General features: G+C 41.6%; 3 protein-coding genes across 5 annotated transcripts; all 3 read right to left on the bottom strand.

Moving 5' to 3' along the window:
• Positions 1-4,811: 4,811 nt before the first annotated feature.
• kita (KIT proto-oncogene, receptor tyrosine kinase a) lies at positions 4,812-24,011 on the bottom strand. 2 transcript variants are annotated; one of them, XM_040128766.1, is made up of 21 exons: positions 23,828-24,011; positions 20,667-20,930; positions 17,806-18,090; positions 17,563-17,702; positions 16,869-17,040; positions 15,671-15,857; positions 14,830-14,945; positions 14,491-14,605; positions 12,618-12,802; positions 11,129-11,235; positions 10,837-10,963; positions 10,175-10,279; positions 9,754-9,864; positions 9,453-9,594; positions 9,190-9,284; positions 8,944-9,074; positions 8,431-8,553; positions 7,491-7,602; positions 7,296-7,395; positions 6,864-6,969; positions 4,812-5,285 (listed from the first exon to the last, which is right to left on the bottom strand). In XM_040128766.1, exons 1-21 carry the CDS (start codon positions 23,880-23,882, stop codon positions 5,103-5,105), a joined length of 2,961 nt encoding a protein of 986 aa, XP_039984700.1. In that variant the 5' UTR covers positions 23,883-24,011; the 3' UTR covers positions 4,812-5,102. The 2 variants fall into 2 exon arrangements, with proteins under 2 accessions (XP_039984700.1, XP_039984699.1); XM_040128765.1 differs by having other exon boundaries at positions 16,869-17,061.
• A 21,008-nt stretch (positions 24,012-45,019) lies between these two features.
• pdgfra (platelet-derived growth factor receptor, alpha polypeptide) lies at positions 45,020-63,325 on the bottom strand. Of its 2 annotated transcripts, XM_040128570.1 has the most exons (30): positions 63,170-63,325; positions 60,967-61,430; positions 60,767-60,842; positions 60,372-60,662; positions 59,579-59,839; positions 58,987-59,126; positions 57,986-58,148; positions 57,353-57,545; positions 56,678-56,793; positions 56,300-56,596; positions 55,944-56,210; positions 55,660-55,790; positions 55,357-55,525; positions 55,035-55,224; positions 54,760-54,875; positions 54,511-54,637; positions 54,191-54,387; positions 53,491-53,585; positions 52,919-53,051; positions 52,508-52,612; positions 51,318-51,428; positions 50,799-50,952; positions 49,948-50,108; positions 49,500-49,615; positions 48,808-48,930; positions 48,588-48,699; positions 48,399-48,498; positions 48,074-48,179; positions 47,084-47,319; positions 45,020-46,992 (listed from the first exon to the last, which is right to left on the bottom strand). In XM_040128570.1, exons 2-30 carry the CDS (start codon positions 60,967-60,969, stop codon positions 46,845-46,847), a joined length of 4,437 nt encoding a protein of 1,478 aa, XP_039984504.1. In that variant the 5' UTR covers positions 60,970-61,430; positions 63,170-63,325; the 3' UTR covers positions 45,020-46,844. The 2 variants fall into 2 exon arrangements, with proteins under 2 accessions (XP_039984504.1, XP_039984505.1); XM_040128571.1 differs by lacking the exon at positions 60,967-61,430.
• Positions 63,326-68,443: 5,118 nt separating this feature from the next.
• gsx2 (GS homeobox 2) lies at positions 68,444-69,918 on the bottom strand. The gene is made up of 2 exons (XM_040129215.1): positions 69,413-69,918; positions 68,444-69,203 (listed from the first exon to the last, which is right to left on the bottom strand). Exons 1-2 carry the CDS (start codon positions 69,786-69,788, stop codon positions 68,863-68,865), a joined length of 717 nt encoding a protein of 238 aa, XP_039985149.1. The 5' UTR covers positions 69,789-69,918; the 3' UTR covers positions 68,444-68,862.
• Between the last annotated feature and the right edge of the window lie 37,717 nt (positions 69,919-107,635).

A 107,635-nucleotide genomic window follows, 5' to 3' on the forward strand; every position in this document is an offset into this window, starting at 1 on the left:
TGAGATAGATTATCTGCTTAGAAATTCTTCAAGAAATGATCTGAAGTTACACTGTGTTGGTTAATAGAGGACACAGTCTATGACAATGCTAGTATTCAGCTGAGCAAAGTAATGGGAGGCTAGTGGGTATGGGAATGTGTTCTGGTGTACATTAACGAAGGTTGCTGACTGACTGACTGAGTGCTGAAGTTACACCACTAGTTTGCCAGCCGAGTGTTGGAGTTTCCCCATTAGCGGTTGCTCTTTCAAAATGAACTGGCTAAAGGTTTCTAATATGTCATGAGAGTGGCGTTTAAAGGCAGTGTTGCCAACTAGCGCCTTTGTAGCTAGATTTACCGAGTTTTCAAAACCCTTTAGCAAGTTTTCTTCACAAAAGGACCTAGCACCATATTCAGCGACTTTCTGAACAAACCTTAGCTACTTTCCGTAGAAGAGATTCGCCGGTATTGTCCTGGGTGTGTGAGGTCAAGTTTACCCTCCAGAGACAAACGTTTCTATGCGTCTCATTCTAATTAATCCCACGGCAGCTGATACAGACGTGAATGAGCTTCCAACTTTCTCTCTAAGTGATCCTTTTACAGTTAAATGTAGCTAAAACTACAGCAAAGCCGCTGTCTTTAACTTATGTTTATGGTAATTTTGTCAGACTACTATATTCGATGGTTATATTTTCAGGATATGAGCAGCGTGGAGCAGCAGCTTGGAAATGGCTTGGAAGTGACTGCTGGTTAACATGTAGTCTGCATGGGCCGGGTTTCAGTCTCTATTCCATACTTGTTCTGTTGTCTGAAAAAAGAAGCAGAAAAACTTTCAAATGAAAACAGCTTTACTGGGAATTGGGCTGTATTAAACTACTGTATATTTAAGTTCAGATAGTTTGAGAGAAGCAAACAGATAAAGGATGGCCCAGCCACATATTAGGTTACATAGTCTTGTTTAACTGACTCACATAGCAGCTCAGTGAAAAAGGATAGTATGAAGCATCACATGATGCTTCCTCGACTTGGCCAAGGAAGGTCATTTAATAGAGGACAGTGTTTAATGTTTCTTTGTTCTAAATAAATGTGTGATTCAGAAACTTCAAAGAAGCTGAAGGCAATTTTGTTCCTGGGTATTTGCAACAATATTTTCATTTTGGGAAATCTGGAAAGGGAAGACAATTGTAGAGCAGAAAAACAGAATAGCCTATAATCTTTGTACTGGCCACAGTGCACCATTCTTTCTGTTTCCTTCTTACCTTAAGCTTAAAAAAATATGGGAGGTGTTTCATATTAAACTGCCAGATTTACCACAAACAGTGTCGGAAGGAGAGTGACATGCTTAAGAAAATTTACGACCAAATCGAGGAACCGCAGCAAGTTGAGCAATCCCAGCCATCACATATTGACAGGGGACCCGTTGCAAAAAACACAGGGGTTACATGCACATGTTCTGTACTTTTTTATACTTTCTGATTTAACAGAAATTGAAATTAGTCTACTCTTTTGGAGCCAGATCATGTCCCAGTTTTTCAGAGGGACAGAGAGAAAATCATCTTCAAGAAATGAATGATGGATCTAATATATAATAGTCTGATTAAAAAGACATACAGTATAAATGTCAGTGTTAATAAGTGTCTAATATGATTGGTTCGACAAGAACCTTTTCATACTCAAGAAAATATGATTTTCAGCAAAGTGCATACCTGTTAGCCCTCAAGGAAACCTGGTGACTAAAAGTTAATGTGACCATTGAGACAGGGATTGGGATCAAGAAATGAGCAGACAGATCTTATATCTAATTCACATGTACAATCGCTGCATGAGGATGAAAGGAGCAACAGGCCTTTTAAAATTTTTATTATATCCTTTGTTTAACCAGGTAAAAATCTCATTTAGATTTGTCACACACTGTAAACGAGTGATTATTTTGACTGACTATGTACAGCATATTGTACAAGTTACTGTAATACTGCAAAGATTCATCTCAACCTTCCTCTTTTTTTCGCTTAAAACTTCCTTAAGTCTGACTAACAAACATTTACATTCAGCCACACTGCTTCAATGGTGGGATTTCCTGCTTGTCTCTTATCAGCTAGATGCTGAAACAATGGACTCTACCCACACAAATTTGTGCACTGGGCCTGTCGTTTCGAGTGCTGCTGTCCTCCTGGCTTTCCCCTCACGACCAGATGTCCCTTTCTGGGCTGGAGCCAAAGGATTCAGGTTAGAGCAGGAAGAATGGCTAAAAAAAATAAGATAGCGTGTCATCCATTACTTTACTTTACAGTAGAATGTGGCAAACCTTAGATCCAGTTAACTTCCATTTCAGAGCAAAGTAGAGATAATGAATCACTTATGACAACCGCCTCAGGGGACAACCTGCTACAGCATTCACACACACTCAGATGGCTGGCACTGCACTTGGAAAAAATATGAATCTTGCCATATGTCAGCCATGAAAAGATTTCCATGCATTACCACGCAGAATTTGAGAGATTTCAAATGAGCAAAGCTGCACAGAACGACAACATTTTGAGCATGATGCATGCCCAGGGGCGAGGATGTAGAAATGGACCAAGAAAGTTTAATTTGGACTTCAATATACACAATTTTATTTACATTGACACATGTAATAACAACACATCCAATGTATGCAGTAACACTAAAGCCTTTAATAAATATGTAGCAAAATGCAGGAAAACTCTTCAGTGTGAGGGGAGCAATGAGATGAAAAACAATCTCTTTTATTCCGAGACATCTCCATACTAGTTGTATTTAGTATTTTCATTTTTTACTGATATTGCTATGAATATTGATGATCAGATATGACCATTAAGAGCAGTGTTTCTGCGGCAGTTTCCCAGTGAACTGGCATAACAGCTTGAAATGATGAATTAACCAAAATTAAAACATTAGCCAAAGCGAATCTCTTCCGTTTAAGTTTCCATGGTGACAGAGACACAAGCAGCTTTTCCATTTGAATCTATGGTTGGAAATCTGTGCACACATCATAAAATACAGCACATTAAAATTTTGCATCAGTGTACCACAACAGTAAAGCATCAACACAAAATCAGCGCAAAAGCATCAACATTACTTTAAAATATACACACATTTATATTTACAAAAAGACAGCGCGGTAGGACTGTGGGGTTTTAATAGCCTAAACAACTTGACGAATATTTAGTAGTGGCACCTCTTAACAGTAAATCTTTTAACTCAGCAATCATACAGACATGCATACAAAGACAAGTAGATGTGCATTCTCACACACACACACACACACACACACACACACACACACACACACACACACACACACACACACACACACACACACACACACACACACACACACACACACACACACACACACACACACACACACACACATGTTCATACACACAAACAGGACACTTTCCTTGTGCTCTTCACAACAACATCCACCAGTGGGAAGAGGGGAATCATAACAGTCTGGACAGATTACTGGCTGAGAGGTGCTGAAAGTCCCCCTTCTGATGGAGGAAACAGCTGGATACAAAGAAGAGTAGAACTACTGGGAAACCAGCTACTGGCTGGAGAACAATGAGATGACCAACACACTGAGACTGTGCTCTGTATCCAGTGATGACATCTGAACAGAGAGCCTTGAAGACCCTCCATTTTCCTCTGGCTTGTCACCTCGTGGGATACTGCAGCACACTTCTTGGAATTTCATATGAGTGTCACACTGACTTTAACCATGATATACACTATACAAGAGAGAACTGCAGCGTTAGCATGGGCAAAGACACACCAGCTGCCTGTCAGCCAAAACATTCCCATTCCCATTTCCTGGTCCTTCATAAAGGGGGAGAAAGTGAAAAGCATAGAAACACATCTCAGGAATGGCAGTACCTGTCTCATGCTTGTAAACAAAGATCATACACTGGATGTGGCAGGAGAGGAACCATAAAAGCATGAACAGTCATTTACACCTGTTACAAGAGAGCTCTCCAGCATTCCAGCTGTCAAAAAGTGAAACTATACACCTGCTAATGTAACAAAGCTGAGATGAATGCTAAGAGTTGCGGGCTTCACAGAGTGTCTCCTTTGTTGAACTCTTCCCATCTCATATTATAGCAATGACTATTATCATTACCTTCAGATATGTACACATATACAGTCTACAAGCACAAAAATGAAAAGCTAGCGTACCATGTCTATACCATATCTCTGAAGACAACTGTGTGTAGAGTAATCATGAGCTAATCCATGTTATGTGTTAATCAGATCCAGTAAAGACAGTTTTTTGCTCTTAAGGTAGTGACACCCAACATAGAAAGAGCAGAAATCTATCTCCTAAAAGACTTGAAGCACTTATGGACTCTAAGCATGACTGACCATGCTGTCTAATAGGTTATACACCGGTGTGATATCTCAATTAAAATTGGCCCCCAAAAAGTATCTCCTTCTTATAAACATAGATCTGAACAGTTGGAAATAATACTGACAATAAAGGAGTAAAAAGAAAAAAACAAAAGCTACATTACATGGTGTATTGAATGGTGTGAATATCAAGTGCCTCAAGTGCTTTTTTTTCTTCCAAAAACTGCAGCAGCCAACCAAAAATAGAAATGCTAGATAAATTTTCATGACAGAAAAACAACAAAGAATAACAAAACACAAAATGTAAAAAAAAAAAAAAAAAAAAAAAAAATACATGGAGAGCCTAAAAAATCAACAAAAAACCTTTATGAAATGTGTAGGAAAAAAACTGAAAATAACAAAACAGATAACAGTGTAATGATGAATTAAAGACAGCTTTAGAGTAACGGCTGATGTCCCTCCACCCTCCCCGGTGCCTTTACAGTGAACAGTTAACAGTTCTTTGCTGTGATCAGGGAGCATTAGTCCAACTGTCCTCCCTATAATCAGTAGGCAATAAAAGTGGTAGCAATGTTGAAAGCCAGTTGTCCTTTGTTGTTCTTTCTTGTAATACATGGCAATTACCATTCCATCTGCAACATGTGACAACAAATGCTGCTGGTACCGGGGCAGTGTGTGGGTGTAGTGGTTGGGTGGTTTTTGGTGGATCATTACAGGCACTTTATGAGGCAGCCAGACAGGTTGGGTGGGTCCTTACACCCGTTGAGCTGTGAGGGTTGTCCCCTCCAGGAAGACCTCATGCTGGACCAGAAGGGGCTGGGTCGGAGCACTCTCAGTGCCTGCTGAGTTGAGATGCTGAAATGCCCTGCTCTGAGAACTGGGCTCCTCCCGGGCTCTGGGCGTCACAGGCAGCCTTAAGCTGAAGTTCAGATAAATCTGAAGATAAGGAAAAAGAAGAAGACAGAGGGTACACAGTTTGTGAGGGCTGATACTGTTAACTGTTTCACATCTGCAATTTCAAACATCACAGACATTTCAGTATTCATCTCATCTGCTCAATTTGTCTCTCTTTTAACTTTGGTTTTAATGATATGTGTCATCACATCATGGTAGACAAAGTGTGACAGTGTCACATTTTGTGAAAAACACTTATTCACTTTCTTACTGAGAGTAAAATGAGCTTGAAACCACTGTCTATGAAGCTGGAGCCAGGAGACAGACAGTTTAGCTTAGCATAAAGACTGGAAGCAGGGGGAAACCACTAGCCTGTCTTTGTCCAAAGTGAAACAAGACTAAAAGACAACAGACATTCTAGCAGCTGTGTAAGGATGCACTTAGGCACGACAGTGCTTTGAGATAAAGGCTAACATAGGCATGCTAGAGTTGTCACAATGGCAATGCTAACATGCTGAAGTTTACCTGCTATAATGTTTAATATTTTCACCTTTTTAGTTAAGCATGTTGGCATGCTGAAATTTGCTAGTTAGCACTAAACACAAAGTAAAAAAGAAAACTGACCGGTGAACAGACTGATTGCCCTCCCTTGAGCAGAGGAGCAAAAAACAAAATGTCCTACCACCTTGTCTAAGGTTCATTCTAATACATTATATCTTGTTTGTTTAATCCATACAATAATTTAAGTGAAAAAGAAGTTGTCGTTTAGAAATAGTCAAGCACATTATACCCTATAAAATAACTACTTATCATTTTTTAACTGTGGTTTTTATACAGATTAAGCAAATGAGATTTAATGTGTTAATTAACCTTTGAACCAGGTTAGCTGTTTCCCTGTTTACAGTGTTTATGTCAAGATAAGTTAACTGTCTCCTGGATCTTGCTTCATATTTACCACACAAACATGAGCATATCCCTTTAAAACTTATGTCCTGAAGAACTGTCAAAGCCGTTGCGGTGTAGGAAGTGTAAGACAGTTGTGAGAAAAATGGAGGCCCTTGTATGTAGCATGAGTAAATCAGATGAGCTGAGGGATCAAACACATCTGCTATGAGAGACCCCCGACCTTTAGCTGAATTATGTCTGCACACTTGGGAGGTGACTTTAAAAGCTGTTTTCCTACAAATAAGTTATGAAGCAGTCACACAAATATCATGTTTGCCTCAGACATGATCTACTCTCAGTAAATTTAAATCCGAATCTATAAAAGGACAAAGAATTCAAAGGTTTTTAGAAGTTTTGATAGTGGTATAAGCCAGGTGTCCATTGGTCTTGGTTTAGCATTTAGTATACAAGACAATACTAAGATTCATGACGTCCTATATGTATAAACATTTTCGGTCTTTGTTATTTGTCGGCGCTCAAAAATTATGTCAAAGGTATCACATGAACCACGTCACACCAGGTTTTACCACTTTAGGACCCTGAAGTTGCATCTGTTTCGATAACTCATTATCTTGCTGAAAGGCCTGTGAAGTCTTCTTGGGTTATTATTTTCAAGGAATGTTATTTTAAACCTTGCAAAGTGAAAGTAAACAACATCAAATGGATGCAACCTACATGCTTAGTGGCATCTGAAAGCTGATGTTCAATTCTTTCCACGACCTTCCTGAAGGGGGGTCTGTTGAAGGGGTCAGCATCCCAGCAGGACCTCATAATCTCATACCTGCACGGCAGCATACGAACATACAAACACTTTTATTTATTTCCAGTTACTACATCCCCTTTCCTTTTTGTGTGCATATTGTTTTCTATTCTCAATTCCACCTAAGAGTTTTAAAATGTCCCCAGTTTTAGTTATGATTGTGAAAAGCCAAATGAAACAGGAGGAGAACGGGCTGCTTTTCAAATCCCCCACATTGCATTCTTTCATAGTCTCACCACCTCCATCTATCCAAGCGCACCATCTTCCCTATGATCTTTTTATGAACACTCCCATATCATTTCAACACCTTTTACACAGACTATTGTTTCACTTCAACAACAACTCACATTTCACTGGGTGCAAACTCTGGAGCATCCATTCTATATCCTTCTTTTATCAGTTTGTAGAACTTGGCATCCACAGGCATACCAGGATAAGGACTGCTTCCTACGTTCAGCGGAGAGATTCAGTTACATTAAGCACTTCAGAAAACACACAGATAGCTGGAAAAATACTGAAACACAATGGATGGATGAACATACCTAGTGAGAAGATTTCCCAAAGCAAGATGCCATAGGACCACACATCACTTTCAAACGTGTACACGCACTCAAAGATACTTTCTGGAGACATCCATTTCACTGGCAAACGTGCCTGAAAGAAAAGCACTCTGTGAGATGGAAAGTTATTCAAAATTTGAAACCTTTCCCCAGTGATGTCCCTGCCATCCCAAGTTTTTAACTGTTCATATAGAAATAATTAGCTGCCATGAGCCACAGTAACTGTGCATTACGCTATGTCTTAAAGCTCATTCTTTAAATTAAGTACTATATTTTTAGCAATCAAGCAGATGAGACAATACAGTACATGTGAGGCGACTGCAGAAATACTGATAAAACTAAATATGTTAAAAGTGAATTACTGCCTCAACCTGTCAGAGGAGGTATTGGAAATGTACATTTTAGCAGTACTCATAAAACACATAATCATCTCAGAACTGGCTCTTGAAGAAACACAAATAAGGTTCATCGTAAACTATGCCTTACACAAAAGTAAGTTTGTCTTGTAGACAGGTAGATCAGATAAGTCTGGAGTTACAACATAAGACCCGAGTCCCAAAGCAAAAATTCAGTGCATGAGCACTAAATGTCCACTATGTGATCTTTGGTTTTGCAATGCAATAGCTGCAGGTGTAAAAATAGTCTCGTCTCTGGACTGGATTGCACTAGCTTTTCGAAAGTGCAATACAAAGTTTGTATGTAAGTAACTACTAGCTAGTTTCAGACTAAGGCTTTACTACATCAAGGTGTACAATTAAAACTTAAGAAATGTCTTAGCTAGTCAAGCATTTAGTAATGTGTAAATCATTACTAGGAAACATTTGTAGTTAGCGTTGTGTGATCAAAGGATGATGGCCACCACTGGATGTATCCTGCATCTCATCTCAACTTCCCGAGTGTCACACAGTTAGCACTGACTTACGTTTCCTTTGACTACGTAGTTGGAGTCTGTGGTGATGTCCCGGGCCAGGCCAAAATCACAGATCTTTGCCACTCTTCCTTGAGTCAGGAGGATATTTCTGGCTGCCAGGTCTCTGTGGATACACTAGATAACAAATGCACCACTACCTTTAATACCTGATGATACATGTTAAATACATGACCAATCAATAAATTTAACCTTAGTTGTGAACGAAGTGCTTTTTTCTAATGCAGTTTGCTACTGAATTTCCACACTCGAATCTGTAACACACAACCACAGACACTGATACACGAGCTTACTGGGCACAATATCTTTGCCGTCACGTCTAATACATTTTTTAGCAGCACGCTCCAACATGCTTTTTATATCCGTTTAGTAGCTGTGTAAACTTGATACATGCTCTGCGTTTACAGGGTGTCAGATATCATTTGTAGAAATTCACATCAGAGTTTTATCCAGAAATCACTTATGATAGTTGCTTTGAAAAATCTGCAAAATCAGGCAGATGCTCACATTTTTGGAAGCTAAGAACTCCATGCCTTTGGCCACTTGGTATGAGAAGCTGAGAAGGTCTTCGGTGTCTAGAGACAGACCATCCTCCTCAAACATCTCACTCTCTGCATCTGCTTCAACGTAGGAGCCACCTGAGAGCACAAACAGGGTGGAGATTATTTTTCTGACATTGTATAAGCCTTACTTCGACTGCCTTTTTGTATATTTTTAAGACTGAGAAATTTGATGAATGGCTGGCTTGCTTGCCTTTGCGTAGTGAGCGTCTCTTCTCAGAGGACGAGCTGAAGGGAGGGTTGCCAGCAACAGAAGGCCTCATGGTCATGTAGCCGTTCAAGCTGTCTCTGTGAAGAGGAAAGGAGCAGTCTGGTCTCAGCTGAGCACAGCCACACATAGACACGCTGCTGTCCAAATACCTTCCTCCTACGCACGTTCTGGATAGTAAATACTAGTACTCGCTTTTCTCTGCCACACACAATAAACCACTCTTTATACACAAAGAAGAACCTGACCCAGCTGCCTCTCTCTGCGGCACGATGTTGCGGTAGTAGCAGTCTTCCTCCATCTTAAAGCAGATGAATGATTCTCTCTTTCTGCGTAGAAAATTAAGAAGGTCTCCAAAGCAGCAGTATTCTGTTATCACAAGAGTAGGACCTGCAGACAAAGAAACTTGCCTCATGAGAATCATCTCTCCGTATACATAACAAATAGCTTTTGTAAAATGCTGAGTAATGTGGTGAAAGAAAGCACTTAATTGAGAGCAAGAATCAGCAAGAATCACAACATGATTACAGTACAACATGGCTGCCGCACCTCCAACGGTGCAGGCTCCCAGAAGGTTGACAATGTTCATGTGGTTTCCCAAGTAACTCAGGACTTTCAGCTCTGACATCAGTGCCTCTTTCTCTGTGGCATGAGCGCTTGCTGAGGAAAAAAAACAAACAAAAACATATCATGCGTTGGTGTTTGCAGGATTAAAAAAATAGGCAGTTCCCTGAGGCAAATTAAAATAAAATTTGCCTGTTAGTATGTTGATTTGGAAGCAGTGTGCAAACCACCAAATAAAAGTATCCAAATAATGCGGCAGCCTCCTGTCTCTGAACCCCTGCAGGCAAATTATTTTTTCATTACAGCTTCTTAAGAGATCACAGCTACTATGTAAATTTGTCACATAGTAAAAATAGCTATGCTGTGTTTGTCCCACTTCATTTGCATGTGTGTTGACAGCGCTTACATTTGAGCATTTTCACAGCCACTGTCATGACTGAATCTGCTTTGGAGAGTCCATATGCAGTGGCTTCCACCACTTTTCCAAACGCTCCAGATCCCAGCGTCTTCCCTGAAGGCAAGAAAACAGACACAAAACTGTCATTCCACATCCTCCTTCCCTCCCATAAACTGGCCCCATGCCAGCATTCCTAGGACAACACCAGTTTTAGCCCCTGGACTGTTTACGTAGGCACCAGGACATGCAGGATCCTGTTCAAATAGGTTTGTTAACACCCAGAATATGTCAACAATATTATGTTTGCCGTGAGGGAGTGGGGTTTCATCATTTCATCAACTGGTTAGTTGGTATTGACCACAGAAACACAGTGCCTTAATGCTGTGTTCATATACTCAGGAAACAGACTAGTATGTCAAACATCACGAATTTGCCTGAGGGTGGCAGTGATAATGTCATGTAGGCTGCACTGTTAGACTTAATTACTGAGAATATGACTGAGACAAATTCCCATTTGTCTCTACATCTACTCTGCTCCTATGATGATATACACCTATGAAATGGCAACCAGGAGGTAAACAGTATCAGAAATTACAGATTAATGGAATTATGGAGGCCTAGATAAGGCACACACCACAGATGATTATGATAAAGGGGGGCATGGCGCTCACCAAAACGCAAGTTGTTTCGAGGAAACTCCCACTGATGATCATACGGTAGCTGGGTGGGGTCAATGTACACATAGTTGTTTCCATGGATGCCCTCGATAACTTTCCACTGAATCTGGTATTTGGGTTTCTGGCATAGATGCAGACAATAAAGATACAACATAAAAAAAAATATTGTTAGAAATCAACTCATGGGCTTTCAACATGCTCTACTCTTTTTCTTTCTTGAAAAGAGAAAGAACAATATTTGGTGAGAGAGGGTGTGCCTTGCAGGAAAAGAGCCGAGCCATCTTACCTGTATGTACTTGTAGAACAACATGATGAGGACGAGACAGAGGATGCCTGCTGCTGATACAGAGCCAATTAGCAGAGGGGTGAACAGATCATGGGGAACAGTTCTCTCTGCAGGGAGACGGAAATGATATTGTTAGTTACAAGAACAGAGTTAATACAGAGAGTCAATCGGAGACTCTTTCATTGTTTTGCCATGTTTACACTTACACAGAAAACTAATCCAATTATGTGTGTATACATACTGTAGGGTTCTCAGCTTTTTTCTTTGTTTTAAAATTCTGCCATTATCTTTTATTTAACTGCTTCAAATCCCTTTTGATTATATAGTATTTTACTATGTTGCTGTTGCTTTTACAGCTTTGGTGCTGAGTAATTATATATAATCAGTGTTCTGTTCCTTTGTGTCTGGCTGTTTGTGATGCCTTATTGTTTTGCTCCTCTGTACAGTGGGGTGTAATAAGCTCTTTAGAGATAAGAAGCTTTCTTTCCACTTCAAATCTGAGAATGCAGAGTCTGCAGGAACTAATCCCCTGTAAACCTGTCAGTGGTTTCTAAAGCTCTGTGTATTCTCTGCTACAGCTCACTGACACCTCCAAGCCACCCACTGCCACAGAACGCCCAGCACCGCCAGGACTCCTACTGTGCTCCACGCTCTCGGCGCCTCCGCCTGGTCTGCTGTTACTCTGTGAAGCATAAAAATCCTGGGCACACGCTCCCAACTGCCTGTCCTGCCTGGCCGCAAACACTCTACTCCCTCATAATGCTCGCCCACATACCCACTGTAGCCACAGTTAGCCCCCCGTCTCCTGCATAAACCTGGGTCTCCAGGCTCAGGCAGGGACAAACTTTGGTGTACTTTCAGTTCCTGCACCAACACGACTTTGAAGACACTGTACAGCAGATGGGGAAGCCGTTATAACAGAGCGGATTTGGAGTCATAAAGTAAACAACAGACTAACGCTAATTCCTTTGTGTAAGTGACAACCTCTTATCGTGGCCAATCATGTCTGAGGTATCTCTCCTTGCTAATGTTTACCTAACAGATTATTGAGGACCAACCTCCAGTTGTAAAACCACATTTATGGGTTAATCCTCACCAAAGTCAAGCTTTTAGTAAATATTTTGAGCTGAGCGGTAAGTCCTGTATTGGGTTTACTGAGGGGCAGAGCTGATATAACTTTGTTTTTTCGTCCACAGAGCAGGGAGTCACAGGCAAGTGACCGAATTTTTAACGTCACTGAATTTACTCTAGTAAGTTTTAATGGAACTAAAATCAGGGGGACTAAGATTTGCAATCTGAAAAGAGGAGATCTACATGCTGTGTCCTCTCTTATACTATTGACTCTGTTGCAATTAATTCTAACCTGAAGGTGAGGACATGCAGAGGATTACATCAATTCAGCAACACATAGGCCCTATTTAGACAACTTGTGTGTGGACTTTTTTAAATACTGCATCCTTCTATGCATCTGTGTGATAGCTTCACTCACCACTGATAGAGAAGAGTGTGTAGGCCTGCTCTCCCTCCACTGTAGCCACACATTCCAGAGTATTGAACCGTCCCCTGCTGATGTTCACCCGACTCTCCACCTCGGTCTTCCCAAACGTGGGGCTGAACAGTGTGACGGTGATGACATTGTGCTCCTCTTGGGTGGCATTCACTTGTTGAGAGCATCTGAAGGCAAAAGATTATACATTGTTGACGAAAGGGTGACGGGATCACAAACTATTCATCAATTTGCTCTCGTCCGGACACTGGAATCTCTCCCTTGAGACACACAATGCTTTCCTAAACCACGAAAACACTTGTATGTATAACATCATGCAATATGCAGAACCACAGAAACATGTCCTTATTTGTAAGTTTTTTGCCAGGTGTTAGTTTCACCAGAAGTCATAATAATAGCTGGTTATGCCTCCCGTGCTCATGAAACAAAGGTGAAATAGGTAAAATTAGCCCAGGGGTGCATATTTCACAGCACTGCACCATAAAGAGCAGTTGTTATCTCAGTGCTCTCTGGTCATATGCTAACTCAGGTCACGTTGCTCTCTGTTTCTGTACATACATTTGCGTGCCTGTATGTAATGGCTATTAAGTGGATTTGATTATGATTAAAAAATGACTGGATAAAGTTTGGATAATCACTTATGATTCATTGCCTGTGCTGCTTTGGATTGGTGTTGCTACAGCAGCCACGTGCTCCTCCTTCAGCACACTTTATGTTTGACACGAGATGAGCCATGTCCAGTAGTATCCGGGCAGATATCCTGGGCCCCTACCAATCACAAATCAATTCTTTCCAATCCCCTGTCACATGGGGGTCATCTTATCACTGTCAACCAATTACAAGTCAGCCCCGTCAAATCCCACAATCCCACATTTCACCATCATCATCATTCCTCTATCCAATGTGTCTTTAGTGTGACCTTTAAGACCCTTGAGATGCACTTCATGTGAGTTTTTTTTTTTTTTTTTTTGAAAGTTTGAATTTAAGAGCTAAACTACAATAAATGGATGGTGCTATGTGCAAACATAGGGGAAACTGCCTGATAAAGCACGTAGAAATGTACAGAATTGCAAGACAAGTCCCCATATTAATACAGTTCCCGCAACCTAAATGATCATTAATAGAGTGCTACTGTAAATACATGTGTCACTGCCATTGCAAAAGTCATGGCACAAAACTCTGGCACTCTTTGCAAACATGACACGTTTGCAAACATAATTGTCTGCTGTAGAACATTTTTTTTGTTAGATTACAAAACACAAAGCTGCTTTTGATTTCGGTTTGGCAGTTTTTCTTTTGTTTAGTCATTTGAGTCTGCCAGTTTCTGACCCCTAAAATTAAACAGCAACAACATACTCTGTTTTGGATAATTTTGTCAATCTTTTTTTAATATTCAACTGATGGAAATTGATAACTGTGAATAAAATTAGTGATTGGTAGGACCATATCTACTGTACTTCTCACACCAATCTATGTTAAAATTAGAAAATAATCAACTTCAGTTATTTTTTTATTAAAAGTTTAACGCTCAAAAATCCATGTGAACTGTGAGGGTGGTGGTTTGATCACAATCGAAAGACAGTGCCCTGGCAGGATAAGCAAATAACCCATCAACTGTCATCACTAAACTCTGATTGGTGCAGGGAGGTATGATATCAAATTTCCCAATTTAGCACTGCCCACTTTAAATCAGTGAGAAAAAGACAAACAAAAACATAAATGCAGAAATCTCTCATCAGAAGAAACCAAAATGGTTCTAAATTGGGCATACATTTTTATTTTCATGTAGGTATTGATAACTGATAATCAGAAGCTCATTGAGAAAATAGGTTTTCAGGGCCTTTAAAAATCTCACCTGATATACGGCTGCTCACAGTAGTACCAGGTGATCTGGGGGGCAGGGAACCCCTCCGCCACACAGCGTACCTGTCCATCCACCGGGCCCTCATGAGATACAATCTCAGGTTTACCTATCAAACATAAGTTAATGTCACAATTTGTCAGGAGCGATATAAAGGATAAGCGGGAGAGAGTTTATTTTACATTTTATTCCGCTGTATTGAACCTTAGTCAGGTATGGATGTTGCAGGGTGAGGTGAGGCGGAGAGCAAGCCCTCATTTCCAACAAAGTAATGATTCATTATTTGGCTCAAAGGAACAAACAACCTTTAACAAAATCTATGACACAACTTACTGATTACAAAGATAGTGAATGTCTGATTTACTGATGCATCACTGTTGGAGGCTCGAAAGGTGTAAACTCCTCCTTCTGACATTTTCAGTCGAACCAGCCTCAGCTCACTGCTGTACCTAAACAATGACAGGAGACATTACATTTTTACCATGATTGCATTTATTGATTTTTTACAAACCCATGGTAACAATATTCCTATTAATGCTTTAATTTAATTTAATTGTGCATAAACAGAGAAGAGCTGATTCCAGCCAGCAAAAGCTGTCTGAGAAAGAATTTGAAATGCTTAGACATTTGCATTTTATATTATAACCAGTATTTCTTCATAATTTTTGCTACTGTTATTGAAATTGATTTATTGATTTTGAACATAGTAAAAAGGGTTTGAATAACCGTGTTCCCCCATGTACCATTTGCTTAACGGAGTCGTGTCCAACTGAGGCTTAAAGGCCATGTCCAACTGTTCCCATATTAAAAGAAATGTTTGGAACAAACACCGTGACGCCCGAGCTAAAATGTATTATGCTGAACATGCAACCTTGATTAAAATTATGTAGTATTCTATCTGCAGCACAGAGGTAATACTGAAGATATTACATGGTTTCTTTTCCCCTGAAAGCCATTTACAATCTCACAGTTCCCATTTCACTTGTAACCCCAGGACAGTTTTAGCATTTCAGCTGTATGTCTCAGGGAGCTGTGAGAAGTGCAACTGTTGCTTGCAGCCAAACCAAAGGTGTTAAATTCCATTAAACGAGGGGTAAAGAACATTTCCATCTATGTGGTAAAACTGGGGGAAAGTAGGAACTTAAAGCAAGTGTGTGTTTGTGTGTTGTCTAACCTATATTCATGGCTGTGCGTGGTGATGACATGGTCGGTTGTGTTCCGCAGCTCGTAGCCCATGAAGCTCCAGGAGAAGGTGTGTGGTTTTGGATAAGCCTCCATGTCAACATCTAGGGTCAAACTCTCACCTGAGCGGACTTGGATGGTTCTGTTGTTTATGGGTGTTAAGTTGATGAATCCTTTGTCTTAAAAATAGAGAAATGGGATATTGTTAAAGGATTTGCAGAGGGAAAATTAAGTTCACATTTATCAGGGTCAGTTCTGCCGGTCTACAGACTTACAGGTAAATCACAATGTAACCAAACATGCACTTGAGGACCTCACAGACAAAGAGACAAAAGAAGATAATACACAGAATCAATCCATGTATGTACATTTAAAGCAAAAGTCTGACATTTTGGGAATATCCTTATTCACTTTCTGGTAGGGAGTCAGAGGAAAAGATCGATACCACTCTCCTATCACGTCTGTACGTGAGACTCTCACGTCTGTACTGCAAGTAGTCGGTTAGCTAGTCTTCGCATAAAGACTGGAAGCAGGTGAAACAGCTAGCCTGGCTCTGACCAGTTATATCTCACACAAAAACCGATGCATAAAAACAACAGCTCTCTGTTTTACGTGGTTATGTGTCATCATTACCAAATGTCAGGCAACATGCAGGAAGTTAATCTGGCTGGCCAGGAAACAGTCTAGCACAGTCTAAAACAGCAGTTTGTTGCAATTGCATTTTTACACTTGCTTTTTTTTTTTACAGATAGAACAAATGATATATAAACTTTAGAGCTTTAGTGGATTATTGTTACCGTCATACAGAGTCAGTCTGTAAACGAAGCTAACCAGCTGCTGGCAGTAGTTCAACATTTATGGTACAGATTTAAGAGGGGTATCAATCTTCGCATCTAAATCTTGGCAAGAAAGCAAATATGCATGTATTTTAAAATGTTGAACTATTCTCTTGACAGTCAGTTTTTGTGAAAATTAGGAAACTTGAAGCTGTACTCAGTGTTTTTCTCAGGAGACAAAGAAAATATCAAGAAATTCAACACAAGAATTATATGCCTTCACTGCCAGCTATGAATGATTGACAGATAACATTGTTCAGTTGAAATGTACCACATTTCATTAATTTTTTACAACCTCAAAATTAAGTTTCCAACTACAGCTTTAACTAAAAGCAAATCCTTTCATGTACTCACCATAAACATCGAGCCACACTGACTGCGTGCTAACCCCTTTTTCATTCTCAGCTTCACATCGGTACCTCCCGGCATCTTGTGGCCTGACTGCTTTGATGTGCAATGTGGAGCTGCGCACGTGAGTGAAGTGCTCCGTCAGGATACGTGAAGCACCGTCAACCTTTGTTGGTTGCTGTGGATACCAGACGGCACCCTGTCAACGCCCAGAGATCTCTAGAGATTAACCCCGTCTGCATGTCTATCCTTGCCAAGCACACAAATACTGACACAGACGCACATCTGCTTGCATGCAAGCACGGTTGCTCTCACGTGCATATGCACATGGTAGTCCACACAGTGCACACACAGCCAAGATCCTGAAGCTTAGACAGCATGAACTTTGACCCCAGTTTTTGAATACCATCACTTGTGACAGCTTTAAAAAGTTTCCAGACAATAAATAGTTGGCAGATAGTTAGTATTAGGCGTTATGAACTAGAAAAATAACACTGTAAAACCCCCAGGACAGCTGACAATTAGTGGCTGACTCTTCCTAATGCTTCAGTCAAATATTTCCTTTAAGTAATCAAAGCTCTAGTAGATTTTACAAGACAATATTCAATACTCAAACTGTAGTATTTTCATACAACTCAATAAACAAAAACAACCAACAAAAATCTATAGCAACAGGAAACAGCAAAAAAAAGGGTCTCACCGAGCCAGGTGGGGTCACCCACCACAGCTTGATTTCTCCATTGACGTTGGTGGTGTTGCAGGTGAGGGAGAGACTATCATCCCGGGTAAGAATCACTCTTTTTGGGGCCTGCATCTGTATCACAGGAGGAGCAACGGGGACTGAAAGAAGAAGAAAAAAAAAAAAAAAAGATTGAATTTGTGGTATGTCAGGGAGCTTTTGCTGCAATTACAACAATGCATACATGCATTTGCACCACCTTACCTGGCCTCACTGTCAGATTGTAGTTGTGTGATGTGATGTGCCTTTCCATGAGTTTTCCTGTGCACACATAGCAACCTTCAAAGGCTTTTTCAGTGTTGTGGATGATGATGCCTTGCTCCAGGCTCGCTGTATATTGGAGACCAGAGGCCAGAGCTCTACCGGAACATGTTTCCAGGCGCAGGTTGTCCAGACTTGGATCAGTTGCCAGGCAAGGGATTGAAACAGTGTCTCCCACACGAGTGAGAATGTTGAACACCATTGATTTTCTGAAGGGATTGCCAGGATCTGCCAAAAAATGGAAGGTGGTGCCAGAGGTGTAAGCAGGGCTGCACACTCAGTTGTTAAAGTTTTAGTTTGTCACACCCATTATGTAACAATGCTACACTGTATAACGTACACTATTTTTTCCAACTAATTCTGTTTGGGAAGTGTTAATTTAACTTCTTGCCAAATAATCGCTGAGTGTGATGGGCCACGTGATTGGTTGGTTTGATCTGATTCATCATTTGTGGATGGAGAAATGGATAATGATGAGAATGTATTTTTGGGCACAATGTCTTTAACAGTAAGAGCGTTTCCATTCAGCACATTTTCAATTTGTGCATAAAAAACCTGCATGCAGATTAGAAAACAAAAGTCACAATATTGCAAAGAAATTTTCTTTTGAGGTGGAAAAGTTGGAAGCAAAATCCACGAGTGCAATGGAAACAAACTTATCGAATAAATCACAATGTACATGAAGCATGTGACTTAAACGTCCACTGACTCTTGCAGAGACGAAAACTTGGGGCAGATGAAAGCATCAGATCTGTGTGAAACAATGAGGAGACTGTAACCTTCCCCAAATGGTTACATGAAACAAACAGAAATGCCGTATCAATTGCATTTTCTTCGCTGTTTTAGTTCATTTGAAGTTTGTCGTCTTGGTGCTTGGTCCTCTTCTTCTGAAATGATTTATTGGTACTCAACTGGAGAATTAGTGCAAGCAAGTGTTTCTTTAGTGGACGGAAACGCATATTACTTTGCATTTTCTTTGTCGTTTTTTTGTTTATAATTTGGGTGGAAACTTTGCTACTGTAGCTCTTTTATGTCCTTTCAAAGTTTTAATCCTTAGGATTTCATATAGTCAAACCCCATTTTTGATGCCATTTCTGGTCAATACTCTTTTCAGGAATAGCTATTCAGTGCATTTACATGCAATAATTAAATCTCTATATAGTAGTTTTTCATTTTTATTGGTGGAGTCCGCCATTCCCAGGATGAATTCCAATTGCTCTGAATGGCGGGATTTTTAAAAATAACGGAAAAGAGAAAGAAAAGTGTTACCTAGTTAACTACTGAGAATATTGTGAATCTTTGGTTTTAAAACATTATATATTGTTCATTTTGATAGTGAGTTGTCGCTAGCCCTAAACCTAATCCTATTGTCTGATATGAGAAGCCTGGCATCTAGCTAGCGTTAGCTTGTCCATGTTTGGTCTTGAGCTGCCAGCTGTTCGCCATCTTTACATGTGGAAAAGAGGAAACATAGCAATACGCAGGCGCAAACAGTGCACCAATGAACCAGCTCCATTCTCATCGTGTTCTCAGACACCATGTTCTCGGCAATTAACATACCTGAGATAGTCAGTTGGTGCCACTAATTCTCCACTCTGATGCCAATTAACCATTTCAGAAGAAGAGGTTGCAACAAGATGGCGTAATTAAAGTGTCAATCAAAACTTAAACGTTGGAACACCATGTGGAAACATGATGGAAATGTGGCATTTATGTTTGTTTCATGTATTAACTTGAGGAAACTCTATTCTCCTCATCGGTCCACAGAGATCTGATGTTTTCGTCTGGTGCTATTTTTTGTCTCCTCAGTGGAGCAGAAGCTACAGTGGACGAGCAAGGTACATGCTTTATGTACGGCATGATTTTCTCACTCAGTGTGTTTTAATCTCTACACCAACTTTTCCCCCTCAGCCAAGAGTAAAAACTGTTTTATGCACACTTTGAAAACTGATTGCAGCCTCAATGTTAACTGTTCACCCTCTTTACACCGTATAAGTGCCCACAAACACCAACGCTGCTGGATTACATTAAAAGTGTTCAACTAGCAAAAAATGGGGTGATTCTACAGTGGAGAGGTCACGGAGAACGTATTGTGTTTGTCACAAAAACAAATCAACAACACAAGTCAACATTGAGGTCTAGTATTTTTTGGTAGTGGATCACAACTATGTGGGTTTGTTTAAAACCATATGAGTTTGTTTGGCTGCGCTGTAAACAGATACACCAATTGCTCTTTTGTTGTATATCTGACAGAAATGCTGCTCAAGGAGTGCTTGCTGCCCCCAGTTCTGAGCCTGCGGAAGTGAAAAGCAGTAACAGTTTGAATAGTAAATCAGATTAATCAAATATTACTTTTAGGATTATGTCCTGCACGGGTTCATCAGCGGACTAAATAGTTTTTATTAATGCTATATCTCAGCCTCTCATCTAAAAAGTAGTTACTCGAAGATAGAAGTGTGGATTGTGGAGGGAATGATCATGATAAAAGCCTGCAGTGATGGCAGTGGGCCAAGAGAATGGAGTCATGTAGAGGACAAAATTCGGCAAAACTCAGTCTTGCACTCGAGAAATAGCTACAGTCTCTACTGTACCTGTCCAGCGCAAAGTTACATGCACCTTGTTATGCAAACACACCCACACATACTGCTCCCTGTCACCGCAGCGAGAGGTGCCAAAAGATTTCTTCTGCTCTACCCTGCAGTCTGTTTCCACCTGCTCTAGATTTCAGTCCTCTTTCTTGTCTCTCTCCACACAGTCTCAAATCACCACAATTCATTCCCACATAGACAGATAAATCCGGCTACCTCTGACATAGATGTAGACGGAGGCTTTCTCCCCAGAGCTCTTCTCCAGGCAGATGTAGCGGCCCATGTGACCAGGCTGAGCCTTAGGGATGTGCAGTGTAGACATCCCTTCGATCTTTTTCTCTCCCCGCAGCTTCGCATTCGGCCTTTCCTCTCGCAGCCACTGCATCTCCTTCTCACCCTTGCAATGCAGTTCGAATGGTTTGTGGAGATCAATGACGAGGTGGTCCTGCTCAGTTGGGGTGATAATGGGCTTGGCATTGCCTATGACGGGATAAAGAGGATATTCAACTGCACAGTAAATGTGAAAATCATGATAGGCCAAGTTGTGTTATTTATATGTTACAGAATGTTATAGTAGTCCCATTTTTACTCAAGATAACCCATGATCATGGCAACCTTGCTGATATTTACAATCAATAAGAGGATGAGTGCTTTGACATACTGAAATGAGATTAAAAGACTTGACGGACTATGATCTTTTAAAGTTTGAGATTTTTGAAGAGATATTTTAGAGGTTTATTTGAGGCATGCTGTATCAGACAAAAGGGTTTTGTAAGATTTCCACACCACTGTGAAGTCAAGACACTTGCAACCCCACAAGATTCATGTGCATTAGAAGACCTTAAGGGTATAATCCCTGCTCCCCATGTAAACAGCAGGAGAGCCCTGCTGCCAAACTTCAAAACACTGGTTTTGTAACAGCTTTAACTCTCAAATTGAATGACAGGTATTTTCACAAACTGCTGCCTTTAAAGCAGTGGTTCAAAACATTTATTGTTATACTTGTGACCCCTTGAGGCAAAGACAAGTCTACTTATGACCCATCAACACAAGTTATAGCCTCAGAGTTATTTTTCATTCTCAGATTGTTCAGTTTAATTCAATTTAAACTGGTATAAATATGCTGTATTTGCTGTGAGTAAAAAGCAACAAATAGAACTTTAAGAACCCTGTGACCCCTTAGATTTATCTAGGGACCCTTTCCAGGGTCCTTACCCCCAGGTTGGTATCCACGGTGTTAAAGGTTTCTTTACATCAGCAATGTTTGTAAAAGCCTTAGATATGATTTTAAGGATCATTTGAGAGACACAAAAATTCTTAAACTCTTTAATAATTTTTATTTCATCTGCAACTCCAACTATAACGATAAAATTGATTATACCTGTACATTGGATGGAAAAAATAATCTGTTTAATTTAAATTCTAACCACTATAATGCAGGTAAAGATGCTTGGTGTGACGTTAGGGACTGAACCCTCAACCTCCAGACATCTGAGCGGATCTCTGTCATCTCAAGGCCAAGGAAACCAAAGGATGTTACATTCAAGTAAACATGAAAGCTTCTTCTGCATTACTCCAGTCATGGTAGATGTGTTTATAACATGAGCTGGGCATGATGATTACTCTCATGTGGATAATTTCTGAAGCGGGTCAATCTGCTGCACCAACTGAAAACAGGTGTGGGGAAGTACATGAGTAATGTTTTTGTGTCCCCTGAGAGAACATCACCGAGGAGGGGGTACTCAACCCCCACTTTCTCTATTGGGAGTGTGAAACAGGCTGACAAAGATGCTCCTTCCATCCTTCCTTTGTTACGATAAAAAAAACAAATACATTTCATGTATGAAGTAGCCTAAATTGTTCCCACTCCCAGAGCCTTCACTTCACTGACGAGATACTAGATCTGCCGTGAAGGGAAATTACATTTATCTGAAACCCCTCAATTCGTAGACACACAGAACAGCAAACAGCAGTGTATCATTATACAGAGATGGCTCCTATTTAGCCTTTGTGTTAGCAGATGCTCTGTGGAATTTAAGGTTTGGCTATCAACATGGCAGGGGAGAGATAAAAAGAGGTTCGACACCTTCTCCGGGTCAGGTATTGTTTAAAGGATTCTTTAATGTGCTTGTATATTTATGAAATCATCAAGGAAAACATAACAAAAAACATGGTAAAAGTTAATGAGGTGTGTGGCCTCAGGCAAACTTCATGGCGTGCCTTAGTGCGTCGCACGACAGGTAAGCTTTGCACAGTGCCTTGAGATGTGGCAGTCATTCAAATTCCCCGACGATATCAACATGGCATGATCATCAACGGCCTCCCGCGGGCACGTCCTACTCTACATTATCAAGATGTCAGAGAATAGAGTCCGTCAGGTGGCTCCGCAGACGCACCTGGACTTGAGCAAACCGCTTTCCATAAATCTGCGAGATATCTCCGGGGGGAAAATCCCCATCTCTGTTTTCTGGCAAGCAAAAAAAAAAAGGACTTTGACTTATGGACTGGCATATGAACAGAATATGTAAATGAATCTTTAAAACCGAACCCTGCAATAAAAAGTAACAGACTGAGATGAAGTGGGGCCCATGTGTCCAAAAAGGCAGGATACAAATATAGGTATGTGCTTAAAGAACTTGACCTCCGCAACGGGACTCTGAAGATGAAGCCAAGCCATTAGTCGCAATGTGTTTTCAAAAATATTTCCCCAGACCAGTGCACAACAAACCGACCCGGGCTGTGTGGAGAAGAGAAATGCTCGGAAGTCACACGTGTGGCGAGATTTAGCCGAGAAGTGAGAAATTACGTGGGCGAGCTAAAAGTTCCTGGGTATAACAGCGGCTCGTTTGCATGCTTCCGAGGAATGAGGAGCTGCCCATTTATTTCCATTATAACGGTTAGGTGCGGCTCAAAGAGGAGGAAAACTGCGTGAACCTGTCGCCCTCACGACCAGAAGGTCTCTGCGCGTCGCACTCCCGTACATTATTCAGCATCCTACTTTAATTCCACTTTGACCCCCCCACCCCGTTAATTGCGCCCTGTTCTCTGAATAAAACATCAATTATTTAAGTGGCATCCGGATCTTCAGCCGAACGCATCCACTTTCCTCATTAGGTTTCAGGGGACCTCGGGCTGCTCTTATCAGCAGCCCTCGGATCTGACTGCACCACGTCCCAGAACAAAGAAAAGTGGGGAGAAATGCATCATGAAAGGCGTTTCGGTTCAGCCCGACGGGGATTATCGTTGTCTTACTGGGCTGGAGGGAGCCGAATGCCCGTGGCAGTGAAATACAGCCGAGCCTCCCGTTGTTCAAAAGTGAACGGCAACAAGTTGGCTGCGTAAAGCGGCGCATCAAGGGGGCAAGAGCTCAGCCTTACCTGGGTGGAAGGTCAAGTGTAAAAAGACAGACAGCAGTATCCAGTGGTATTCCATAGTTGTTATTCCATGGGTCTAGCTGGGAAGGTGAGCCAGTGCCTTTTTCTGGCCAAGGTAGCTCTACTCTACTCGCCGAGCGCGTCGGAGTTGTGGGAAGTTGACCGCGGGCTCTGATGGAGGCGCACTTCCAAGTCTTTAAAGGCACAGGCGCTCAGCACAGCTCGCCGCGGCAGCCGTCGCCGGCCTCTACTAACATGCTGTTGCCCCGGAGCGCGCCGCGGTGGACGGACCAGGTACCTCTGGCCGGCCGTGGCGTCAGCAGCGGGTTTATAGGAGCCGGCGGCGGAGCCTATTATTCACGCGTTACACACAGAGAGGGAGGGAGGTGTCTGCCCCCCCCCCGCCAAAAAAAAAAAAACAACAAAGAAAAAACAACTCAGAGACACACTAGCTGATCAACACAGAGACCCCTCCAGGCCAGTTTGCACGTCTTTCCTCGCGAATAACACGATGTAAACCGGGGACTGATATCTCGTCGGCTGGCAAAACACGACCCTGCTGCGGGGAACAGCGGCCGGTTGAGTCCACGTCCCATGTACAGGAGATGTACACGTCTCGCCCAACACTTATTCACACCGAGCACCGAGGGGGGCGATTTATAGCAAAAGTTTCACCCGTGATGTGATTTCAATGCGATTTTAAGTCATGTCTTTCTTTTCGCAACACGCACAGGAAAACATTAGCCTGCAGCTGATAAAAAAAAGAAAAAAGAAAGAAAGAAAGAAAAAGCGGGGAGAGGACCTCTTAAGGATCCTTTGTCTTTTTCTCCCTCCTGAGCCCGCACATGACAGTTTTGGAACATTTGCATACGCTCACACGTTCCTAGAGGCAGCGTGTTGTTCTCCGCTGGCTGCTCTGTGATGGGGCAGAATGTCCACAGCCGCTCGAATGCCGTTTTTACCGGCCACCTCTCCCGCTGCGAACACACAGAACAGCGTCACCCTCTTTGAGTGACTTTCCAGGGGAAAACCAGGAGAGATCCTACCTGCATTTTTAATGTTCTGCTTCCGCTTATCCAGTGATATGATGTTGAACTGTTTACATACATGGTGCATGTTCTACATATGTAATATTGCAGCATTCAGAGGTTTGCGTTTTAAGCGGTGTAACTGTTGCATCAATCATTTACACTTGCACTTTGCTGAAATTTTCAGCAGTAGTCGAACCAAATAAAATTACCGCTCGTGATGGGGCGCTTCAGTTAAGGGGCCAAAAAGACCTCAAAGGCCCTTAAAAGGCCACTGCAGCAATTTAGTTTTGCACATACATAGAGCCGGGGACTTGTGAGAGACTGATTAAAAAAAGAATGGTCAAAACTGAAGTAACAGAGGCCAAGATACCTTGACTTTTATTCCTTACTATGAGTCAAGCTCCTGGATCCTACATTTCCCAAAATGCACCCCAGTAGTATCCATCTCAGACTTTATAAGAGCCCATCCAGAGTCAAAAAAAAAGGTATAACGCAACTGTTTTCATAGGTTTAGTAGTACATTCCATGACACGACTTTATGTGTAAAATTGCTGGAGTGCACCTTTAAAAGCCATTAAAAAAGGTTTAACACATAGCTTATGTGTTTGGTTTGATTTATAAGAAGCTTGGTAGACTTCACATATAAAACTGTATAGTTCACATCTCATATGATTCCCTGTATTCATTTATGCCTTCATTTTCTACAATTTGCATAACTTGGCTTTTTTCTATTGGTACCCTTGAAATACACACATTTTTCACATTTTCTGAGAAATATGGCCACCACAGGCAAATGGCTTTGGTTGTGGGTGTGACCTCCGCCAACCTCAAACCTAAACACACATAATCCAATCACTCTGTGTGATTAATTTGAAACTTGGTCTACTTGCAGAACAAATGACAACAAACAGTTCTGCTGTGGCATTTTCAACCTGATGCCATAAATGTCACTACTAACTCATTCAGACAAATGTAAAGAAATCTGATGCCCCTGCTCCGGAAGCAGGTTATCCATCGAAATACAAAAATGGTGCTGAAATGGCGATGCATGTAACTTCATGTGTGTTTGTTCAATTGCTACAAATTCCACACAGCTTTTAAGTAGTCTCATCCCATGACTTTTACTGTCATGCACTGTCTGTTCAATAAGTACTCATTACCTGCTCATGATGTTTGTACAGTTGTGTGTTCAGTCATGATTGTCAGAGGTGCCTGAACTACAGAATCACTGCAGGCTGCCGTATTAATATGTTTTCTTCCTACAAGTTTCCTGCCATTTGACATGGTTCCCCAGAGGAGGGTTTGAAATAACACGCAAATTAAATGTCCCAACCTATAAACGCTGCCCAGTGGCATGTTGTTTTAATTGATGCTGAGAAAATCCAACTGGATGGAGGCACGTGTGCTCCTGTTTTCGGTCTGTGTGCAGAGCTGTCTTCAGGGTCGCACACTTTTGGAAATGGGGCAATACATTTGTGAAAACATGCTTGTCGTAAAAACGTCTTACCACCATAAAAAGTATGGGCCATAAATTCCAGCCTGAATAGATTCTTTTTGTCATTTAATATCATAAAGAATCATTTCTCATGAGTATGACAGAAGACTCTTAAAGGCTCAAATGGCCTGCACACTGAAACCAAATCTCTAATTTAACTTCCTTGGAGCATTAACTCCTGTAAAAGAGCCATCAATTATCACACATCGATTTTTCCATTCACATAAATGTCTTTTAGGATAATAGAAAATGATTTTTGTCTGATCAACATGTGAAAACAGAAAAGCTTTTTTGTTTTTTTGCAGTTTTTGTCAGTATTTATTACTGTTGTCTTCTCGTGTGAACCAGAAAGCACAGGTATTGAATCGGATAAATTGAATAATTCACAAGTTGTTTCCCAAGTGACGAAAGAGCAACTCCCTGCTTCCACCAAAGAACTGAGATTAGTGGGGGATGTCAGTGCAATGGTAATCTCCGAGTTAGTGAATAATACATTTATCAAAAACACACATTAAGAAAAATGTAGGGAGACGCTGGACGTCACCTCATCCATGTTCATCTAAATATAGCAGCTCTGTAGGGGAAAAAGGCATCTCATAGTCATGGAAATGGTGCACAGCTATAATTTGTGTATACCACAAAAGCATGATTATAATTAGAATGTTTTATTTCTCTGTTCCAAGTACTCAGTCCAAATCTGCCACAATAATTTAAACTTTTATGAAAGAGTTTAATGTTGTTGATCTCTGGTGGTTCTTTAATCTGTCTAAAAAGGAATGTTCTTTTTCTTTTTTTTTTTCACATGTCTACCAAACTTTGACACACATTTATTTATTTTTAGTGGACAACAGACTCCTTGCATCCATTTCTGGTTGCAAATATGATCCAAGAGTTTTTCCCTTTTTTCTTTTTTTTTTTTGAAGTTGACAAAACTCCAGACCTCAAATCTTCCTTGTTGTGGGAAAACCATGAAGGCATTCATCAGGGTTGAGATAATTGTGTAGCAGATAAGAAAAGATTTAGGAAAGAGAAGGTGGGCCAGCTAGCACAATGATTGGACAGTCTTTGTTTAGTCTCTAAATCTACAGAAATATATGCGTATCCCTACAAGCTGAGTATGATGTTGTGACGTCACAAATACAGCACCGAACTTTTACTTCACTCTCGGTCCAAATTTTATGAACAAGTGCATAGAACAAGCAAATTATTGGCACATCAGGTGCGTCAAATGTCTTCATCTTAATAAATTGTCAAAGCTTTTGGCCCAGCATTTGGAAACCATCCTCCCATCTATTGTACCCTTGGATCAAACTGGCTTTATTCGCAATAGGGACTCCTTTTTTAAAATCCTTTTTTAACATTGTTTACAATTCTCCATCATCTACTCTCCCTGAGGCTTTGATTTCTTTAGATGCTGAAAAATCATTTGACAGAGTGGAATGGAATTACCTTTTTCTTTTACTTTAGAGAAATTTGGCTTTGGGAAAAAAAGATTTTTCTTGGATTAAACTACTCTATGCATCTCTGCAGGCCTCTGTTAGGCCCAATAACATGAATTCTGACTATTTCCACCTCTGTCGTTCCACTAGACCAGGTTGTCTCATGTGTTTACTGATGTTTGCCATTGTAAAGGAACATTTGGCTATTGCTATACGGACTCACCCTGATGTCTCCGGCATTACTAGAAATTGTGCGGAGTTAAAGGTTGCCCTTTGTATGTGCAACCCTCTGCTATTTGTTTGCAATGTATCTCTCAATTCTCACAGCACTCTGAGTCTTGGAATCCTTCAGGAAGATTGCTGGGTATAAACTGAATCTTAGCAAAAGTGAGATATTCGCTATCAATAAGCCTGCCAGGGAATACCCACCACACAAACTGTCGGCTCCGATATGAGAACCTTGATGCTCTTCCAATTTGGTTGACCACTGAGGCAAAGATTTATATGTTCATATATCAACAATTAGTTGATAAGTTTTCACTTCCTGAAGGACTCTTTTTAGATATCTCCAAGTTCCCAGTTTTGTCCACAGTTAATTTGCGGAATTCCCCACCCTTCCTAATAATACTGATTTTGACATCTTCCCGGAACCCCTTTCTTCATCTAAGGGGGCTATTTCAGCTATTTATTCAAAAATTCATAAACACTGCTCAGATTTCCTGATTCCATTAAAGCTATCCGGGAGGCAGATCTGGAAGAGGTAATTCCAGGTGATGTGTTGGATGAGATTTTTGCAAAGGGTCCACAGATCCTTGATCTATGTGAAAAATGGTATCCTTCAATGCAAGATTCTACCCCGCTCCCATTACACCAAAGCTCGACTTGCAAAAACATTTGAGAAAGTGTCTCCGTCCTGTGATGGGTGTCAGCGAACCCCAGTAAATTATATACACATGTTCTGGCTTTGCCCTCCTCTAAGTAAATATTGGACTGAGATCTTGGACACTTTATCCAAGGTCTCTGGTAATAATCGTACTCCTAATGCTATTGCTGCTTCGTTTGTCATGTCACGCTCTTTATCTAATCTTTCTTCCTCCAAAAAAACACATGAAACGATTCACAACTCTGTTGGCCAGGATACTGATAATGTTAAAATGGAAATCGCCAGTTCCGCCTACTCATATGTATTGGATTAGAGATGTGCTATATTTTCTTAAATTACAAAATATTAGATTGCCCTTATCTGGTTCCTCTTACAAATATGTAAAGATCTGGAACCCTTTTCTTTTTTATGTCAGGAGTATTATCTTTCAGATTGCCTCAGACTGAGGTATCTGTTTTTTGTGGCAATGTCTCTTTTTTGTTTTGTTGATATAGTTCACTTGCTTTGGTTTTTTGCAAGTCATTTTTTGGTATTCTGGGGGGTGGTATTTACCGTGGAGAGGGTGCTTGGGGTTCTGTTCACAGTTTTTTATTGTTTATTGTGGGATCCCAACTTGTTCTATTGTCATTTCACAGAGTGAAAATCAGAGTGTTTTGTCTGCTCTGTCTTCCTAAAGAGAAAGCATCACACTTCCCTCTAAGCGACCAAAACTAATTTTTCACTGTGTAACTGCCCGAAACATTTCCTATAATTTATATGGTGGTAGAGAGTAAGGGAAGGCACAGGGATATCGGGAGAGGGAAAGCGGAACATGATACTTGTACTCATAGGTCTTGTTTTCAAATAATGTTTGTATGAGTCTGCACCTGCATATTTATGCGCAATAGACAAAAGTGCACAGCTCTGGTATGTCTACCAACCTTGCTTCGCTTGATTCGGTGAGAGTGACATAAAAATGCATGCTGGCATATTCAAAACTAAGTAAGCAACGTGTAGAGATTTATAAATGGAGGGATGATGCCGGGAGAGGGGGTTTGTGTGGGGTCTGAGGCTTGTTAAAACTTGTGCATGTGATTTTGTCAACAACCCCGGAGGAGCCTTCAACTCAGTACCATAGAAGCTCTTTGTTTCATGGGTGTGGGGTCATGTCACCTACAAAGAAAATGGATAGAGAAAATTAATAAATAAATCAGCTAAAATGCTACCATTGATATCCAGGCTATAGTTTAAATCATTGAATCGGTTAAAATATTTAATTAAATGGAAAGACGAAATTAATAAATGGCATTGGGAGATGGAAATACGATGCCAAACATGTTATTTTACCCATCCCGAACCTTTCTCGAAACACACCCTTTTCCATTCACTAACTGCCATCTGCTAGTTTTAGTTTCAGTTTTTACATAATACCGTGTGTATATGAAGACATGAGGCATGAGGGTCTCTTGAAGCAACACGATAAAAATATGTGCAGTCATAGAGGCACCATATAATATCAGGGGGAGAAAAGTAAAGAGCACAGTCAGTGCAACGTCCAGTGTGTAGTAGGAGCTGATTGAGGGGCAGCTCTTGTGTAAGCCCCCGCCGCTGTAATATTTTTCTTCATTCCACTTATCATCAGTCCCGTCCCTTTTGCCACACTTCATAAAAGTCCATAAAAACTCTTACACAATCATGGCTGATGTATTAAATCCTAGCAGCCAAGTGTACAGTGTATCTGTTATCCCCACAGCCAGTGCTGGAAGAAGCCAACTTTCTATCACTTGTGGTCTGTAATCACTGGGTTTTAGTACCGTGTAAAACGCAGTGCAGACATTGACATCAGGTGACTGGACACAAGTACTGCTTGCATCTACAGCATAATTTACATACCTTTCTATTCCTGTTGTCACATAACTGCATGGTTATAAAAGTGCAAAAACAATTTTCCATGGTGTTATGCTGTTTTCTAAAAACTGAAAAGTTACAAAACAAAAGTTAGAGACAACGCCTCTATTTTGTGAAACTCTTTTCTGTTCTCTTTTCTATTTAAACAAAGAATAAGTCATCTCACCGGGAGGTGACAGAAATTTGGCCCTGTAGCATTGCTAGCAACAGTTAGAACAAGTTTTAATTCCTGCTGAGGGAGCAGATGTACACTGTGTAGCACTATGTGTTGTGTTTTTGAAAGGGCCGATGCTTCTCTTGCAATGTTGCAAAGTGATGCTCAAAGGAAAAAGAGATAAAAATATTAGACCGACTTTTGTTAAGCTTTGAGTTAGACCTCTGGCTAACTCAGCACTTCCATGTACATCACATGCCTGCAGCTTCTCCACAATAAAAGTCTTCTAGCTGTGTCCCCGATTCATGCCTAACCTCAGACTTGCGGCGGTGTTTTGGTCTCATTTCCCATGTATCCTGCTAATAGCTGTGTAAATGTGGAAGTGTGCTTATGTGTTCATGCTTTGTGAAGTGTAACATTGCTTCTCTTCTTCTGAATTCCTTTCAAACAGAAGTAAAACTAGTTTTAGTTCTGTCTAGCAGAACATGACAAAATGCACAAAGCAAGGAGGTGTTCAGTGCTGGAAGACTTTATGCTTCAGTTGTTGTAAAAATGGACTTCATTACAGTTCAAATAAAGCATGTCAGAGACCTGTGGATCAGAAAACAGTGACTGTTTAATATGTTGAAGATGTCTAAGAAAGGGATCAACACAAAACACTGTGTTTGTGGTTATGCCAGCTAGCTAAAAAAACACGTCAAATACCGCATTTTATGTTCCAAAAAATTTTTCAGGTAAATGGAACCTTTGATGCTGACAGTAGAGAGGTCAAAAAAAGACTGACATGCATACACTCCCCAAGGGGCAGGGGCAAAAAATAAAAAAGGGGACCTATACTGTGCACATGGTTAAGGTTATGTTTTATGTTATGTTTATGAGTTATGCTTCATTGTTCCCAAAGGTCACCACAGAGAGCTATAGGCCAACAACAGGGCATCTGGTCTGACCAGAAGGTCACTTTGCGGGCACTTGGGCTGCTGAAGTGTCAGCAGTTTGACTTTCAGGCAACAATAAAGCATGGAAGTGTTGTGTTAGGGCACAGGCACATCCTGGTTAACAAAAGGACACTTTGGCATTCAGAGCAAAAGCACTGACACACACAGAGAGATAAAAAAACAAAGCAATGGAAGTTAAACAAATTTGGTGTACACAATGTTGATGGAAAAACAAAGAAACTGATGTGAAGACCGAGGGGGAGGATGGTGGGAGTGTGCTTTACAAACCAGTACAAACCATAGCCAATATTCGTTTTTGGAATCTTGAAAAACTCAGGAAAGATCCAAGCCAGAAACCACCCATAGAAATGTTTTTAGAAGCATCCGAGAATCTCCTCCATGAACAGAACGGACAGGAATAAATCTGAGACCAGAAAGAAAAGAGATTGTGGGCCTGCTGCTTTTATTAACAACAGAAGGTGCCAACCTTTTCACATCACCGCAAAGGAACGTTCCTGCCGTCCAGACAGTTGCGGGCCTACCCCCATACTACATACCCAGGGAGTTCTCATACGCCATCTTGGTTATTGTTCAAATCACCCCCTCCACTAACCTGGCAACTGCATGGGACGTCATCCACTCGGTTCCCCAAGATTCCAGACTCTGCACCCAAGAGCTCTTCTTCTCGATCTCCAGGGACTTAAGTCATGTGACACTTGACACATTACTTTCTGCACATTTGCATTTGAACTTTTTTCTTTTCACTTACTATGTATTTATTATTGCTATTTTATATTTGTTTTTACTTTTATACGTTTTACTTCCTCTTTCCTAACTGTGTGTGGAGCATTCGTAACAAAGTACTTTCCCTGCAGGGATGAAGTTCTCCTGATTCTGATTGTGATTATGAGCGTATTAGCAAATTGACATTAGCATTTAGCTCAAAGCACCACTGGTGCCTAAATGTAATGTGTGTTTATGTACGTGGTAGTTTTTCCAAATTATAAACATACTGCAGAAAATAACATGCTGTTAAACACACAGGTTCACAAGTGAACTGGTATTCAGCTTATTTCCTCAACTGCACCAGTTTGGTATCTTAGCGACTGAGCAGAAGAGGGTGTGGTGGCACAAATCCAGCAGCGCACTGCAATCTTGGTGTAAAGAATTTGGGCGTTTTGCACGGTCCGCCGCCCATCTGCCCAGAGATGGTCCACTATACTGACGGCCTTTCCCTTACTGTGGTTAGTCTCTTTACAGCTGTATGAAGGCAGCAGGTATCTGTTCTGTTTTATGTCTCGAAGAGGAGTGATGTAGTCAGTGTCAAGCCACTATTATGCACAGCAGATTTGCTGGTTAAATTTTGTGCAATTAGGAGCAGACTGCGGCAAAATAACCACAGAAACCTCAGTTCTTATGTGTTCTTGCTGGGAGCGGGTGGTGGTGGTGGTGCCAATAATGGTCGCTTGCCAAGAGCTTCAGCCATCGTTGCATTTATTGTTCATACATTAACAGGGGGTTAGAATATGCCGTTTGGGCAGCGCTTCTTCTTCATCCTCTCATGTTGGACTGAGGGCAGACTGTAGACTACAGTGACTCAATGTCGCGTCTTGAGGTACAAAATGGTATTATGAGATGGACAGGCCGGGCTAGCTGGTTAGCATGCTAACTTCAGTAGCTATCTCTGTAACCCAATACATAGATGTCTTTGACATAACATCAAAACTCACATTCAGTTGATAATTTTAGTTAATTTTTTAACATTTTAAGCCAAAATACTTGCATATAGCACCTTTAAACTTGATGTTTTGATTAATTATTTTGCTGTTTGATGCAAATCGACAGGCGTGTTGGATACTGACACATTGAAAACATGAAATATCAAAGATCAATTAAAACTTCTCTCTACACTCAGAAATCGGTCAGGACCGCCCTCCTCGATCAGGATGGGAATCGAGCCATTTTTGTTCTGTTGTCATTGACAAGAATGATAACAATGAATCATAGCAGTACAATGGTAAACATTTTAGAGGTCAATGACATGCAGAAGTCAAAATACTTTACGTGTTATTTTACACAGGGCATCTGTTTAACATTATACTATACTTATTGGCTGATGATTTTGTTATCGTAATGTGAATATTGCAGTGCTTGACTTGCAGGAAAACAACAAAGGGCATTGACATAGCTGACTACAGTATACATTCATACACACACAACATCTATCAAATGCAGTTACAGTGAATTGTTATTTTTATTGTGCTAGTTAGCTCCCGATCGGACCCGTCATGGTTCCCAGGACCACAAAGTCAGAATGAATGCTGCTTTTAAAAAGAGGCCAGAGTGAAAAGTGAGCACCTTATCACTTGCAGTGCCCTGGTGTGAATAGTCAGCTTTGCACTTCCTTCAATTTTATACACACCACATCTACTTGTTGCCATCTCTTCCAAATATAGGTAATGCTTTGTTTGTTATGAGCCATAAACCTATCGACATGATACTAACAGACTGTAATGAACCTCAGAGAGTCACAAGAGAGGAAGTAGCAGGTCTGACACAGCTATACTTTAATATTGTCTATACTCCATTTCTACAATGTGAAGTCCCATCTGTCAGTTAACCCTGTAGACATTAAAAAAACAGTTTCCCATAGAGGGAGGCTGTTTATTACTTGAGTTCAGACACATTTACGACGTACTGCAGATATAGGACTGGAAACTACAGCTTTGAGAGAAGAGACGTTTTTACGATAGCTGCATTATTTACTCCACTGAGGCTGGTTTGATATTTTACTGAAGAAAATTTGCTTGCATATGAATCACAATCAGACATATCTGTAATTCCCTCTGCGGCCTTTTGTTTTTGTTTCAAATTCTCTCGGAAACAAACAGGTGCGTTTGTTTGCTTATACCAATATTTACATTACCAATAAACGCAGTGTAACAACCTAGGTATAGAAATACGAGTTAGTAATCTCTGTGGAACCATTACATTTCATTGTAAAAAAAACTAATCTTAAAACTAACAATTGATGTTTTGAAAATATGATATACCGTACGTTGAATCTAGTCACTTCAACTGTAGCTAATCCAAATCACCTTAAGAAACGGGAGGAATTTGTCATTTAACATAGAGATACAAAATACATTATTTTCTATTACATAGCCATCATTCACATTTTATAAATTTCTCATTAAAGGCGAAGTCCATGATATTTCCCTTCTCTTACAGTTTATAAGAGGTGTAGTATGAAGGCTTTTTGATCTCATAGTGCTAAATCATTCTTAAGAAATTTAAAAAATGTGTTGACCAGGGTCCTCGAACTGCTATGTGTCTTAGTGTGGTAGGAAAACACAGATGAACTGTTGCTGGAATATATCAAGTGGTGGACTCTGGCTTTCCTGTAAAAAAATGCATGAGGAAAACGGGGTGTGTTAGGAGCAGCTCAGTTGGTTAGAAAGATCCTTGCTTCAAAACGGCAAGTTCACACACCCAACAGGCAGCCCAATGATGACTAGAAAGCAAATAATAATAAAACTCGAATTACTATAGCGATTTACACACCTTCCCATGTGCATGCATCACGCTTTTTCTCACTCGTTTTTTTTTAAGTACAAGAACCTGCTGCCCGTGTTTTTATACAGTTTAAAGTGCACACTCATCCCCTGATCACAAAGAATTGAGAAAACTGCTCCCCACACCAAGAAAATCTGATCCACAGTAATTATCCACAGTGGTTTTCCAGTCAGGCTGTGACTAACAGTTGCAACAGTTTTGACTAGTCCCATTTTTCCTTTTAAACATTAAATAAGTTGTTTTAGATACTATGTTTGTATTTGAGTTTTGATTAATAGAGAGTGGTAGTCTATTATATCCTGCTTGCACAAACTCATCCTTGCTGTGAGCTGTGTTTTCTCAAAGCTTTGTTGATGAAGTAATGTTTACACAGTCGCAATCTAGATTTAGACGTCTGGGTAACAATTACTGTGGGAAAGTATGAGGTAAAAAGGTTTTAAATATGGAGTACTTAGAGTGCATTATGGGTGTTGCTGGGTAGCAAAACATTAGGCTAACCATGTTAAGAAGGGTTTACCATCTCATACATAAAATAGTTAGGTGTATGTAAGGTTTATTGGACAACATAGAGTACGTAAAGAATAGCGTGCTACTGATAAACACAACAAAGAACATGCCAATCTTCTCAGTGTTTTTTTTTTTGCATGCATCACGAATTCTAGATGAGTTAATCGCTGTTACATTTAGTTGACGGTTCACTACAATAATAAAGTTCTCTTATAACAGTGTTAGTCAGAGTACGTGGGCTGCCTGTTAAATAAAGAGGTACCTTTGCACCGCTTTTTCACTGTAGCGTAGTGACAGGGTATTAGTTTATGATTAAGTTGTTAAAAGAAATGTCACACATAGTTTTCATGACAGAGCCATTGTGAAAGACTAATAGCCTGCTTAATGGTAATTTAAAAAGTACTTACAGTGCAATTCAGTGTTATTTGTAACCACTGCATACAGATCTTAAACTGGATTTAAGATCTGTAATGCAATGAGGGTTCTACAAATATTTTCTCCGTAGTTAGAATGTAAGTTGTGCATTTGACTAGTCAAAATAGAATTGTGAATAGTTGAAAATAATGTTTTTCTGTTATTTCATCATTCCGAACACCATTATCATATTTCATTAAGTCAGAAATGTAATGTGGCCTGAGTAAACGAATAAAAGGTTATCAATTATCCTCCTGACAAGCCACAAATGCTGCTAAATGAAAATCATAACATGGAGGTCTGAACAATTTCATGGACTTTTCCACTGTAGCTGAACCATTATGCTCGCTTTGGGCGACTGCAGGGCCTTGAAGCTACTCTGTAAGTAACAGTTTTCTTCCCAAAGAGACTATTACTGCTCAACAACAATAAGACACTTATGATATGCAGAGACAGTCAAAGCAAAATAATCAATAGTTCAGCAGCCATGACAGAGAAATCAACAACCAATTAAAGGTATAGTAAGGGATTCTAATCCGAGAGACTTTCTGAAGGTGCTTATGAAGACGGATGCAGAGGTTGCGCTGTTCTCTGCTTGAAGTGTGTAAAACATTAGTTTTGCTATGTTTCACAGAGCCAGTGGGACAGGATTGTATTAACGTATGTGATAGCGAATCCCAACTGGTTAGTTAGCAAGCAGGTACTTGTTTCACATTTGTATGACTGGTAACGTTAAACTACTTGCCCATGGACGTTCAGCTTACTTTCTAGTTTGCCAAGATATGGTGTTGTTGTGATGTTAGCTGTAGTAGCGGGAGAATTGTGGGTGTTGCTGTCTGGAGCTGGTTTGCTGGCTCTGGGAAACCGTCTCGTCCTTTCTGTGTGTTAGCTTCACAGCAGCAGCTGTAGCCGCAGTTTGCTGCGTCGTTGTTTACTCTACTTCACGGTACTTGTCCATAAAACCTGTGAAGGGTTTTACTGCCATGACGACCTAAAAGCACAAGTTTGCTAGCACTTCCTTGTTAGCTTGGCTACAAACCAACAGCCCTCTCTTCTTTCACTGTAGTTTTGTAAAAACAATCTAAACAACTAACTCTTGCTAGTTTTTACTCTGGTGTTTTGGATGCTGTGTTTGTGCAAATGTTGTTGGTTTGATGACGTTTGTTTTGCTTCAGCAGTGAGAAAGAGTATCCACTTCCATGCCATATATCACGCTTCTGAAGGAGCATTGAAGGGAAGGGTGTATTTGCTTTGCTGTTGAGTTCAAATGTCAACAGTCTTTCTCCGGAATTGCTCATGCTTCCTTGAATCACCATTTTATTGGTTCTGTTGCACATGTGGAGTTGAACCGTGGTCGGTTGTTTTGCACACAGAACTATGTTATGATGTACAAACCAAAGGTTTTTAATGGTGATGGCCCTGACAGCTCAACACACTGCGACTTCAAAACACGTGCAAATAGATACAGCAAAAGCCAAGGAAGAAAACATCAGCAGTTAGAGAAAATATACTGCAAAGCGAGAAAACACAAACTAAAACAGAAACGTGGAAATCTGAGCATTTGCTTGTGTTTTCTCTCGTTGCAGCACATTTCTGCATTAAGTTGTGTTGACTGTGTTTATGCCGTGTTTCCTTATTTTCTATATTTGAGGTGTGTTTCTATAACTTGGTTGTATTTTGTGTGTTTTTTGTGCATAATTGTGTTTGGTTGTTTTCTGTATTTGCAGCATGTTTCGGTGTATTGTTGTGTTTTCTCACCGTATTCAACTGATAGAAACACTAATGAGAACACTATCCTGAGGGTGTGTGTGAGAGATACACTAAGTCTGTAGCAAATATGTAAATATTTTGTTTAACTCAAGCAGCAAGTTATATTTTTTCACTTTAAATTTAAAAAGACCAGCTGAGGGTAACTCAAGCGTAACTTGGCACTATTTTCTACTTAGAATAAAAAGTTTCAGATAAGTACTCAGTGTGAGTGTTATCTGTGCTGAATCACTAAAACTGCAACGTCATTGGCTCGGCCAGATTACTGCTGGATTAAAAGCGTTTCCACTAAAAACGGGTTTAAGAAGGTCCACAGATTTTGAATATGTTTGCTTCACATCGCACGGAGGGGTTATCATGGCCATCATTATTTGAAACCATCTGGGACACAGATGCAATTTTCTGACTTCAGAGAGTTATTTCTGTCAGTCTGGCATATGAAAAGAGTGTATCTTCCCAATTTGAGCCTGAGGGTGAGAGTACTCACTGATCACATGAATGGAAAGGAGTCATCCCCAGGCCAATGCCAAAAGTCAAAAAAGCACATGACTACTACATTGACTCAGTAGCTCGCAAGTGCATATGTATCCAAACAGGCAAGAGGACCCACCAGAGGGAGCACACACACACACACACACGAAGAAGAAAATTGTAAAATTCAAAAAAGTTTTAAGCAAAAACAAACCTTCTCAAGTTAAAAAACAAGCCACACAATTACATTGAGTAAACATTATTGTATCCAGGTCAAACCGCCCAGGAAGCAACAACAGGTACAGTGTGCAAGACCAAAAGCCATAAAGCAGAGAGTTGCGATGAATAAATCTAATAAAAATAAAACAACCATCACTCTGTCCAGAATTTCCAAGACGCCTTTGTGTGTTTTGAAAGGAGAGGGAGGGGTTGGCGGGGGATGCAGACGGCTGTTGTTGCTTTGTAAAAGTTTGGAACCAGCGGTCAGCGACAGTCTGCTTGTTTCATACGTTTGGTTTAGGGGCAGACAAGGCAAAGAGTCGGCTCATGATCACAATGAAGATTAGTTCTCTGTAAAGCGGCAGACAGAAGACGTCTGGCAAAAAAATTTTCAATTTAGCACCAACTGAGCGGAGTCACTTGTAACTGCGGAAAGATACTGTAATGTGAGGCCGCCTGGGTATATTAATGTTTAAATACACTATGTGACTAGAGTGGTGTAGGCAGCAGTGCAACTGAATAGCTGGGTGTCTTGTATCCTCAACAGTCACCTCTATAGTCCAAGACCAAGTGGTGCTTGTCAAACCCGAACTGTTGCAGACTTACTTTTACGATTAACTTCCCTCTCATGGATGATTAACATTATGTTGAAATCTACAGAAATATATGCAGTGGCTTTGATGGACTGAGCTATTTTAGCTTTGGGTAAACTGATTTATAGGGTTTCTAAATGGTTTAATTTAGAAAGTATATGCTTGGTAATCTGGAAAATGTTACAAAAATCTGGAATACTTGAGGCTGATGTATAGTATCAGATTATTCAACTTGAATCTGTGAGAGATTAGACTGAAAAACATTCTTTATTCTCTGTAATTTATGAAATGGAAAACAACATATTTTTCATGCAACAGACAAATAATACGTTTATTCTGGCGGCACTGTTTACTGACCTTTAACCCTAAATAGACATGAGACTAATTAAAAACATACCGTTTATTTATAGCTTGGCATATGCAACATACAGTAACCTCTGAAATAACAGATGCCCCCCCCACACACACACACAAGCGTGCACAAACACACGCACACACACATCCATCCCCAGGAGAAACTCACCGAGAACCCACCAAATGTTACCAAAATATCTGTTGTTATTTATTTCAAACAAGTTTCTTTTACTATGTAGTCAAGGAGCAAGTTGAACCAAACAAAAATTGTCTGGGTAACATAAAAGAATAAATATAAAAAGAGGTCTTAAAATTGCTGATAGGAGTCGTGTACTGCCCCAGCCTGGAGCGGTCTCACATGATTCCTGAAAGCAAACTCTCTTCACAGTCATGAGTTAGCATGTTTTTCTGGCTTGAAGCAAGTTCCCAACAACAAGGCCTATGTGATTACAGCTATAAATTAGAGAGCGAGATCAACAGCTTTTTGGTCTTCCTACCACATATACGGGTTGTATGTGTGTGTGTGCCTTTTTGGGAGGCTAGTTTCAAAGTGAATATAATTTGACTGCTATGTGTTTTCCCATCCTAGTGTGAAAAATCCATGGCAGTATCCCTTACGGAGATGGTGTTTTAATCTGGATATGATGCCCCTTGTAAAACCGAAAGCTTAGGAAGCACATATAGGCCCCTCAGAAAAACAGCTTGAAATGGGACACCGGCCTCAAGCACGCACACAGGCCAAGACACAAATCTGTTTTGCAGCAGACCTTTCCAAAACCTGGACTGCTCCTGGATCTGCTCTCCCAAAGGAGCAAAGGATGGAGACCACACGGATGGCAACAAGGCGTCGAGTTTCACGAAGGAGATTGATGTTACATATCAAACAAACCAAAGAGATTGCTAATCTAATTGTCTCACACTCGCTCGTGAAGCCAAATATATCAAAATCAGATTCCCTCTCACTCTCGTAAAGTAAAACATGATACAATCGAATTTCCCCCCATCTCTTTCATGACTTATGATCTGGCAAGGTCTCACTGAGTCTTTCTGTATTGTTAGATCTTTATTTGTCATTCTAAATCAAATCTGGTGTCAGCTTGATTCTCGAAGCATTTAGTTGATGCACCGCATGTTATTGGCTTGTGCCTTGTTTACACCATAGAGTACGTGCCATTCAGGCCTCCGCAACCAACTCAAAGACATGAATTGTTCCTGCAGAAAGGTAGGGTCAACCAGGATCCTTGCATTTTATTTGTTAAATATTGTTTTCGTTTCATGCTCCGGGTTGTTTGGAGGGTACCCCTTTTTTCCTCAGATTTGCTGGAGATCCAAACACTGCAGGACAGCTCGTTGAACTAGCTTGAATAATGGAGCAAACAGCGTGGAGTATATCAGCGGCAGAACAAATTCCTTCATAAATAAACAAGGGTTGACACAGTCACTAGTGTGTGTCTTTATCTCGCCCTCAGCGAGATCATTATCTTTTTACACTGGCAACACGTCTGTAGCCACCAAACTGTATTTTTTATTTTTTATTTTTTGGTGTATATAATAAAAAATAACTCAACGCCAAGCTAACCGACTCCCTCATCTGCTCACCTTTGTCATTGCTTGTGTGTGGGTGGGTGGCGTGAACGATCTTGTCGTTACAGCAAAATCTTTACTTGCCACGCTGGTTCTTTGAGTATGTCAACAAGCCGGACGGGCAGCCGAAACCGCAGAGGCAGAAGGTGACTAGAGAGTCGTACCGGTGGACTGCGTGTAGTCCAGTGCCATTCGTCCCCAGACATCATGTCCTCCAGATGAGGAGACTGAGACAAAAAGACAGAGAGAAGGCGGTGGAGATGAGATGAGGAAGCGCAGGCACCGCTCACTGTGCCCAGGAGAGGATTAGCATTATGTCCCTGTGCTGTCCAACGTAAACAACAACTGACCTGATCCCATTCAAACAATGTAGGAATAACTACCACAGAGATACATGTTGCTTGGTGATCACAGTGGAAACTATAGGCTCAATTTAACAACAACAACACAAACCTAGCATAATTACATTGTCATAATATAGTATTATTATTGTGTAAGTATATATATTGTACAAAAAACATTTTGCTGACAATTATGTACTCGCTGAGACACATTTCTCTAATTCAAATCCAAAGCGATGCAAACTCAAACGCAACGATGAAATAAAAAAGGTGTATATGATTTTACTACATTACTTGTAATACACAAGTGAGACAAGTGAGGAGGAGAAAGCAGGTGGTTACAGAGGGAGAGAGAGAACAAAGAGTAGAGGAAGGAGGGAGAAATGAACAGTATAGTGTTGTGTGAATTCCCCTTCACCTGAGAAATGTAATTAAACTTTGTTTCCTGCTTATTTTAGCCTCATGTATATTTCCATTTGCAGTGCGGATCATTCATTGCAACATTTAACCTGAGTCCCATGCATTACTGCTTGACAGATCATTTATGCCGCTGCCCGCTGACATGGTTTTAAAGCCACTTTCATCCAATTTTTGCCCTCCAAATCTCCTAAAATGCACATATGTAATAAGGCTCCGTGTTTGGCCCTGATTAGCACATTTGTTAGGTTAGACTGTTAGGTTGATTTGCTTAGCATCAATGGCAAGTGTGTGTGTGTGTGTGTGTGTGTGTGTGTGTGTGTGTGTGTGTGTGTGTGTGTGTGTGTGTGTGTGTGTGTGTGTGTGTGTGGCATAGAATAAGTAAGAGCTGTCTCCAAAGGTCTACAATTAATGTTTTGTCTTTCTACAAAAGACAGAAAAACAATGACAATTAGGTAAAATTAAGAAATAAATTAAATAAATAAATAAATTAAGAAATAGGAATTATTGTAGAAAATGATTAACTTACAGTTATTTTATTGCCGTATCTTCACCACGACACTTTGCATGCACGCCTCACAGTAAGCAAAGTTCAGTGAATGGCACATTTGTTATCGTTGTGAGAACTTTCCTCCGCTCCGCACGCCGCAAGGAGCTTCATTTTATTCTTGAACAAAGCCATCCATGGAGCTGTTCTGGGAACAGTTGTTTCTTTCTATATAAATATAAAACTCAAAAAATATTATTATGACATATTTAGAAGTAATGTGGGTTAAGCTGGAAAGTTATTTGTTCCATTTAGCAGCCCCTGCTGACTGACTGCAGCTCTGCTCTGAATCTGAGAGACTCTCTCAGTTACTTCAGTGAGCCCCAGATGTGTAGGTTCTTTTAACTGTTTTGCCCCAAGTGAAAATGTTTGGAACAAAGACATTATAGAAAAACAAAAAACAAAAAACACACAAAAACGAATTCCCTAGCAGTCCATACAGTTCCCCCATGCAAACCCTCAGCTGTTGATCCTAAGCACACAGACATGTCGACCGATAGCCTCAAACACAGCACTGCTGCCCATCATTACTTGTTCATCCAGTGCATGCTTCTTTGCAAAGCTCCCCATGAAATTGCAGCTGGGTTTGGGGCAGATATATTCCCCCTGCATTGTCCTAGCACAGGTCTACCTTTAGGGTTCAACGGTGTGGGCAAACAAGACAAAAAAGGAGAACCAGTAAAACAAGACTGAATTTGTATGACAAATAAGAGAAAAGTTGACATTGTTAACGTTGTATAACTGTGTAGCTGTGGTTAAAGTTTTAGAATAAGACTATAGGAGTGATAAAGTGCTTTCTCAAGAAAATATTTGTCCTGTTAACATGATATACTTTATTGCTTTATGGATCTGGTTAAAGTTGCACTAAAAAAACGTAATTTATTAGATTAAAGTGCCTGAAAGGCTGTTGTTAAATGAATTGCGCGAGTATTCGCCGCCTGCATCTTTCTCATAGCACGCACCCTTCAGGACACACACCTGTGGAGGTTTTTATGGTCAGGATTAACATTAAGGAGGATGTGACTGGATTCTGCAGGCTCAAATCATCAGTTGCAACTCCTCGTCCTCTCCCACTTCATCTCCCACCCTGAAGGCACGAAGCATCATCTAGTTACTAGCGCCCTCTAGTTGAGGTAAATGGTGATAGCGGGTTGTTCGCAACGTTAGCGTCAGCAAATACACTGGAGCTTTGTTTGGGATTTTCAGGTGCCTAAACATCATGTCAAACTTCAACCAATTAAACTACCAAACCACTGACACTGAGAAAACTGGGCAGCACATTTAATGTCTTAATAATTGTTTGCAGTCTGTTGGCAGCCTTGAGTTGAGAATATTGCCCTCTGCTGGCAGTCTATCAGATTGCATTTGTATTAATGGGACGGCTTACTCTACGTACTGAATGTAGTCAAAGTGTATTCATATTCAATAGATATCATTTCAATCTATTATTAGTGTTGATTATTTCTGCACATATTATGTAAGTTGCAGTAATTACTCGAGTACTATTTCCTTTTCGTGCCTTTATACTCTTACTCTATAGTCTTTTCAGATGAAGATTTGACACAAAAGCATATGACAAGCTTTTAAAATATAATACAAAATGGAAGTAGTGTTTCCCAACCTTTTTGGCTTGTAACCTTTAACAAACAGACAGTTTCTGCTTGGGGCTCCTTGTCATATTTCAGATGTCTATGAGCTGTCAGCTGTCCCACCAAAGAGACATTTCCCATTTTAACTTCGTAGATGGTTTTGTTTAAAGATGTATAGAGGTAAGTGCATCCAATATTTCATAACAGCTAAGAAAGCTAAGAAAAATGAATACAGATTTGTGAACCAGAACTTAGTTGTTTCTTCTTTCTTTCCCCATTAATCATCTCACGAGGTCTCAGATTAATCTTGTGACCCTCTGGAGGTGGCCAGTTCCGTAGGGTGGTACCCACTGGACTGAGCTGCATATAAAGCAGTTAAATCTATAGCTCCACCCCAACCAGCTACAGCAATAAAATGCTGCTTACACATTCAGGCATCAATATTAATCTAACAATGTCATATAGAATAATATATCAGTAATAGAAGCCATTTTTCTGCAGAATGATTACTTTTACTTTTGATACTTGCTTAAACTTAAGTAGGATATTGAGTAAAGGGCTTTTACTTGTAATTAAGTTTTTTTATATTGTTGTATTAGTACTTTTACTTAAGTAAAAGGGTATTTCTTGCACCATTCGTTGGGTTTGTCAGTGCCTGTGTGTATAAGACCTTTGCAATACTTGGACAGAGCATTTCTTTTCCTGCTCTTGTGTTATCTATATTGATGTTATTTACCAATGCGTTGAAAAATGAGTACCATTATTCTTGTCTGCGTTTGCTTGGCTGCGTCGTCCGCTGCATCTCATATCCTTGTGGACAAAAGTGTACAATACGATTTTTTACTTGGCCATTTTCCCCCATTCCCTAGAGACAATAAATAATTTTGTATTACTTGTGTTACGTCTGGTTGCTTGTGTAATACATTATAGGCAATGAGAGGACATGGTGTTTTTTTTAACATTATAAATCATTTATTGAAATATAAATCATCTGAATGTACATGATGTAAAATAATGAAACATAGTATTAAATCATCATATTGGGTGTGATTACCTATAATTACAGATTCTGTACCGTCAACAAAATGTCACTCATCTGCGGCACAAACATTCACATCCACGCTGCTTTAAACGTATAAAGCCAAAGTAAGACTTTTCTCCTTTTTTTTTTTTTTTTCGGCCCGGCTAACTCGTCTGCAATATCAAAAACAAAATGAAAAAAAACAGGAAAGTGCAACATCTGATTGCAGTTTATATCACAGTCAAAAGACAGAGGCAGTGGCATAGCTGTAACAGTAGCTGGAAAATACGGAGGATTACAAAGAGTCTACACATAACTGATGTATGACATCAGATCAACACAAATCTCTAGTTCATCTAGTGTCTTAGTATAACTAGAACCTGCTAATAGACTTCAGGACAATAGATAAAATATGAGACTAGAGGACATAACTTGCTAGTAAAGCACGGCTATTGGATCTAATTATTTTTTGGGCTTCCTATCATGTATACTGACATGATGAAATTAGTTTTTTTTTTTTTTATCCCTTTTTATTTTTTCCTATATTTGTGATGGCTAAACTGACTAATACTTCCCATGCCATGCATCACACACATAATGTATGGCATGGCTGGAAACGAAATATTTCTCATGCAATTTTCTAATCCACAAATATTGTCAAAGAATCTATGCTGTCCACTATAATGGCGAATGTCTTCAATGAGCAAACTGTGTTATATTTCCTTGGCTGTAACGTACCCGTTAAAAGCATTGGCCTCACCGAGGTGGATAAGGGTGCAGAAGCTTAACGTGCTTATATAAAAAACTTGAGTGTAATCCCAATAATTCTCTCTTATAAAACAACTCTGGAGCTATTTACAATACAATCATACTTCACTTTGTTTATCTACGCCCATATCACAAATATGACTGAGATCTTGGCAGGGATGAAATTTGAGAATATTACGTTGGATCAGGGCAAAAGGTGATACACTGCAAAGACACATGCGACTCAGAAGCTCTATTGTCATAACAATTCAAACAGCTATGGTCAATATCTACTCGGTATTCACAAATAATACATTTGTTTACATTGATGAAGTAAAAAAATAAATTTGAATTACTGCAAGTATTTAACCACTGAAAACATTATATGGTCATATACAAAAAAAAATGCACATAGTCCAGATTTTGTGCTTTTAAATCCACGTACTGCTACTGATTGTGCCAGCATCAGGTGCTTCTCTTGCTGCAGGTGAGTGTGGGGTGAGTTTACCTGCCAATGCTGTTGCTAGTATTGGACTCATCTAGTTTAAATAGTGCATCTGTAGTGGTTAAATATATATCATATGAATGAGATCCTGTGGTGTTTGTTCATTTAGAGTTTCTGACCAACGTGTTTGATTTGTCCCTTCTTGCTTATATTGCTGTTAAAAGAATGCCCGATAGAATAAAGCCCTGCAAATTAAAAAGACCATCTTTTTTTATCTAGATACTTTCAGCTCACAGACTTGGGTTCTGGCTGCGGTTCTTTTGAGTGCTCAATGTCATGATTTTGTCAATGCTCACTCACTCCTCCAGCCCGGCAGGGGGCACTGTCCAGGGAGAAGTAAAGGGCGTACCATACTATCACCACAGACCCATCCAGACAGTGAAGTGGTTTTGTTCTGTCCTCTGAAAGGGCGATCACGGAGGAGGAGTGGCGGGGTTAGAGGGTAGACAGCAGAGTCTTTGGATGATGTAGAAATCTTTCTCAAGTTCCTCTTGTCCTTACACCCCTTTTCCTTGCTGCCCCCGCTCTACAGGCTGGGCAGTTGTCACAGAAAGCTGTCCTCTACCAGGTCACTACAGTCCAGACACATCTCATCCAGCAACGTGATGTCCTCCAGGGTCTCACCCTCGCGCTTAGCGTAAGTGGAGCTGCTAGAACCTGTCTCGATGGCGCTCTCCTCAGATGTCTGAGAGCTGCAGGGGGCATGAATAACACAGGTTAGTGCCATCTCTGGTGCACTGGAGACAGTGTAATGTAGTAGAGGTAAATGATTGCTCCACTTACCTGTGTCTGTTCCTCTTTCCATAATCATCATCAGATGTAGGGTCCAGGTCAGGGAGGGGAATAATGTAACCGCTGTCGGAGCTCAGCCGCTGCTCGTCGAAGCCGCTTTCCCTGTCCTTCAGCTTGCCCTGGTTCTTGTAGGTGATGCCGATGTAGGCATCATCGTTTTCCATGCACACACGAGTCACGGCGGGGTGGTCACTCTTCAGGAACTCGTGGTTTACCTTCTCATAATGCTGCACAAGACAGAAACACATTAGAACTAAATACTGTTAAATAATGGAAACAGACAAAGGTGTCATTTCACATTTATCTTGCAGGGCAGAAGCAATGATGATACAATATAGGGTGCAAGTGTAATAAAGATTCACAGACCCACAGTAGAACTGTGGTATAAGCGTGATCACTACTTGTGTTGCCAGCTAGATGGTGTGATCCAAACTGAAAGTCACATGTCCCATCCAAGCCAGAGGTGCTAAAACAAGAGCTGGTTCCTCTTATTTTGATGTGCCATGTGTGCTGTGGAGTTTAACGGGGTAATTAAGGTTGAGTGGTGGAGGTGAGAACTGGGGCTGTGTCATTACACAGACCCAGGCCAGCCACTCTGACATCCAGCTGCTGCATTTGCACTCTAATCACTTGTAGGTTTGTGTTTTACAGAAGCACAGAGAGCCCACAGAACCACTCCTAATGCACTCTCAGAGGAAGTGGAAGGGGTATTAAATGAACAGTGTGCTACTTTAAGAGTGCATTGAAATTGTTTTCAACCTTTACTTTGCTGGGCAACACGATGAAAAACAAAAGCATGAGGGAGGACATTTCGCTGACACCTAAAAAAAGTCTATCGTCAGCCAGAAAATGCAAAAACAAATAGAGGAAGAGAAATTACATGTCAAACCATGAGGACGAGAATGAGAGGCGATAAATTAGAGTGCAGGTGTAAAGAATCCGAAGCAGACTGAGGATGTGAGGGGTCACAAAGAAACTCACCCTCTTGTAGCTGGAGGGCAGCAAAGAAGCTACATTCTCACTCAGACCCAGGAAAGAAGGCCTCTTCTCCGGCTCACTGTTCCAGCACTTCATCATCATCTCATACCTGAAATAGCAAAAGCAGCCGACGTTAACATGGACAGCAGGACAACTTGTCCTGCACCTTGTAATTTTGCCATGACGCATGTCAGCCACTGTATATCACTGCTCAGAAAACAAACTGATCTGAGTTTACAGCCCAGTGCATTCCTCAACTGACAGGATGGGAGGGAAACTTTATGTCATACACAGCAACAGTACAGTCACGATGTGAGTGATCACGTACACGTCATGAGGTGCATGTTCGGGTTTGGACATCCTGTATCCACTCTTGATCTTGTTGTAGAAGCTTGAGTCCACGACCATCCCTGGGTATGGTGTGCCACCTTCAGACCAAAACATGTTCTCATGAGTTTAGCAAGCAACACCAGTTTCCAGTTTTTCTTTTCTTTAACAGAAATTAGCAGGAGCTCACCTAAGGAGAATATCTCCCAGAGGAGGATGCCATAGGACCAAACATCACTGAGAGTGGTGTACAGGTTGTCAAAAATACTCTCTGGTGCCATCCACTTCACTGGCAGAAAAGTCTGCGTGATGACAGAGAGGAAATGTTCGATCCTACTTGCAAAACCAATGTAGAAAAGAATGGTAAAACTTCACTTTAGGTATGAAGTATCATATGAACTGGGACTTACGCTCCCTTTGGAGACATAATTGTTGTCATGCATGATGTCTCTGGCCAGCCCAAAGTCACAGATCTTCACTATCTTGCCCTGAGAGAGGAGGACATTCCTGGCTGCGAGGTCCCGATGCACACACTGCACAAAAAGAGAGAGTAATCAAAAGTGATTAGTAGCTCACTGCTCATGCACCATTGTTCAATCTAATCCCAAACCAACACATTCTGCTCCCAAAGCTACTGACTGCATCTATTTCTGTGTGTTTTTCATTTCAGCTGGGTTCATTTTTAATGCCGTTTCATATTGCTTTATAAAACATGGTCTTTGTGTAAACGTGCCAGTTGGAGGGATGGCTGTGACCGCTGGATATTTAGGGATAATAACTATGAAGCTGAATGAATAGCTTCTGGCTGCACTGTGTGCCTGCCTGGTAATTCTAGCCCTGGCTGTGCTGCTACTATATTCAGCCCCTGGCCTCTCTCCTGAGTGAGCTCAGCAGCCTTCACAGGACTGCTTATCACACAACCGCTGATTCCCCTTGCCCCCCCCACACACACACACACACTTTGGCCGGCGCAGCTGTCATCGTAGAGGACACACTACCCATCAGTGCTGTGGGAAGCAGGGGGATGTGAGACTGTAGAGGACCTGTGTGGTATTCAAACCCCAGAAGTACAAGTAAAGTTATGATTTTCATTCTAACTTACATTTTTGGAAGCCAGGAACTCCATGCCTTTGGCCACCTGGTAGGTAAAGCTGAGCAGGTCGGTGGTGGTGAGGCCCTCGTTCATGTCATCCGACAGCAGGTTGTCCATCTCGCCCTCTGGTTTAGAAAACACACACACACACACACACACACACAGAAAACACCATGAGGCGGTCCAGGAGTATATGTTCATCATGTATTGTAAATATAGTACTGGCTGCTCAAACATGGCTTTTACTAATGGCAGGGAGAAACTAGGCATTATTATGCATGCGCTACAATTATCCTCTCCATGTAATTACAGGGCTGTACCAGTCCTAAATTCTGACAAGGGTGTACCCCCTCAACCAACACTGACTCAAACACAGCACCAAAACCAAACAAGTACCAATAACTCAGAGAACAGTGAAAAAGAGGATAGAGAGAAGAGAGTGAACTGCAGTGCATACCACTTGAGCCTTTCGGCGAGGGTGGGTGGTCGTAGTTGGACCTCTGGATGTCTGAGTACTTGGAGGCATTGCTCATCTCCAGCATGGGCACGTACTGAGTGTTGTCAGCCTGCTTCATATCCATGTAGTCGCCTTTGCTCTCAAAGGACAGGATCACATAGCTGCGCGCAAACACAAGAGAAGAATGCTGTTGGTGACGAGGCGAGGGCTGGTCGTGGGAATACTGAGCCATATATATACATATGAATGTATCTATCAATGTGTGTGCGTGTCCTTAAATCCTATCACTCCCTCTAGCTGAGGTTAGAGGAATGTGTGGTTGAGGCTACCATAGTAGCAAGGATTAAATCATGTCATGATCATTTTGAGGTGTGGTCACTCTGAGTCATCCGTCAACACAGATTAGCCTCAGAGAGAGAGAGGGGTGTGTGTGTGTGTGTGTGTGTGTGTGTGTGTGTTACGGGGGGGGGCAGTTTCACCATGAACGTCTGAGCGGACAGAATTAACAGGTATCTCCAATACAAAGCAATTGAGTCGAAAGCTGAGACCACTTCAGACTACAATTCGATTAGGTGAAGAAGCCAGACAATCTCCTCAACCCTGAAGAAAATGTCAATAGAGTTACCGACTATGGGTAGGGGAGAATGTGAGTGTGTGTGAGAAAACTGCACAAATTGTTGTGTCAATGGCTGTGGTATTCTGGAGTAGAAAAGGGGAAGTCTGTATGTCCTTTCCGTAACACAATCTAACCATGATAAGTGTCTGAACTACAAGAACAATTCAAGATAAAAAATAGAGCATTTGAAATGTAAATGCCTGTATGGCAAGCTAAATAAACACATATATGGTACCTCCTGCTGCTCTCGTCTGCAGGGTTAATTCCAAAGATATCCAGCTCTTTTTTATTTTTCTCTGGGTTGAGGCTCAGGAAGTTCTCCCTGTTCTTGTGCAGGTAGTTGACCAGGTCCCCGTAGAAGCAGTACTCTGTGATAATGTAGATAGGGCCTGGGAACAACACAACAAAGTAGTGCATCGGCGTCAGTCTGCGGGCTAATCTTATCAGAAGCTCATAAAGGCTAAAAGCAAGGCTATTAAAATACCACACCCACCAAGAGCTGAGACGGGACTGTCAATCTTTTGGGATGGTAGAGCTGTAAATGTCTACAACTGCCAATCTGAATGAGTGTGTGTGCGTGCATGTTTTTAGCGGTGTGAATGTGGGCGGTATTGATTTTTTTTTTGTAAAGTAGTGACTAAATTGCAAGGGAAAGGCAACAATGGTTAAACTAAGCTGTTATTATACAGTATGTGTTTCCCTGTAAATGAGTTTGTGTCTTTTTGTCCCCAATGTGTGTGTGTGTGTTATTCACCTGACTTGGTGCATGCTCCCAGGAGGTTAACAATGTTAAGATGAGGTCCAAGATGAGTCATAATCTTCAGTTCAGACATCAGGGCTTGTTTCTCGCTGGAGCGTGCTGTGGCTGAAAGAAGGTACAGCCACCGTGACTATCATCGCACATATTCATACCGCCAACAAGCCAACCAACCAGCCAAGGCCACCTCCTTCATCTGAATACTATAATTAAATGCTTAATCATGTTGTAAAAAAGTTTCTTTGTTTACTCTGTAGATTCTTCAGTATCTTCCTTTCCATCACTTTTTCCTCTTCACTGTTGTTGCCTCAACAAGTAGCAAGTTTTGCAACAGTTGAATAACATCAGCTGTCAGCTGACATGTTGCTACTCTTACATCTTTGAGTAACATTTTAGTATTAAACAGGTTAGCAGGCCTAATATTTTGCGCCACTGAACGAATTTATTATTGCAGCGTTTTAGAGGCTTGTCAAGTTATGGCAGGGGTTTTCAAAGCCCCCAGACGCAACCCATATATCCCCCACACAATTAAAACTATGCCAATTTAGCAAGTAGGAGTTTCTGTTTGCTATGTACCATTGTATGTACAGACTGCTATCACAGGATTACTTTGATGCCAAAGAAAACTTAAAAACAAGATGACTCTTATGTTATAAGGAACATCACTTCTCCGTGTACATCCAACATCTTCTCTAAATACATTTAAGGCTGTTCATTCATGATGGATATCAGACATAATGATATACTCGGAAGGGTAGTATGAGTATCATGTCTGTGTTAACTTTGACTGAGTTATGACTTGTTTGGACGGTTAAGGCTTCGATGAGCTGTGTGTTGAACCCGCTGCTGCTACTCCAACTGCTGATTGTACTGATGAGCGGGCCAAATCAGTGAGCCAAACAACAGTATTAATGTGATTGTTCTTAGAAAACGGCATGCACCTGTCCCTTTAACCTCATGCAGTATCTTTGCCTCACATCTCTCCCTCTGTGTCTCCCCTGAGGAGGTGCCTTACAGTTTAAAAACCTCTGATGTATAGAGACAGCTGGTCAATATGAATAACAGTAGTGACGACAGCTACCTTCACCTAACCAGTCTTTATACCTGGTGATCTATAAAGAAAACATGTCAGATGAATGGTAGCAACATTATATAATTTCTTGTCAATTATAATTTGTTAAGCTCACGTTTCAGCATCTTAACTGCCACCTTCATGACAGGTTGGGAGCGGCTGAGTCCATAGGCGGTGCCCTCTACTACCTTCCCAAAGGCTCCAGAACCCAGGATACGACCTGAAAAAGACAGGAAGACATAGGATCAAGGAGAAAAACAAAGAACCTGCACATTGCACTTAGGTAGTTGAAACATGCACTTTGGATGGCCTATGCGACTCCTTCAATGCCTGAATGTCCCCTTGATCACTGAGTCAAACCAATCCCCAGCCAGCAAACCCCTGCTGCCCAAGCCAGATTGGTTTATCACAGCTTCACTTCAAAGACAGGGAGAGACATCCTGAGTGGAACATCCCTGCAGGGAGGCTGCAAAGCCACCAGCAACAGACTACTGTATTAGCACACTGAAAATGACAATCAGCTCACCGAGCACAAGTCTGTCACGGGGGAACTCCCATCTGGAGTCATAGGGAAGCTGCATGGGATCCACATAGATGTACTCATGGCCATCTGGACTCACAGACTCTATGACCCTCCAGCGGATCTCGTATCGTGGTTTCTGAAAGAAAGAGGCCATGCAAAGTGCAGATTAATTAATCTTTGTCAAATTCGGTTGTTTTTAACAGTAACTTGCCCCTTGGCTTTGTAAAATCCACCTACAAAATGTAGTTTTATCAGCTAAGAAAACATTTGCTTAAGTGAGGAGCACTGTTACTTAAATTACATGTATGTAAATTGACAAGCCTTTATACAGTCAGAGCAGCAAACCAAGCACAGAAATGTTAAAATATATTGCTGCTCATATCATATGTTAGGACTAATATCTGATACTCAAAGCATCATGACATTTAGGCTTGATTCTGTGTGGCTAATTTGCGACAAAAACAAGTTTTTCACACTTTTTACCTTTAATACGAATGCTGAAAAAGAAGGTAGGAGTGAGTGAATGGGTGAGCAGGTGAGAAGTGAGAACAAATGCAGAATAATGGCAGCAGTACCTGTTTCCAGATAACAACCAAGACAATGAGTGAGATGATGACAATGACCAGGAGCACCAGCACAGCAGCAGCTACAGTCAGCTCAGGGTGAGGGCCTGTTCAGGAGGAGAGCCAGTGGTCACACATGTTAGATGGAGTGCACATTAATCACATGGTTGCAACGTGTGTCTGCTGTAATGAAAAATGAAATGCTTGCAATGAAATACGTTCTATGCGTTTGGATAAGAAATTGTGCCAGAAAACACAATTAAATCCATAGGCTGTCCAGATTACTGGGCCCAAAAGGTATGCTGGGAAGATAAAATGGAGGTGGGAGACGGGGGAGGAGACCAGGCACTGGCATAGGGGGAGCGGGCATAGGTGTAGGGGGTTTAAAGGTCATCTGGGGGGACCAAATGGCCTAACGATCTCTGGCTTCCCTGAATTGACTGTCAGAATAAGAGTCCCTTTCTCATAGCCCCTGCCAGCTGTCTCACCGCAAACTCATCATCTCACAGCTGCTGCAACACTGACAGCGCTAACCCAGCCCCGAACACAGTCACTTACAAAGTCAGTCACACTCTGAGTGTCAGAAATGGAAGGAACTTAAGAGGAAACAAGGTGGAAACAACAACATCAAATGTCAATTCAAAGCTGGGTAAAAAAAAAAAAAAGGAAAGCTACTTCAGAGCAATGTGATGAAATGTGTGTGTGTTCTTACCATTGGACACCAGTTTGATCTCCCTACTGACGGCAGCCATTTCGTTCCTGGCCATGCAGCGGACCGCCAAAGTGTTTTCCAGTTGACCAAACATGACCTGGCTCTCCAGGTTATTGTCCTCGTCGATGTGGGAGTCCACTGTGATCTGTGTGGAGTTGGTGGGGAGGGGGGCCCAGGATGACGAGTCATTGGCACAACTGGATGGGAACAAAGGAAAAGATATATACAGTATACTCAATTAAAGCGTGTAGGGACTACATGTATGTAGACTGAGAGGTCTGGAAGCAGATGAATGTTGTACTGAAGGAGACTGAATTTACTGTTTGATGTTCTTGCAGATGAACCACTCCACCACAGGAGTGGGCTGCCCTCTAGTAATGCACACCACAGACTGGCCTGTGGCTGAGCCATGGTGGATGTCCATCAGCTCCACAATGACCGCAGGCACTGTAACACAGTCCGACAGAAGGGGGTAAGCAGAGCAAAGTGTCTGAAATAAGTGAGAAAAATAGACCACAACTGGGGCTAAAAAAGGTTGTGTGATCAGTATCTAAGGAAAGAAGTCTGACCTTTGACCTCCAGGATTAAGCCAACTTCCTGACTTTGATTTCCATTCTCCACTCGGATGGTGTAGTTCCCGCTGTCCCCCTCTTTGGCCCGGATCAGGGTGAGAACACTCATGTAGCTACACAGGACAATAAAACCAGAAACTGCAATAACCACACAGTCATAGAAGTTTACATTGCACTAAACACTAATGACAGGCCCACCAACGTGTGGGAATGTTACTTTAAGCTTGTCATTAGCTCTGCTGTCATTAGTGGACCTCGAATGAGAGTCTCACCTGGTCTCACTGAGCTGCCGGAGGCTGGTGGAGATCTCCGCTGTCACATCGCTAAGCGGTATTCCATCTTTGAGCCATGTGATGCGAGCAATTGGGAAGGACTTGATTTCGGCCCTAAACTCCCGGACTTCATCCAGGTCTGCTGACTCATATTCTCTGAACTGTGGCTGGATGGACATAAACTCACTTGCTGTTAGAAAAGAGGAGAGGCCGACAAACAATCAGCGATCATTCATCGCTACAGGAAAAAGAAGAAATGTTATGTTAATATGAAATGTTGCACATGTTATATTATAAGTAAAAAAAGATACAGCTTTCATACCAAAAACTGTAATAGCTAGTTCCTTTGTCTGGCTCTCATTACTAATAATATCAGTGATGGAGCAAGAGTAGATGCCGCTGTCTTTGGTTGAAGCCTGCGGGATCGTCAGGGTGTAAAGGATCTCCTGGTCCCTTTTATTCTCATGTACTGTTTTGATAGCATGATTAGCCTGTCAAACAAAAAGGGACAACAGGTACTTTGAGTTTCAAACTACCTGACACTCAGACTGGTGAACAACAGTCATTTCTGTGAGACTAAGACCAAAGCGACCCAATCAGTTTGCATCATCTTTTGTGCCCTCACCAGTTTGCCAGGGTATTTCCAGTGGTCTTCCAGAATCTCAGATCCCCGAGCCAGACAGGTGACCGTGATGGTTTCTCCCACCAGCAGAGCAGTCCGCTTGGCCGTCAGCTCAACATGTAGCGCAGCACCACCTGAGATACGACAATTGACAAGTTGAAAATGTCTGTGTCAGGGTAGAAATCCGACGAAGAAAGCATGGAGCTGACTTGAATGGTATATATATTGAGTGACGTTACAGACATTTACTGACACAGATTTACACAATCACAAACATGTGTACACACCTGCCCAGCCGTGGACGATGTATTCCCCACTGTAGTGTTCTTCTCCGTTTATGAAGGCCTTACAAACATAGGTCCCAGCAGTGAACACTCCCAAAGCGCCCCTCTTGCTGTCATAAACACTAGGCACAGGCTGCTGGGTGTCAACGTTAATCAGGGTCACGTTAGCAGTGGGGTCAGACACTCGACACTGGATCTCCATCTCCTCGTGGACGGACAGGACATGGTTACCAAAAGGCACCGGTGATGGCACAAAGGGAACATCTGGATCTAAGTTGGAGTAAAATGAGTTTCTCAGACCAGATACTAAAGTAAAATAATAAAAACACACAAGCACAAAGCTGTTGTGCCCCACATACCTGGCACATAGATGTAGATGCTGCTCTTCTCTATCTCCTCAGTGGTATTTCTGCTGTAGAAGCATGTGTAGTAGCCAGTGTGCATTGCAGTGGCACTATCCACAGTGATGGTGGTGACAAACAGGCCGCTGTTGTCCTCCTGCGTTTGCTCAAGCGCATCGAGCGGTGTCTCCCAGGCCAGTTTTGCCTCACCGCGGCAGGTCAAGGTGAAAGGAGTGTGGAGGGGCACTGCCATCTCATCTATCTGTGGCAGCAGCACAGGGGCTGAGGATGGTGGGAACATCACTGCGTTGGGGGCTGAAAGAAACATATGTACAGCGCTCAGTCACAGATCACAAATCCTCTATCTATCTATCTATCTATCTATCTATCTCTTACCTTTCACTTTGAGGGTAAAGGAGAACTGAGCAGTGTGAGAGCCGCTAAGGGCTGTAATGGTATAATTCCCATTGTCTTTCTCCAGAGGCTGCCGTAATATCAGAATGCTTTCATACCTGTGAGAAAGAAATTAGCAAATACTTTTGTTATTTAAATGAATAGCTGTCATTTTGGGGAATACTCTTATTTGCTCTGTTGCCAGTTAGCTTAGTTTAGTATATAGACTGGAAGCAGGGGGAAATCGCTAGCCTGGCTCTGTCCTAAGGCAACAAAATACACCTCCACCTGCATATCTAAAGTTATGTGACAGACTATTACTTCCGGAAGTTACTGTCCCTAGCCAAGAAATAGTCCGACAGATAACCACACGTAAAACGGTGAACTGTTATTTTTCTACTTTGGTTATGAAGGGATTAAACAAATGAGATATTAAGTGTGCGTTGATAAGTTTTAGAGGTATTGGTTGGTGGATTTTGTTACCTTAGGACAGAGCCAGGCTAGCTGTTTCCCAATTTCCAGTCTTTATGCTCAGATAAGCTAATCGCTTCCTGGCTTCAGCTTCGTCTTTAGCATACAGCTATAAGAGTGGTATCAATCTTTTCATCTAATCCTCGGCAAGAAGGTGTAAAAGCTTATTTCTTTTAAATTATTCCTTTAAAGTTATTAACTGCTCACCGATTCCCTTCAAGGTGGCTTGTTTTGGTGAGGACATAGTAGTTCCGTGGTATGGCTTTGCCATCTTTCAGCCATGTCACTTTGGGGGCTGGGTAGGCATCAATGAGAATACTAAACTCTGTCTCCTCCAAAAGGCTGACAAACTCCATCGCTAGAATCCCACTGTGGTCCAGTGCCACAAAGGAATTCTCATCTGAAGTAAGAAACAGAGTAAGAAAAGAATAAGCTGTTGACTGGGTACGAAAATGGGTAAAGAAATTGATTCAGTGAGTAAAAACAGAGGAACAGTAGAGCAAGGCAGTGACTGAGTTGAAGGCGGAGTGACAGAGAGAGTTGAGGTGAAACCAAGGCCTGACACCCACATCTGCTGAAGCCATCCCATAAAACACAGCAGCTGATGTTGAAAGCAGAGGTGAAGCTTTACAGAGGGACGGTAGAAAATTACTTTCACACACCACTGAAAGCACCTTGTGCACATATGTGATACCACAACTAATTTACCTGAAAGATCATGAAAATAATAAATGTGGATTAAGTGACTGTATGTCCGTAGTGTGAGCGCTTTCACATCATTACAGTTCTGCTGAAAAGTCATTAAAGGTATCCAGGAAATGTTCCTGTGGGAAGACTTACCGAAGACAGTGACAGCCACACTGCCGACTCTGACCTCCCTGCTGATTTCGTGAGTGATGGAGCACTCGTAGATGCCATTGTCCTGAGAGGTGGCTTGGGGGATGCTGAGGGTGTAGATGACCCAGTCAGGAAAAGTCTGTTTCATCTGAACTGCGCCCACAGCCTATAAGAGCAGAGGAACAGTATGGGGTTAAGACCCTTCTCACCAGAATTGAAAAAAAGGGTTGGTAACAGGATATATGAATTTTTTTAACTCTCATTGTTTTTCGGTTTTACAGGTACGCTTTAAATGTGTCAGAGTCAGTGTGTCGTGCAGCTGAAGGCAAATGGTTGAAACACTTGTGAAGCCACAGCAGATAAATCAGGATCACAGAGCCTTTTAAAAGCCTGTAATTGCAGCTGAGACCAAAACCAGGAGTCAAGAGTCCTGCGTTCCTACCCTCACTGTCTCTGGAAAAGGGTTTAGAGGAGACATGTTCTATAGATTAAGAATCTGAAAATAAATATACACAAACGTAAATTGCACATGAAGATCCTCGCAACTAACACTTCAAAAGCATTAAATGTTTAGCTGGCTGTCATGGGCAGACAGCATCTGTCCTACACGTCTCAAGGTCACCGGGGTCAAACGATTTACTATCCTCTTTTTCCCTCTTTTGAACTGCCTCCTTCCCTCAAGCCATTTGTGCTGAACTTTAAATTCCACGTCAGTGTCTTTCGCATGGGGTTACTGCAGCAGGAGCTGTTTGACTGACTGTCCTCATAATGAAGACACAACATTCAGTTACTGCTGTCCTAACACATACTTTGTAACCACTAAGGGCCATTCTCAGAGCTATTTTCCACTTACCACTGCTCGGTTTAGGTCCAAAACCATTATTCGTTAATTTAAGGCTCAGTGCTGCTGGGTACAAAATGACATGGACACACAACAAGGGGTTGAAGGAAATAGGAATAAGAATTTCCAAAAAACACAAAAAGGAAAAGGATCGAATTCTTGCCTGTTTTTTAGGATGGAGCCACTGCTGCTGAAAGCCAAGCCCACTGGGAGTGACACAGGTGACGTTGAAAGGTTGACCAGCTCTCACATTTTCCTCACTGGCTTTTACTTCCACATTAAAATCCTCCACATCCGCAGGGGCTAATAAGGGAACCACACAAGAGCAAATATCAGCACAGTCTTCCCACAGGTCCCAAGATAGTGACAACTTGATTACCATGAGCTCACTTATCATTGAGAGGCGGCTCAGTAGGTCGTCATTACTCACTAACATACACACATAGAGTGAAAACAGGCGTGTTTAGCCATCTCCCCCTGTGATCATGACATAATGTCATGCCTCTCATGCAGTGAGGTAATGGTCATGGTAAGCAGACTTGGTGAGTGTCTCCAGCTGTGCAGTTACTGAATCGTTATCCTATCACTTTAGCACTTTTTGAAAGAAATACACAATAGTAACTTGTAGATTGTGCACTTCGTTAAGCATTAGTTACATACAGTGGAGATCCATGTAGAATCAGTAATCTCCTCATTCAACACACCCATAGAGCTCAAGACAATAGTAGACCAAATCTATGTTCGTCTCCACTTACCCTCAATTTTAACAGTGTAAATAACACTTCTGACTGCATGGCCATTCGCAGTGGTTTCACACTGGTACTGCCCAGGAGAGAGGTTCCCGAAGAAGCCCATCTTGTTGTCGTAGTAGGCAGGCATCTCATCTCCGCTGGGGACGCTCCTCAGGATGACGACTGAGTAAGGGTCAGACACACGGCAGGAGATGGGGACTCCGGTCGAGTCCATGGGGACTACCAAGTTACCAGGGTTTTCGGGAACAAATGGGGCATGGGGATCTAGGTGTGCAAAGAGAGGAATGAGGTCACACGATGTAATTGGATTTGGTTTGACTGAAAAGCATCACTGCCATCCTTCCTACATTTTTTTTTTTTTTTTTTCATACCTACAATATATTTTATTCTGAGGCAAATTTGCTGATTGTTTACCCTACATTATTTTAAAGCAAGACTGTGACCTTTTACAGAAGAAATAATGATATTCCTCATACAAAGGAACATTTACTTCATAAGCTGTAAAACACACCCTTGCTCAATTTTATACACCCAGAGGTTTTGCTGCTACACCCCCACTTTTTCTGGCACGGCCATTAACTTACGTGGCTAATGTTAGGGTATGTTAGCTAATTTTACTCAGTGCTGTGTAGCTTATATTGCTCGGTTATTTCTCGGGCTTTTATGACCGTTTGGTACGTTTCAGCCTTTACTGGGATCCCAGAACCATCACTTGTGGCCGCAGTTGCAGTTGTGCAAAAGTTAAACAGTCTCACTCTAAACTTCCCTCGGCGCCATGAGCGGAAAACATGTTCACCTGGCACGAAGACGTATATTCCCGCCTCATTCTCTTCTTCCGGCTCGCCCTCCGCTTCACCTTCCTGGGTTTCGTAGACACACGTGTAGTAGCCGGTGTTTTCCACCGTTGCGTTGTAAATGAAGAGCGTCGCCGTGTAGAATCCCGGGTAGACGAAGGTGTTTTCCGGCAGCGGTTCCACCCAAACCACGTTTCTTTTGCCGGTGCAGCTTATGTTGAACACGGAGTCGGGCTGCAGGATGAACTCCTCTTCATTGGACACGATGGTCGGTGGCGACAGTCCGCAGGTAACTGAGAGGTAGCGTTGGGAACATTAGAGGGAGCCGTGAACGAATAAGAAAAAGAAAACAAAAACAAACAAGAACAGCATTTTACATGCAGACTATTTTACTTACCTGAGACCAGCACCACCAAGATACCCCCAAAGACCAGATTCGTCTTCACCCCATCCATGACTATGGATGTTCTGGCCTATAAAAACAGAAACGCCATTTATTTAGTCAACAGGTAGCCGAAGGTGAACACTTTTTTTTGCTCCTTCCTGAGAAGATATGATGCCACTGTCGCTACCTTTCATCACATTTGACCAAATTACCATTTAAGCAATAAATCAACGGCTTATTGACGTTCTCAATGTCCTGTCAGTCCCAGCACATGTGCAGTCACACCGACTCCGGAGACTCACAATGGTCCCGTGAAGATTTGCGGAGGGACCTGGAGAGTTTAACAGCAGCTCTAACGGCTTGTGGTCCCCCGCATCCCCCCTCGGGGCTGAAACGGCGCCGATCCGAGATTTATCACAAGGATTACGCTCATCGTTTTTTAGTAAAATGAGGGTCACGATAACAAGACTGCTGATTCCCCAGAGTTGAAGGTCCACGGGATGTTGGACGGGATCTGGATTACAGACTCCCCTCGTCTCGCTGCTGCGCCCCAAGTGAACATGAGGACGGTCGGTAGAGGGCGGCACAGTCCACCTTTTGGTGGCATCAAGCCTCCTCGGGTCCCATCGTCTCCAGTTTGTCCACTCGCTTGTCCAGAGTTTTTGTTTTTGTTTAACTGAAGGAAAGAGAAAAAAAACTCACTTTCTGTACTTTTGACGAACCAAATCTGGAGTTTTTGGTCCAAATTGTTTTAAAGTGCGATTTTTCTTGTTTAATCTTTTTGTTACTGGGCCAAACTTTTTGTTTTTTTCTAAAGGAAATGTCTAAGAGATGCCTCATTGAGACATTCCCAAATGTAGTCCAGACTCCTCATAAACTCGGTCACACAGATCCTGTCATGTTTAATTCTGTCACTTTTTCTTTCCTAATCCACCATAAAGGTCAGATCTGATGCGCGGATTATCTCAGTAAAATATCTCCATGTTTAATCTGTTACTCCTGGTCGCCTTTTTTTTTCTGTTTCTCAGGTTGGGGACCCACTGTGGAGATTCTGTATCTTCAGTGTCCCCAAACAACAAAACTTGGCCCCTGTGAAGCTTCCCGTGGCTGTCCCGCCAGCCTGTATTATCCGTGGGCATCCTGTCTTTTTTTTTTTCTTTCTTTCTATCATTAGTGGACCCTCTCCACACAAAACTACATATTCGCATGTGAAGCTGCTGAAAAAAAAAAAAAAAATCCCCAATCCGTTTTGACGTGTTTGTGCACACACCTCGTCTCAAACCATTTCAATAAGGGATTTTCTTTTTTTAAATGCATTTACATTTTTTTTTTTTTTGCCTTGGCTTGGCGAAGGTCCCCCAGCTACTGCTCGTAAATCTAACTAAGCCCGGAGACTGCTCGCATGTCCTCCTCTCCTTCTATTCCCCCCGCTCTCCCACCAAGCGACTCAACAAATGTGGCAGATACCAGATGCATCGCCCTGCTGGACTGGATACATTGGAGCAACAGCTGATAAGGCTCGTCTCAACTTTCTGCCCTCCACGGACGCCTCAGAAGCTTGATGTCCACGAAGAGGATCGGGAAGAGAGTGTCTCTCTCTAACGGACCATTGAGAAATAAGCATCAATGCAATTAAAAAAAAAATAGAGCATCTTTTTTTTTCTAAATATTTGAACAATTTTATGTAGTATTCCTATGCAAAATCCCTTGGTGACCCAGCAGGGGGTAGGTGGTTAATGAAGAATGCGTCTTGGCTCCAAAACACGCTCAGTTCTTCCCCCCCCCCCCCCCTTCTCTCGGATCCTTTCAGCTGCAGCTCTGTAGAATCAGACAGACTCATTCCGGTGCCTCCTGTGCCGATTTTCCATTTTAATTCCTCGCATTCCACGGACAGACGAGAAAACAATGCGATGTACAATTTCCAATGTGTTCCCCATTAAATGCTGGGCAGCGTCCCACAATGGTGCCTTCAGTCTCGGAGGTGACACCTCCAGCTGTGAGGCCGAAACCGAGCGCTTTTATCCAGCGGAGTGAGGGACGTCTCCCTGCACGGCGTCCGGGGGAGGGGGGCACCATATGGAGCGTTGGGAACAGAAATCGCATCTACAAAATGCAATGCATTGCCTAATGCAGAGGTTGCATACGACTTGCAGGCCAGCAAAGAGATCTCCAGTTTCAGCGAATGAAACTTTTAAAGAAACTTTTCCAGAACCATCGCGTAAAATGAAAAAGGGCGGACGGCAATCTAATAATTGGATAAACTAATTAAGACTGCAATTAAAGTCCCACTAGACCCACAGAAACCGTTTCCATCATAGACTCCCCACTCTTTAACAAAACCCCCCAAACTTTTTAGAAGACTGAAAAAAAGGTTTCAGTCATCTTTTTTTGATTCCAAAACAACCTTTCAATTACCTTTGAGTAATCCCCTCTTTATATTCCTTTCGTGTAAGTATATCCACAGTGAATTGGTCGCTCCAAAAGGCGCAGTAAGGGTCCTTTGCAGCGGCTATAATCCTCAGAGATCCTGCGCTGTGAGAGCATATGTGCGACCCTCTGTCCGCATCCACGACCGCCCTCACAACTGCGCTCCAGCTACAGCGACCTGTAACTGATTCAATGTTACAGTCCACCCGCCTCCTCCCCTCCCCCCCCCTCCGAAAAAAAGTAATCATCGGGCTCAAAGTAAATAACTCTCAGGAAATGACACCCCCCCTCTCCTCCCTGCTAGCGCTGGACCCCTTTTCAAAGTAAGAGTCTGTTTTTCGGGGGGGGGGGGCATGCAGATGAATATCCCCGCTGAAATGAGGGGATGAAATGGCATTTACATCGGGTTTTATTCGGATTGGAGGACGTTTGGAAGAAAATGTAGTTCCCATATGTGTTTGAGGAGCTTGTCCTGCATCTAATGATGTTTCTCGGATTCTCACAAATGTTGTCGTTTTGTGGCTGCAAGTGTTCGCGATTCACCTCAGCGAGCGTTCTCGCCAGATACTACAAAGGTTTTGTTCTTTTTTTTTTTTAACTGCTTACATGATGCATGACAGCTTGTTAGTGAATGGACACAGTTCTTCTGCAGACAGAAAGTGGAAACAGTGGAGCGATGGCCTCATAGAGGGCGCTCCAACACCATCATATCACAAGCCTCATCTTTCTCTCTCTCTCCCTTTCTCACACACACACACACACACACACACACACACACACACACACACACACAAACACACACACACGCTTACACTTAAATTTTGCTTAAAAAATCTAGATAACCATCAGCATAGTTCTTATTTTCTTATTTTCTGTACCACAGAAAACTATCTAACTGGCGCACATGCGTCAGGGGTTTATCGAGTCCTGAAGCCCCCTTTACCCCGGGGCCCTCCTGGCGGGACACAGAACAATAATGGGCCCCTACATATCACCTATGTCTGGGCACAGAAGAGGTGCACCAGACCGGTGTCTCTTCATGGGGCAGATGCTCATCACTGCCGCTGCTCACTGCCGCTGCTCACCGCCCCCCCCCCCCAGCTCGATGCAGCGGCTTGGTGCAATTACTTCCACATGTTGCCGAAAAGAACAGTGTCCTTGTTCTCCAAACAAAGGATCTCAACTTCGGAAGTCCGAGTTTACCTCAGTCCGGTTTGAGGTTCTCTGATTTTAAAGAACTTCTTTCTAAAACTTTTCGCCCAAAAAAAAAAAAAAGGGGGGGGGGCGTATATAGCAAAACTACAGCCAGCAAATTGCTCTTTTAAAGGCAGTTTTGAAGCCAATGGAAACCATCTGCGGCTGAAAAAAAAGTTTTTTTCTATTGAAAAAATGTGCATAATATCAAGCACTTCACTACAACTTTAAAAAACCTAAATCATAAACAAGTTCCCAATCAGCACTGTCTCCTCCCAACTGTTACAACTAAATATCACCGAAGTCACAGCTTTGTTCTTGACAATATGCTGTAAAATGCCGAAGCACTTTTATGATATCTTAGCCATACAGGTCCCGTCACATGCGAGTACCTAAAACACGGTTTCAGGATGGAGGCGAATATCTTTGCGGCGGCCTTTTAGAAATGAATACAGTCAGGATGTGTGTGCATCGACCCTTGAATGGATGCTGCCCTTACCGACGTTATTCATCCTCCCTTTTGACCCTTTCCTGTCCTGCCTCCACATGTCCACCAGGGGGCTTTGGAAAAATGGAAAACTGGGATAAAATAAGTAGCATACGTTGAAAGGAAACTTGCCGAATTGGAATTAATGGTACCTTCCCTTTAAACCCTTAACAAAACTGAGCCTGAATTGCATATCATTTCGACACACTGGTCAGTCCATCCGGTGTCGATACTCCAGGCCTAGAACCGGAGAGTAACAGCACCCTGGAACTGCCCAGCGACTGAAAACTGCCGTGCTTATCGCCGTTTAAACTTGGGGGGATGAACAAGTGGATGTTTGTGATCTCAGCCTGTGTCTCGGCTGATCGAGTTCGCGTTCTCCAAAAGGCGTCAGTCGGGTAAGATACTCAGACCGGGTCCCTCTCCGAGTTGCAAGTCTATGAATGCGAGTATAGACAACACAACTGGCCTACACACGAGTCGACGCACAGGACTTCGCGTCCTGCAGGCGCGGCCGTGTGCAACAGAACAGGCACATCGAGGTGACCGGTCTTTGGAGATGACTCCACCGACTGACGGTGGCCCTCGGGTGGCGGTCCCTGTGGGAGCTGTCCAGCGTGCTGAAATCTCCCCTCACCAGGCCTGGCAGTGTTCGCCTCTCGGCCAAGTGAATGACTCCATCGACCTGTCTATCGCCATAATGTACACATACATCAAAAACAATTCTTGCTCTTCTGTATCTTTCCGACCCGAATCAGTAGACTGGGAAGGAGAGGCCTTGTGAGGATCTCTTTGGCCGTTCATGAGTGGAGCGGCCATCAACCACAAGAATGGGTGAGTTCTTTTTCCGTACAATACAACAACAACAGCAGCAGCAGTAATGACTAAACCTTGCATGCAAAATAAATAACACATAAAAACAGATGAATTAGGCTGTATTGCATACATTGGAAAAAACAAAACAAAACACTATCACAGAACCAGACTGCACAGACACCACATCACACGACACATTTTAAGCTTCCGGAAATAACTTAAACACTGTAAACCGAGAGAAGTGGAAGTCATTCGCCACCCAAAGCACGTTTCCTGGCTGATCATATGAAGGACAGCAAAACAAACGGAATTTCATTTTCAATATCAACACAAATAAATACATTGTCCTTCCTGCGTGTATCTGGCCTTGTTTATGCAGAGATAGATTTACCCACTTGACTCTTAGTTTAGGAAGGTCGCCATTACGATGAATTGAACAACCCCCTTCCTGTGGCAGGATGTTCGCAGATTAGCCCCTCCAATTATGCACAAAAGACCAAATCCCGTAGCCTAAATGTTACACATTCTCGACCGTAGCTCGGAGAAACCTGTGGCTTGATAATAGGAATCCATCATCAGTTTGAGATGCACGTTTAACTGCGCGTAAAGTTCCCACGATGTAGAGGGAAGGCCTTCCTCTGCCAGGACTCCTCACACTCAGATATTAGATTAAGATGAGAGCTATGCGGGCCACACGTATGGAGGATGGATATTGTTTCATAAATGAAGTGGACGTCTCTTCAGGAAAAGACAACGCCGCCCCCCCTCTTTTCCACACTGGCACTCCAGCTTCTTCTTGCCTCTATCTCTCCGCATGAGACAGCAGCTGCAACCGGCTGAAAAGCGCTCTTATTAATTGTCTTTTGTCATGCGTAATTGCCACATTTTCAATGGTGGCCGAGGCCTGACGTCTTTGGAGTGGTCTCGTTTTTCTGTGCATTGGTAGGTATAGAGCCTTTCCCCTGCAGTTTACATTTCACATCTCTGCTTTGCATTATTTTGATTATTATTATTTATCTATTTTTATCTTTTTTGGATAAAGTGGTGTCAAGTTTCAGTGAATGTGACAGGTTTGGAAGAGACAGCCATTCGCCCTGGATAAACGGATCTACTCTCAAAATGAGCTTCAGCCCATTATAGTGGCCCTACAGTTTGAGATCACGTCCTGTGGGGCTGAAAAAAAACCGGGAGGGGGGGGGTATTCTATTGTTGATCGCTTTAAATGCTGCATTGGTCTTTCACACCTGCAAGCGAACTCTAATTCGATTAATAGGAACTTCAATATATAATTCATTAGATGGCTTTCCCCCAGTAATATATGATCGCCAGCGGGATGTGAAAGGGGATCATTTATTCCCGCTCTGAATGGGCCTGTGTGGGACCAAAACTTCACCTGCTTCCCCTCTCAATTAGGAATGTATCCCAAACTCTGACAGAAACGAGTTAAATTAGGCGTCAGCTAATGTCCAGTGGCCCCTCCCACGTAATCCCTCCTCCGAGTCTTTCCATTTTAAGCATGCCCCCTTTAATTCACCATAAGTTGAAAGGTTCAAATAGTGCTTAATGAAACAGTGACTAAATCGTTCTCTCTCTCTCCGAGGAACCCTGTCGCTGTCTCTCAAAGCTCTCTGAGCACACAGCCGTCGGGGGTCTCCGGCTAAATGCGAGTCCCAAGGCAGGACAATCTAACCTGTCAAAGCCTTTGCCCACTTCTATATATCCTTGTTCTGTGGTTTCAAGCAATAGCAGCATAATCAACCAACGTGGGACCGAAAACGCAATTAAACTCGCTTTGGACAAGCAAAAATCTTTTGAAAAGCGACCATTAATGGACTATTGGCTGCTCCCCAGGGGCGTTATCGGGTACCCTTTTGTGGTCAGATCTAAGGAGAAATTACAGCTACACTTTCATATAAGCTCATTCCATCCATTTAGAAATAAATTGCCTATATCATGTAAATGGAGCTCTGCTACATAGTCTTTTTTAAATGAAATACGCACAGGGAACACCGGGATCCACCGGCCTATTAAACGTAATACCAAGAGGGTGGTATTGATAGTTTGAAGGGGCACAGTAAGAACTGCCGACTGATGGAAAATAGTTGGGAAAAGCTTGTATTGTAAAAACCTGTTGTGCTAGATAACTGCACTCACAGTGGACGTGCACTTACGTAAAGCTCGTCAGCTCTGAGGCAGAGTGGCCAGAAAAACGGAAACACTGATGGTGCCAAAACAAAACGACCCCTGTGAACTTTTGTCGAGACTGCCGAGACCAAACGATCTCACTACTTTGTCAGTTTTTAAGATGGAGTTAGTGGTGGCCTTTCGCTGGATTGCATCATATTGAAACGTGCTCAAACATATTTTGTCCACTCATATGCACAGCGGTTTAATATATGTAAAAGGGGTCGGACAAAGTTCTATATTGCATAATATTACACAGGGCAAACTGTTTTTCCCTTTATCACTGCAAGTACAAGATCGGGCTTCCATGGTAATCAATAGGCTGTCTTAGGACGAATGGCCTAATATGTAACTATGTAAACAGAGTATTTGCATACATTTTGAAATGCAAAAATTAAGGCAAGGTATTTCTCTTCCCCATTTTAATTTAAGTAGCTCAACGTGTAACTCTTTCAAATTCGTGTCAATAGTTGAAAAAACATTTGCAGTATTAGCTTCTTCATTGTTACAACTGGACACGTCATTGATCATAATAAGTCAATGCATCGACACACTCTTAGGTCACCTCGTCATGTTTATTACAATAAATACAGATATACATAGTTTACAAACGGTTGCTTACAGGTTCCACAAAGCTTAGGCCTATAGTATTTCTAAGGGCTGTCATTACCACACCACCTCACTGACAGTAGTGGGATATCGTGCAATCATTGAAAACGTTTACTGGGGATAATTAACTAGACCCGGGTATGGTTAGACCCCTGAAGGGATCCGAATACATCAGTCTGTTACAGCATACAGTCAGGTTTCCAAAAGTTTCAGGAACACGGAGTCTCATATGTTTCCTTTAATTTAAGAACGGGGTAAACGCGGAGTGAGGGACGACTGACGTTTTCGACACTTCTCAGACTTCGGGCGGATCTTTTGGCTCAGACGTCGCGTGATGCCATAAGCCACAACTGTAAGTGCCAGCAGCGGGAATCGGGGAGTCGCGTCGCTCTCAGATGGGTGACACCTCTTTCTCTTCCGTGGCAGAGGCAGGAGATAGAGACTCCTCGTCCTCTGACCTCGAATAGTCTGTGTGAGCGCTTGTGCACTTGCAACCGCTGTGCGCGCTCCTTTGGGTGGCTTTGCCCTCCTTCTTGTGCTTCACCCTGCGGTTCTGAAACCAGATTTTCACCTGTTTCTCCGACAGGTTCAAATACGTGGCGATTTCGATTCTTCTGAGTCTTGAAAGATACATGTTCGTGGAAAACTCCCTTTCGAGTTCCAGGAGTTGCGTGCTTGTGAAAGCCGTGCGCATCCTCTTGCCATTCTGTATGTGGCTGTTCTCAGAGGCGCCTGTGGAGAGAAAAACGTTCTTTACGTCAGACATCTCATTTCTCATCATGGCCGTAAGTCTTAACTCAATCGAAGATGTAAATGACGCAGAATGTCGCGCGAAAATCAACGTGCGTAAAAGCCGAGCGAGGGCATCATGAAATGTAAAGAGTAGCTGGTCGAGCAGTGCGCCTGGTTGCGAGCTGAGAGTGTGGCGGACAGGTGCTTACCAATAGAGAGGCAGTGGTATCTCCTGGGATCTGTGACGCTGAAGGTGGGCGTGCAGACAGGTGTGTGTCCCGGGTGCGCGAGTGCCGGGGACTGCTGATGCGCTATTCTCTGACAGTATTGTGCCTCCGCTCCTGGGAACTGACTCTTCAGCATGGGAATGCCGCTGCGGGAAGAGTGGATGTGGGACGTGACGCACAGCGGGCAAACGCAGAAGGTCCCATTTTTCCTGGACGGGCACACCGGAGCGGTGACCGTCATCACGGTCGGGGAGTGCATGCTGATGGGAATAAGGAAGTCTTGTCCCGGGTGCTCCGCTGGTCCCGGTCGCACCGTATCCTTGATTATTAAAGAATCGACGTAAAACGACCTGGACATGACTGCGCCGCTGAGAAGTGATCGCTCCGTGCGTAAGATGATAGCTGTTTCTCATCTGAACCCCTCGGGATCTCCAAAGGTGCTTATGTTTGATGGTTCAACAAAAGGGACCCCGAAGAGGGTTGGCCCTGCAGCGTCACCCACGTGCGCACCCGGCGGTAAGGGTTTATACTGTCAGCGACCCAAACCACGTGATGTCTCCCCGGGCCTCCAATCACAACGTGCAGATTTACTCCTTTTATCCCCGAATTTAGAAAAGTCAGGGGAACTAGAAAAATATAACCAGCCAGCGTTTTTTTTATTCTTATTGAATTTTTTTTTTTTTTTCCGAACTATGTACAAAGTTCTGCACTGGCTTGCACTATTGTGTCCCACTATTTTTTTTAAACAGAGTTCAACTTATGTAAACAAAGCTTCCAAGTGTATATTTTCTGGCAAATATCCATGCTGCTTCTACTACATTTTGATTTAGTATGTTGGATAATAAGAGTTGTTTATAGGACGTGGGTCAAATGTCAACCTGAAATTGCACATTTGTCAAATGTCAGTTGGAAACACCTGCTATTGTATAAACTCAGATCACCGAGTAACACTTGAAAGACACTAAACGTGTATTAAATACATCAGATTAACTAGAAACAGGTAGAACAGCTGTAGTGAAAACTTCAATAGAGATAAATAATAAGTGCATGACCTCTCTGGTTATAACAGAATAACCTCTTTCCAAGTCTCCAGCTGAATAAATGTGATTTGATTATTATTCCTTTTTTTTCCAATTCAGCCTTGAGATCAACTAAAATTGGTTTACTCTTGGAAATTATTGCATAACAAGCCTGGCACGTAAAACAAAGCTATATGATGGACTTTATCCAGACCTACTTTTTTATCCAATAGTCGATTTCTCGTTTTTTTTGCAAATGCGATTTAAGGAATCGTGCACGCGACTGTAAGCACTAATTGCTTTTTCAGCCTAATCATACTCTGAATCCGGTTGGTCCAGGTTTCACTTCCAGCAATTAAAGAATTATGAACAGATGACGAGTCTGGGCCGCGGTTATTTGATGGCGATTAGGATTCAATTAGAAAGTGTTTATAATGGTGGGTCTGTGCGGGGGTAAACAGGCAGCTATTTCAGAAATGCGTTAATCCCTCATCTTGTGACAATAATTAGCGAGTTTGATCCCCAGGCGGGTCACCGGTAGGTTTAGCTTCTGCTTTCATCTGCCAAGTAACGCCTCGGACCTTCAGACAGAGGCGAGCCGGCAGTGCGGTTGTGGTGCAGACGGTCCAGGTCCAACACAACATGTGTTAGTTTCTCCTCTGACCTCAAAAAAAAAAAACAAAAAACAAAAAACAACAACACAAACACAAGTGGAATAGGCCTGTTGTGGATCCCACGTCTAATGCACTTTCCCCCTTAAAATAAATAGCCAGCCTTTATGCTTCTTGAACTAATACATAAGTACTAGTAAGAGGCTCTTACTGAACGATGAGTTCAAACGTAACCCTTTGAAGGAATTAGAAAGTCATTAAAATCCAACCATGATAAAGGTAAAAACAAACATGTCTGTCACACAGACAGTAATTGCTATAATAACGTGAATCCAACGTTTGACAAGGAAGGCGCACAGAACTGCTGTTATGGCACAGATAGTGTGAAACGAGAGAGAGATAGAGAGAGAGAGAGAGAGAGAGGGAGAGAGAGAGAGCGAGCAAACCAAGCGGAATGATGCGTGGCGCGCGCCCTCATCACACCATGCGAGCTCCAATATTATTTTTCCATAATTCTGCACGATAAAATTTCATTGTCTATTAAGTAATCCCACAAATGAGATCCTTTATGAGGCTATAATGAGGCCTAATTGCCAGGACTAGTGGAGCCACGTGGAAGGATTTAGGAAGCATTAAGCCGTCGGGTACTGAGCACAGACTGTTACCTAGCCATTACTTTCATAATTCAAGGAGAAAATTAGTCCATTTAAGGGAAAAATCCTTTGATTCCCTTTATTCTGCTCGAGGTGACAGGGCTGCAGTTTTTGTCCGCCTCGCTTAAGAAGCCGCTGCAACAAATGGCGCTGGTGCAGTACTTTTTAAACGTTACGTATATAAATATATAGATTAAAAAAGAATTTCAGAAATGTATAAAGCTCTCAGGGCCCCGCCTCTCACATGCCTCTTCTTTCTCTACTTTATAGTGCAGCAGTTACCCTCCACTGTTCAACCCCTTTTCAAATCATGTTGATGGGCAATTAATCACTGGCCTATTCAATAACATGAAAATTACATTAAAATAGGGATCTTTCTTTCTTTCTTTCTTTCTTTCTTTCTTTTTAAAAAAAAAAAAAAGTTAATTTTCTTCAGAGGTTGGTTAGTGTAAGTTTATTTAAAACTGGAATATCTAGTATGAGTATGAGAATCTGTGCAAGTACTTCGAGGGAAAAAGGTGTGTGTGTGTGTGTGTGTGTGTGTGTGTATCCAGCTCCTCCCAGTAGTAAAAACACACAAACTTGTTAAAGCGCACTGCTAAAGTTCCCCCCTCTCATTCACATCGCATCCCATGCCATATTATACCGTGAAGAAGTCCATTAATGTTTTGTTGAACAAGCGTCATTAACTTGTATCAACGCCTTTTTACAAACCTTGCATTGTTGTGCAGGGCCAGTCTGCGGCCCATCTTGGCCAATACAGTGGATGATTTGCCCCTTTATTAGTTACCAGGCAACAGATCCTGAATACCAAAACTCAAAGGAAACACTCTGGTCCTCCATATAGATCTCAATGGCGATGGGGGAAAATGAACAATGATCCTGTGGACAACATAATGCCACGCAATGACTTTTCATTAACAATTATCTGGTTGATGTGAATAGCAGCTGCAGTGGCTACTCTCCATCTCATGGTCTGCAGAGAAAAGGGGAGCAGGGGAGAGAAAGAGGCTTGCCAGTGAATAGTATCCTGCAGGAGTTTAGGGGGTTCATGGTCTCCATGAATGTGGAATCTAATTTATATCTCAGTGAATAATTAGGTTTCTATGCAAAAATGAGTTGGAAATAATTACATCTTAAAACACCGTGACAACTTAGCCAGATAAACAAAGAAAAGCAGTCCTCTTTAATGTCTCTCACCAGGAGTTTATGAGCTTTTTCAATTCAACGGTCACGACTAATAAGCTACATTTAAGTTTCAGTGCAAAAGTGTATCATGAGACAACTTCAATTTCAATAAAGGGTAGTTGTGTTGCACCTATATCCCTGAAAATATCTATTTCTGTGATTGGTAACAGACAACACTATTAGGCCCTCAGTCCTATAGAAAAGTAAAGTGACGGCCTGAGTGTAAGAAGAGGCTGCTGAACAAAGCCAGTGAGGGCCCTGTTGATGGCCTATAGAGATGTCCTGTACCAGGCTCCCTCTAATTAGGGAGACGCTTCTCAGTCTCACAGAGCCGCTCAGACCAGACACTCCAGACTGAAGTGTGCCCCTGCGCCAGTGAGTGTGTCTGGATGTCCACACTCAACACAGCAACGCAGTGTGTGTGTGTCTGCCATTTGTGGCGCACACAATTAATGGAGTCTCGAAAATGAGATAAACACCGACGGATAGTGACGCCGCTCACGGTCAACTTCCCAGAGAGATGTCTTTATTAAAGCTTATTGTTCGAGCCCTGATTTGTCCCTCTGCCTCCTCTGTTGTTTCCAAAAGACTAAGCAGATGCCATTAAAGAGGCAGCACAGAACAGTCCTTATTTCAATCTTTTCTTGCTTGAGTTGTCAAATAGTACTGAATTTCAGCCCTTATTGGAATAGGAAGCTGTTCCATTGTTGGTCACTTTGTAGTGCCTCGCCACACTGCAGGAGTTATCAGCTTTAAGGACTCATTATTGCGCTCCTCACCGGTTTCCAAGAAGATCCAGATGCTGTTTTATCTTCGTTAATGAGTGGCCTTTTAGCAAAATTATTTGGGTTCAGAATAATGCCTCTAGACTTTGTCTGAAAGTACACTCATCTCCACAGAAAACAGAAAAATGGTACCTTTCCACCTACATAAAAGTTCTCACTCAAATTAAAGACAGCTGTAGCTATGGATGCCAACTGATCAGCCCCTCCCCGAACAGCCTTAATCAAACCTGAAGGGTTCACACCCCTCCTCTGCTCCTGACTTCCCATGAAACCTAAATCAGGAAATGTTTCAAAGAGTGAATGACAGGAGTCCCTCCACCCTTGTTACCCCGATCGCTCTCTCCCTCAGTCTAAAGGAGGTGATATTGTAGCCTCTTTTTCTCCCCTTTTGAAAGGGGAAATCCCTGGGATTGAGCTTGTTTGCTGAAGCGGAAGCTTACTGGAATGTGTGTCCGGACTGCGTCTTTTGTCGCCGGCCGGGGCCGTGAATAGACGTGGGCTGCAATCTCTCTGTCCGCTGTTTATCAGACTGTGAAGAAGCAAACAAACCAAAATGTTTCATCCGCATGTAAGCTGCACCTTATACCTGTCAATCACTTTTTTTTTCTTGTCTGCTGTTGGATGGATGTTTGAACTTGTCTGATAATAACTTAAAAAACCATAATTAAACCTAAAAACCTGCTCAACCCCTTTTTAGGTATAATTAGTGTCCTCTCAGCTGCGCTGCCGCTCTCCTTAATTCATGCTAAATTTAGCCACAGAGGACAGATCAAGGCTTTCATAGATACAGACTGCTTAAAGAGGGACTACTTTTTTAAATAAATCATATCTCTGATTTATTTTTCTGTGTGTTCTGTCCTCAGATTAAATATTGATTTAGAAAAGTGTCACACTGAGTAGACTCCGCCATTATTTTGATTTTCATTGTTGCCTGTTAGTGTCTCTCAGGCTGCTTGTCGCTCCAGCCTCATCCCAGCTTTTCCCTGCGTTTGAGGCCAAATAGAGGCGTGTATACACATATAGGCTAACTTATTCCTTAATTGAGGTAATGTCCACATTTTCCTGCCTATTATGCATATGTTGGACGATATGTAGAAGTTTAAAGGAAGGTGGAGAGTCTGTCAGGCGGTTTGAACCCAGCCGCACTCTGAGCCTTATTCTGCTCATTTGGACAATGAAGAACACATCGATCTGATTTTTTTCCCCTGTTTTTGTCTTCATCATTGTTACAGCTGTTGGCATTTCAGTTTTCATTTATATTCATGCCTCTGTTCTGCAGACGCAAGCCAATATAATTGAAATCCTCATCGCATTTTACAAAGTTCCTTCCTGTCAGAGCATGTGATTCTTTTGCTGTCACTTAGAGAGGATTATCAGATTTATATATGTTAATGGGCAGTAGGCAGTCGCAGACAGTCGTTTACTGTCTTTTTGTGAAGAGAGAACCCACTGTGTTTTTGTGTAATTCTGAGATGCGCTTTCAAAACCTGTAGGAAAAAACTTTCACAAAAACATTTGTTAGCTACTTTGCCAGAGGTGCTTCCTATATTTAAGATCCCATCCAAGTAAAGATTATACGGGATTGAATCATTTCAAAGTAAAGGTAACTGAACGTTCTGATCATGATAAATTGATTCACTTTGAGAACTTTTTTTTCTATGAGGATGTGATTTTATGGGAAGATGTGAAACAAGGCCACTTGTGTTGTCTAAGTTCTTTCATGTTTACTGTCAGTATTACATCTCAGATAAATGCACACATGCTATAGGAAGTATTACCAAAGGGGGGATATCAATAAAACAGGCAGATTTTATTATTCAGTCTTTGCATACAGCCCACAGCAAGCATCTATCGAGGGCATCACAAGGTTTAATAGCAGAAAAACTCATGAAGTGTCTTAAGCCCAGCAGAGCTTGTTATACAACAGGCAGCTAATTGTGTGGTGGGCAGTTTGGGGCATCACATGAACTGGCTGGGCTTTGGTGGGCGGCAGCTGCATCCAGCCTCCAGTTCTGTGAGTCATCACAAGGCGCCCTCCACAGGAACACTTTGTATCTGTAATATTTATGGCGTTTTCATAATGCGGTTCAGTTTAACTGTGCAGAAACGGTAATCAGAAATCCCGTTCCAAATCATTTAGAATTTTCTTCTCATTTTCATAGAACATGCAAAATATACGATGAGGTACAGTAGCACTGCCAAATTAACACATGGAATATCAGAAATATTAAGTCTCTAAAATTGATAGATTTGTTAAACTGTTATGTAGTATTCAGAAGCTGCTTCCCTATATTCAAACACAGTTTCAGAATGAAAGGGAAGCCACACGTCTGCTGTTTTTCACAGTTTAACATAGACCTCTGCAGTCTCTTCTGAACGTAAGATATATCAAATAATCGACCTATATATAAACATATAAAATCGAAAGAAACATTGCACGGATGAACAGATTAATACAATGTAAAAAGTGGCAGCCTGAAAACAAGTCTGCGTCCCCTAGAGGCTTTCAGTGGCCAGGAAAGAAAGAAAGTGCTCCATTTAAGTCAGAGTGTAGATGTGGAAAAAGCTAACGAATGCAGAATTTCTCTCGAAAGTCAAAGTTTTATTCTTAGATCATTTTAAATCATATCATTTTTAACGTTATTTTTAAGACCTACTTTTTTACTGCTAAGATTGTGACTTCCAACAGTCTCGACTGTCCAGAAAAAGTATTCTTTGGTTGTTACGTGACTGATTTGGATGACAGATTTGTTATTTCTTTCACGATAACAGGTCAATTAAATTCTAATTAAATCTACACTAATAGAGCATGTTTATGAATGCAATGTAATTATGTACCGGGAACACAATCCAAAATGGTGTTCAAGCAAATGAAGGGTGGAAAAATACATACAATTTCTGACAAGAGAACAACATCCCATTTAAAATATATTCTAAATAAAATAAATGCATTTTTTAAAAATTTGTTGTGCATTGCTTTTTGAAGTAAACTGTAGTATTAATGAATGGGATCTGTCCTTTCTCACATCTTCACCGTGTTTCAGTCCACATTTTGGGACAGGGTAGGAATTTCATAAAATATCCGATTGCAACAACAATTTGAGCTGTACAGTCAGGAGAGCTTGTCTTAGAGAAGATTTAACCTGTGTGTGCTCAATGTTTGGGGATTACAAGTTATAATTTCTTTCCACACTCCTCTTTAACTTTGCATACCCATATAGAACCATACATAACTGCATTTCCTTCAAGTTGGCCCCAGGCCACCAAAAAAATTATTATATATTTTGTGAAGATGAATGTAAATCACACAGTAACACTTTATTTAATAGCACATATGGTCCAGAACCTCAGCCTTGCATGATATTATTTTATATAAAAATTTATATCAGATAAAAACAATGAGAAATATGATTCGAAGTTAGTTTTTACAACAGTAACCTCATGACTTTAGCCTTGCTCACAGCCTCAGCCACCTGCTTAGCGCTGTTAAACAGCCGTGCAGGCTTTCTACCGTTTATGTACTGAAGTAACAAGCAGCTGTTACTGGTGATTGAGAATACATGTCGAGTGGATTTTTTACTCGGCATAAATGTAAATTGTACATGAAGGTCCTACCATTGGGGGATTTGGGTTTTAGAGGAAAAAAGGTTGTGATTTAGAGTTGTGTACGTTGTAGGTGAGCACTCGTACTTTTTTAGATTTTTGTAAAATGACCCACTGCGTCACCTGGCTCTTTCATTGCTTTTTTACTCTGGAAGTAAATTAATTTCTAGAAATTTAACAAGTGTTTTGCTTCACATTGTTTGCATTTCCAAGTGCGGTGAGCTTCCTTTTCAGCGTATCGAGACAGTCGAGGTCAGGGCCAAGAGCTCCTGTCTGCACCGTCCCAGCCCTGTGCCAGCCAGATAAATGGAGAGAGTGTTTGTAAGCTGTCTGAGCTTTGTGTTTGCACAGAGTCACAACTTTGTATGGGGTCGAGGGGGAGTTTGGGGCAGCTACTGAGATTTGTATGCAGACTACATCGCTCAGCCACCCCCCTGGTCCACTCTATGTCCTCTCACCTGCCTGTTGCAGTAAATCATAGAGCTATCAAGTGAAGCGTGTTGATGGGCCTGCACGTGCAAGAGCTTTACTGCACCTGTCGTGTCTGTGTGTGTGTGCGCGCATGTGTGTGTAATGAAGAAGTAAACAAAGGTCTTTGCGAATGTTTATCTGTTTCTATGGATGTTTACTTCTCTTTATTCACATCTTCTGTCTGTGTGTGATTCTTCTTGCAGGCCTGGGGGTCGATGATAAGAGAGTTTTGGAGATCTGCCTAACGGTTTGTCTGTAAATGTGTGTGTGTGTGTGTGTGTGTGTGTGTGTGTGTGTGTGTGTGTGTGTGTGTGTGTGTGTGTGTGTGTGTGTGTGCATGTGCACGCCTCTCTTTGCTTGTAGTAGGGATAGAAGTGGAGGTAGCTGGGTGTCAACCAGGAGGTCTGCAGATGCCTGTCCGGCTGAGAGCTGGACGGTCCCTCCCTTTGACAGAGTATCCATTCAGAGTCAATGAGCTGGGTCAAAGCCTGCACGTCAGGCTGCAGCTCGGCCTAGCACTGGGGCGGTCCAAGAGGTCAGTCTTATTCACATGGCGCTGTCATGCAAATGAACCCACCCACGCTTAAACAACTCTTGGAATTTTTATGCCTGCTCCCTGGCCTTTTTTTCCTCCATTTCCCTCTTTTTTCCTACTTTTTTCCTCCCTCTCTCCCTCTGTTCCTCTCCAAATCTCTCTCCCCTGTATTCACAAAGTCATTGACGACACATTCAAAGCTTTTTAAACTGGCCAGCTTCATTGTGCCCACACCAAAGTGGGGGGATGGAGAGAGGGGGGGGGGGGGGGGGTGTAAAGAGGAGTGGGCCTAAATATACTCCGGTCTGAAAGTAGTTAGATCATGTTCTTTTCATGGTCCGATTAGAATCAAATCGATCCCCCCGCCCCTCCTGACACTCCACAGTTTGAAGAGGAGCGGTCAAACAAAGATTTCTTGGCTGGGACAGGGGGAATGAATGACCAAACCTGAATGCTAAACACACTCTTAAAAGTCTCATTTTGAAGCATGACAATGCCCAGGAGAGTAAATTTGTTTTAAGTGTGAGTGAGAAATGTTTGTGTGTATGGTGAAAAGATATCTCTACAATGATGATGCTGTAGGAGCATCTTTGGATGAGACCTGATCTACAAATAAGTCAGGAAAACACACAAACCTCAGTGGAGGATCTTCTCAAAAAAGGCCTTAACCCTCATAATAAAGAGGAGGATTTTAGACAAAGGTACTTTCTCTAAAAGAAGTATCTTTCAATAAAACAGTGTTTTTAAATGTAATCCAAAATAAGTTTTCTTCAGGGACAGGGTTACATATACACAGTACAAAGAAATGGGTTGGGTTCAAAAAGACCGGAGGTTCGGCCCGTGGTGTCTGAAAACAGGGAGGACGGCCGCTGGACACCGTAGCTCCTCCAGGGAGGCGACTGCTGAGGGTGAGGGGAAGGATGCGGAGGAGGGGTTTGAACCTGGTGACACCTTTTCTGCACCTGCAGCTCTGGTAATCATCAGCTTCCTCTTCCACCAAACTTCCATAACACTCTCTCTTTTTGGCTTTAATTTTTATTAAAGCGAGCAACTAACGCACTATACAAAGTAGTTTGCTAAAGTCGCTCATATGGAACATGCGCTGATTTTTTTTCTGTCCCGGAAAAACCATGTATCTCCAAAAATTTCAACTTTTCTTGGGCTAAGACAAACAGCTCTGTTTTCACCTCTTTCAGCTGTTTTTAAGAAAACCCTGCAGGGTTTTATATGGTTCATTTGGTTGTAGAAGTACAACAAAATTCTCACTTAATCCTTCTTTTTTTGTTCTCAAAAATTGAAAATAACGCAAAATTTGGAGACACGTGGTTTTCATTGGACAGCAATGTTTTGGTAAAAAGTACATTTTTGAAAAATGTACCAGGCAAGTCTTTGGATTAAGCGATCAGGTACAACTCTGGGCATGTTCAGATCCAAAATAATGAGCTAAAAACAGAATAATGGCAGCTGGCAGTTAATTTGGTCCACCTAGCTAAAACCAATACATTCCTGCAGTTAATCCTCCTTCATTCATTTATAATGTTCAGTGTTTGTTTCATTGATTCAACTTTATGATCTTTATGATAATTTTGGAATATGCAGTTCGTGATGCTCTTGAACTGCATTGCGTGATACTGCCAGGTGTTTCTATTATTTTGTCCAATTAATATAATTGAGGGTAGGCTCCTAGTTTTATCAAGGTGTACCTAATACACTTGCAGCTGAGTGTGGTTTTCATAGATATACGTGTTGTATAACATGACCAATGTAAAGAGCCAAAATCCTTCTTTCTGTAGATTTAACTGATGAATGAATATTAATGTATGTTAGTGTGGCTCCATCTAGGCAACACAAATACAATGGTTCCCACGTTCTTCAATAAACATTCGTAGTCCCTATTTTTTTTTACTGAAAAAACTTTCTTTTTCAAAATACAGAAATGGAAAATGATAACAAAACACATTCAACTATGGTAAATTCACGAAGCACACCATTTTGCATTTTTTTTTTTTTACATTTTAACCAACCAGGAGCCACAACTCACTGCAGTCCTTAGTGGTCCTAATAAAACAAACTGCAATTAAGGAGCTGCCTATCCTTAAGAAATTTAATACGACAAAATATGAATTAATTACGAGCTTTTCTTTATTGTTTAAATGGCTCTAACACTGTAGTCCAGCTTGGCTTGTTAAATTAACTTTGTAATGATATTTTCTTGTCTTTGTGACATGTAGCTCCTGTGTTGTTTTTTGTGTGCATGTGTTCATTATCAATCATCTCCAGCTCACCTTTATTCATCTTTCCACTGAAACGAGCAGCGGTCTTCAGCGCGTCGGCCATTAAAAAACTCAGGCTGTGCAGCCAAACATTGTTCATATGCACAGAATTTTTTTGAGAACTTTTTTTTTTTAAATTCTGAAGTTCCCAAAAGATACTAATTAATATACTGACTTTGGGGGAAATGTGTTTGAGAAGACGCCCAAGACATCTAGAATGGTTACCCTTGGGGGAGTGGCTATGCAATTAGCTATGCAAACTCCTTGGTCTGAATATATCACGCAGTGTAAACATCACAGTGCTTTGTTGAAGAGTTGTAACAAGCTGATACAGAACATACAGTGTACTGTGTGATTGTGTCAGACAGTGTAGAAAAGGATTATTTTAACAACTGTAAAGCTGCTTTAGAGGGCAAAAGAGGAAAATTGGATGTTAAAGGGTTAATAACTGAAAATATCTCTCCATCTTAGTTGATTTAAATGTGAAAAATCTATAAATACAAATACACCTTTGCTCCTCTCTCACCTCTGTCTGTTCATTCAGTTGTGTTACAGGAACAGTCTGAGCTTGTAGCACGTAGCTCTTAGTACGACTAAGTTGTTTGTGTTCTGAATCCCAAGAGAAGCCAAACAACACTCTCGAGGTGGACGGATGGAGGGGTGGGACCACCCTGCAGCTGCCCTCTTCTCTCTCTCTCACTCCCACCTCATCCCTTCATTCCCTCTCCTATTCATCCTGCAGCTGCAGTCTTGTGCCCCTCTCTCTCACTCTCTCACTCTGTCACACAAAGTTTCTCCCTCTCTCTCTCTCCCTCTTTCTCTATTTGTCCCTGAGACACAAAGATGGATGGAGAAGCTCCTGGAATGGGGTGCACAATAGGTTGTGCCACAAGGTGAGCAGCCTCAGCTGCATACGGCCCAGGCCTGCCTTTTTTAGCTCCTGCGAGGCTCCTTACCCGACTGGAGTATGTGTGTGTGAAGGGGGGTCTGAGCGGCACAGTATGGCAACAGATGCTTTTGTTCGGCCAGAAGTCTGAAAGGGGCCTTGGGTGGGGGGCTTAGCAGTGTCAGTGCACAGAGTCATTTTTCTCTCCTTTTTCTCCCACTCTGCCTCTCTTTCTCTATGTCTCCCTCTCCCCAGCTGTGCCTGCCGTGGAGGCTGAGCAAGAGGAAATGTGAGGGCAACGGCATGATGGAATACGTAAGTGGGGCGCGCGGTTTTGGCCTGTTTTGTGGGCGACTTCATTAAAGGGTCGTTTATCTGGCCTGTGATCCCATTGTCCTGGGCCTTCTTTATCAGCCCCGGTGTGTCAGGGGGGTGTAATTGGCCGATTGGCCACGGTCTACGCATGCTGAGGTGATTTATAAAGCTGTGAATGGAGCTGACTCCTCTCCGGGCAGCGCTCCCTCTCCCATATAGGAGACACTGCACTGCAGAATAACACTGAATAAATGCAGAAGAAATGTGAAAAGGATGAAACGTCCCCAAAGCTCTTTGTGCGAGTGTGAAATCAGAGGCTTGAATAAAAGGGCTCCGGAATCACTCTTTCCCTTGTCATCTATTTTCTCCACCTTTATACTCTATCTGACTTTGTTGTTTCACCTCTTTAGACTTTGTTCTGCTCTCTTGGTGCTCACACGCCTTTCATAGTTTATTTTCATTTCCTGTACATTTCATTTTAAGAATCATAGTCGGAGTGTAACCTTCTTTTTACCTTTCAGCCAGTCGCATACAATCTTTTTCTTAGTGGTAAAGAAATGTAGAAAATGCAGGGAACCCGTTTATTTTTGGCTTTGTTTCTTTCTTTTTGATTTTTATCCATACTGCTCAAATATGACATTTGGATTCTTAGACTGAGAAACAGACTTCATATTGATAAAGCCAAGCGTGTGATTTTCAGTAGATCACAACCTAAACAAATTCAAGCAGTCGCGTGCATAAAACGAACTTGAGTTTAAATGAACGAAACCAGGCATATGTAGTTTTCTGGAGTAGTCAGCTGGATTTGGATAAAAATTGGAGTGCAGATTTTGTGACTGCAGGTGGGAGTGAGTGCTGGCTTTATTGGGTCCCATGGTGTGTTGAGGTTGGCTCTTAATGACCTCCTAATTAAAGCAGGCCCTCCTCTCAAAGGGCTGATCATGTAGTGGAGGTCAGAGGTCATTTACAGGGCCGCTGGTGGCCAGAGTTCCTGCTCCAGGCTAATTGTTCTCCAATATACACAAATTAACACAACATAATAATTCTGGCAGGTAAACTTAACGGCATATGTGCTTCCCTGTGGGAGCTTTTTATTATTTGTTATTTTTTAAATTCAGTCAGAATGGATCCACCATCAAATCTCTGCTCTCAGAGCACGCAGAGACTGTGAGTCTCTCTCAAGGACTTTTGAATTGTCCTGCCACAGACACAGACGCTGAGTTCATTAAGCCAGACTGAGTGTTTGTCTAAAGGCTAGACGAGACAACTTAAATCCCCAACAAGTGTTTGTGGGGATGCAGATAAGGTCTGCAAACACATACCATTTACAGGAAGATTCAAAGGCAACAAGGTTTATTCTTGGTCTCATTTTTTAAATCTTTTGCAGTCATTGTAAGCAGACAGTTACAGCCATATTTTAAGATTAGTGCAGGAGCTGCTTGCTGATAGAGATTGATATGCATTACCCGATGGTTACAAATATAATCAAAACACAAAATGAAATGCAAATACTACATATTTAGTTCACTATCCTGCATCTAAAACTTTGTAGAAAACAAACATTTTTCTATGGTTACTACCTTCCAAAGTACGGTGAAACAGGGCAAAGTCCCTTAGGAGCCTTGGTCCACAGGCAAAGGAAGGCCAGGCAAGGAGGAGGGGCCTGGCTCGGGTTTAATGTAGCTGATTGTGCTCCCATGAAAAAAGGAACAGTTTCTTCTGTGTTAATTTTCAATTTTGTTGCTGTCTGTGTGCCCAGCCTTTGTGTCCAATTCTTCTTCCCTCCCTAAACGGCACCACCAACCCTCTCTTTTTCTTTTCTTTTCACTTTTCCTCTCGTCAGGCCGTCTAGATTATGTTGCTAAGGAGCTTTTTCTCTTTCTTTTTTTTGTTTTTTTCACTGTTTCCCATTGATTTGGTGTTAATGCGTTTTGAATGCCCCTTGGTGTGTGCCGAGCGCTGGGGGAGGAGGGGAGCATAGGGTCTTGCCGAGTGGAGGAATTTCAATCTGAAGCGGTTAGGTGGGGGTCCCTGTGGGTTAAGGCCCAAAGAGAGGCACTCAAGTGAGAACTGAAGTGGTTTGCAGAGCTGAGGAACCTCTTGGGCAGCCACTCCCCCTCTTCTTCCCCCTCTCTTTATCAGGGTCACTCCATCATTGGCAGCCCACAGGTGCACTGTCAATCTTTCCTTTTCATACCCAAAAACTAAAACAAACATATTTTATCCCTCTGTGAGAAAATGGGAAGAAAGGTGTCCAGCAGCCTGCATAGCAAATTAGATGTGTAACAGTTCGCAAAATTCAAGGTTCGATACAAATCGTGGATTGGGGTCACAGTTCAATAGATTTTTGATACAGTGAGAAAAAAAAAGATGACATTTATTTTTATTTATTTAACAAAAGTGTAAACGGTTAACGCTAATATTCATGTCCCATATTCTAGCCCTAGCAATTATGTCCATAGAGGATGATTACACACCTCACGATTTATGTCCAATGCCAACATTCAGTGTCAATGTGTGGTGTGTTCTTTATGAAATGAAGAAAAATGTAAGGGTGAAGAGGTCGGGTCGGTGGAAGGACTTGGATGGACAGTAAACTGAAGTTTTTTCCTCCTGTTACAGACCTTTGCCTTTTTATTATAGGCAACATAGACAAAATAACCACTCTCTTTCCCTTACCTATTTTAAAAAGTAAGAAATTTAAAAATGTTGACATTCAAATTAAAAAAGCATTGTCACTGGATGTAGTTCTGGGTTTTGCAGAGATGTCCAATACTGACATTTTTCTTTGAAGATAGGTCGGCTCCCCACAATGTTAAAGCACTCAGGCTGGATGGTTGGGTGAACAAGGTATCTGCCTTTGTCATCAGAGGCAACTGTTTGCACCCTGTTTCCTATACCAACAGCTCAAGTTGGGTTCTTTTCACCATGACCATAATCAGCCTGGTATCACCAAATCGCGTATGAATAATAATAACAATAATAGAAATAACATGATAATAATAATATAAATAATAACAGTTTCTTAAGTCATTTCCCATGTTATCACTTCGCATTTTTTCCTTCATTTCACAGCACGTCATTTCTCTAATGACTAGCCCCTAACCCTAACCCTACCTAAGACGGCATTAAATGACACGCAAAAAGCTTAAAATGCGTAGACATGACACGCGAAAGACCTGAAAAGTGGCGTGCTATTCATGCGCCATCCTATGATATTATGTAGCAACAATCCTTCCCTAATCTTAACCAAGTAATTTGTGAGCCTACACTTAACCCTAGAATTTGCAGCTCAGAAAATGCTCATATGGGTCGTTCTGAAAGGTGATGACAAATGATTTGTCTAGCTTGAGGGAAAAATGCTTGTTCCAGTGTTCTTAATGATGGAGTGTGGCCACACCTGCAGCAGTAAAATTGCATTTGGCATTGGTTGCTGATTCGTCCTGGTGTGAATCTGCAGCGTGAGGCTGCTTAGACGGGGTGGGAAGAAGGACTTCATGTAGGTGATGCCATTTCAAATTAGTTAGCATGTTTGATGTAGCTATTTCCAGGTCCACAAGGTTAACTGACTTCAGTGGAACACACTCTTCATCCAGTGTTGTCATAGTACTACGAAAAAAAAAAACAGGTCTGCCACCTCTGGTTGAGCATTTGTATTCTCGATACCAAAGATATAAAGGCCAGGCTACACTAACTAGTGTGGAATTGCAAAAATCAACAACTGACATTGCTGAAACTTTCCGGGTGGAACATGAATTTACATGTAGACTGTAACTGGACTAATGGGACTGCCCTATGAATCGTTTGGTTCATAGAGCATACGACACAGAAACAGCTTGTGCTGAAATGAATGTTCTGTGACAGCAGGTTCAAGATGGATATCATCACACCTCAAGATCAAAATTATATTCTTGAAATGATATTTTTTTATATCTACATGTTATTGACCTGCGACTTTGGTTAAAGTCATGAGGGGGAAAAAAAGTCACAGAGGAGACGAAGCGTAATGGGATTATGTTCTGGTGGTCCTGATGGTCATTCTGTGAAATTATAAACCGAAATATATATAGTAGTAGGTGTTAGTCTCATTGCATTAGAATCTTTCAATGTATAATGCTTTTAGATTTTCATTAATGAAATTTACCGTTAATGCTTTTTTTTTTTTTTAGAAATAATACATAATCAGGTCAAGTAAGGACAGACACATATTTTCCACCTTGAATCCTGCCGCGTACATAATTACCACATTACTAGGTGTAATACCTCCTGTGTACAGCATCATACCTTTGGGTTTTCATTTTTAATCAATCAACCATATAATTTGTTTACTCTCCTCTCTCCCTCTCTGTAACTTTCTCTCATTTTCACCCACAGAAGCACAAACACATCTGTCCCTGCCCTGTAGCAGTGTGAGGAGTATCCCTGCATAATGACCTCTCAGACCGTTTCATCTACATTGGCGCTTAACATAATTAGACAATCAGAGATTTGCCTCTGGCAGAGGCTGCTGTTTCTAGGAAAGCTCTGACTTCTAGCAGCTGTGTATGTCATGTGGCTTTCCTCTGGTGAGACTCAGTGCAACATTACAGAAGTAAACACTGAGCTACCAGAGGAAACTACACACTTAACCCGATTCATTTCCTATCTTTCCTCATGGGCTTTTTCAGTTACCTAAAACCATGGAGGGTTGCTGCACATTTGCTGTGCCTATTGTCTTTGTCCATTGACAAACATAGCCACATGATAACTTCCATTATTCAAATCTCTAGTTTGTTGTGCTAGTTTATGTAAATCTTAAAAATGTAAACCACCATTTTACACCAGTCCAATGCCTTGGGTAGATAGTGTGTTAAGTACGGTAATTTAAAGCGGCTATAAGGAAATAATTAACAATGGATCACATGACTACTTGTATTTGGAAGGTATTGCTTATAGTGACTCTGCAGTTCACATCAACTCCACAGAGCTTAATAGCATTTTTTAACTCATTGTTTTGGTTTTCCGGCTTGCAATTTTACTTTTTTGGGTCACTCTCACCGCCCTTATAGTGTTTTTTCAGATGAGGCAGCCCCCAACTGCGCTACCTGCCCAGCACCAAAGGGCAGACAGACAAAGTTAACAGCTAGCTAGTAAATATTTTGCAGCATTAGCAGCTAAAAAAAAAAACATTTTTCTGGAGACCAGAGCTGAATGCAGATTGGATGTTGGACTTACATTCATCAGGTGGTCACAAACGTAACTGAAAAATGAAGGCTAATATTGTTCTGTATCTGTTGGTTGTGTAAATTGAAGGGTTTCCCATTTACAATCCATGATGCAGGTGCAGCAGAGGAGTAGAAAAAACATTGTCACAATGTCATGATAGCTTAATTATGAAACTTTTCAGTATTTACAAATAAAGCAAGTTCCTGGAAACCAGTCAAAATACTCTTTGAAGGTAAATTTGTATGCACCACTTGCATTTTAAAATGCTTTTGCCACATGCCTTTCATAGCGTGGCTGACAGCCCTACGAAAGGGCAGCTAGTAGCAATGATGATGCTAACCAAGAACTTACCAAAACATCTACTGGCAGCATGGGTTGAAAGCACAGAAGTGCCCCCCAAAGTAATGTTAGAATGAAAAACAAGAAACTTTAGCATAAAAACAGTAACGTTAGCGTATAGTGTAAGAAAGTCTGACTGTTTGTCAATGTGCATGAAAATCTTGATGTTTCTTCAAACTGTACATGATATTTTGTCGAATTTTATAGTATAAATTATATTACATATACAGTAGATTACGTTTAAAAAAGCGTTTCTTCCTCACCAGGTTCTTTGCAAAACTATCCACCACCTTACAACACCATTTCAAATCTGGGGCTCTGACTAGATTGCTAGAACTAATAGTTAATTCTGCTCTCTAAGCTAAGTGGGAGGTATCTGTCTTGAGATAATGAACATTTTCCACCCATTAGTGTTGGGATTTGTGCAGTTTAAGGCACAAAAACATTTTTTCATGTTGATCCACCCCTAAACTCTGAGTCATTTTGGGGTTTTTTTCTAAACCCCTCACAGTGCTTGGAAATGCATATATAGGCAGCTGTTTGCAAAAAGATTGCTGAATCAACTTAGAAGATGATAAATACATTAGTGAATAGCTTTTTCCCACTGCCCCCGAAATGACCAATTAATCAACTACTGAGTGTTTAAATAAAAGCTTCCAAGTGAATTGGAAGAAAAGCCTGTGTAGCTCTGTTAGCTTTGAATTTGGCAGTAAATAACATTTGAAAATTTTAAATAGGCCTAGATGTTATGTATTTTTGTGACTGCCTGAGGTGGTTGGCTTGATGTCAATTAAACCTATTCTACACCAGGGCTGGGGTTGACCTCTGACCTGTGACCCTAATTTAACTAACCCACACCAGTGTACTACAAGGAGACAAACACTCCCAGCTGCTGAGGCTCTCAATGGCCTTTAACTAAAGGGGAGGAGAGTCCATTATGAAAGCAACAGTCGAAGTACGCTCAAGACTCTTGTAGTACACTTGTAGGAAGTCACTTGAGACTGTTGTGTGAGCAGATAACAATAATTCAACTGTGCACGGACAATAGACTTTCATTATGTTTTTTGAATGAAAATTAGGAATAGTGTTTTGATTAAACCATCATTAGAATAATTGTAATGTCAAGAGGAATATTCATGTTGACATTGCTATAATTTATTCAGTGTGTTTGCACTTCCTTCTGTGTTTACTTTCAGTCTTTGCTGGGAACGTCTCTGTTCAAGCCAGTTTATTTATGACTGCCAACTTGTGCCAGCATAAATCATATAATGTGTGTACAGAGAGAAGAAAAAGACAAATCACCTGACATTTTTTTTATTTTCTTCCATCTAAATAATGACACTGGATTTGAATGGAATTACAGATTACATCGTCAATTATGGTCCACCCTATTTGCTTAGTTGGTCTCCTCGTTGATTGGATAATGATACGCTGAGCTGTGACTAGAGGTATAGATGAACAAAGAAACATTTCACTCTCACTGTACACCAGCAATTATCTCTCCATGCTTAATGCCTGCCGATGAACTGAAACCTTTCTTTTGAACAAATGCGGGTTTACAGAAATTTCAGAAAAAAAACTCTGATGATAGTTTAGCTCGGATCACACACCACAAATGAAATGTGGTATTATGAGTTTCAACAGTGTGATGTAATCTCTTCACCACAGGCTAGAGTAGCTATATGCACATCCAGTCCTTTTTTTCTCCCAAGGACGACCTTTGTTGGGTCAAAATGTTGCTAATAAAAGCTTTGATAAAAGCCTTGTGCTCTGAATTTTCTATTGTATTCTTGTAATCTCTTCACCATCACAAAAGCAACACGAATCCTTCAGTGATAAGGACCTTGTCCATTTACAGTTTTCTTCACCTGTTCCTTAGCTCATAGACAATTATGGAGGTAACTTTAATTAGAATTAAGAAAACTCTGTTACAGGCACTTCAGTAACTTTTTTAGTAAATTGTACTTGTAGGAGTTGTATTAAAGCAGCATACCCTTTTACGCTCACTTGTCTATGTTTAATGAGAAAAACACTTTTACTCCGTGTCACTTCGATGAATTATACTTTATTATTTTACCACTTTGTATTCAGTCATTGTGTGTTCTGTTCTTTCCTACTCAAACTTCAAAGAGGTCGCTAGACTTCTGATCCCAGGTGGCTCTTTATACTGACTTTTCTGATAGCTATAGGTACGATAGGTTTGATAGGTATGATCCGGGCTTGTTTCGATTGCTGATTTATTTGCTTTATTTATTTACTTCTGATTTGGCTGTGAAATCAGCCTGTGGCAAATGAAATCAGTCTGGATCATACCTTTCATGTTAAAAAAATAAGTAAGAAAATTTTGTCATTAAAAACGTGTTGTACTTATTATAATAGTGATGGAATATTCACATGGGAATTACAGAAGAGAGATGAAGAATGGGACTGTTATCCTGATATATATTTAACTGATCAAGAGACAATAATGTGACATTTCTGTGGCATTTTAATTGCCTTTTTTTGTGACTATTTCTTTACCTTCTGTAAAAGGTGTAGATTTGATCGTGAGCGTTGACTGATCTAACTGTAATTATGTAACCCAAATGATATAAAGACCTGAAAGATTTTTTCTGAATGTGTGGTGAATTAACCTTCAATTAACCTTTGTATTTGCAGAGCCTGCAGTATCTGTTTTCCCAAATGTCAGCTTACTGTCAAGAATTACTCCCATTATACCGGTTAATTAATTGGTTGAATATAATTTACAATACAACACAGAGCAGGTTTTCGTTAGTATGGATAGATCGACCATGCTGGAGGTTAAATTTAATGGCAAGGTTATTTAAAAGTCCTGTGGGAAACATGATAAACATTCCACTAATGTGGACACCACTTGTTCAGAAGCAGGTCCTTACACTGACAAAATTCACAACCCAAAAATGTTTACAGGCATACATTCACCACATATGTGTGCACTTGTTGCTGAGGCCACCTGTTTTTTCCCTTTGCATACATATACATACGCATATTGCACACACACACACACACACACACACACACACACACACACACACACATTTCCAGCGCAACAGTAGCTACAGCAGCTGCAGTGGGGTGCCATCACTGGTCATGTCTTCATACGTTTGATCCTTTAGGCCGGGAGCTTTACTGCTGGAGGAGAAAAAACAGCAAAACTGAGCTAATGTGTGTCTTTGTCCTCCATGGGAGGGGAGAGCCTTTCTTCTCCCCAAGTACAAATCGTAAGACTTTGGCTGCATTCTCCCCGGACAGAGGGAGGCAATGGCAGAGAGAAAGATCCCAATCAGACATTGATCTGAACCAAACTAATCCCCCATTGGTGCCAATGTGACCTTAAAAAATCGGCTTAGAGCAGCTCAGTTAAACTGGACACGGTTTCCTATTTAAGTGGCCCCAGCCCAGCCCACCCTAATTTTGCCACCCACAGACATTAGTAGAGGAGAATTAAGACACATACATTCATAACACTTTTCATTACAGCGAGGGTGGGGCTGTGGGTGGTGTATCTGCCGCCCTCACACAGCGAAACAGCTCTACAAGCGGATAAACTATGGGCCTGATGAGAGGAGATGGGATGATATCTCCTAATATATCTGTGAACCTCTGCGACCATTGTTTAATTTGTTTGGATTCAGAGATTTTTTTTTTTTTTTCATTTTCCCAGATATGGAAATGGCGGTCTTCTACGGGCTCTGGACTGTGGACTGCACACATCCAATTTTTCTACAATATACAGATACAAATATAAAAATATACACACATATTGATCTTAGCTTTAACAAAGACGTGGTGTAGGCAGAACATTTACTGTGAAAAAGAGTCAAAGGTCAGAGGTCAAAGCTTAACCTGGTGTTGTTGTTTCAGCAGTTAGATTGTACTACTCTTCCAATACACATGCCTCAGACACTTTTAAAAAGTTAATCTTCAGGAAAATCTGTGTAACGATGACACCATTTCTAAATTACCTCAAGACCCTGGATCTGTATTATCCCTCCAGTATACCAGTGTAGCTGCAGCAGTAAGCATGTAGAACAGTACCAAGTCTTCCAAACAAGAAGGAAGCAATCTGTGACCAAAAATCATTTGCCATGCTCTGTGAACCAGTGTCTAATAAGCTTTCCTTGGCTGCAACTAATGTCTTTACTTCTGCTTCTGATTAGAGAGCATGAGCCCTGACAGCTATAATCTCAGCTCCTCTGTGTCTGTGCCCGCCTGTCTGTCTGTGACTGTGTGTAGGAGGTTAGCACATGAATGGGTAAGAGGAATACTAGAGGGGACTATGTTTAGGGGTACTGTTATAGTATGTACTGCGAGACTGAGACTAACGAACATTAAAAGGCTAAAGAAACATTAAAGATGCAGATCTGTGTTGTGGCCTGCCGGTTTACAGGCTCATCTGAAGACAGAGGACTATTTATAGCATGGGTAAAAAGCATCCCAGCTTTGTCACAGAGGCTGAGCCCACTGTGGAGATGTAAAAAAAAAAAACCAACAAGGAAAAAAAAAACAACCACAGTAAAACTAACCATATCCTGTCATTTATATGAGCACCAATACAGCCGCAATCTTCCACCGCCACTTCCAGGGATCAACGGCTAAACCAACAGCCAGTAAGAGGCATTTGGGGTTGCTGGCAGTGGGCCAGGGCCCATAGAGAGGGGTCCCATTATAAAGCCAGATCCTCCTATTATAGAGCCTGCAGCACAAAGACTCCGCTGACAGACATCACACACAAGAATCACACGGATACACAGAACACAATCACACATGGTGCTCACAGATTCTGTCAGTGTGCTATTCACTTTATGACTTTACTCTTGTATGACACATTTCTGTGTAATTACAGACACAGTCCAAACACTCATGTTCATAAATAACATTGGGAATTACATTTCAAAGAGTATTTTCCACTTCTTTTTGAGAATATGAAGGGTTGTGATCAAGTTACTTTTGGAAAATATGAGAGTGTGTTTGTTTCAGTTGGTTTCTTTAAGTTTTAGGCAATTCAACCGAGCAATTCTGTACACTCCTCCCTGTGAGGTATGTGTTTACTGTTTAGTCTGGACCATCCAACAAGGCAGGCCTGTCCTATGTCCTGTCTACTACTGTGCTTCTCTGTGGGGAGGCAATCAGTGTGTGTATTTGTGCTTTCAAGTGTGTGTGTAAGTGTGCTCCAGCACCTTCATAAATCACTCAGTGGAGTTCTTTTGGACGTCTTGCTGACACATCAAAAGGCTAGCTACCTAGTCAAGACATTAACAGTAATCTTATCCACCTACAACGGGAAAACAGGCATAGACACACACACACACACACACACACACACACACACACACACACACACACACACACACACACACACACACACACACACACACACACACACACTGACTTTATACACTTGAGCTCAGATACATGTAAAACCCTATTATATCACTGGCTGTCACGGTCACACATTTGTCTTGTCAGAGAAAGGCAAGATGGCACACAGAGGGGGATTTGATTGCTAATCTGTTCGCAGGGTTGCGGGGAGGGGATTTGGTTGTCAGTTAAGGTCATATGTAGGTGAAAGCCATCGTGGGTTGCCTGAACCAACACTGGACTGAGTTACCTACACTCAACTGAAGTTAGAAGCTGGATTCAAAACTGGAAAACATTAGTTTTGGCTCATCTGTACTCACAAATAAACGCCGGACAGTTTCGGTTTTATTCAATTGCCCCTACTTCAACAACACATTATTGCATTATATTATATCATGTCCCTGATCAGGGATCTGTTTGAAGAAAGGGCCAACATACATAAAAGAACAGCAGTTCTACCAAATCAAAGCCACATCTGATCTGGCCCCAGAACAGAACATGTCAACAGTGACAGTCTCACAAATCCCACATTTGAAGTGGGATTCTCTCTCTGTTTGTGAGGGTCCATGTCAAACTTCTATTATTTCCATGTTAGTTCCAGATCCAAGTCCAGAGTGTTCCAGCACTGTTCTCGACAGGTTGAAGCACAAGCAGAGCGCTTGCTGGAAATGCACACACACACACTCTCAGGGTAAATGAGGCAGCTTACAAAAACCACACCACTCTTAACTCTAGAGAGGCAGATGCACTCGAGACTATTCTTAAGATGCTCTCAATGTGTCTCTTCAAAGGAGACAAAAGTATAAGAGCAGTCATTAAGGTAAGTAATCCTTAGTGTCAAGAAAGTACTGTAGAAATGCAAACCACAATAACAGTATAGTTAGATACTCCACCCAGCAGTGTGCAGGAGATAGAAGAGAGGGGAAAGCCTTGGATGGTATTAAATTTCAGTAATACAGTTTTGCATTCTACTTTTTTGGCTCTTCTTTGGATATTAAAGGCAGGGCAATTGTGGGGACGTTTTTTTTTTTCATATTTCATTATTTCATCTGAAGCTGTAAAAATGATTCTCCCTGATCCCAGTTTATCTATAAGGAGCTCATCTCTACTGCTGAAGGACTCTACCCCGCGTGAAAAGAATCACACTGCCCTCTATCTCTGTCACTGGGAAACACAGGAAAATGATGCACCCTGTTGTTGTATCTAAAAAGGATTTGATCTACCCAAACTGTCGCCCATGGCCTGAATGGAGAAGGAATGATGTATTTGGCCTTGGATAACAGTATATTTTTGTTGTACTAGAGTTTAGCATGGCATTTTCCCTCACTTGTTTTATAGCTGTGAGATTTGAGCCGCGGTGCTTTTGTTGACTCAGTGAGGAGTGCGGTCACTGAATCGTTAAATTGTTTCTTAGAGGGAACCAATAGAATTTCATTTACTAGTCCAATGACAATGTGATGTCTTTTTTAAGATGGGGGTGTACCTTGGGGGCCCTTCTTTCACAGAGACCCACTAAGAAAACAGCCATTGTGGGGCTGTCATCCTGATCTGCGTGTCAGTGCAGTATTGCTTTCTCACATGCTCCGTTTTATTAGTCAGGTTTTTGTAAGCAAAACAAACATTTTCAGTAAGTTCTTCTGGAAACAAAACATTTGACGTGTCCACAAGGCAAATGAGAGGAAGGGTATTACACCCAGGATATAACAAAGGATGTTGCTTTAAGTTAAAAAATAGAAAGCAAAGTAAAGCAAATAAAAGCTTTTTCCCTGTTGATGCTGCTTTAGTAGCAAATGGCAAACTTTCTAGAAGCAGTGTAAAGTATGAATGGATGTATACGTAACCATTAAGTGAAACTGCATCCGTATCACTTTTTTTTTTTTTTTTTTTGCTTTCTGTATTTGAGAAGATGTTACAGATGTTATATCATTTTGTACTAAAAAAAAACAGTAACTTTGTAAGTTATCTGCTGGATTTGATTAATTCAGACTGCTGAAGCTTCATATCGGCTACAGATGAACTTTAGAACACATTTTTGTACAAAACGGGGACTGTGGATTTTGTCTCCATCACTTACACTGAAAGTGCATTAGGATGGGATCTCTTCAAGGTCAGTACGAACAGGAGGAATGATTGCAGCAAGAAAAAACGTGTTTCACTGTCCAAATGGGCACCGGACTACTGTTTTAAGACACACTTGAAAAATTTTGAACCTATCCTTTAACACAGCCACTACAATATGCAATTAACATACTAAAAATACTAAAAATACTAAAGAAATTCTGCATATGGGCCTACCACAGTATTGATAGCTTAAGCTAGTTTGCTAAGCTTGTTCCTAGGCGAACGTTTAAATACACAAAACAGCACAAAACACAAACAGTGATAAAAAGTAATAGAAATTGATCATAAAACTTAATGACAAATCCGGATCATTCATGACTACTATTTAAACGCTCAGTTAAAAGATGCTGTGTGTTTTAAAATGAGTTTAAAATGATCTCATTTATGATACAGTTGGAGTTCTCTGGGTAGACATAATGATCCCCCAGATCCATCCAGGGGAGGACTTACGCCTTAAACCTGAGGCGCTTGACAGCTGCCCATATACACAACCAGAGTTACTGAGCCAGAAACCCTGATAGGCACCACCATGTCACTTTAGGAGCACGGATACAAAGGAATTTTATTGATGAGTTTAATATTGGCAAGTTAACTGAAATAATCAAATTGTAACATACTGAGTTTCTGAGAATACAGCAGTGGTGGAATCCGACATTTTCATTGCATGAGCATACTGATCTTCATCTAAAGAGGGTTCATTCTTGTGGGAGCTGCTTGTGACCACAAAGTTAAAAAAAATTGTGGTTACATCAAACTGTTTGTAGTCTCTAACAAGGAGGTTTCAATGTATTGTACTTTCCGTTTCCTACTCCTTTCTACTTCTGCTTCTCTTCATCTCATTTAAATTTATGTGGCATTGGTACATTTATTTAAGTAAACGATTGGAGTGCGTCTCCCTGCACTGGTTTCTATTGATTCTAAAGCTACATATAATCTATTATAATATAATATTAACAACATTTTCTATGTAAAATCCATCATAAAGACACAAGACAACAAATGAAGACTCTCTCCTAATGAGCCTGTCTCCTCACCTGATCCACAGACAACCATTCTCCCTCTCCCAGTGACAGTCCGCTTTCTTATAACCACTGTACTCATTTCAGACACGACATCCTATCATGTCTAATCCCCTTTATAGCTGTCTGGTTTCCATGGCAACACCGTGTGGCTGTGTGCCTGTGGTGGCTCCTGGGGAGGTGACCTATTACAGTGGATGGGGACCAGGTACCAATGACAGCAGCCACTGTGGGACTCAGAATAATCTCTGTCATTTCTGCACTCGGCCTGACCTGTCGTTTGGCCTGCAGTGAGATTAAAACCATCACTCTCGCAGAGAAACTCCTCTCCAGTTGGTAATGACTTTTTTTCTTTTCGCGCACAGATGTGGGAGTTAGGGTGACATTTTCTGTCAACAAAATTTTTAAATAGTAAAATTCTGCTTCAAAGTGTTTCAGTTAAGCCTGATTATTTGCAGAGCTTCTTCTATCTTTGCCAGGTTTTGTAGGTGAATATCCAGGGATTTACATGAAACATTTCTTACAGTAAAACACAACCAGCGCACCACCTCTTCTTTCTGCTGAAACAATGTGGGAGGTCAGCTTAGTAACCTAACTCCACCTCTACCTCGTGTGAAGGAGCTGGGCCAAGATAAGGGACTTTAATGGACACATGCTGGGGAATTTGACATGGTTTGTTGAAAGGCTGACATGATTCCCAGACCTTGCAAATTTCTGCCTGCCTTGAGCCTGCCTTAATTCACAGAAACCTAATCTTTTTGATCTTCCTGTTTTCACTTTCTCAAAGTTTAATGACCTCTTCCTTTTTAGACTTCCTCAATATGTGTATTTTTGTCTGTTTACCTCACCCTTTTATTTTTTTCCAGCCTTTTCTTGCCACCTAAACACCTTCTCGTCCTCTGTTTTCTCAGTTCAATTTGGTGTCTGTCTCCATATTTGGTAAACTAACCCTTTCTTTAGCCTCTATAGGTTAGGGGTTAAAGGTCAGGGGGACTGGTCTGTTGGCATGACCTCCTGTAAACACTGTCAGTTACACCAGTCTATGAATCATTCAGTACCCTGACCTTCTGGTGATGGATGCATATCACTCTGCATCCGGAACAGAACTAATATAATGTGAATACATGCGTATGTGACTGTATTCTGAGTACGTGCAAACCGATATCACAGTCTACTGCTCAAAATAACAGCACTTCCTATATTAAAATAGCCATGAGCACTTTGTTGTGTAAGCCGCAGTGCTTTGCGGTTTGTGTGTCATCTCTGTGTTGCTGTTCTCGTCCACAGGATCCATGTTCTGCATTCCAAACATGCAGTGTTTTATGGCTGTTGGTGTCGGCGGTGGGAAAAAGCCAAAATCCAGGCCCTATCTGCTGAAGTCATTAGGTTTGTGATGGACAGCCTCTGAAATGTTTTACTGTTAAAGGCCTGGTGCCCAGGAACTCCCGCCCTCTCCCATGTGGACCCCCACAGCCAAGACTCAGTCCGCAGACACACACAAACACATACACGTACACATACACAGACTGCAGCTGCATGCACAAAATCATCACCGAAGATGTGCTCAGTAGGCTGAACAGCCATTCTTTTCATTGCATAAGCTGATACAAAAACACTTTTCAACTCCAAGTATAATGCATCAGGCATTTTGGCACACACACATGGCACACGTATACCTCATGTGAACTCCATAATACATTTTACAGTTGTCACCGCCCCCAGATCTAAAAGCTATGATCCAAGCTGCATCACCTCCCCCACTCCCACGCCCTTGTTTTTACAGCATCTCTGCTTTGAGCGAGCTGTTTGACCAGAACACAAGCTCTAGACCCTTAAACCTCACTGTTTCCCATGAGCCGGCGTATGGGGGGACGGCCAGGGTTGCGGACACAGAGGTCGTCTGTGACAGCAGAAAATGAATGGTGTGCTCATCTGCTGACTGACCAGCGTGAAAATCAGTCATCGTGGCCCTGATTTTAAACACTTTCACAGAGGTGTTTGCTAACCTCTAATCCTTTGACCACGGAGGGGGGGTGGGGCTTTGACAGTGTGTAAACATTGAACACACACGTATGCATACTTACAAATGGGCCGTGGCTTATTTAAAAGCTTCCATTTAAACATGACACATTTAAAGACCAGAATCGACACGCAGTAGTTGAGTTTCAGTATTGCTGCAGCTGTAAACACTGGAATCTGGCGCTTAATTGACCAGAGATTATCAGATCATCTGACAATGATGCATACCTAACTCGAAGTGTTTTTCATTATGAAGCCACAGATTTTCTTCCTTTGACAATGTCAAAGCATTTAGTCAAACATGATTTAGCAGTTTGAGGTTAGAGCTGAGTGGTCTGCTGATTTGTAGAAATGGGATCAGTAATGAATAATGCATTAAATGAAATGAGGACAAATGAAGATGAACATAGCATGAAACCACAGGAAAGAGGAGCTCGAAATACACCACACTTGCACGCGGACGTTGTTGCTCGACTGTTTACTCCTCTTACCCTCTGAAAAGTCCTGGTCCTAGGCATTTTTAGGAGAGGTGTCGTGGTGGGAGCTCTGGTGTTCATGATGCTAAACAGACTCCAGATGTTGAAGGAGAGCAGAGGACAAGAGTGCAAGAGGCCTGACAGAGAGAGCGAGAGAGAACGCAAGCAAGAGACGCTGCTGGCCCCCGAGGACCCCACAGGGGACTTGACTAACCACCGGGTCACATCCGTCTCCTTCTTTCAACATAAAGTCATTCCCCTCCTTCCTCCTCTCCCTTCACAACAGCTACGATACATGTCAAAGCCCTTCCTGGCATCCATCCTCCTCTGCCTTATCAATATCATATCTGCTAAATTTACAATTTCCGTTGCCAATTCTGTCCTAATCTGCTCCTTTATTCTATGTTTCATCCCTTTCCTGCACCCTTCTCTCTGCTTGTGGCCCCTCTTGAGCATGCTCATGCTTCTTCACAGTGATGTCTCTGTCTGTGGAATACAGAGGAATATATTTACTGGAAACATAAATGCAAATGAATGCAGGATTCGGTTGATTCTTGCTCAAAGAGCTGACTTGTTTTCCTGACAGCCCTATGTAGCGGATGAGGAGGAATGTGCAGTTTCCATCAACCATCTTCTAAAACACACACACACGCACAAATGCTCCGGTATTTCTGCTGCATCTATATCAAAGCTTGTAACTTAATAGAACAAATCAGTTTGCAAGGACAGAAATCATATCAGGTCAAGTGATTAATTTGTTTGAGCCATGGGCATTTGTATATTTATGTAAAAGTGAGTTATATATGGCACAATAGAGTGCTGCTATTTTCAGGAACACATAGAATTTTTCCATTAAAAGGATTTATCCTGGTTATCAGGATAATGGGGGCACACACATACACGACCAGCGAGACAGAGCGAGCTGCAGGAAATCTGGGCAACACTGCCATCTACAGAGACACACAGCTATTTCCTGCAGCATCACAGCGACACAGTGTCCATCCCTCACTCTGTGTGTGTGTATATATATATATATATATATATATATATATATTGTATGCCTGTCTACACCGTACAACATTTCAACAATCTTGAGATTTTAAGTTGAATCAGTGTCAAACGGTACAGTGAGTTCTTTGCTTTACATTTAGATTTTCTTTGTTTAACAAGGCAGCTCTTTATGTAACACAAATAACTTAAAATAGCTGTGGCTGCCGTTGGAGCCACTTTTACAACAGCAAACAAAACTCATCAGGCTCCTCCAGATAACTTTAGGAATTATAAATGTAAGACACTAACCGTCATCAAAGGTTGGCATTTTGTTCATTATTATGAAAAGAAACAACCATGACTTCGCTCAATATATATTGAAGACACACAACAAGTTTCCAATATATAGATATATTTTTTCACACCATTAACCCGGAAGTCTGCTAATATGTTGACCATTGTTCTTTCGAAACTTAATTTCATGAGTTGTGTGAACTCTCAGCTGCACATTTATTTAACTCATCGTTTCAAGTCAAAAGGCTTCAAGTAAATTGATTAACTAGAAATGTTAAGTTGAATTACCTCAAGTATCAGTGTCAGGGCGGATCCAGGCATATTTTAGTGGGTCCCATATGTTTTATACTACATATGCAAGTGAAAATTAGTGTGTGAATGTGAAAATGATTTGGTTGCACTGGTGACTGACCGCTCTGACACCCTGGATCGTGAAATTACACAGATTTGCTAAACTCCAACAGTAAGAAATCTGTTATCTCTCTTCTCTTATTAGCAAAGAGCAGAGCAGTGTAGATCAATTTAGGTGTTGCCAAATTAATGTTAATTCTGTGAGTAACTTGATCGTAAGCCAAAATAAAAGTAGGCTGTTGTCAAGTTTGCATCCTTTCTGCAGCCAGGTGTCCGTAAAGATGTTTACGAGGTAAAAGAAGCATCACTCTGTAACACCGCTCTCTTTCTAGGTTCAATAATTCCAGCACAGCGATGCGTTCTGTGTCCTGTTACTTGCAGGTGTTGCACTCTCCGAGTTGAACTTTCATCCATATCCTATCAATGGTTTAAGATGATCATGTTAATGGTTTTGAATCAGGACTGTCTGTATTTGGATCAAGTAGCTTGTGCAAAATTTAGAAGACTAAACCCAATGTTAAAGAAATCAGATTGGGGTTGGGGTAAAAAAAAATTGAATAGGAGCTCCTTAAAACTTACATATTTACATCATACACAAGTTAATGACTAAGGATTGGCTTATTCTAATAATTCTGGGAAGACGTTTTACAGTGTATACGTGCATTTGCACTGTACATTAAACTGTATGTGACTGACACCAGCATTTGTACATGGAACTGCTCATAAAATGCACAGTCTCATTACCTGCAGAGTGCACCTGGAATGTGCCTGATTGAACACATCTTCCCTCCTGAATCCCAACGGATTACTGAGCTGGCTTCCGCCGACCCTGCTTCAGACGAAGTCACACCGGCCCATTGTGACTAAAAGACTTCAGTCAGAGCAGCGAGCCAGAGCTGTAATGACTTCCATCGCACAGAGGAAATTGGACTAAACTTCAGGCTCTTTGACGTGGTGACGTGCCTTCAGACAGTGGCGAAGGCATTCAGACAGGTATGCATGGACTTACACACACATATGAGATTGATAGTTCAAGCACGTTCGCAACCAGCTCACACTGATTCCCGTTCTCCCTCTTCATTTCTCTTACCACTACCTCAGCTACAGAAGCACTACAGCGAGTGAAAGATGCTACAAAATAAAGGCTCAGGTGTGTTTTTCATTTCCTCCGCAGTGCTCAGACCAAACAAATCATTCCCGAGGCCCACAGACACATCAACCCCCAGACCAGAGCATCCTTTCCAAATCAAGGGATAAAGATTCCAACATCAAAGAAAACATTTTTAAGTTGCACTTCCCACAGAGCTGTTCAGCCGATTTATAGATTTACCTGATAATCAGCAATTGTACGCAATGAGATCTTTCACCGCTAAAATGGATAAAAGGATATATCCCTGAATTTCTGGCCACATCTTAGCCGAGAGTTTTAAAGCTGCAAAATCATGTCGTGATAACTTTCAGTGTCATATGACAAATTTGCGTCAGATTGTTAGACTTTGTTTCAAAAAATTTTCTACTACCAATAGACGAACCACTGCTATGCCACAAGAGCAAGATGGCTACAGAGTGCTGCATCTCCCATTGATAAATATTCTTACAGACAAAAATCGCCAGTCAGCTGAGTGGCCATGTGTTGGTGGCCAGAGGGGAATGTTTATGGACGTGGTAAACTATCAACGGTTATGTATGCAATCATCAAAAGATATGAAGGCTCGCCAAAGAACTTTTTGTTGCTGCAAAGCTCCAGTCCAGATGTTCACAGAGAAGGAGGAGGTGGAAAGACAAATATTAGTCTACTGGAAAGCTCGGAGGAGTGGGCTTTGGGTTCAAACACATCAACAAGGAAACACAGAACACAACATTTTGGTGAATGAGGAGAAGAAAGTGCCAGGACATTTGATTAAAAAAGAAACTTTTGGTTGGAGCATCTTAGTCACTTTGTTGAGATCCTTTGTTCAAACTGTAAAAACCCATCTCAACATGGGTGTTTACGGAGAGAAAAAAAATGCTTCTTAGCAAAATTGTTTCTCTGTTTATGCAGAGGGACTAAAAATGACGTAGCCTGTTCATAAAGTATAATTTGTGGTGGGAAAAACAAGGTCAGTAGTTGCTGAGTGAACATCTTTATTTTAATCAACCACATGGAAAATATGAATGGAGAGTTATCTTAGATCACTTCCCCTTGGACATCTGAATGTCTGAATATAGCACATCTATGTCAAAAGGATGAATTATAGAGGTCTAATGGTATATATAGGCCTTTCTTCGTGCCAGAGTCTAAAGTAATCAAATGTTTCAATATACCACTGATATAGCAGGCTGTGGCAGTGAAAGAACCTTATTCGCTTTCACCCGACGGGCATAATAAATTACATTACAGGAGCATTCGGGTCCAGTTCATACACGTATCTAAATGTTTATCTACATGGAAATTCATGTGTTCATGTGTGAGGTTGAGAGCTGCGGCCAGCCCAGTTCAACTGCCCTTGACGCCACAAATGCAGTCAGCATGTATTTCTGCCGGGATGGCAGGTTTTTTTCCTCCATGTCAAGGTCATGCCGGTCAGAGTGTTGCAAAGTTGAGAGGCCAGCCACCTCAATACAGTCTGGTCATCTCCGCTCACCAGTACACAGCAGCCCAGGGGGAGCGCCCACAGTGCAGTAAACCGGCCTCACTGTGCCTCTGGGGCGCCGTCGAAACCAGGGCTGCGGGTGTTAAGTGACACCCGATTGAATTAGAAAATAAAATGGACAGGCTTTAGCGGGGTAATTTACCATGTCAGGGCAAATCAAATTATCCCTGAGGTGCAGATGGCAGTGTATCAATTACTACAGCTGAACTGGTAAGTGCAGGCTGTTGTTATCTTTAGAATCCCAATTTCCTCCTCTTTGCTCTGTGTAGGAGGGAGCATGTTAAGTAGTGATGATAAAACAATCATTGACTGATTAAACGGAATTAGTACAGAGGTATTTAAGACACTGAAGGAAGGCAAGACAGAGGGTCTCTGCATTGTTTTGGGTTTCCAGAAATCAGAGACATTTCAGGGAACTACAGAGTGTTGTTATTTAGCCTGTCGCTGTTGCCTTTAGATCCTGTAGGGAGAGATTTGGCAAAACTGAAACACGTGCATTTCCATCCATTTGTTTTGACATTAAATTTTCAATTTGTGCTTAAAAAAAATCTGAGTGGAAATACACTATATTTGAAATAATTGCCGAAAATATTGCGATAAAGGTTTTTACGGATGGCTGAGGTGAAAAAAGTGAGAACAAATCGTGCTGTACATGAAGCATGTTACTTAAACGTCTACTGAAGCGCCCGGGGCACTGAAGTGACCTTCCTCAAATTAGTAAATGAAACAAACAGATATGCCATAATTGCATTATGCTTTACTACATTGTTTGCATGGACAATGGCAGTGGATAGAATCTCACATTAATTTACATTTTATTTGACTGATTTTCTGCCAATTTGGTTAAAATTTGCGCTGTAAGCTACATGCTAACGTCAACAACGTCATAAACCAAAGTAAATCAAGACAAATTGAAGTTTTGAAGTTTTGTATTTGGAGCGCCTTTACTTTAATGCTTGTGCTTTCGATCTTCTATGTGCTTTATCCTGAGGGGGCCACCATACTCTGGGGACCATGAGTGTCTACACAAAATTTAAATTTATGTCAATTCATCTAATGGTTGTTGAGATATCTCAGTGTGGACCAAAATGGTGCACCAACCAACCGACGGGCTGACATTGCCGTCCATGGAGCCATGCTGCTAGCATGGCTAAAAGCATTGTTATTACAACTGTTTCAACTAGCAAAAGGTATCTGTAAGGAAAGAGTGAAAGCAAAATGTTGGTATAGTAAATTCCATTTTTGTGCCCTCTGCAGGCTTCTCCCTCAAATGATACATCAGCCTCTCGCCCATCCCCTTACGCAAATATTTTGGTTCCCCTGATTCATCTAATAAAACAGTTTAGAATTTTTCCTCAGTGTTTCACCTCAGAGGAAGGACATAAACTGTTTCACAGTGCAAGAAGGAGAGGAAGCAAGGCGTAAAGAGAGACCGAGTGTCTACGCACACCTTATGTAAATATTTGGGACATCTGCAGATTCTGGGTAACCTTTTCTGTCTCCAGAAAGATGAACTGTTTCCTGTGATACGTACTCTGCCTCAACAATAAATAGTGTCTCGTTTGCTATCGTTATCTCTGCCCTGTGTATCTGCTTGCCTTTCTCAAACGGTATAATTAAAAAAGCTCGATTCTTTCAGACTGTTGGAGGAAATTGTGATTTACTGTCTTTACTTTTAAAAAACACATAATAGCCATGTCAGAGAGAGTACAAAATGGGAGCGAGCTGGCTCTTTTTTGTCTGCTGATCGTGATGTGTGAGACATTTCAAACCAGAAGAGACTATGTAACAGCACTTGTAAAATCAAATGTCTCCGACTCTTCTCGTGCACACGTGTCTGCCTCCTTCCCACTGGTGCCGAGTCTTACGTAAGTGGCATCACTGAATTAATATTTAAGGTTTGTTTTGGCGCTCCTCGTTTTTTTTTTTGTAGTTGTTGTTGTTCTTTTTTTTTTTTTTGATGCTTGGCTTTCTCCTGTGATGATATTTCAATTGAGCTGTTACATCATCTGGATCACGGCCACAGCTGAGATAAAAGAGCCCTTTGAGCCATTAGTGCAGGAAGCGTGCTGCAGTACGTACCATGTGATATGCATTAGGATTTAACTGGGATGGCTGGCTCATTAATATTAGGCTTCTCTTAGATGTCTTTCCAATAACAGAAAGATTGACTAATCATGAATCTAGCGGTTACAATCAAGCTTATTGATTATAAATGGATTTGTGCTCTCATCTGACTGATACAGTAAGTCTACATCATGAATATTAAACTTAAGCCTGATATCTTTTTTTTTTTTCATTTAAATTTCTGCTGTACTTCTAAGTTGGTATGCTCCTTCATGTATAGAGGCAGGGAGGGAGATAGATGGGACGCTAAGGGGCTGGTCCCTTGTTGTTACAATACAACGCTCTCAGCATCATCACCACCTCAGAGTCTGTTTTCGGGCCACGCCTGACTTAGCGCACTCCTCTCCATCTGCAAAGATGAACCTGAGGCTGCAGGCTCAGTCTACCTCCGGGCCCATCGCACCGGCCTAGTCACAAACATATTATCCTTTGATAACACTGCTCAGAGATTCATCACATTAACTAATGGTGACCTCGTGTGAAATAATGATGAACTTGCTACAAAAACCTTCAAAGCAGCTCTGGTGCTAAGTAGGCCTACTCTATTATTCCTGTTGGTGTCTGTAAGCAGTGAGCATAACGCGAGATATTACGATTCATTTTTCTACCCAAAGAAGAAGCCATTTTCTGTCATTATTTTATGTACAATATGAAAATCGAATTCCAAAGCCCTGAAAATTGCGTGGACAAGATAATCCGTCACAGTGACTATGAAGTTGTAAATTTGGTCATTTCAAAGTTTGTCTCTTTTATAATTATTTCGTGCTCCGAGTTGAGTGTTTTCAAATAATTCTGCTCATTATATCACACTCTGGTTACAGTTTTGTCAGTTATCTGACGCCCTCACAAAGAAAAGACAGTTCTCCCCGGAAATAATTCCTCCAAAAATACGTTGCCTTACAAACTTTATCACGTCTTGGTCTTTAGCAGGTTTTGCGAGCAGCAGTTAATTTCAAGCTTGGTTTACCACCATAAATTTTGTATCTTAAAAATGACAAAAATAAGTTAATGTCCATAAATGTAATTACTGTTACTGATGCTGGTATTTTCTCCACTGAAGTCTTTAAGGATGATGGTCTCCATTACTAGTATCTTTACTGTGTCTTTAAAACTGGAGAACTTCGTCAAACAAATACCATTAGTCATTTGTCCAAATGGAACTGCGACAGTAACTTTTGTCATGCAACCCACACCGCCACAGTTCATGTCACCATGTAGTCTTTTTGCCTCTTTGTCGTGCGCTGTACATCATATCATGGTGTCCTACTATTCTGTCAGGTCTGGCCAGGACTATGAATTAGATGGCTGCCCTTGTCTGCACCCTGTGGGCTTCCTTCCTGTTTTTACATCTTTTTAACACTGAGCCTTTTATACCCACAAGCCTCAATGTCTCCATTGCCTTTTTGAGCCCAGACTCCGGAATACAGGATTGGATAGAGAGCGAGTCAGTGAGACATTTTTTGTGACAAATAATTATAGTAACCGAGCTGTGTCTTCTTTTTTCCTCCACTGATTGAAACGATTTCCCTCCAAGTTACGCTGTAATTGATCTGCAAACTGAACCATGTTGTTGCTTTTTTTTTTTAATATTTATCATAATGCTGAGAGCGAGTACATATGAAACTGCAGAACATGGAGTTCTATCACTCCAGCTTCTTTCTAATACACTGGATCTACTTGAGGGAGCAAAAGAACCTTCCATGTATCAGTTGTATTTTATAGTATACTGCTGCTGCTTTCTCATTGAGTGAAGAAATATGTATGAAAACTTGAATGCACTATCCAAACTATTACAGCTCGGCACGTGTCTGAGAGTCTAGAATGAAATAAATATGAATTTATTATGAGACGTTCTGCCTGTTGTGTAACATTTCTTTATAAATTATTAAATCCTGAAAGTGATTACACTCTGGACCTTGTTACGCAACGCAGCATCCCAGGATCACTGGTGCTATATTCAGACTTTCAGAGCTGTTGGTCAAGACACCACACAGGAAGAAAGAGAGATGAATATTTGACCCTTTGTTTAAGATGAGGAACTTTACGATCTGCTGTCTCAGCTCTACCACTCATCTACACCTGAAACACAGCTATAGCACGCCTGCCATATGAAAAAAGTGGAAGGTGTGCTACGGTATAAAGGAAACTACACAATCCATTCTATTACCCAAGTTAATTGAATCTGACAGATTGTCAATTTCATTTATGGGAGCAACTTTAAGGTTAACAGTTGCAATTAGTTTTGACACGCGGTGGGTGAAGGCAATCGGCAGGGTTAGACAGTGGATCTATAGCAGTGCATATGTAATTAAGGCGTTCATCTGTGCCCAGGGCCCGCCGCCAAACAGAACACGCGAAATGCAAAGGCTGCTTTAAAGCTGTGATAAGTCCAGCTGCAGATGTGAGCACATTTTATTGTGTGTTCAGTTTTTCTCTGTCACCCCCCTCGCCCCGCACGGCCAAGCCCACTATGCATGTGTGTGCATTACTTAGTACAGGAATAAATACAGAAGGTTAGTACATGTACTCTCACATCCCTTCCTCTTTAAGTATGGTCCGTTTTCCTTTGCGTGTGTATTACTGTGTGCTTACAGTACGTGTCAGGTCATGTGTGGCAGGGTTGACAGGCCATCAGAGCCGCTGTGGCAAATGAAAGTGATGCTCAGGAGGAGAGATGCCTGGAGGAAGGCTGGGAATAAACAGTTGGATCTGTGACGCACTTTGAAGCACACATCTGAGAGGAAATAGGGAGGAAGGAGAGGGGGAAAGAGCAAGCGGAGAAGGGACAGAACTGAGTAGCTGTTTTCAAGCCCTTGCAGAGCAGAATCTGTAACTGACTAGGCAGCAGGTCATCTTTCAAATGCAGAGCAGCCAAACTCTGAGGACTTAACTTGCAGCCAGGAGTCCTTT

The sequence above is a fragment of the Xiphias gladius genome, chromosome 6 (assembly GCF_016859285.1).
Source record: "Xiphias gladius isolate SHS-SW01 ecotype Sanya breed wild chromosome 6, ASM1685928v1, whole genome shotgun sequence".
In the NCBI taxonomy this organism is placed as follows: Eukaryota; Metazoa; Chordata; class Actinopteri; order Istiophoriformes; family Xiphiidae; genus Xiphias; species Xiphias gladius.

What these genes read in the sequence shown, in the direction of transcription:
- kita (XM_040128765.1), bottom strand. Translation starts at nt 23,882, where the DNA reads ATGGAATACCACTGGATACTGCTGTCTGTCTTTTTACACTTGACCTTC. An exon ending in ACGCACAGCCATGAATATAG is followed by an intron (nt 14,946 to 15,670) that starts GTTAGACAACAC and finishes GTCATTGTTTAG; the next exon opens with GTACAGCAGTGAGCTGAGGC. An exon ending in TGTTCTACAAGTACATACAG is followed by an intron (nt 10,964 to 11,128) that starts GTAAGATGGCTC and finishes CATCTATGCCAG; the next exon opens with AAACCCAAATACCAGATTCA.
- pdgfra (XM_040128570.1), bottom strand. An exon ending in GATCAAACTGGTGTCCAATG is followed by an intron (nt 53,586 to 54,190) that starts GTAAGAACACAC and finishes CCTCCTGAACAG; the next exon opens with GCCCTCACCCTGAGCTGACT. An exon ending in TGCCCTCCAGCTACAAGAGG is followed by an intron (nt 47,320 to 48,073) that starts GTGAGTTTCTTT and finishes TGTCTTGTGCAG; the next exon opens with CATTATGAGAAGGTAAACCA.
- gsx2 (XM_040129215.1), bottom strand. Translation starts at nt 69,788, where the DNA reads ATGTCCAGGTCGTTTTACGTCGATTCTTTAATAATCAAGGATACGGTG. An exon ending in ATACCACTGCCTCTCTATTG is followed by an intron (nt 69,204 to 69,412) that starts GTAAGCACCTGT and finishes TTCTCTCCACAG; the next exon opens with GCGCCTCTGAGAACAGCCAC.